The sequence below is a fragment of the Zingiber officinale genome, chromosome 6B (assembly GCF_018446385.1).
Source record: "Zingiber officinale cultivar Zhangliang chromosome 6B, Zo_v1.1, whole genome shotgun sequence".
Taxonomy (NCBI): domain Eukaryota; kingdom Viridiplantae; phylum Streptophyta; class Magnoliopsida; order Zingiberales; family Zingiberaceae; genus Zingiber; species Zingiber officinale.
Genome location: NC_055996.1, coordinates 17,610,192 through 17,754,370, shown reverse-complemented (window position 1 = coordinate 17,754,370; position 144,179 = coordinate 17,610,192). Strand labels below are relative to the sequence as shown.

General features: G+C 37.1%; 5 protein-coding genes across 10 annotated transcripts; 4 read left to right on the top strand and 1 right to left on the bottom strand.

Annotated features, from left to right (window-relative positions):
* The first annotated feature begins 18,980 nt into the window (after positions 1–18,980).
* LOC121989969 (basic proline-rich protein-like) lies at positions 18,981–19,809 on the top strand. The gene has a single exon (XM_042544262.1). It carries the CDS (start codon positions 19,003–19,005, stop codon positions 19,567–19,569), a length of 567 nt encoding a protein of 188 aa, XP_042400196.1. The 5' UTR covers positions 18,981–19,002; the 3' UTR covers positions 19,570–19,809.
* A 61,967-nt stretch (positions 19,810–81,776) lies between these two features.
* On the bottom strand, positions 81,777–86,931 carry LOC121992164. Of its 6 annotated transcripts, none has more exons than XM_042546348.1 (5): positions 84,579–86,931; positions 82,735–83,307; positions 82,560–82,652; positions 82,308–82,418; positions 81,777–82,061 (listed from the first exon to the last, which is right to left on the bottom strand). In XM_042546348.1, the coding sequence occupies exon 1, from the start codon at positions 86,792–86,794 to the stop codon at positions 84,725–84,727; it is 2,070 nt and encodes a 689-aa protein (XP_042402282.1). In that variant the 5' UTR covers positions 86,795–86,931; the 3' UTR covers positions 81,777–82,061; positions 82,308–82,418; positions 82,560–82,652; positions 82,735–83,307; positions 84,579–84,724. The 6 variants fall into 6 exon arrangements, with proteins under 6 accessions (XP_042402282.1, XP_042402283.1, XP_042402280.1 ...); XM_042546349.1 differs by having other exon boundaries at positions 83,216–83,307; XM_042546346.1 differs by having other exon boundaries at positions 82,560–83,307.
* An 899-nt stretch (positions 86,932–87,830) lies between these two features.
* LOC121992163 (brefeldin A-inhibited guanine nucleotide-exchange protein 2-like) lies at positions 87,831–99,097 on the top strand. The gene is made up of 11 exons (XM_042546345.1): positions 87,831–89,241; positions 90,377–90,694; positions 90,832–91,234; positions 91,319–91,741; positions 91,827–92,113; positions 92,229–92,502; positions 93,767–94,257; positions 94,334–94,655; positions 94,780–95,164; positions 95,288–95,961; positions 98,321–99,097. The coding sequence occupies exons 1-11, from the start codon at positions 88,037–88,039 to the stop codon at positions 98,933–98,935; spliced, it is 5,397 nt and encodes a 1,798-aa protein (XP_042402279.1). The 5' UTR covers positions 87,831–88,036; the 3' UTR covers positions 98,936–99,097.
* Positions 99,098–100,749: 1,652 nt separating this feature from the next.
* Positions 100,750–101,250, top strand: LOC121989968 (auxin-responsive protein SAUR50-like). The gene has a single exon (XM_042544261.1). The coding sequence runs from the start codon at positions 100,784–100,786 to the stop codon at positions 101,054–101,056; it is 273 nt and encodes a 90-aa protein (XP_042400195.1). The 5' UTR covers positions 100,750–100,783; the 3' UTR covers positions 101,057–101,250.
* A 42,420-nt stretch (positions 101,251–143,670) lies between these two features.
* Positions 143,671–144,137, top strand: LOC121989966 (auxin-responsive protein SAUR50-like). Its single transcript, XM_042544259.1, has one exon. It carries the CDS (start codon positions 143,702–143,704, stop codon positions 143,972–143,974), a length of 273 nt encoding a protein of 90 aa, XP_042400193.1. The 5' UTR covers positions 143,671–143,701; the 3' UTR covers positions 143,975–144,137.
* Positions 144,138–144,179: the final 42 nt, after the last annotated feature.

Below are 144,179 nucleotides of genomic sequence, written 5' to 3'. Positions count from 1 at the left end.
GTCTCATCGCACGCTTGTGCTTGCTTCGTCTTGATATGCAGCGGAAAATACAATACAAACACAAACACCGCTAATTCTAGAGATTTACTTGGTATCCACCTCAAAAAAAGGTTACTAGTCCAAGGATCCACACACTCACGCACCCTCCACTATGAAATCACTCCTTTACGGTAACTACCGAAGGCGGAGAAGCCTTACAAGCACACAATACAACACAAATACAAAGAGAAGCAAATACACGGGAAATTTTACAAGATTTGTACACCAAACCCTAACCCTAGCTTCTTCTTCTTATTGTAACTCGCCTCTTGACTTGGACGTGCCTCCAAGAACCTTCAAGAATTGGCGTTGCAAGCTTGGAGAAGATCACTGTGAATGTCGTAGAAGAGTCGCAGGAAAGAACGCAAAGTTCTGGCGAAGAAAATGCTCCACCCAGGCTTTATACAGTGCTCCCAATCGATCCAAATTAGTCCCAATCGATTGCCACGTCACATCTGCACAATCCCATCCGTCCATTGCTCGTTTCCTGCTCAACGGTCACTTCCCAATCGATCGCCCGATCGATTGGGAAAGCTTCTGTGCTTGCGAGTAATGCTCCCAATCGATCGACTGATCAATTAGTGTCATCCGACACTCGCAACACACTTCAATCGATAGACTGATCAATTGGAGCCTGTTCAATCGATCGCCCTATCGATTGAACACCCTGGACTTGACTCAAACTCAAGTCCAGCTTCCCAAACCCAACTCTCGGTCAACCGTGACCTATTGGGTTTGCACGCCTAGCATTTGGCTACTCCCGACCAACCTCAAACTAGCCTTCTAGCCTCCTCCATCAGCCTTGCGTCCCTCGGATATCTCCCCATCCTTCACGCCTTGCCTTCTGGAGCTTCCATCGGCCTCATTCTAGTTGTCGGGTTCTCCTCGCCAAGTCACACTGGGACTTACCTTGCCAAGACTACATGTTTGGACTTACAACCTTTGCCAAGATCACACATGGACTTTCCAATTGCCTGGCTCCTCACCAGGACTTTCCTTTTACCAAGATCACACTTGGACTTTCCAATTGCCTGGCTCCTTACCAGGACTTTCCTTTTGCCTAGTTATACTAGGACTTTCCAATTGCCTGATCTCACTTATTAGGACTTTCACCACCAAGTCTGGTCAACACTGACCTACTTGGATTTTCACTCTTGCCTAACCTCCAGTTAAGACTTTCCCAGATGCCTAAACTCCAATTAGGACTTTCCCATTGCCTAACCTCCAGTTAGGACTTCTCCACTACCTAACCTCCAGTTAGGACTTCACCATTGCCTAATCTCCAGCTAGGACTTCACCACTGCCTAACCTCCAGTTAGGACTTACCCAGTCAAGTCTCCTGTCAACCTTGACCTACTTGACTTCTCTCTTGCCTAACCTCCAGTTAGGACTTTCCAAGATGCCTAAACTCCAGTTAGGACTTACCCGGTCAAGTCTCCGGTCAACACTGACCCACTTGACTTGTCCTTTCATCAACCTGGTCAATCCCTTGACCATCTCCACAATCGGACGATTGCTCCAGCAATCTCCATGCATTGTCAAACATCAAAACTCAATTCCCGACTCAAGCTTGACCCAACTCAAGCTTAGTCAAACTGGTCAAACATGACCTAGGGAAATTGCCCCAACACACTCTCCATTGTTCTTCAACGCTCAACCTTGAGCAATCGTCTTTTTAAACGAAAGTTTAACCACCTTCAAAGGTTTTGGAAAATAGTTTCCATGTCCTTAAAGAGTAACTCCCCCTAAAGACATGCACGTAAGTTCTGTTATTGCACCAACAATGACTTGGAATCCCTAAATCTTTAGGAAACCCAAAATTTAGAAGTTTTGAGGTTCAAAAATTCAATAATGAAACCAAACCTCAACCTAAACTTCTACTTAGTCTTCCTTAACCAATCCAATCTTATTTTCATCATGAAAACTCCCCCTAAATGTAAACAAATATATTTTGAGAGGGTAGGAATAGTTACATGGATGAAAAGGGTTTAAACAGCTGAAAATAGGCTTTCCCAGCCAAAACCACCGTGTCAATCGATCAATGGATCGATTCATACGGTGTGGATCGATTGGTGGATCGATCCAGCGAGTTTCTGCTCGCGAGAAAAGCCCACTCAATCGATTGTATGATCGATTGAGGCACTTCAATCGATCGGGTGATCGATTGAAGCACTGAAATTCTAAAATTTCATTTCAGTGAATTTAAGAAACTCCCCAAAAATTCTACAAAATTCTAAAAATCATGAAAATTCGTATAGACATTACTTAGGGTATACACTATCAAGGAAAAATAGTTTTCTATGAAAATACTTCCTATTTTCAAAGATTGACACAAACTTGAAAACTTGTGAAACTTTAGTGTTTTCTTCAAGTTTGTGTCTAACTTTTCAATGATGATCACTATCAAAAGATAGTCTTCACCAAGGTTTTCCAAAAGAATTTTAAAATGATTTTCAAAACCAATATCCAACCATATTCTTTGAGCTCAATGCACATGACTTGTACATTAGCTTTTCCAATGATTGAAAAACACATAACTATGTGTTTTGATGAACCTAAACTCAAAAGAATGCACTAAATCAACATCTTGAGTTTTTTTTATCATCCTAACATCTCACTTGTATATAATGTGCACTAAAACACATACAAGTCATCTTATAAGTTTTTGTGAGATGTAAAGTTTGGTTTTGCCCTAAACTAGGGATCATGCATTATATCTAGGCATTTTAAGAATTTTGAACATCCACCAAGGATGTTACTTGTTAATTAATGTCATTTGTCCTTAATTGCAAGGAATTAAAAATAATGCATGATGTGCTATGGCATACATCAAAATACATAATTTTCAAAAGAAAATTTCCTATAACTACATGATGTATGTATGACATGACATGATATTTTTGTGTTTTTCATAATAAAGTATGAATGCAAAAATAATGTCATGGCATGTGATGGACAATCAAAGTATGGTTGTTTAGCTTAAATAAAGTACCTAGATTATTTATCTAAGTGTCTTTAAATCCTTAGCCAAACCTAAAATTAACCTAGATGGCCCCTTATCTACTCATGAAAATGTCAAAATCCAAATTGACATTTCTTTAACCCATGATTAAGTTGTGCCAATTAAAATTAAGTATAATCCTCAAATCTTTGGCACATTTTACTCATCCAAAGAGTAAACACTTTAAATTCCTAAGAAAATACCAAAATCCCAACTTGATATTTCTTATGTTTTCCCAATTTTTGCCAATTTACAATAAAATTAAAAATTTCAAATTATGGCATATTTTACTCTTTTAAAGAGTAAATGAAAATCCACTTCATTTTCAAAGGTTAATAATAACCTTAAAAATGCTCTCCGAGTGTCAACTTCATCAAAGTTGGGTTAACTACCTTTCCAATTAGAGTTGACACTCTCTAACCCATCTAAGGGGTAGAGAAAATACTCCTAGGAACCCAAATTCTATTGATGCTCCTTGGATGCTCTAGGTACTCACTAGGGATAACTTCCCTAGATACCTTCCTAATGACCTTGTTAGGCTTCTTAGAAGCCTTGGTCACCTTTTTAGGTCAACTCTAGGGATTTCTTACCTTGTGACCTTGTTAGTGACTTTCTTACACTTCTTTGAAGTCTTAGTCACATTTGTCGCAAAAATACTCTTAGGGATAACTTCCCTAGTATTTTTGACTTGACCGCTAGACCTAGGGTTGGTTCCATAGCTAGCTATATGGAACCCTATGATAAGAAGGCACATCCTTCTTGGTTCTAGGTTTGTATCCCAAACCCCTATGGCCATTGGATGACTTATGTGCTCCTAGACCTATTTTATGCTCCTTTTGCCCTTTTAAGATATTTTCCATCATTTTTAGGGTCTTTTCCATTTTATCAAGCCTTGACCTCAAGATTTGATTTTCTTCCCATAAATCCCTAGATTTTGGTTTTTCATTAAATCCTTGAGCATTTTTATTTCTAGGTTTATAACTACGATCCTTAGTTTTCTTGCCTAGATTTTTATCTACCTTCCTAATACTAGGTGTAGTAGTTTTAGCATTAAGATCTACATATTTTTCCTTAATGTTATCATGCTTTCTATTTTTATGGTAAATAGCATTAAAATGAAATAAATTAGAGCTAGCATGCTTTTTACCATAATTCAAGGGGATATGCTCAATAAATGATACCTTGGAAGCTCCCCCTTGACTTGTGCTTTCTCCTTTAGCTTTGACTGCTTTCTTCCCCTTAGGACATTGACTTCGGTAATGTCCTTTTTGATTGCACGAAAAGCACACAATGTGCTCCTTGCTCTTCTTTATTGTGGGAGCAGTCTCCTTGATCTTCTCCTTACCCTTTGATGTCACTTGGCCCTTCTTCTTGGCCAATTTAGGGCACTTACTCTTGTAGTGCCCATGTTCCCTACACTCAAAACATATAATATGATTTTTGTTATTAACCATTGAAATTTGTATACCTTTGCTTGTAGAGGTGGCGTCTTCTCCTTTTGATCCAGATGTAGAGGCTTCTTCTTGATCCGACAATGATGGTCCACGCTCCCCCTCAATCCTAGAGGTGAAGGCTTCTTCCTCTTCATCATCGGATGTTGAGCATCTTTAAACTTCCGAATCCTCATGCACATGAAATAAGGAGTACACTCCTTTGCCTTTATCTTCGTGCTCTATTGAGGATGGACTTTCTTCTTCTTTCTCCAGTGTTGGGTACCTCTCAACCTCGGAGACATCTTCCTCTTGGTCATGCTCCAATGAGTTGCCCTCTTTAATTCATCTTTATTTGGTACAGTGGAGGGTTCTTCATGAAGTTTGGCCAATTTGCTTTATAGCTCTTTGGCATCTTTAAATTCTCCAATTTGCTCCAAGATGTTGCTCAGCAATAGATTGACCAATAGCTTGGTCACTTTATCATTGGCCTCACATCTTTGGATTTGTTCTTGGCTCCACTTGCTCCTCTTGAGGATCTTGCCTTTTGAATTTCTTGGAGCTTCGAAGCCTTCCATTAGAGCAAACCGTTGCTCTATCTCCATCATCAAGAAATTTTTTATTCTTGATTTCCAAGAATCGAAGCTCGTCATAGTGAATGGTGGAGGCACCGTCGTGTCGAATCCGAGTCCATCTCGGAATTTCATCTTGAAGTTGAGCTCTTGATGAATTCTTTGACTTTTGAATTTGCTTCAACTTCTTTGACCTCTAGCTTTGTTGCCCCTTCTGGCGATGATTCCGGTGAAGAGCGACCTCGCTCTAATACCACTTGTTAGGGTTGAAATGTGCTAGGGGGGTGAATAGCTCGTCGTGCTTGTCGTTGCTTGTTTCTTGGTGATGATAGGCAGCAGAAAATACAAGAAACACAATTACAATGCTAACACAAGGATTTACTTGGTATCCACCTCAAGAAGAGGTGACTAATCCAAGGATCCACACATGACACACACTCTCTACTATGAAAACACTCCTCTACAGTAACTACCGAAGGCGGAGAAGCCTGTACAGGACTCACACACAAAGATACACAAGAAGAACAAACTACAAGCTAATAATTAAACCTTACAAGATTTACACGGTAGAAACCCTAGCTTGCTTTTCCCTTCATGTTTGGAATGCCTCTTGACCTTGGAAGTGCAAGAACACATTGCTCCAAGAAGCTTCAAGAACTGGCGGTGAGCTCTGTGGAAAAATTGCTGTGTCGGAGATGAATCGGGCGAAGGTCTGTTGAAGAAAATGCTCGCAACGGCTTTATCCAACACCAACGGTCGGATCTCAATCGATTGGATTGCTCCCAATCGATTGGGGAGGCTTTGGATCGATCGATCGATCGATCCAGAGCACCTCTGTGCTCTCTGGAAAGAGTTGGAATCGATTACCCAATCGATTCAAGACTCTCTTGCGTTTCCATCCTCCCAACCGATCGCTCGATCAATTGGAGGCTCCCAATCGATCGGTTGATCGATTGGGAGGGCTTTTGTGCAATGACGTCACTCCCCCCAATCAATCCACTGATCGATTGGGAGGACTCTTTTGTCGCGGCACCAGTCCAATCGATCAGCCGATCGATTGGACATGATTCAATCAATCAGTTGATTGATTGAATCAACTTGGTTCACCCTAATCAAGTTCTAAGCTCATAAAACCCAATATCCAGTCAACCATGACCTGTTGGGACATCATGCCTAGCATCCGGTTACCCTCGACCTGTTAGAACTTCCTTATAAAGTGTCCGGTCAATCCCTTTGACCCACTTGGACTTTTCTCCTCGTGCAAAGTATCCGGTCAACCCTTTGACCTACTTGGACTTTTCTCCTTGTGCCAAGTATCCGGTCAACCCTTTGACCTACTTGGATTTCCATGTGCCTGACTTCACTCACCAGGACTTCCCTTCTGCCTAACTTCACTCACTAGGACTTCCCATCTGCCTGGCTTCACTCACCAGGACTTTCACCTAGCTTCACTCACTAGGGTTTCCCATCTGTCTGGCTTCACTCACCAGGACTTTCACCTAGCTTCACTCAGAAGGATTTTCATAGTACCTAGCTTCACTCACTAGGTCTTTCACCTGGCTTCACTCACCAGGATTTTCCAACTGCTTGGCTTCACTCACCAGGACTTCTCCTCTGCCTAGCTTCACTCACTAGGTCTTTCACCTAGCTTTACTTACCAGGATTTTTCCAACTGCCTGGCTTCACTCACCAAGACTTCTTAGTCAACTATCTAGTCAGTCTTGAACTACTTGACTCTTCTTCACATCTAACTGTCTAGCCTTGACCAGAGGAGAATTGTATCAATAATCTCTCCAAATGAACGATTGCACCTGCAATCTCCATGTATTATCAAACATCAATACCCAAACATCAAGACTCAAGCTTGAGCCATCTCAAGCTTAGTCAACCAGGTCAAACTTGACCTAGGGAATATTGTACCAACAAGTCTAACTCATTGAACCAAATCAATCCCAATTGACTCCATGGACATCAATCCAAAGATTGATTAGAAGATGACATAATTTCTGTCTCATTGATCAATCTAGATATTAATGATAGAGAGACCAAGTTATACAAGATAATAAACATAGAAAGGTTATGTTGGATTTCGACATTATCATCACTTGGGTAGTAATGATGCATTACTAGATGTTACTCATTGCTTATGTATCTAAGATGATTTTAAATACATTGCCAACGTTATGAGTCTATTGGGGCACACAAAAAAAAACATGTTGATTTGGAAATAGTGAGTTTATTTTAGTTTGACTAAAATGTGATAGACCCTAAGATTATTGGATTGAGTTGAGTTAGACTCAAGTTAATCCAACCATTGGATGGAGTTTAATTCAAATTATACTCATTGAGTTACTCTCAATTGAATCAATTCGTTAAAGTAGGATAATGAAGAATAATGATGATTAATTTGGATTAATCATGCATTGAAAATGAAGATCAAAAGACAAAAAACCTTTGGTATTCTTGTGTCATGCCCCAGAGGAGTCCCTATCGAAAAATTTCGGCAACATCTCCCCTGTACTAGTGACAATCTAAGGCATATATACATACAAAATACATCAGCCATATACGGCTGGAATATACACACAATAGAAACAACATAACCACGCAATTTAATATACTCAGCCTACCCGGCTGGACAACAATGAAATAAATACACAACCACGCAGTATAATAACAACCCACCCACACAACTGTAAGTAAACGCAGCGAAAAACATAAAATAATACGAACGTAAGACCAACAACGACACTAACAACAATACCTGCAATCACCAAACTTGACTCCAAAATTCACATTGACTTATTGAAAAGCAAAATACACTAAATCAACATATCACTCGAATGATAACAAACCCAAAAAGAAAACTATCCTCGAGTGTAACGTGGGACTGACAGCCGGGACTCTCCAAGCAACTTCTCAATCATCTACCTATCACCTGGCGAAAGAAAACCAATTGCGAGGTGGTAAGTATTGGAACTCAGTGGGTATAGGAAAGATAGTGCATAAACATAACATACAAATAGAGAGTGCCAACAGTATACAGTCTCATAAAGGGAAGAGCAGATACTAAAATAAAACCATAATAAATGCTCATACCTGAAACCATATCCTAGGCTAGTAATAGAAGGTCAGAAGTAGTACTAATCTACTACAGTACTGCTCATAACTACAGAGGAAATATGTAAGGTATATACAAACTCCCAATAAGTAAACCAAGGACTAAACACCTACAACGAGGGTATATCTTAACATAAGCAAGGATAGTAGCATAAGTGAGTAACAGTAGTAAGTGAGCAATAACAACATATGTAAACAGCAGTAGCTAAAGCAAGTATAACAATAGTGTATGCACGAATGGTCACTCCCGCCCACCTCTCTGCAGCATGACCCCTGTATGGTCGAGAGGCCGGGTCAGTGACAGACTATACACCACTCCAGCTACCACTCTCTCGAGTGGCCGAGGAGACAGTTGCATAGTAGCTGACTAGCTACATCTGCGACGAGGGTCCCTGCTGCTCGCAACTCCAACTATCACTACCTATGAGTGACCGAGTGGAAGCACGATAGGACAAGCGGCATCAACTCCAGCTACCACTCTCTTGAGTGGCCGAGGATGCGACCCTGGTCAACGATTCTCTCGACCGCAAGGGAGAATTGGTCGTTGACATGCATGCAGTGATATGATGCGCCAAATGCAACAGTCATCATACAAATATAAGCAGAAATTAGGTATGCTACATGAAGCCAGCATGCTCAATACGGTACATAAACAAACAACAGTCATCATACCAATATAAGTAAAAATTAGGTATGCTACATGAAGCCAGCATGCTTAATATAGTACATAAATAAATAACAGTCAAAACATACAAACATAGTATTTAGTATCTGCTACTTATCATGGACAACAACAAGAGACTGTATAGATATGGAAATGAATATCTCAAAGATCACGTGGAAGTATCAAGCGTAGGAAAAATAAGAGTGGAGTCAAGGTAAAACAGTCCTTATCCAAAATAGTTCATGCACTAAGTTCAAAGAACTATAGAATCAAGGTAAGAAGTACTCGCCTTTATACGTAGATCGTGTCTAGAAATCATACGTCGAGATGCTCGTCCCGAAACAAAATCCCACGATCACATAGTATATTTAGCTAATTACATAGGAAGTAACTAACTAAACAACTCCCCCACCTAAATAGAATCACTCTAATCAAACATGGTTATAGATAAATCCCCAATTAATCTTAACCATACTACAACCTAATTAGATTAAGTTTATACATGATTCATCTCTAAAGTTCACCCAAATCAACATATCATTTAAACTAAATCTTGAATCAACTAGGCATCATGAATCAATTAATCCAACTAGAGAAATCAACTCATAATTGAATCTCTAATCCAAAACTAAATAGATTAAGCAACCCTAACCATTTACTCTCCAATTACGGTTTACTAGGAACATAATCAATCCAATACTGATTGTAACCAATCCATACTTAACCTTATATTAAGCATAACTTACCCAAATTGGAAGCCTCAGCCGGTTATCCACAACCGGAGACAACTTGATGCCCGTAAACCTGACCGGAGCGAGATGGAAGTTGATGGCATCCAAATAAACACCTCAAATCAACATGTAATCCAATTGAAACCAACACCCTAATCTAAAGATTCAACCTCCAAAGTTGTAAATGCCTTACCCCAACGTGTCGACAACTTCTCTCCCAACCAAGAACCACCACGAGTAGCTATTGGAGTCGGCGGAGAAGGGCTCGGATTTTCTTCCCTTTCGCTGAAGATCGATTTGTGCAGAGCCAGGATAGAAAGAGAGGAATATGGATGGGGCTATAGGTGCGGAGTAGAAGGGTTAGGGGCCTCCGGCGTGCGGCGGCTTGAGCAACACCATGTGATCGGGTGCGGTGGTGTGCGTCTCTGGTGCTCTTGTGAGGAGAGGTCAGTGGCTCTGGCTCTCGCGTGAGGAGGGGAGATCAATAGCTGTGGCTCGAGTACTCGCGAGAGGGAGAGGGAAGGTAGGGTCGGTCGGCGCTAGGGCACAAAGACGACGACGTTGCGGTGCTTGTGTGAGGGAGCGAGATCAGCGGCGCTGGGTGAGAGCTTGGGAAGAGAGGAGGCCGACGGCTGTGGGGTGCTCGGGTGAGGGAGAGGGATGAAGGATTCGGCGCAGAAGAGGTTCAGCGGTGTGGGAGGGGCACGTGAATAATATTTTATAACCTAGGGATTTATTATTAAACCCTAAATAAGTTCCTCAATAACTCTCACCTCCGGGTATTCCAAACAGGCTTTTTCTCGAGCCCATAAGTGCATCACCTCTAAATACGTCATACGAGCTCTGATTAATTTCAGAAAAATTTCTAAAAATTCCTAAAAATTTCAATAAGATTATTTTCTCAAATAACTTTATTATTTTATTATTATTTGCTATCGTATTTTACATCTTGGATCAATACAAAAGGGATTTTTGATGATTTTTGGATAGGACTTTTGAGTGAGACTCATCATCATCTTCTTCTTCCTCCTCCTCTTCTTCCTCATGGCTGAAATCTCTTGTGTGGCTAGCACCACGAAGGTGGTTTTTCCTCCAAGTCATGAGTTCGTGAGACGGATGGGGAGAACATGTTCATGTGGATACCGTAGAGGCGTGAACACTTGATCATGCTGATATTTGCATCTAAAGATAAGTTGCTGTCGGGAGTTTGTGTTTACATAATAAAGGTAGAACTCTCAATTCAACTAGTATATGGTTTCCTTCACATGGATCTTTTAGAAAGGATCTTGATAATATTCCGCTATGCTTGTGTTATTTTGTGCTCAAGATCCTAACAATATTGATATCCATCTCACAAAGAACGTATAGGATTAACATGTTTGGATATTTAGATTGGGTGAGATAGAAAATAAAGAGTTGAAATCAATAAATCTATCTCATAATCTATTTAAGTTAGATTCAAATCAAATACTTTATGTGTAGGAACATAATATATTGGACCAATAGAAGTTGGATAGTGGATACTCTAGACACATGACTAGAGACAGATTGAAGTTCACCAAACTGAAACTCAAGAATTTAGGATCAATTGCATTCGACAATAATAGAAAACTTAAGATAATTGAAATAGATAATATCGAACTAAGTTCCAATTTCATTATTTAAAAAGTTTTATTAGTTGATAAATTTAAGTTTAATTTACTTAGCATAAGTCAACTATGTGATTATGATTATCTAGTTACCTTTTTGAATCTTGAATGCTTAATTAAAAATATTGGAAAAAAATTCCTAAAATAACATTTAAGGGAATTAGGAAAGATAATATATACACAATTGATCTTCTAAGCCCCTCACGTAAGTGTCTACTGACACAACAAGATGAAGCCAAGTTATGACACAGAAGATCGGGTTACACTCACTTTAGACTCATTTCAAGAATGAGTCAAAATGATTTAGTTAGGGGTCCAAAAAAATTAAAATATTTAGAAAATATAATTTGTAATACTTGTCAAAAAGGAAAACAAACTAAGTCAACTCACAAACTAATAAATCTAAATTAAACCAACTTAATACTTAAACTCCTACACTTACACCTATTAGATTCACACAAAACTAAGTCACTAGGCAGAAACTAGTACTGCTTAGTAATAATTGATTACCACTCAAGATTCACCTGGGTAAAATTTTTAAATACTAAAGATGATCATTTAATAATTTTAATAATTTTTGTAAATTAATAGAAATTGAAAAGATATTAAAATTAAGAGAATAAAAAGTGACTATGGGGGAGAGTTTGAAAAGCATAAGTTTACTAAATTCTGCCAAATAAATGGGTATCATCATAAATTTTCATGCCCCAGAACCCTTCAACAAAATGATATAGTTGAAAGAAAAAAATAGAACATTACAAGAAGTAGCTAGGTCAATGTTAAATGAATACAACGTAACCAATTTTGAGTTGAACCTATAAATACTGCATGCTACATTCAAAATAGAATTTTAATCAATAAATTTTATAATAAAACTCCCTATGAAATTTATTATAATAAAATACCCAATTTAAATTACCTAAAAGTATTTGGAAGTAAAGTTTATATATTAAATACTAAAGACCATCTATGAAAATTTACATCAAAGACAATAATTAGAATTTTCCTAGGCTATTCCACATCTAGTAGAGCTTATAGAGTCTGTAGTAAAAACACTCAGAAAGTTGAAGAAACAACTAATATTATTTTTGATGAAGAAAGTAATCAACCTAACAGTATTAACAATGAACAAAATGTTAGAAACCTAAAAGATGACGAACCTACACTTGAATCTAATAAAAATGAAATAGAAGAACTAATTGTTAATTCTGAAATACGAACATCCATAATAAGAACAATCACCTAGTTGATCAAATTTTGGGAGTCAAAATTTGATCATCATATAGAAATTTAAGTCAAATAGCCCTAATATCCAAGATTGAACCTAAGTCTATAGAAGAAGTCTTACCTGACCCAACTAGATCATAGCAATGCATGAAAAACTAGTGCAATTTGAAAGAAACCAAGTGTGAGACTTAGTACCTAAACCAAGAAATAAATCAATTATAAACACAAAGTGGGTCTTTAGGAATAAATTAGATGATAAAGGAGAAATTGTTATGATTGAAGCCTGATTAGTAACTAAAGGTTTTAGTCAAGTCAAAGAACTTAACTGTGATAAAACCTATGACTAGTGGCTAGACTTGAGTCCATTATGATGTTACTAGCTTATGCAGTACATAAAGGATTTAAGTTATATTAAATACAGGTAAAGTCTGCATTTCTTAATGGATTTATTAAGGAAGAAGTTTATGTAGGTCAACCACTAGGATTTGAAGATCTAGATCAATCAAATCATATTTCAAGACTAAAAAAGGCATTGTATGGATTAAAATAAGCACATAGAGTCTGATATGAAAGGTTATCAACCTACCTAATCTCTAAAGGTTTCAACCAAGGACAAATTGACTCTATCCTATTTGTTAAATCCTTAGAAAAAGATATATTTATACCACAAATATACATAGATATAATTTTTGGTTTAACTAATACAAGTTTTTTAAAAGAATTTATTAAATCAATGGAGGATGAATTCAAAATAAGCCTAGTAGGTGAACTTAACTTCTTTTTAGGCTTACAAATAAAACAAACTAAAGAACGCAATTATATTTATCAAAAAAATATATACTAAGGAGTTAATTAAGAAATTTAGAATGAAATATTCTAAGGAAATTAATATACCAATAGTAACAAATAAAAACTTGACAATGATCCAGAAGATAAATCAATTGATTTAAAATATTTGAGTGCAATAAGCAATCTACTTTACTTAATTGCAAGTCGACCTGACATATTATTTGTAATAGTTATGTGTGCTAGGTATCAAACATGTACAAAAGAATCATATTAAGTATTTTAAAAAGAATACTTAAGTATATTAAATGCACTTTAGGGCATCCACAGTGGTTAGAGCCCATTGAGAGATCCTTCGTTGCCATGTCTATGCCACATAAAAAAAACTCACACCTCTCTCCGCTATCAAAACACCTCTCAACAACTCCTTCATGGATCCCACACTTTTCATCAAAAGTTAATTCTCATCTCTCCTTCATATTTTACATTATACTTTATAAATGGCTAACATGAAATAACATTAATAATTAAAAAATATATATAAATATTATAGTACATCAAATAAAAAGACATAAATTATAATAATATATAAAAATAAACTTAAACTCATCTACACCAAGTCATGTCTCTGTTTAATTTTTCCACCATTTTCTCATGTAAATAAAGCTAGTATCCTTCATAAGAATTTCATAATCCTTATGAAAGATCTTAACTTCCCGTAAAACCATTCTTTGCATTTGATATTCTTTAATATCTTGTCATTCTTTGTCGATGCTATTTTCCATTGTGTCACCCTCTCTGACTCTAGATTTACCCTTCCTATTTGCTGCCTTTTGTCCTATTGGATGAATGCAAACTTCAGAGTCATCTAAATCAACAACTTGTATTTGGATTTGATGTTGAAGTGTTTCCCCATGATTTGGATGCCCTTGCCTTCTTGTTAGAGTAATGAGCAACTAATTATGGAGTATATTTCTCATATTCTTTGAGAACCCTCTACACATGCATATACTTAAAATCCTTATTATTGTTGTTGGCTTTCCACATATTCAGTGCATTCTCCAACATATTCTCGTCACTACAATCGCTTTGACGATGAGTATAAAAATTATTATAAGTTGTATAAAATTCATTTACCATCGTTGATAACTTCTTGTCATAGATCCAGTGGGGTGATGCTTATTGTAGTAATCAACTATACATTTCCAAAAAGCTTGATCCTTCTGGTCATTACCAATGATTGCATCAGTGCTTATAGTTGCCCATGACTTTGCAAGGACCACATCTTCATCGAGAGACCAAAATCTTCGTTTCGATTCATTTTCCTCCAGCTCAACTTCACGTCTTTTTGTGATGAATGTGGTGGCAACTGAGTTGTTGGAACAGATGATGGTGTTAGAGATTCTTTTCGCTGATAGATGGATCAATAGTAGCCCTTCTTGATTCATTTGAAAGTATAACAAGTGGTTGGGTAGGAGAAAATACGTAAGGATAAGACATCCCAAATTGGCTACCCTTGGCTGACCAATCTTGGGGTGGATACATATCAAATGGAGCTAGGACGACGTTACTTGGATTCATCAAAAATTTTTGAGAACTTTGGGAATTTGGGAAATTTGGAGAATATTGTGGAACATATGAAAAAGTTTAAAAATTTGGAGGATACTGTGTGTGAGAGAAAATATGAGGATATTGTATATTTGGAGGAATGCGAGTATTTTGAGAAGATATATTTCCTTCTGTATTTGAAGAATTCAAAAGATTTGCAAAGAAAGTATTGAGATTTTCATCCATCTCGAATACAAATAGGGAATTAAAGGAAGAAATTAGTAGAGAGAAAAGATAGCAATGGAATGAATGAAAAAATAAAATCGATCCTATATTTATAGATTTTTATATAAATTTTAAAAAAAAATTATAACCATTGAACAACGGTAGACAATGGCTAAAAAATTAGCCGTTGTTTTATTTTTTTTACAATTATTAAAAAAATAATATAAAAAAAAATCGAAGAAGCGGCTCCATGGTGACGGAGCCGCTTCTTCGATTAAAACAAAAAAACCTCCCTCCACTATGGGAGGGAGGTTTTTTCCAGCTGCCAGATCACAGTGGGAGCTCTGAAATGTAAGAATTTGGTACTCTAAAACTATCAGTTTTGACCTAATAGGATATTTTGACTCAGACTATGTTGGATGTAAACTAGATAGAAAAAATATAAATCATAACTGTTAATTATTAGGTCAGAGTCTAGTCAGCTGGTATAGTAGAAAGTAACATTGTGTTATATTATCCACTACTGAAGTTGAATACATAGCTATGGAGGAATGTATAGCTCGACTGTTATGGATGATGCATATACTTAAGAACTTTCAGCTAAACTATACCAATACAAAAGTCCTAATTGATAATGTTAGTTTTATTAACCTAACAAAAATTCTAATACGATATGCTAGAACTAAACATATAGAAGTAAAACACTACTTTGTAAGCAATCATGTAACTAGGGGTGACATTGTACTAAACTATGTTGAATCTAAGTCTAACCTAGTAGATATTTTTACTAAACATTATCTGAATCTGAGTTTAGTATACTCAGATGAGAATTAGGTATGTGCTCAGTAGAATATATTCTAATTGTTTATTTTCAAAATTTAAATTAGGTTTTAAAACCTATCTTTTTCAAAACTTATATTTTTAAGAAAAAACTTAAGTTACTTTCAATTCTTAAAATTCTAGGTTAAGCCTTTATTTATATATTTTTTCAATATACTCCCATTTTTACTAGTGTTCAAAAACTCACATTGGATTTAGCTTAGGTTATGCCCCTAGAAAGCATTATCCTATAGTTTTAGACAGCTAGCATCTCACAATAACACTATGATTTTCTTGTTTGTGTATTAAAAACATTTAAAATGGTGTGAGATACTTAGGGTATTATGCTTATATCATTGTATCAACATAAAATCTAGAGGAAAAATATCAAGTGACATTGATCAAGTTAAGTAATCCTCTTTAGTAAACCTAATTGGATATCTTATTTAACTTGACTAACCAGGCAAAGATTACTATCTTCTGGTAGTTAGCTACTAGCTAAAGGTTAGACATTTATTTTAAGGAAAATAGATGATTATTTTAAATATATTTTTCTAAGAAAAATTGCTTTTAAGTTGCATGCTTAGACTATAAGGGAATCATTCTTTATTTATTTAGAAATCTTGCTTATTTATTCTTTTACTTAGCAAATTCAATATCTTTATTTCCCAAATTTCCTTAGTAGATTGCAAACTTCCTTAAACAATTTTTTATTTTTATTGAAAATTTGTAATAATGTTTATTCTCAAATTTTGGAAAAGTGAGTAATTTTTAAAACATTCTTCAAAAACTTAAGAAAAATTTTCTAGCTTTTTTTAAACTAAATATTTTAAATTTTGCATATATTAGATTAAGATGTTTTGGAAACTTAGCACATTACACTATTTTCTACATTCAATTTTTTATTTTGCAAAAACATTCTTTCTTCCTTAAAAATTTTTGATATATGTCAAAGGGGAAAAGAATAGTTAAAAGTTAATATTTTTTCAAAGTATGTAAATTTTTAAATGAATGAATTTTTAAAATATGCAAGCTTTCAAAAATCCGGGGGAGATGAAGGTTAAAAGTTAATATTTTTCAAAGTATATAAATTTTCAAATGAATGGATTTTTAAAATATGAAAGCCTTTAAAAGTCTAAGGGGAGAATGTTAAATTAAGGGGGAGTTAAGTTGAAAAATCTTTATTTTGAAACTTTAAAAGTTTTTAACACTTGAAACACTCAAACTTTTCATTTTTTAAAGAGTTTTCTTTTTGTGCTATGATTTACTTAACTTTGAATTAGGTTATCATAAATAAAGAAAGGAGAAGATTGTTGATGCTGAAAGTACTAGCTAATCAAATATAGTTTTGATAATGACAAAGAGTTCAAACTTAAGCTGTGCTATTTTCTAATGAGCTTACCTGAATGTGTAGGCAAGTCCTAGTTGAGGTTAGACAAAGAAGCCTAGTTAAGGGATTAGACATGAAGTCTTGGTCAAGGGATTGGGCACGAAGTCCTAATTGAGTGGATTGGGTAGAAAACTTGATAGATCCAAAACATTAGAAGGAAGTCTTAGGGGTCATGGACACAGGCGAAAGTCTTGTCTGGTCAAAGATCGGACATTTAGCGGAAATCTCGGAGGTCAAGATCACATGTTAAGCAAAAGTCCAAATAGGTGTTTGTCAAAAGGTAAAACTCTCATAAGAGAAGTAGATGAAGATGTGTTCCTCGTTAAGGAAACAATTAGTGTCGGTCTGACTTAGAGTTTCACGGGAAATCTAAAGTCAGGCTCGGACAATCCGAGACTATCAAATAATATTGTATTATATTATTCTATTTTTTCTGTGCTAACTTTATGATGCCGAAAACATAAAGCTTGGAAGTGCTGATCCATGCACATGGATTCGCCTGGGTGGATCTAGGTGCCTCAAGTTGATATAGGCGCTTCTATCATCTCCGTGTGCAATAGAGGGAGGTGAGGTGGCGTCTTCCGATTGGTCAGCTCATGTTGGATCCAGGTTCCTTAAAGGAATTGAGGCGCTTGAGATGAGATAGAGTCGACCAGGAGGAGCTCCACTTAGTGTTTGCCATATTATCAATTGAGGCGCCTCAAAGGGATAGAGGCGCCTAGAAGTGGATAAGCGGCGATGAATTCGGATCAGATCAGCTCTGGTCCAGGTGCCTCAAACACATAGAGGCGCCTGGAATAGCCTTTACAAAGAGGCTCGACCAGCATGTTGACACATCAATTCTCTACGATTTTCATGTTTGCGTGCTACTCTAAAATGCTCTTTACGACATAGAAACACTACTTCGATGACGACGTTCAATCTTCTACTCTAAAGTCATTGGTACAACATGTTTTTATTACTTGCACTTTAAATTTTGTATTTGCTTGTAATATTCAAATTATTAGTGGATTGCCCATCGAAAGTACTTAACGAGTGCGGATCTTGGAGTAGGAGCATTAACAGAATCCAAATCAAATAAAATTAAACCATGTTAACATTATTTTATTTTCTTTACTTTCCACTTCATACTCTCAAGTTTTAACGAAATCATCCTCTTTTGTCATTCATGTTTTTATTTTATCAGTTTAGCTTGTGAATATTGCTCAAGTCCAGCTTCAAATTAGTGATTATAAATATTCAGATTCTTTTGTATTAATTCTAGCTCCATCTATTACTCTTGTTTTCTACTAATTTGAGTTTCTATTTGTTTTATGTTATTCTGCTAACTATTTTTTAAATTTTTTTGCTGCTGCTATATATTCTATTCAAGCTTTTATCCTTGTTTCAACTTGTCTGCCCTACTGGTATTTTAAGACAAGGAGAGAAAAGGAAAACACCAGCCATGGAACTTGTTCGAGAAAGGAGATGATTCTTTCTCTCTGTAAGAAACAAATAGAATGGAGGAGTGTATGAACATGGTCAGAAACAGTGGGGGAAGAAGCAAACTTGCCGTGAAGAAATTGCTGGGTACGAGGACTGAAGAGAAAAGAATGAGAACACAAGGAGAAAAAGGTGACGCGGTTGTCTTCTAATGTGATAAGACAGGCTGAAAAAGAGAAAATGAGATCGACGACTTGGATATCATATCGAAAAAGAGAAAGTAATTATTTGTCTTATTATTAGATTCATGTGTTTAATTTGGAGGAAATTAATATAAAAAAAATTAGAAACCGAATTAAACAAAGTGATTAGCTGAATAATGTACAGACTTGTCCGTTACAACTTCTCCAACTTGCTTAATTATATTTGTACATGCCAAAAGTTCAGAATTAGACAAATTTATGGGACGATGTTGTCAAAATTGGAAGGGATCAACGGCGCCGGAACACGTGCTCCTCCTTGGTATCGTGGTCAACGTGGCGAATCCACCGGCCACGGCCGCCTAAGCTTGGCCCCTTTCCGACGCCCACGTGGAGCACCTCAACGCCGCTCCCGATCGGAAGGTACGTCCGCCGCACCAACCTCGTGCCGGCGGCCAGCACCCCAGCGGCGCCGCAGCGCTTCCGGACGCCGGCGGCGCCCTCGCAGACCATCACCATCCCCCTCGCGCCCGGGCGCGCCGCCCGCATCACCATCCCGGCGTCCCGCCTCCGGCAGTCCACCACCACCAGGTCCACCCCCTCCATCGCCGCCATCGCCTCCCCCGCGTCCCCCACCAGCACCTCCGCCGCGGCGTCGTACTGCGCCGCCACCTCCTGGGTGGGGACCACGCAGACGTGCCGGCCCCCGGTGTGCTGGACGGCGGCGTGGAGAGCTAGGGAAGTAGCCGGGCCGGCGTCGTGAGCCCAGGCCTCGACGACGAGCTGGGCTCCCCAGCCGCCGGCCATGGCGGCCACGAGCTCAGCCACGCTGGTGTCGTCGAGGCGTCGGTCGGAGAGGACGTTGACGGCAGCGATGTAGGCCTTTACGGCCGTGTCCGGGCACCAAACGAGCTTCATGGCTGGGCCTGGATTTCGATTGAAGTTGTGGAAGAAGAAAAGAAAAAGGAAGAAAAGTGAAAGTAAAGCAGTTTAATGGGGAACAGAGTGGGGCAAAAGGAGGCATTTAAAGTGGGGAGATAAGGAATAAGGAGTTGAAATGACGATTATAATAATATTTTATAGGAACGTTGACATTCTATATATTTTTATTTCTATTTCTATTTCTATTTCTATTCTCAAGTCACAACTACTCCATTCATCAATAAATAAAGCTCTCAACTTGGCCTCCAAGTTGCATTGATAACTCTTTAGAGTTATCAATGATTTTTTATTTTAAAAACAAATTTATAAAATATGAATGTTTAAAAATTTGGTTTCCCTCACATCTATCCACCATGCTATTTTATGATATTCCATAGCATCTAATATTGTTAGGTTTCATGGTGTAAAACAAAGAAACCTCCTTATTATTTTATTATGTGTGATAAGATAGAAAATATTATTAATTATTATTTCTTAATCGGAAACTTGCGTAGATTTCTCGTAATCTCGCGTTATCGCCATTACAAAAACGTGGATGTGGGATGAAGTTGTCGATTGATTGGTTTGGACGGAGGAAAATAAATAATTTCAAGTTTAACAGCTTGTCCTTTTCCTATCGTTTAAGGCTCTTTATTCTAACAACAAAATGACAATATTATTATTTATCTAGAAGCTAGACGCCATTAAATAATTTTCGATCCAAACGTTGACTTTTCCCGATGAAGTACAGGTGGATCCACGTAGTACGGATTGGGTCAAACGAGCACCTATCTTGCCCCGGAGAGAAAAAAATAATGTTAAAACATTTTTCTCTTTATTTTAGATTTTAATAAATTCATTGTTAATCTGATCTAAAGGCTTTGTAAATATACTCTTATTATCGTTTTAGCTTAATTGGAACGGCATTCCCTTTCGTAACTAATTTAATTTGCATCAGAGAGAGATTATAATAACCACATAGTTGAGGTTTTTCTCCACGGCGACATCCATTTAGATTTACAGTTGTTTACAATTCATGATAATTATTTGTAGATTTAGCTACGTTTTCCATATTATTCAAAAAGTGTACTCATTTTAAAATTGATCAAATTCATATGCCTTCTCATTTTCTTTCCTATAATACGCGACTTTTTTTTATTGTTCATCTGGAAAAAAATTGTAACCACTTTATTTTTTTCTCCAAAAAAAAAAAACTTAATCTCCTCTTTCGTCTCCGTTGAAGAGTTCGCTTACGGAGTAGACAGATGACTTCTTCTCCCACGCGTTGAGCTTCATCTAAGAGTTGTCACACAAGGTAGGGCCATCGTTGCCGAGGCTGCTATTGTGGCCAAGAAGCACCTTCGTAACACTAAAAAAAAATGCATGGATTGCTGACACCATCTTTCTCATCCTCGTAGTTCCCCTTATCATCCTCGTAGTTCCCCTTATCATTGAGATGAATCGTGAGCAGTAGTTGAACAGTTGAAGATGTTGTTGATAGTTCTAAAACATGAAAAACAGTAAACACTTACAGCGATCTCCCACAGATTTGCAATCGACGTCAGTAAAATTTACTGACGAAAGAATGATCACAGAATCGGAAAACTCTTCATGGTTCACAAACCAAATCTCTCTCTAATGGATGCTCTCCTTCTCTGCAAGACACATAGTCTCGGTAGAATTCTGATAGCACTTCTGTTGTGCTTCGATTTCATCTGTGTACACAACGCAACAATCTTTTCCTGATGCATGCCCTCCTTTCTCGTCATACACTAATTGCCTTAAACACTCTTTTATATAGAAGAAGATGACTCTTCCTCTACCTCCATTAATGGAGGAAGGTGAAAGGGTTGGAAGATGGAGGGGAAGAAGCAACCTTTCACCTTCTTAACACCAACATCTCCCACATGTCCAAGTCAATCCTTAAAGGTTAACTGGTCACATAGACTACATGGTGATCATGTTACAATGCCAAAGCCAAACATTAATTAGTCATAAAGACTGATTAAGTCATATAGACTATTTGACGATCAAGTCACGAAGACCAGAGCAAAATGAATTAGTCACAAAGACCAAATAAGAACATCCATTCCATACATTAGGGAAAATGGTTTGTGCAACAGCAAGCACACTGAGCAATTATTGTTAAGAAGATTATTACACCTTACATAGCTGCTCTTTGAGCGATCAATGCTAACAAAGTTGATACACTTTACTTAGTCGCTCTTCCAAATGAATTAGAGACACTCTCATTATGACACATAGTTTCTCTCCTGGCAGAATATATCTGTTACCTAGGAAATATCCAATTTCCCAGTGGAACACAACCATTATCTAGGAGATATTTATGTCTTGCTATTTACCCAGATTAAATAATATTCATTTACATCAATATGAACATCTCTAATCCCTCATAATGATTATTATGTCAAGAGCATGTTCCATATTCAATATTCACAATCATTTCTATACATAACAGAAATGGGTCGACCAGTGAATAACATCAAAAGATGCAAATCTATTTAATCTTCCTTTTTAGCTAGAATTTATTTATTTTAATCAGTCGCTTTCCTAGTTATGCTCCATAGACGAATCATCCATAGCCAATAGGAAACATGCTAAAATAGCAGACACTGATTATAACTTCAAGTAGATAGATAAATAGTCACTAAGGGTAAAATTGAGATTAACTTATAATCTCAAGGGTCTCACATAGTAGAGAAGCAGGGATCTATTCTCCTACTACCCTTCTTGTCGTCATAGCACATGTGGTATGAATCACATGCTACAATGTTATTCTCTTTACTAAAAAGAGCGTATGTTTTTCTCAAATTTTAACATCGTACAAATTTTGATCTAGACATACCTAATGTCTAATCCTGAATTCAACATATGAATTTCAATATGGCCTTTAAACAGATTCAGTAAATGGTGGGTACATTTACTCCAATCATTACATAAATGATCTCATCTTGATACAATTATCAAGGCGACCTTAACTTATACGTATGTCTCTATTCACAGCTACATAAGTTGTCTCATAAGTAACAGTCTTACCTCTATTTATACTTAACAAATAGAGATGATTGTCCATGTGAGTGAACCAATCTCAATCTGCCAACATGCTCATCGAGACTTTAATCCAAAATGTAACAATATATACACTGAATAGATCATGACATTTTACAACGTATTACATTTTACGAAGTCACAAAAACTTTCCATATCCTTGAAATGACTCTTTAGTCAATGACTTAGTAAAAGGATCTGCAAGCATAGTACGTATAGGGATATACTCAATAATTATCATTTTCTTGTCCATAATATCCCTTACAAAATTATGCTTAATTCTATATGCTTGCCTTTACTGTGATATTTGGGATCCTTAGCTTGACCGTTATAGTACACTATAACAGGACTCTCACTATTCTCTGCAATCTTTAAATGCTTCAGGAATCTTTTCAACCAGACAGATTGTTACACAACTGATGCACAAGCCACACAGCTTCTATTGTCGACAAGGTTACACAAGCCTAGCCATATAACTTCTATTGTCGACAAGGCTACACAAGCCAAGCCACACAACTTCCATTATCAACACGACTACATAAACCTGCTTCTTACTATTCCATGAGATGACGCCACCATTTAGCAAGAAGGTATAGCCAGATGTGAATTTTCTGTCATTAAGGTCTCCTATCCAATCTGCATTTGTGTAGTCACTCAGGCTCATCTTAGATTCTTGAAAACAGATACATAATCTATTGTCCTTCTGAGGTATTTGAATATCTTCTTCACCACTTTCCAGTATCTCGATCTTAGGTTTAACTGGGAATGACTAACTAAGCCAACACCATAGCTTATATCAAGATGAGTACACAACATAGTGTACATCAAACTACCAATAGAACTGGTATATGATATTACCTTCATTTTGTCTATTTCTTTAGGAGTCTTGGGATACAATGTTGCAATCTGATATATTGAAGTGTTGTAGCATCTTAGCGATATAAGCCTCTTGAGACAATCCCAAGAGTCTTTTTGATCAATCTTTCATGATCTTCACTCCTAAGATGTACTTAACTTCTCTTAAAAAATAATATCCTCCATTTGGGTATATCCTTTTGCAACTAGTCGAGCCTTGTATCGATTAATCGATCGATCCACTTTCCTCTTGATTTTGAGAATCAACTTATTCCCAATAGCCCTTCAACCCAGAGGAAGATCAACTATAATCCCAAACTTGATTCTTTTTCATTGACTCTATCTCTTCAATCATTGTAACTTTCCATTTTTTTCCTCTAATTCTACATACCAATGCTTCCTATTGAGGTTCATCATTGTCAATTGGAAGTGTTATCAATGCCTCATTCTCAATATCAAACCTCTTCTTATGTTTGATTTTACAAACACTTCTTTGTAAGTTAGACTGTTGAGAAGTCAACTCGTGACTCAACATATCACTCCCACTCAGTTGACTAGACTCAGACATCCCTTTTGACACCTTTCTTGTTGATAATATCTCATCCTCCTCAAATAGAGGAACTTTTTTATCATCACCTTTGATTGGGAACTCTATTTCGAGAAAAGTCGCATCTCTTGAATCTATTTCAGAGATGGTTTCATCTAGTTGATCACCTATGAAAATAGAACCTTTAGAGATCTCATGATATCTAATAAAGATACATTTCTTACCCTTAGGTCATAGTTTTTCATACTAGTGAGAACTCTCATGAATATAAGCAGCTGACCCCCAGGGTCTCAGATTACTTAAATCCGCTTTTCTGCCTGTCCAACGTGTTGGACCTCTAGGCCAGCTAGAAGGGGGGTTGAATAGCCTGCCAAAAAAAATAAAAACACAACCCTTTTCGATCTTTCAACAGAACACTTGCATAAAATGTAAAAGCAATAAACAGAAAAGAAGAGGCAAGAGGATTTACTTGGTTACAACCGGGGAGGTTGTTAATCCAAGGAAAATGTCGCACTAACTATCTCCTTCAGACGGAGAAGCCTCTTACAGCAATTAAGCGTAAAACAGAGAAGCTAATCTAGAAATTGAGCGTATAAGTGTTGGAAATGAATTGCTTGGAATAATTGAAAGCTTCTGGACCAAGGTTGTATTTATAGCCTTGGTCGGGGCACCCCGAAGGGGTTCCGGGCGCCCTGGGGGGATAAAACTTTATCCCCCAACGTTCAGATCGCGATTGACGCGATCCTGGTCAAATTTTAGGTCTGGACGCTCGGAAGCATTTCCGGGCGCCCCGGACTGGTCCGGGCGCCCCGGACTGGTCCGGGCGCCCCGGACTGGTCCGGGCGCCCCGGACTGGTCCGGGCACCCCAGACAGTTCCAGGCGCCCCAGCTGGGAAAGTCAACCCCGTTGACTTTTATCAACCCGAGTCTTCTGCTCCGGCTCCGTTCGCCTCAGACCGAGTCTTCTTCTTGCTTGGGTGATATCTGCCATCCAGAATAGGGCTCATCCGAACCCAACTTTCGATCTTCTCGAGCAGGCTTCCGCTCCGGCTTCTCGTCCCTCGGAATTGTAGCATGCTTCCTTCTCGTCTGCCAGCGTACTCATCCACAGTCTTTGTCCCTCGGTCGCACCCCGTGCCGACCTTCTCGCTAGTTGCATCTCTTGCTCCTCGAGAAGTCTTCCGTTCCGGCTTCTCGTCCCTCGGAAGCACCGCATGCTTCCTTCTCGTCCGCCGGTGTACTCTTCAGCAGCGCCTCGTCCCTCGGACGCACCGCGTGCTGTCCTTCTCACTAGCTGCGTCTTCCGCTCGACTACCTATGCTCCTAAGCTCATGCACACTTAGACACAAGGTTAAAAACACATAGGACCTAACTTAACTTGTTGATCACACCAAAATAACCTTGGGGTTCCAACAATCTCCCCTTTTTTGATGTGAGCAACCCAAGTTAAGCTAGGGTAAATAGACATAAAAAATAAACTAACTAATTTTTGTAATAAAGTGCAAAAAGATAAAAAATTTAAATTTTGGTCTACCTCCCCATAGACTTATACTTTTCCTTCTCCCCCTTTGATCACATAAAAAAATGGGGTTTCGAAAAAAATCTAAAGGTTAAAATTTTTTTCTAACTTTCTTAACAAAAATTCTAAGTTGAATAAATTCTAAGTTAGAGAATTTGCAATAATTTTCAGCAAAAAATATTCTAAGTTAAACAATTTCTAAGTAAAACTTTAGGTAAGAACATTTTCCAAGGAAAAACTCTAAGTATAAAAAAAATTTCTAGGTAAAGCTTTAAGTAAGAGAATTTTAAAAATCCTACCTTAGGAAATTTTGTAAAAATATTTTTGAAAATTTTTCTAAGTAAATATTTTAAGCAGAAATTTCTAATTTCAGAAAAACTTTTAACTTTTAAGTTAAAAGTTTTATGCAAAAAAAAAATTCTAAGTAAGTTTTTTTAAAGCATTATTAAATTTCTAAGTAAAAAATGTTTAAAAGACTTTTTAAAGTATTATTAAATTTCCATCTTAATGTTTTATCAGAAATTTAATTAAATATTTTATTTCAGTATTTTGGCTTCCAGGTCGTGGTGAGGCACTAGGCCTTCTTGGTTATTGGAGCAACAACCACTTCCTTAGACAAAGCCTCATAAAAAAATTTTAATGTCTAATTTCTCGGTGAAAGCTCTAAATCTAATTAGTTCAAGTTTAAGTCAGACAAGACTTTGGAACCCAATATAGGTTCGAGCCAACTGGATTAACTAAAAATTTCTTAAGGACATACCTTTTTGAAATATTCCTAATTTATCCTTGGTGATATCTAAAATACTAATTTAAATTATTAAATCTTCTAACATTTGTATTAGATGAGCATGTATGGTTTTTCAAGTTTTCTACTTGAATTTTCATATTTACATTTTCTGATTTCAATTTTTCATTTTCTAATTTTGATTTGTCTAAATCTTTTAGAGGGCAAGATTTAGCTAGTGTTACTTTTAAATTTTTATTTTCTTTTTCTAATCTGCAACAATCTTTTGTTAACAATTTAACGAATTTAAAGAGTTTATCGGGAGGAAGAGATCGTACCTGACTTACCTTGTCGATCTTGTTATCCGTGTCTCCCCCTGAACTGTTATTTTCTTCCGACGTAGCTCCCCTTTATCGATGCTCTCGATGCTCATTTTGGAAGAGCTTGAATCGTAGTCGTTGTCTTGATGACTCGCCATTAATGCGAGCTCGGAGAACACCTCGACTTCCGATTCAGACGTCGTATCGTCCCACGTCGCCTTTAGGATCTTGCGCTTTTGGACAAGCTTTTTACCTTTATCCTTGTCCTTGTTCTTTAGCTTGGGGCAGTTGTCCTTGACGTGCCCTTTTTCGTCGTAGTGGTAGCAACGGATCATCCTTTTCTTTTTACCCTACGGATGGTTCGAGGCTCTAGATTTACAAAGTTTTTTAAACCGTCTTACCATCATTACCATTTCCTCGTCGTCGAGAGAAGACTTCGACTCAGGTTCGTCTCTCGATGCTTTGAGGGCGACGTTGTGTTTGGGCTCCTTCAAACCTGCACATCTTGATTCATGCACTTCAAATGTCGAGAATCATTCTTCTAATGTAATGTTTTCTAAATCTTTTGAAATATACACGACATCTACTAGTGATGCCTATTTTGAATTTCTCGGAAAAGAATTTAACGCGTACCTTAGCGAATCTCGGTTACTTACCTTTTCTCCGAGATTCGTTAGTCCGGTGATGATTTCTTTAATTCTTGAGTGCAGATGCGCAACTGTCTCGTCTTCCCCAAGTCGCAGGGTGGTGAGCTGATTATGAAGTAGATCTCGTCTAGCGAGCTTGGTTTCAGATGTTCCTTCGTGCAGCTCAAGGAACTTCTCCCAAAATTCTTTTGCCGAGTCGTAGTTCCCGATCCGGTTGACTTCTTGTGGTGGGAGAACGCTTAGCAGATGATACTCTGCTTTGCCATTTGCTACGTAGTTGGCTTGCTCCTTTTTCGTCCATTGATATTTTTCTTTGCCCTCTGGAGCTACAAAACCAAATTCCATTATTAGAATTAACCCAAAATCTGTTGTAAAAAAAATACCTGCATTCGCTTTTTCCAAGTAGCAAAATCCCCTTCGAACTTCGGCGGGTAGATGCTCGGTCCGGTCATCATCTTTGCTTCGATCGACGGTTAGTCCTCTTGAAGCACCCTGGCTCTGATACCACTTGTTGGACCGCTGGGTCGGCTAGAAGGGGGGTTGAATAGCCTGTCAAAAAAAAATAAAAGCACAACCCTTCTCGATCTTTCAATAGAACACTTGCATAAAATGTAAAAGTAATAAATAGAAAAGAAGAGGCAAGAGGATTTACTTGGTTATAACCGGAGAGGTTGTTAATCCAAGGAAAATGTTACACTAACTATCTCCTTCAGGCAGAGAAGCCTCTTACAGCAATTAAGCGCATGATAGAGAAGCTAATCTAGAAATTGAGCGTACAAGTGTTGAAAATGAATTACTTGGAATGATTGAAAGCTTCTGGACCAAGACTGTATTTATAGCCTTGGTCGGGGTGCCCCGAAGGGGTTTCGGGCGCCCTGGGGGGATAAAACTTTATCCCCCAACACTCAAATCATGATTGACGTGATCCTGGTCAAAGTTCAGGTCCGGGCGCCTCGGACAGTTCCGGGCGCCCCGGTTGGGAAAGTCAACCCTGTTGACTTTTTTAGCCCGGGTCTTCTGCTCCAGCTCTGTTCGCCTCAGACCGAGTCTTCCACTTGCTTGGGTGATCTCTACCATCCAGAATAGGGCTCACTCGAACCCAACTTCCGGTCTTCTCGAGCAGGCTTCCGCTCCGACTTCTCGTCCCTCGGAATCGCCGCATGCTTCATTCTCGTCCGCCAGCGTACTCATCCGCAATCTTCATCCCTCGGTCGCACCCTGTGCTGACCTTCTCGCTAGCTACGTCTTTTGCTCCTCGAGAAGTCTTCTGCTCTGGCTTTTCGTCCCTCAGAACCACCGCACGCTTCCTTCTCGTCCGCCGATGTACTCTTCCGCAGCGCCTCGTCCCTCGGACGCACCGCGTGCCGTCCTTCTCGCTAGCTGCGTCTTCCGCTCGACTACCTGTGCTCCTAAGCTCATGCACACTTAGACGCAAGGTTAAAAACATACAGGACCTAACTTAACTTGCTGCTCACACTAAAACAACCTTGGGGTTCCAATACAACGTTCATATGGGGTAGATGAAATTTACTTTGAAGGCACTTTATTAAGTATATAGGCTGCAGTTAATAATGCATCTCCCCAATATGAGATTGACAAATTAGCCTGCGCTATCATAGACCTAACCATTTCAAGAAGAGTCCTATTCCTTCTTTTAGTTACCCCATTTTGCTATAGAGTTTCAGGGATTGTCAACTGTCTAATAATCCCTCAATCATTACATATTGTCTTGAACATATCAGACAAATATTCTCCTCCATGGTTAGTGCATAAAGTCTTTACTTTACGTTTCGTTTGATTCTCAACTTCGTTCATATAACAAATGAAGCAATCCAATGTTTCAGATTTGTGAGAAATCAAATACACATGACCGAACCGAGAGAAATCATCAATAAATGTAATGAAATAGGAAGCTTCATGTCTAGCCTTCATATTCATTGAACCATAAATATCTGAATGAATTATTTGCAATGGTGATTCAAATCTAATAGCCTTACCAAATGATTTTCTAGTTACTTTTCCAGCAAGACAATGCTCACATATAAACAAGTGAATCTTAGCCTAAGTGTCCAATAGACCCTCTCTTGTCAACTGATTCATACGTTCTTGTCCTATATGTCCTAATCTAGCATACCAAAACTCATCAGTTATATCTGTATTACTAGTTAGAGTAATGTTCAAAAAACAACCTTCAATTGCACAATTGACACCTAGTTTTACTTCAAAAATCATAAAACCATTTGTTAAAAAACCATATTCGATTAACACCAAGTCAATCTTAAGTTTAACACATTGGTTGTAAAAATTAATACAGTACCCTAAATCAAGAAGACATGTAACAAAAACAAGATTTCATCAAATTTTAGGAGCATACAGAAGATCATGTAGAAACAAAGCACTACCATCACGGAGGTTGAGCTTGCAAGTGTCAACTCCTTTGACTTCAACTCTTACATTGTTTCCTACATAGATCCATTTGTTTTCAGCTGGTACCCATCGGTACTCTACAAATATAACTCACTCCCGAGCTACATGGTTGGTTGCTCTCAAATCTATAATCCACAAAGGATAAGAATCAGCTAACAACACTGAACTAGCAACAAAATGCTCAAGAAAAGAAGACACACTTGCATTGTTTCAATCTGGTCTTCTTTCCTTTCTTCTTGATTGGGTCTTCTCCCACAGCAACAACTTCTTTCTTCTTTCCCTTCCCCTTCTTGAACAATTTCTTTTTCTTGAATCAAGATGATCCAATAGAACCAATAGCCACATAGGCTAGTCCAGAAATCCTTGCGGATTCAAGATCTCTTTGCCTCCAATTATGCATAGCATGAGATGCCAATGAAAGTCTTAATACTCTCACTGTGAGTTACGATTTGCTTCATGGTCTCTCAAGAATCTGGAAGGGAATAACTTTCTGAACTTGTTGTTCATCGGTCAACTCATGACCAGCAGTTTTAAGCTCTTGAATCATGTTCGACATCTCCCTAAGGTGTTGAACAATTGTAAGATTCGGACGCTTCTTGTAGTTGTCAAACTTAATCGTTAGCTGTCGAAGCTTGCTCAGACTTCCTCCACTATATTTCTCCTTAAGAGCTACCCAGACTGCATGAGTCATAAGATACGACTCATATTCAAAAACTAGGTCATCCACCATTGAACTAATCGATATTCCCTTAGTAGTGGAGTCCTTCTTCCATGCCTTATAGGCATCAAGATCTCGTCTGTTATGTGTAGTGGGATCTACAGGTTCTTCCATAACCTGTTTTATAGCCTCAAGAACTTCTTTTTCCTCAAGAACATATTGTATCTTGAGTTGCCAAACTTTGTAGTTATCCTCATATAATTTCTCTCTATTATTAAGTTTAGCTATGATGTTCTTATTTGTCATGATCTAACATAAATAAACATATTATTTTATATTTAGTACAATTCATATGCATGCAATTTATGATTGACTCAATATTAATTTGAGTTAGTTTACAAAATCAAGTGATAACTACGTTTCCACTCATCATTTGTATGGTCCAATTAAATCAACATTGATCAATACTATTACATGCATCCCAACAAATGAACTAATCATCGTTTTATCATGATTTCTTTAATTAAATGAACTAATCATTTAATAAAATGAACTAATAGTTTTTCATGTATCATATAGAGTAATCAACATATGAATGAACATATCATTCATATAAACATGTTGCTTATTGTTAACATATAACATTCCTTTTCTTGTTTGTTAACGCATAACATAATATTTCAAAAAGTAGTACTATTTATATATAACAACAGTTTCTACTACATGATTTTATTAAACTTAATAAGCTAATATTGTTCGTACATAACGACAGTAACAACAACAATAGTCTAATAAGTTAGATAAGCTAACACCACTACCATCAGGAAAAACAATAGTGTAGTGGTCAATGCTATCCCTTTCAACCTGAATTCATTTGGAGCAATCTTAGGTAGGACAACTTCAAGATTCACCATTGGATCTACATTCGAATCCTTTTGTGGATCCTCCTCAAATTCTTTGGGATCCTCTTGATCCACATGGTGAAGTAGCTCCACATGGTGAATTATCGATCGTGTGCCTCAGGAGGATGTGCCGGCAATGAACGAATCAAAGCCTAAATCCTATAATTGTCCAAGATTGGAAATTCTTCCTTCTCCAATGTCCAGAATAATTGATCCAGCTGTCCAATATGTCCCCTGACACCATAAATCGGGTCATACTCTATCTCATAAATAGCCTCTCTTAGCTCATTCTGTCACACATAGCGACGAGTTATCGTATATATTATCTAAGGCATCTAGAATTAAAATTAATAATGTTAGTACAAAATTGACAAACCAGTAACAAAATAGGTTAATTTCAATACACACATATGCATAGAACCAATATACAGAATACATAAGCAAATAAAAAAATAAATTTTCTTTATTTAAGGAACTCCAGTAGATTGACACACTGGATCGATCGATGAAACAAGATCCTGATCATTAGCTTGGTCCATTGTCCTCGTTAGAACTAATCTAATTGAACAGGGATGTATAGTTGTTATTGTTTAAGCCCATTTAATTAAATCATGATCCATTAGGAAATATGACCCATTTGATCAACTCTAACCCATTAGAACAGATCTGGCCCATTTGATCAAATCTGATCTTTTAGAACAAATCTTGAAAGATCTATCCCAACACGTGTAATCAAAACTACCCCAATTAATAATAAACCAATCTGGTTAAATCAACCAATAGTTTAACCAAATCTGGGTATTATTGAATTTAACTGGTCTGATTAAACCAACTAATGGCTTGAACCAGATTGGGATCTGGTTGGACTAAGTTGGTCTAGTTCAATTTTCAATTAATTAAACCTTGATCCTCAATTAAATAGTGAAAAGATTTAATCTAATCAAATTAAACACATAAGCATGTTGAAAAAAGCTATAATGGGCAATTGTTTGATCCATTCATGCATCAACAACTGTTCACATTTTTTATTTATTTAATCTTGAGAACGTGAGTACGTTTCACTTTCTCTGATTTTTTTTACTTGAATAGATTACATGAATCGATTAAAAATGTTTGACGGAGGAAGAGTAACATATACTATTTTCTTCATTATTTTAATCGATTATAAATGAATTTTAATCGATTACTCAAATCGATTAAAAATCTATTTGAATTGATTACACAGATTTACTGTGCTTCATCAATTTAATTGATTACACAGATTTTGAATTGATTAAGATATATTTAAATCGATTAGTTTAATCGATTAAACTTCTTCTTCTCTTCTCTACCGCGATCGCGACGCTCACTTCTTCTGCTGCGACAAACATGGTTGTCGTGACTGTCGATCGTCGGCCTCCCGACGTGGTCGCCGACACTCTCCGGCCTCGAAAGCGGATGGCCAACAATCCTCTCGGGGCTCGTTAACTGTGGCAGATCGTGACCCAGTCTCAATCTTGTATAGCGACGGTGGAAGAGACATTTTTTTCGACGAAGAAATAGGTTTCATACTTAGGCATCACTCTGATACCATTGTTGATAGTTCTAAAGCATAAAAAGCAGTAAACACTTACAGAAATCTCCCGCAGATCTGCAATCGATGCCGGTAAGACTTACCGACGGAAGAACGATCACAGAATTGGAAAACTCTTTATGGTTCATAAACCAAATCCCTCTCTAATAGATATTCCCCTTCTCTACAAGACACATAGTCTCGGTAGAATTCTGACCACACTTCTGTTGTGCTTCAATCTCATTTGCGTACACAATGCAATAACCTTTTCCTGATGCATGCACTCCTTTCTTGTCATGCACAAATTGTCTTGGATGCTCTTTTATATAGAGGAAGATGACTCTTCCTCTACCTCCATTAATGGAGGAAGGTGAAAGGGTTGGAAGATGAAGGGGAAGAGACACCCTTTCTGTTGGAACCCCAAGGTAGTTTTGATGTGATCAAACAAGTTAGATTAGGTCATGTTGGGTTTAACCTTGTGTCTAAGTGTACAGGAACTTAGGAGAACAGAAAATTGAGTAAAAGATGCAGCTAATGAGAAGGACGACACGGTAGAGAGTCGACGGGCTTGGTGCATCTGAGGGACGAGGTGTTGCGGAAGAGTACATGGGCAGATGAGAAGGAGGCGTGCGACGTTTCTGAGGGATGAAAAGTCGGAGCAGAAGGTTGCTCGAGAAGGTCGGAAGTTGAGTTTGGGTGAGCCCTACTTCGAATGGCCGAAATCACCCAAGCGAGCGGAGCTGAACCGGAAGACCCAGAGCAGAAGACCTAGATCAAGGCAAGCAGAATTGGAGCGGAAGACCCGGACAAAAAAGTCAACTATGTTGACTTTCCAGGTCCGGGCGGTCGAACCTGGTCCGGGCGCTCGAACCAGTCCAGGGTGCCCAAACCTGGTCGGGTCACCCAGACCTGGTTGGGGCGCCTAGAACCAGTCCGGGGTGCTTGGACCATCCGGGTGCCCAAAATCCAAACTTTACCCAAATCAACGTGGCGTTTAACCATTACATCGGGGATAGAATTCTATCCCATTTCAGGCGCCTGGAACCCTTCTAGGCTCTCTGACCAGGGCTATAAATACAGCTCTGGTCCAAAAGGTTCAGAACAACACTTGTGATTCATTCTAGTTTTGTTTTGTTCTATAATTGAGTACTTCAACTGCTGTAAGAGGCTTATCCGCCTGAAGGAGATTGTTTACTGAGCTCCAACTTTCTTGGATTAACAACCTCCCCGGTTGTAACCAAGTAACCCTTTCGTACCTCTTTTGTTTCAGTCATTTATTTTATGTATGCAAGTGTTAGATTAATTAAGCCATAAATTCGAGAAAAGTTCTTTTTATTTGTTAGGGCTATTCACCCCCCTCTAGCCGGCCGCCAATGGTCTAACACTTTCACCTTCTTAACACCAACACATGTAACATTCGTCTCTCCTCGTCGTCCACACCACCCCAACACCCCTTTACATCATTGTTGCATCATCCAAGTGAGAAAAGGAATAAGATAGTTATGGTCTAATCTCATGTTTAGATAGGTAGTAACAGTAATGCCTATTTAATATATTACATTAAATTTGATGAGTTAAAAAAATACTTGAGTGTTTTTATCTAATTGAATATTGGATTTCATTACAAATAACTTTCATTATTTATTTTATAATTCTCTTAAGGTTGACTAAAAATTATAGACGACCTCTTAACTAATTTGTTCTAAGACTATAGTTTTAAGTTAGTCTAACCTTTTTTTTGTATAATGATTGATTTGCTAGACTTTTTGTTGTCACTTTGATCAAATATTTTAGTGTCAGAACTTTGGCTTTCTAACTAATTACCTCTACTAATTTTCTTAACATATATAAAAGCCTCATTAACAATATGTTGATTGTTCAGTTCTAGTTTTTTTATCCTTATATTTTATTGTTGCTATTCAAATGTTCTACCTTTTAAAAATAATATAGAGAAAGAATGACATTGTCGTTGAATAAATTATATTATGAACGTCATAATCTTGTACTAGATTTGAATAATAACACTAAGAGATTATTTATTTTTGTAATTATAAATTAATCCTACTCTATTCATTTTTTCTTCTGAATTAACATGAACATTTTTAATTGTTATTTATAGAAATTTATCTCTTCTTGCAAAAAATAATGATAATAAAAGGATATGAAGAGTCATACAAAGGAAGACCACTTAAACTATCTTACTATAGAAAATTATCTAAGATACTTGAAAAACTAGAGAACTTGGATCTTTGTTAGATGATACAGAGAACTTTGCTCTTCTTAGCCAATAAAATCACAAGCATGACTGATTTACTATGGATCTTGAAGAGAAATATTCATAATATTTTATTGTTATTGTTGTCTACATAATTGTTATTGATGTATATAGCTAATTGTTATTTTTTTTCTAAATTATTGTACTCTTCTTGTGTGTTGTTATATTTTATGGTATAATAGTTGTAAATTGATGCTACTATGATAATTATTTTTTATTAGATTATTATTATTGTTGAAATATTATATTTACTAATTTGTTTGTTATGAATTATTATTTAGTATATTATAAAATGATCCTGTACTTGTATTTAAAAATATTATTATTTTAATATATATTGGTATTATTATTTTAATATATACTAGTAATGCAACTATTGATGAGATTTTATCAGATTATTTTTTCTATAAAATGTTATTGAGTATGATATATTAAGGAATGAATTTGTATTGTTTGTTTTGAAAAAGAAAGTTGCTCTAAATATGGTGTTTGAGAGAACTAGATGAGCACATAGATTCTGGTTTCATATCATTTCCAGTTCTCTAGGTCAATGAATCACTTTTGGGATAAAATCAGCTGATGATCCTAGGACATTCTAAAAATAAAAAATTTATCAAATTGAACTAGTTGATGGATTTGAATCAAGAGTTATAACTCTATAAAATTTACAACATATCAAATCGAAGATCAGCAACAAGATTCACAATATATCAAATCCAAAATCTATTAATGACCGGATATGAATCATAATTTTTGAGAGATCATAACTTTTAATTCAGATTGAATCATGAAACACATAATATATCAAATTAAAACTCATTCAATATGTTATAAACTTTGAGAGGTCATAACTTTTGGTTCAAGTTAAACTACGAGATGCATAATATATCAAATCAAGATCTCTTAAAGAACTTCAATTTTATATATTGTGTGTTTTATGATTCAACTTGAATCAAAACTTATGAAATCTCAAAGTTTACGATTCAATACATTATTGCGAGTCTTTGTTGCTAATCTTTTGAAGACCAACAACACATTATTGTCGATCTTTTGAAGAATAACAACACATTGTTTCTGGTCCTATGAAGATCAGCAACATATTATTGTTGATTTTGTAAAAATCAATAACACATTGTAGCAACTAAGAATCGTAGCTGCTATAACGACAAGTTATAACTTTAAGAGGTTATAACTTTTGATTCAGGTTGAACTACGAGACACATAATATATGAAATCGAAGATCTCTAAACGAGCTTTAATTTGATAAATTTTTTATTTATAGAATGTCCTAGATTCATCAGCAGTTTCATTCCAAATGTGACTAATGAACATAAAGAACTAGTTGAAATTAGGATCTATATGCTCATCTAGTTCTCTCAACTATAGTCATATCCTTAACCATAGATGCAATACACCATATTGAGAGAATTTTTTTTTCAAAACCAACCATACAAATTCATTCTTTAATATATTATACTCAATATCATTTTATAGAAAATTCGTATGATAAAGTCTCATCAATAATTTAATTACTAATATATTAAAATAATAGTATTTTTAAATACAAGATCATTTTATAATATACCAAATAATAATTTATAACAAAAAAACTAGTAACTACAATATTTTAACAAAAATAATAATCTAATAAAAAATAATTATCATATTAGCATTAATTTATAACTGTTATACCATAAAATAGCAACCACAGTTTTATCGAGTTTTACAATAATAACACAAGAAGAGTATAATAGTTTATTAAAAAAAAATAACAATTAGTTATGTACATCAATAAAAACTATGTAGACAATAATAATAATAAAATATTATAAATATTTTTCTTCAAGATCCATAGAAAATCAATCATGCTTGCAATTTTATTGGCTACAAAGAGCAAAGTTCTCTATATCATCCAATAAAAAAAATCAAGTTTTCTAGTATTTTCAAGTATCCTAAATGATTTTCAAGATAGCTTAAGTGGTCTTTCTTGGTATAGCTCTAACTTCAGATCCTTTTAGTATCCTTAGGTTTTTACAATAAGAGTTAATTATTCTATAAATAAAAATTTAGGAGGTTTATATTAATTCAGAAGAAAAAAGAATAGAGTATAATTAATGTTATTATAATTATAGTAATAAATAATATCTTAGTATTATTGTTCAAATCAGGTACAAGATTATGATGTTTCATAACATAATTTATTCCATGACCATGTCATTCTTTCTTCACATTGCTTTCAAAAGGTAGAACATTTAAAGAGCATTAATAAAAATAAGGATACAAAACTAGAGCTGAACAATTTTCATATTGCTAATGATGCTTTTGCATATGTTAAGAAAATCAGTCCAAATAATTAGCTTGAAAGCCAAAGTTTTGGCACTAAAATTTATGATCAAAGTGACAACAAAAAGTCCAGAAAAATAATAGTTAAATGAAAAGGTTAGGTCAACTTGAAACTATAGTCTTGGAATAAATCAGTTAGGAGGTCATCTATAATTTTCAATCAACCTTAAAAAAATAAAAATAAATAATGAAAGTTATTTGCAATGAAATCCAAGATTCAATTGCCCAAGAACATTGAAGTATTTTTAACTTATCAAATTTAATGCATTACCTTAAACAATAATTACTATTACCACCTATCTAAGCATTAGATTAGACCATAATCATCTCATTTCTTTTCTCACTTTGATGGTGCGACAATGGTGTAGAAGGGTGTCGGGGAGGTGTGGATGAGGAGGAGGGTCAATTGTTATATCTCCAACTCGTTCAGCTACTGCTCACGGTCCATCTTGATGATAAGGGGAACTACCAGGTTGAGAAATATGGTGCCAGCAATCCATGCATCTTTTTTGTGAAGGTGCTTCTCGGTCACAGTGGCAGCCTTAGTGGTGGTGGCCATCGTCCTACCTCGCATGATAATCATAGATTCCTAAACAAAGCTCAACATGCAGAAGAGCAAGCCATCAACTTGCTCCGTAAGTGAACTCTTTGACAGAGACGAAAGAAGTGATTATGTTTTTTTTGGAGAAAAAAATAAAGTGGTTTAGAGTTTTTTTCAGATGAATACTAAAAAGGAAGAGAGGGTATTATAGAAAAGAAAATGAAGGGAAACATAATTAGTCAATTCTAAAATGGATACACTTTTTGGGTAATATGTAAAACTAACAACGTTGTTTGATAAATCGTTGTATTTGTTTTGCTGATATTGATGTGAAGTGACATGTCAAATTGTGTACTTATTTTAGGGAAAAAAATTAAAATTCAAAAATCACATAGTTCTTAATAATAAACACCATACTTCAAGACTAAAATGACATAGTTGTAGAGTTACTATCAAAGAGCAAGAGTTCAAATCTCGGTAAAGTTGAGAAAAAAAGCCCTCCCCGTACTGGCCAACTACAACTTCCTGATTTACTTCCTCATACATGGTCATGGGGCCAACCATATGAGACCGTTATGGTGACAGATTTCACCTTTTACTACCATAAAATGACATAGTAAGATCATTTCATATTGGAACAATTGCTGGCATAAAGTGACATGACATGTTACGATCATCAAGAGATCAACATAAATGCTTGATCACAAGAGTGACTGATGAATGATGTAACATGAAATTCAAATCTTATATAAGCAAAAAAAAGGACAATGTAATTTCCTTCAATAGGTAGAGTAGGATTCTTGCACCAAAAAACAAATATGTATATATAGTCAACAGTAACATAGTAAAAAAATAAATTACAAGTGGCAAAAGGTGATTCACTCCCAGCGCCCTCGCCAACCCGCCCTATATCCAACATGAAGGAGGTAAATCATGATAATTGAGGAAGTAGGTGGATGTGGGGTGAGTTATGCAAAAAATTGAATTACACTACTGTGAAATGAGGTGCTACTGATGGCTCCTCTTGGCGGCAATGGTGGTATGTGCTACTACCGATGAAGAGGTGTAAGGGGCGGTGCTCCAGTTCGAGCGGTGACAATAGTGGTAGTTAGTGTTGGTATTGACGGAGTTATTTGTGGTCGCGGTTGATGAAGAGGTGCTGCTCAAGGTGGTGCTACAAGTTAGGGTTGTTAGTTTTTTGAAAACCTAAGCCGCATAAATTCTAAAACACAAAAAACTCACATATAGGAAATACAATAACAAGAAGATCTAATTTTATCAATTATACATGACATAAGAAAGTAATGCATAAACATAAAGACAAGGAATATAATTGAAGAGACATTATCTTTGTCCTAGTGTCGTTGGTTTTGATCCCTGTGGAAGAAGATACAATGAAAAGAAGAGGAAAATCTTCTAAGGGACTTAGGGGGTGATGGCGCCAAAAAGCTTCTTGTCAATGGGGAATAAGAAACTAAGTCAAGATCCACCTAAACCCTTAGGGGCATCCCCTTTATATAGGAATTCAATCCATTATTAGTCCATAGATGATAATGGATTAGGCTAAAGGGTTCTACACATTGAACCCACATTTAATAACCTAAACCCCAATAAACATAAGTTATATCACTTTAAAGGGTTTAGATTATATTCGCATGTTCAACTTACAAATAAGTCCACTTAATAGTGATAATAAAATCCAATAATCTCCCATTTGGGTTACATGTAAGTTGTATGTGAAATACAAATAAAAAATAATTAATATCAAACTTTATAGGTACAAGATACCCTTATAAATAATATAGTCCATTAACTTTATTGGTATAGGACTACAAAGCTTATAACTACTGTATATAATTGTAACAAGCTTCAACAGAAATTATAATAATAATGTCATTAATGACATAAATTAAGATGCGGATATATAGTGTGGAAATTATATGAAATGCAATCAATATATGTCAATTTCTAACTGGTCCTAAGGTGACATCAAAAAAGGTCAGATCATATTTGTAAATACTTTATGCTAAACTATAAGAGAAAATCATGATCCAAACTTTATAATTCCAAAAGGAATCTATATCATATTTACAAATACTAAATGCTAAACAGCAATAGTAAATCATATTATAATTCAGAATGTCTAACAAACAAATAAAATCCTATGAATGTTTTGAACTTTAATACACACAATAATTAAAATAAAAAAATTATCTTTATTATCAAAGATAGAGTAATAAAATAAATACAGACTTCTACTAGATGAGTTCTTCCATTAAAATAACTCCCGTATTCATAACATGCTCATAAAACACCTTAGGCACCAAGCCTTTGGTGAATGGATCGACTAACAAGAATCTGTGCTGATGTGCTTTACCATGACTTGACAACTCTGAACTCTTTCTTTAACCACTAGAAATTTAATGTCGATGTACTTAGACTTTGATAAACTATGGTTGTTCTTAGCATAAAGTTATGTCATTTTATTATCATAGTAGATCTTCAGTGACCTATCAATGTCATCAACGATCTATAATGCTGCGATGAAGTTCCACAATCAAATCTCATGATTGGATGCTTCGTAGCATTACCAACTCTACTTCTATAGTAGAAGTGGTTACTATCATATGCTTGACACTCTTCCAAGATATAGCCCATTCAACAAATATGAAGATATAGTCTAAAGTGGATCTCTTGCTATCTAAGCATCCAGTAACATCAGAGTCTGAATATCCAATCACCTCCAAGTGATCTAACCTCTGATAGGTGAGCATATGTTTTTAGTTCTTTGCAAATATCTCATCACTCTCTTAACCGCTTTCCAGTGCGACAGTCCTGGGTTACTAACATATCTACCTAATATTCTCACTATAAACACTATATCTGGTCGAGTATAAACTTGTGCATACATGAAACTACCCACTGTTGATGTATATGGAAATTGTTCTATCTCCTTTATTTCAAGTTCAAGTCGTGGATATTGTTGCATGCTGAACGTGTCACCTCTTGATAGGGTGTGCCACCATGTGTATAGTTCTATATACCATACCTTATAAATACCTTTTTAATATAGGTCTATTATGAAAGTCTAAGAATGTCTCTTAAATACATGATAGATCTGTATGCCTAAAACAAAAGATGCTTCACTAAGATCTTTCATTTCAAAATTACTAGATAGAAATAATTTGGTATCATGCAGTAGACCCTTATTATTGCTCACAAGTAATATATCATTTATGTACAGAATAAGTATAACAAATTTACTCCCACTAAATTTGATGTATATGCATCTAAATGAGGTAATCATTTAATTAAATTTTTAGTACCATTGACGGGATATTTGTTTTAAATCATAAATGAACTTCTTTAATCTACATACTAAGTATTTTTAGTCCTTAAACTCAAAGTTCTTTGGTTGCACCATATATATAGACTCATCTATATCTCCATTAAGGAATATAATCTTTATGTCCATTTAATATAACTCTAAATCATAATGAGCTATATGCTCCATGATTACCCTAAAGGAGTTTTTCGTAGACACAGGTGAGAAAGTTTTCTTGTAATCAATATCTTTTTTCTGAGTGAATCCTTTGGCAATAAAATGAGTCTTATACTCTTTGATATTGCCCCTTGATTCCAGCTTAGTTTTAAATATCCATTTACAATCAGCAGGTTTCTTACCTTCAAGCAATTCGACAAGTTTTCAAACATCATTGTCTACCATAGACTTTAAATCTTCTTGCATAATGTTAATCCACCTTTCAGGGTTAGAGCATTGTTTGACCTCTTAGAAAGATATATGATCACTTTTCAACCCTATGTCAAAATCATACTCTTGGAGATAAACATAATTATGAGAATTTGTGGTTCTCCGTACCCTTGTGGATCACTTTAAAGACACTTATGTTTGAGATGGTTAAGGTACTTGCTCATCAATATGAGGCAATATCTCAATTTTAATGGTAGGCTTCTCCAATTGCATTGGAGATGTCATGGAAAGATTTTGGTTCACTAAGTTTACTGGATGTGCAATATCCATAATATGTGGTGTGGTAATAATATCACTACTGATCGCACTAGTAGTGACCATAGGAAGATGGCCAACGCTTTCCTCAAAAGATACTTCCCTGATTTTATCACTCCTACTATCATCAATAATTTAACATTTTCTATTTTAAAGAAGGATCTCTTAGAGGGATCATAAAATTTATACCCCTTTGATTTTTCAGAGTAACTTATAAAATTACAGCTAACTATTCTTGAGTCTAGTTTCCTTTCGTTAAGCCTACAAGGCCTAGCCTCAACTGTACAACCATAGACATGTAAATTCCTAATGCTAGACTATCTACCCACCCACATCTTGAATGGAGTTTTGTTACTATCTTACTAGGTACTCTATTGAGTAGGTAAATTACAGTATTGAGTGGCTCACTCCATAAAGACTCCGATAGAGAAGTGAAGGTCAACATACTTCTCACCATATATTTTAGGGTTTGATTTTGACGCTCAGCTATACTATTATTACTGGATGTACTAGGAATGATATATTGAGGCACAATCTCACACTTAGCAAGGTAGTTAGTAAAGGTCATGAACGTTGTTCACCTGATCTATCATGTCAACCGTAATATTCACCTCCACGATTTGATTAGATGACTTTAATTTTTTTACCTAGTTGAAGTTCAACTTTAGCTTTGAAAATTTTAAAAATGTCCAAAGATTGTGGCTACTAATGAATAAGGTACAGATAACAAAATATGGTATAGTCATATATGAAACTAATAAAATTTGTATGTCCATTCCAAGATGCCTTAGGGAATGTTCCACAATGTATTAACTCAAAAACATCACTACAAAGGCTAGCTCCTTTGTTCCTTTTATTAGTGGTCTTTCCCTTAGCACACTCTATACAGACATCAAAGTCTGACATGTCAAGGGAATTGAGAATTTCATATGACATTAACCTTTCTAGGTCTTGTTTGGATATATGTTCTAAACGCCTATGCCATAATATGGAAGAATTCTTGTTAATCAATTTACATTTCATACTTATACTATGTATTATTGTTAATTGTAGAAGTAAAGGTATTTAATTTATAAAGCTTATAAACCAAAGAACCATTGCCAACCAACATTAAATTAAGGAAAATACTAAAAATTCTATTTCTAAATGAACAAAAATAATGCAATTTATCCAAACATGAAATTAAAATTAAATTCCATCGAAAATATGACACAGTAAATATATTTTCTAAATCCAAAAAGACATTGGTTCTTAAATAAAGCCTAAAAATACCAATTGACTTGACTTTAGCCTTCTTTCCATTCTCCGTATATATGCATCTTTCACCATCAAGAGGAAGTCGACTTTTGAGATAACCCTATATAGTGACACTTATGTGCGTAGTAGTATCGGTATCTATCCACTAAGTGTCAGTGGATATAATAGCTAAATTGACTTCTGAACTAACAATGTTGAGAAGTTTACCTTCTTTACACGCTAGTTGACATACTTGAGACAATTTTTCTTCATATGACTTTCCTTCTTGCAAAAGAAATAAGTGGATTTCTTATCCTATTTCTTGTACTCTTTATGATCATTGCCTCTAGAATATACAGTTTGTTTTCCTTTGTTATTGATGATCTTTCGCTTCTTAATCATACTTTAAGAACCAGATGCTAAGTGAGCACTCTCAGATATCTCAATCTTCAGTCTCCCCTCCTCTTGCACGCATTAAGCAATGAGCACATTCAATGTCCACTTTTTCTTTTGAGTATTATACGATATCTTAAAAGGAGTGAACCGTGTCGACAAAGACATCAAGATGAAATGCACTAACATACTCTCAGTTTTAGTGCTTTCAGACTTCTCGCAATATTAGACATATCATTTATGTATTTCTTTACGTTTCCTTTACCACTATAATGTATGGTTACTAAGTTTGTAACAAGTGTGGTAGTCTTGACCTTTTTATTTGAGGTGAATTGGTCTGCTAGTTAGTTGAGAAACTCCTATCATCTCATTCCTCTACTATTGAGCGCTTTATTGGAGCTGGTATGGAAAGTCTTATAATACTTAAACACATGTGATTTGATTTCTCCCATAGCTAAAATTCAGTCCTCTGCTCTATATTGCTAGAATTGGTCAGATGTGTAGCGCAATTGTTCCTAAATGTGTAGTTTAAGTTCATGCAACCTAAGACTACGATCATGTATTCTTTCCATTCAGCAAAATTCGAATAAGTTAATATTGGAATGTTATTAATACTGATAGTTACAGATTGTACTAAATTAAAAGAGTAAAATTTATTTAAGCTCATGATTTAACTAAAGCTAAGAACATGCATAATATAAAATTATGTAAATAAAATAAAATTTTAATTACATATAAATGAGCTCTTTATGAGATATCAAATACAACATTATATTTTACTCTATGAACTAAAATATAATTTATTTGCGGTACTCTATGATATAACTCAAATTTTAATTGATCACATAATGTATTTTCCTTTGGGTTGACCCATTGTGCGTATAATATGATACTTTATATGAGTTATATATTGGTTCATATCTCACAACAACCTTAATCAGCTATATAATATGTTTTCCTTTGAGCCAACATATTTTGTGCATGATCTAAATAAAATAATAATTTTTTTCCGTAATTGTAAGATACCTTGATCATATATCTAACATAAAAATAACCTTCCTTTGGGTCGATTACTCTTAGTATAGATATACATCTACCAACATAAATGCACTAAACCTACCTAAGGTGCCTTTTTTGGGCTGACACAATAGTTCAATTTAGTAACACGGTGTATAGATAGACCCAAGAAAATACTAGAAACTTTAATCAAATAGATAATTACGTAATCAGTCTTAATAACCTAAAATTAGGCTTATTAATTGCTTGATGCTTTATGATAATTGATTGGTATTGATGATTATCTCAATCAATTTGAAAGCATATTATATGTGATTTCTATATTGGTATAATTAGGTGAGAATGCTATTGAGAGGTCTTAAACAAATGAAAGGGGTAAAGAAGCTAATGCTTGTTGGAAGTTCTCATTTTAAATCTCATTCTCATACATTATTTAATATTTTTTAATAGCCTTCTCATGTACAAGTCTTATACATTATTTAATACTTTTTAATATCCTTCACAAGTACAAATTTGTTAATCGATTAAAAACAATTCTAATAGATCTTTAAAGCTATCAATCAATTAAAAAAAATCAAATCGATTGATAATTCATCTTATCGTAATTTAAAGTTGTTAAACAATTGGATCAGATTCTTAATTGATTGATAGTACTAATTGATTGATTCTAATCAATTTTATCATGGTTTTAAGCTGTTAATCGATTGATAAAAAATTGTCAATCGATTTGTAGCATCAAATTAATTAACCTGATCGATTAAAATAGATCTCGTATTTTATCCAGCCATACTAATCGATTTGGTAACATTCATCAATCAATTGGTGTCCATTGAATCGATTGGGTAATCAATTCGACTTGGTGCTGTTTATAATTTTATACTTGGTAATCGATTGCCTGACCAAGCCAATCAATTGAGCCATTGCAATTTGATCTAAAAACATAAAAAACTTGGAAAACAAGTCTATCCTAGGTTTTCATATATGATTTTCTATGATCAAAAACTGTGTTATACTAGGAAAACGTGATCTAACATACAAACAAGAAATCGAAGAAAAACTTAATCTAATAGCTATGAAAATGATGAAACAAAAAGCTCTGATAATACATGTTAGTTTTTGGAAAACCTAAGTTGCATAAATTATAAAATACGAAGAATTCACATATAGGAAATACAAGAATAAGAAAATATAGTTTCATCAATTATACATGACAAAAGAAATTAATACATAAACATAAAGACAAGGAATCTGATTGAAGAGTCATTATCCTTATCCTAGCATCGTTGGCTTTGATCCCTATGGAAGAAGATGCAGTGGAAAGAAAAGGAAGGTCTTCCAAGGAGCTTAGGGGTAACGACACCGAAAAGTTTCTTATTAATGGGGGATAAGAAACTAGGTCAAGATCCACCTAAACCCTTAGGGACCTCCCTTTTATATAGGAATCTAATCCGTTATCAGTCCATAGAGGATAATGAATTAGGATAAAGAGTTCTACACATTGAACTCACATCCAATAATCTGAAACCCAATAAACATAAGTTAAATCATTTTAAAGAGATTGTATTCACATGTTCAACTTATAAATAAGGTCATCTAATAGGGATAATAAAATCCAGCAGGGGTACTTGGTGAAAGTTCAATGTACAACAAGCCTTGGCAGACAACATGCTACTTCGGTGATAACAAGCAGGTCAGTGGGTGGTGCTTGCAATCACATTTAATTTTGTAGCTTCTCCGATGATCATCGGAGTTGAGGAAGAAGGGTTGAAGGTTTAGGGCCTTTCCCACAAAAGACAAGGTTTGGTAGCCCCTGCTATGTGTGGTACGACAACTGGGGTGTTGTTGGCTGGACTTTCTATAACTGATGCCTACAACCCCTGTTGTCTGCCTACTGAACACTGCCCCCTTTCTATCTTTGGCACAACAGTAGCAAAAGGAAAAAATGGTGTCCATTGGGGGGAAATAAGCTAACAATATCACATCTCAAGCAAAGACCAAGATGACACCCCTACCCGTTAGATCCAACTCAGCACTAGATAGGGCAGATGGGACTAACCATTTGGACATCCAGACTGTCCCACTTAACCACCGAGACAATGATGGAGACACGAAACACCCCACTGAGTGATGCTCCTACAAAAACCTCGGCTAGACTATTTTGCGACAATAGGAAGGCCAGCGCCTCGATGCCACTATAGCATTTTGAATGACAAGGGGATCACTTGAAACTCAAATTTGACGACATTGATACAGTGGAGCATGCCTTGGGGTTTTGCCATGTTGGATGCTTCATGGGTCGAAACCCAGGACATGAAGGAGCAACCACTATCACTAACCAATGGAGGACAACATACCACTTCTATCTACACAAGAGTTGTTGGATAGTCTTTCAATTCAGCATGGTCAAGGATCGCGATTGTATGCTTGAAGAGGTCCCATACTTTGTGTTTGGAAGCCCACTTTTCCTGAAGATCATGCCAACTTGTTTACTCTTTAACGAAGATGGATGATTCATCCTTGCATGGATGCAAATCTATGACTTCCAGCAAACTGCTGGATTGCGCAAGTACTTAACTTAATTGGCTCTGAGATTGGTTGTCCCCTTTACACTGATAAGCTAACTCGTAGCCGAGAGTGTCTTACCTATGCGAGGTTGCTGGTGGAGGTGGATATGATGGTACATAGGATGAATCGATCTCAATAACACTACCACTAGGGGCTCACATTGACCTCTGTATCAAATTTGAAGTGATACTAGACTACTGCAGAGGATGCCGTCGAATCACGCTCAAGAGAATTATAAGGATAAGGGTCCGGGGGCACCAAGTGTGAACACTACACAACAACCATTGGAGGGTCACAGGCTCTTGAATAGAGAACTCATTTACGCTGAAGATTGCAACAAAATTTGAACCAACATAAGTAGGAAAATGAGGCAACAACAAATGGGCAGAAGATGTTGGGATATGTACGATGTCGTGTGTGCTAAAAATATATTTCGTAAATATACATAGCCGAAGACTTAATGATAAATAAACTAATTTATTACATCACACACATGCAAGATACAATTGTACAAACAAGATTATAAAATAAAACAAAATCGAATAATAATTATTCTAGATATACTTTACGGATGACCTATAATGAGAAGACATCAACCTTTTGCGATGTTATTGAACCTCACCTCTATTTGTATCTACGCTGAGCTCTTCAAGACAGCTCTAAGAAAACAAGCTTCACCTTCGAAAGGTACTAGCCATGAGCAAAGGAGAAGGAACAAGATGAGGAACAAGATGCAAAAGGAATATCTTCTTCTTTTGGGCGGCTCACAACAACAAGAAGAGGCCCTCTTGTTGTGGTCGATAGCAAAAGAGAGAGAGAGAGAGAGAGAGAGAGGTAATAGGTTTAGGTTTTCAAAACCTAATTAAGTCAATAATGAATTGTGTATTAATTATCTCTTAACCATATCAATATATAATTCTTTTTAATAAATTGGATTATAAAGTCCAAATCCAACTCATTATGCCTTAACCAAAAATTAGCTCATTAACCCCTTGGCTTAATTTATAACTAAATTAAGTTGGTTCATGGCTAAAGTAAATTGGTTCATAACTAAACCAAATAGGGGTCAACTCATTCATAAGAGATGTGACTCATCTGCGCTTCTGTTCTAACAAATATTTCCGCATTTGTCTTATGTATAGTTCAACTAAACATTTATCTCTTGATCTAGAACCTTATTCTCTAACTTATTCTTTTAGAGACTCATAGTGCATGTGCCCCAATATGTTCCTAGTTTATCTTGGTCTTCCATAATTAACTACTTAATTATGGAACGATCATGAGTAACACCTAGTAGTACATCATGATCCCTAATTAACCAAAAAATTATAGTTGATCTCAGAACTAATTCTAAATCGTTCAACAGTTATAGTAAGTCGTGACTTGTTCCTTTCACTCGTCTTATACCCACTTAGTTTAGGGCATGATCTATATATCTGCCCCTACTAGGCTGACTACATCACACTTAGCCCAAGTAATAATTTCTTGTTCTACGGATTCAAATTAGTCATACATATGTACAAGAGTTCCATACTTTTAACATGTGATACTTTGGCCAAAGATTTTGGGTAATAATCTTAACGAGTGGCTATAGGATATACGCCTCCTCCCAAAGAGAGGTGAATCCTCTGTGGAATATCCAAACACCTTCGGACACTTTGACTTATATCTAATCATCTTAGATTCACACCTCCAAGAGATGTTTACTTTAGATATCAAAGTATAAGTCTCTATGACCAAGATGACTTGTATACCTCAAGTCGAAGAAAACTTGCACTCGAGCAACAATAAGAACTTTATATATATATATATATATATATATATATATATATATATATATATATATATATATATATAACCATATGAAGTCTTACAACAAGTCACTCCAATGAACTAGTTACCATAACTAGCATCCACATTTAACTCTCGACATCCCAATGTCTCCAACTAGTGAGAAATAACTGCTTGGTCAAACCAAGAGGTATAATCCATACTAGTCTTACAGAATCGATGATGTCCAAATGCACCAATTCGACGACTAGGAAAATATTAATACGTTCATAATTACACATGTAGAGATAATCACAAGTTATGATCTAATCACAAATTCTCTCATGCTATAAATTATATTGCAGACATTCAATAAATGAGTTTAAGACTATTCAAGCATATAATATGCACTCAATTAGTGAATCTATATTTATCAAATAAAATATAAAATCATAAGGTGATTACCTTAGGATATCCCTCAAAATCTAACACTCCCACTTGGCCTAATGTCAATTGCTACAATGTCCTAAACCGTAAGTATGGACGTGACTCTCAAACTTATTTTGTGGTAGAGCCTTTGTCAAAGGATCTACTAGACTCTTTTCAGTGAAAATTTTCTTGAGTTGTATTTCTTTCCTACTAATGATCTCCCTGATTAGATGATAGCGACGAAGCATGTGTTTGGATCGCTGATGAGACCTAGGTTCCTTTGATTGTATAATGACTCCAGTGTTGTCACAATAAATAGGTAATGCTTCAATAGTGGATGGAACTATTCCAAGTTCAGTAACAAACTTCTTGATCTAAACTTCTTCCTTTACTGCTTCTGAAGCTGCAATGTATTCGTCTCACAGGTAGAATCTACAATAGTATCTTTCTTGAAATTCTTTCAACTAACTGTGCCTCTATTTAATGACTTGGAGTCATCTTTGTCTGTTTGGAAACTGACATCTGCATATCCGCGTATGATCATATCACCATTTCCATATACCAAGAATATATCTTTAGTTCTTTTCAAGTACTTTAGGATTATCTTGACAGCCACCCAGTGATCCATTCTTGGATCTTACTCATATCTGCTCGTAACACTTAGAGCATACGATACATCGAGCCTTGTACATAATATAACATATATAATAGATCCTATTACGGACGCATAAGGTATCTTATTCATACAAATCCTTTCATGTTTTATGCATGGGCACATATACTTTGAAAGGTGAATTCCATGCCTTATAGGTATGAAACCTTTCTTGGATTTAGATATGCTAAACCATTTTAGCACTCTGTCTATATATGTCGACTGTGAAAGACCAAGTAATTTTTTCTATCTCTATAGATCTTCATCCTTAGGATGTAAGTTGCTTCTCCCATGTCTTTTATGGAGAATGTCGTGGACAACCAAACTTTCACTGACTATTGAACTGGCACATCATTTCCTACAAGTAATATGTCATCAACATATAATCTTAGGAATACAACCACACTTCCACTAACCTTTTAATACACACAAGGTTAGTTTGGATTTTGTGAGAAATCAAATTCTTTAATCACCTCATCAAAATGGATATTCCAACTCTTGAATACTTACTTTAGTTCATAAATGGACCGTTGAAGGTTGCATACTTTATTCTTGTTAACAAATGTGAAACCTTCGGGTTGTAATATATACGCGTCCTCGAGCAAGTTTCCATTAAGGAAAGCTGTTTTCATATCCATTTTTCATATCTCATAATCATGATAAGATGATATGGACAGGAGTATCCGAATAGATTTAAGCATGACTACAGGTAAGGAGGTTACGTAATAGTCAATGTCTTTCCTTTGAAGATAGTCTTTTGCTACCAACCTTGCTTTGTAGATAATTACATTACCATTCATGTCAGTTTTCTTCTTGAAAACCCACTTGCACCCTATAGGCGTAATGCCTTTAGGTGGGCCCACTAAATTCTAAACTTGGTTTTCATATATAAAATCTATTTCTGACTTTATGGTTGTAATTCACTTGTCCTTTTCTGAACAATTCAGAGCTTCTTCATAATTAATAGGTTCCTCATCCTCAATGAGTAACACGTCATTTGATTCTCTTACAAGAGATTCATATCTCTTAAGAATATTGAGTGTCCTACCTGATCTATGAGGAGGTTGTGTCATAATTGATTGCAATTATTGACTAGGCATCTCATTAGTGTCTATTGGAGTTTCTTGAACTTCATTAAATTCAACTATACTCCCACTTGTTTCCTGCAAGAGAAACTCTTTCTCTAGGAATGCATCATGCCTTGAAACACACATTTTATTCCAAGGGATGATAGAATTGGTACACATTAGTTTTTTTTATGGTATCCAATAAATAAATACTTATCAGACTTAGCTTCCAACTTATCTGATACAATCCTCTTCACATAAGCAGGACATTCTCATATTTTCAAATATGATATGAGGGGTTTCTTACTAGTCCATACCTTATATGAAGTAGTTAAGATTGCCTTTATCGGGACTCCGTTTAGCAAGTAAATAGCTGCCATGAGTGCATAACCCCAAAATGTTTTGGGAAAATTTACATGATCCATCATTGACCTAACCATGCCCAACAGGGTTAAGTTATCCTTTTTGATACACCATTATGTTGTGACATATAAGGCAGAGTCCATTGAGACAATATGCCATTGTCCTTTAGATAATCTTGAAACTCTTGGGTTAAATACTCACCACATCGATCGAATCGAAGTATCTTAATACTTTTACCCAGTTATTTCTCTACTTCATTTCTAAATTCTCTAAACTTTTCAAAGACTTCAAACTTGTGTTTCATTAGATACATATACCCATAATGAGAGTGGTCATCAATGAAAGTAATGAAATAACTGTTGGGATGTATACTATAAGCCTAATTTTTGTATGAACATTTGTTTTGAAATATTTTGAAATGAGAATCACTTTGGTCAAATGTTTGCATTTTATATTTACATATATGTCAATGCAGTTGTCCATTTATTTTATATTGTAGATAACATGATATGTGGTGTCACACAGAAGATCATGTTATCGGCTCCTTATAAATTATAAATAGTAGCTCACAACCAAGATGGATTGGGAAAAACCATTGGAACGGTTGTAGTGTAATTTTGTATTAGTTTGTCTTGACTATAAAATTACACTAGTACACTATGTGTGTATTGAGCAGGACCATTTGAGGTTGTTCAATTCGTATTGACTACATAAAGAACAGAACGTCTGTTATTATGGATGTGTGTCATCTTAATCCCTATATAATAACAAGCACGTATACTTAGTATTTATTTCTTTAACTTATCAATGGTGAGATTTATTCGTTAAATCAATAGGCCCGATGAGTTGGGAGATAGTATTATTTATATGGTGTGTTGTTGATTATAGAAGTAAACTGTGTCCTAATTATTTAGGCTGATGATGTCCCCTTGAGGAGATCATAAGGATTATCATGTAAACCCTGTAGGTGGACTTACTCCGGCATGATAATAAAGTTGAGTAGTACTACTCTTGGAATCAGATGTTAATTAATTGAGTTGTTAGTAACTCATTTAATTAACGGGCATACGATATCTTAAACACGGGGAGATTAACACACTCATGATAAGAATGAGCCCATATTGTAATATGAGATTTATGTGGTAGTTCAATAATAACCCTTTAGTGGTATGAGTTATTATTGATGGATTTGGGTTGGGTGTTCGGGCTGAACACAGGAAGCCCAAGCCCATCAGGAGACCTAAACCAATTTCTCCTCTAGGTCCCTGTTGTAGCCTCTATATAAAGTCACGCATCCACCCATCCATAACTTGGTTTGGTTTAACTTGGCTTAGTTTAACTTAGTTATAGAAAGGAAGATTTTTTTTAAACAGAATTCTGTTATTTTTCTTTCTTTGTAATCGACGACACGCCTATAAAAAGGAGTAGGTGGTGGCTCCTAAAACCTAATAATTTTTTAATTCTCCACAATCCTCTTCTCTCCTTATGGTCGGCGCCCCTCTTCCTTTGCTAGGGTCGACACCCCTCCTCACCTTGCTAGGGCCGCCCCTTCCTCACCTTACAAGGGTCGCTCCCCTCCTCTCCTTGCTTAGGGTTGGCGCCCCCCTTTCTCTCCTAGCTAGGGCCGACGCCCCTTCCTAGCAATCCATTGGTGGCCGGCGGCTTGAAGAAGAGGAAGAATATTAGAAGGTGCCCCATCCTAGAGCCTCCTTTTGTAGCCGGCGGGTTGGAAACCGAGAAGAGAAGGAGGGTGGTGTTGTCTTGGTAGATCGTTGCCCACACGACGTCCAAAAAGAGGAGAGGAATACGGCAGAAGGTCAAGTGGTCTTTAGCTACAAAGAAAAGGTACAACTAGTTCTTTAATTCCGCTGCGTAATTAGTAGAGTTTTCTTTGTAATGATTTTGAATACCAACACAAGAGGCCAGCGATCTTGTACTTCGATCAAGGTGTGCTTTAATCCGTCAAGAACTTGCTTGATTAATCAAACATATGTCTGATCGAACATGCGGGTTATTAGGAATAGTTCTATACTTGTACAATTTTTGCACAGGAAAATTTAAACAGAACGGAATTCCAGTGCCTTCAAGTGGTATCAGAGCATGGTTTCTGGTTCCGTGTGATTGGTTTTCGGTTAAATTATGCACTGCTCGTATATAAATTTAGGCCGAATAATAGTAGGATGTGCAAGATAGATTAACTCTATGGTTGCAGGCATCCTAGATCCAACTATTATGGCTTTGTGCGTTTGTGTATGATTTGAACACTCAAGTATGTCGAGGTTGTTGTGTGTGCATGATTATAATAATTAAATGCGGTCGGTTGTCGTATTATTATTATTTTTTTACATTTTGTTCGATCTTAATTACATGTATATTCCTTTGTGGAATATAGGATCGATGAATGTAAATTTTTATTTCTTTTATTGAGGCTTATATCCTTGCTATGCGTGGTGCTATTTTGAGGACCAAAGGCGTGACGGAGAAGGAAGCGAGATAGACGCGACGGCTTGATGCATTGGCCCCATATTGGAGGACATCGATCTATTGACGGCATATTGGAGGACAATGTTGGATGAGGCCATATTAGTTGAAAATTTTATTTTCATATTTATTGTCTTTATATGCTGTTTTATGTGCTGTGATGTTGTTTTTATGTGTTGTGATGTGTATGCATGTTAAAATTCCTCAATTTAAATAACAAAGTAGGAGAGAGTGTTGGATCGAAAGCGCTAGAGGGGGGTGAATAGCGCTCGTGGCTTTCACAATTGATTTCGGAATCGTAAAAGTAAATGCAGTGGAAAAGAAATAACACAAACACAGAAGACACGAGAAGTTACTTCGTTCGGAGCCTATCTCGACTCCTACTCGAAGGCCCGCGGTCGTTGACCTCTTTCGGTGGGCAACAACTATATAGCGCAAATCTTTACAAGTAGATGAGTACAAGTATGAGCTTAAAAAGAAAGATTATATCGACAAAATACAATATATTAAGAGTAGTTGCTGATTGTCGGAGCAGCAGGGCGTTGTTGAAGCGTACGAAGCAACACACTAGAGCACACGTTCTTCTATTCGAATTGATGTTCAAGCTGCACCTCGAGGCCTCCTTTTATAGCTCTGCAAAGTCTGATCCTGACCCCTAAGCTTCGGGATCAAGTTTGACCCGACGCGGATCGGTCGACCGATCCCAAGGTTCGGTCGACCGATCAGGCGATCCCTCCTATCTGATCCGCCCGATCTTCTCGCTTCGCTTCGATCCGGTTAAACTCCATCCGAGGTTCGGTCGACTGATAAACAGGTTCGATCGATCGATAAGCTCTGATTCAGCCCAGTCAGCCTGATCCAGTCGACAACCAACCCAGGTTCGGTCGACCGATCCCAAGGTTCGGTCGACCGATCCCCTGGTCGAGCCCCGTCCAACCTCTGGAGATCTGATCTGCTAGTATGGGGGTTCGGTCGAACGATCCCAAGGTTCGATCGACCGATCCCGGTCACTTCTAACTCTGCATAAAAAGATTAGTCTCCTGCAAACAGAGTTAGAACACAATAGATAATATGTAAACAAATGAATTGACAGCCTTCAGACTGTTCGGGTCTGACTTCGGGTTTCCGACCGGAAACCCTAGGTCGACCCGACGCCTATTGTTCCCTCTATGGGGAACGCGTCCTCACCTACTTCACTCAGGAGATTTACCTGTTGCCAGTGCGATCCTCCAGATCGACTAGACTTTTGCTTGGCGCTCGTTGCCTCCGGACTTTCTGCTGGACGCCTGCTTCCCGACCCGTCCAGTCTTCCACCTAGTTCACGACACCAGGACTTTCCACCTAGGGTTACCACCCCCTAGAACTTTTGCCTAAAGTGCTCGACCTGCCAAGACTTTCCGCATAGGGTTACCACTCCCTATGACCTAGGATTACCACCCCCTAGGGTTTTTCCCTTGCCTAACCACAGCTAGGACTTTCCTGAGACACTCAATCATACACATTAGATAACAATTAAACTTAACTTTGAATCCCTTTACCATTATCAAAACTTGAGTTCTATCGTCGGATGTTTCCCGCACCAACAATCTCCCCCTTTTTGATTATGGCAACCGAAATTCAAAGTTAAGAAAAAAATGCAATAAGGATACGAATAAATAAAACGTAAGTACATTAAAGCTCCCCCTTAATTGATCCTCCCCCTTAACAAAAATTTTCTTTGAACTGTCTTTAAATTTTCTTTGAATATTCCTATTCTCCCCCTTTGTCATTCATCAAAAATATGTTTGAGAAAATACCAACTTTTCAAAAAGATTTGATAATCAGAGAGATAATTTGGGGATAAAAATGTGTGGAAAACACTTGGCTTTATATAAATAATAGAGTTTAATTTTGGGATAATTTTTGCTAAGTGAAAAACAGAGTTTAATAGAGTTTACATAGCTCAATTTTGAATAAAATTTGAAAGATTATTTTTGCTTTGAAAGTTTGAAAATTTTGATATATTTGAAAAAATTTCTCAAAAATTGACTAAGTATTTTGCAAATACTTTAGTTGAAAATATTGAATTTTGAAGGATCCTAAAAGGATATTATAAATTTGATAAGATGTTTTAATATAAAAATATAGCTAAAGTTGGAAAAAGAGGGAGTAGTTTGACTTATAAAAATTTAAGTAAGGTTATTCATTCAAATTCAGTTGGTCCTTAAGTCCAAGCATGAGTCAAGTTAAATATGTTTCAGATTATCCAATTTACTTTAGAGAGGTATCAGAGCCCTAAAGATCATGCCTGAGAAAACTCAAAATGGTTTAAATATCAAGCACGTTGTTTTGCGGCCACATGTCTAACCATTTAGCTACTAGCTAATTACTTAGAGGGCAACAGCTTTCACTTGGTTAGTCAAGTTAAGTCAATAGATCCAGTTAGATTTGACTAGTGCTGGAAGACTTAACTTGATTACTGTTGACTTGGTGTTTAACGCCCATACTCATATTGATGCACAGATATAAGCATTCTTGAGTCCAGGCTGTACCCTATGCATCTCACTTCGTTCTATGTTTTTCAAACACAAGGAAGGTAAGCCTAGGTGTTTGTGAGATGCTCTGGCTAAAACTTAGGGGAGCAAGTTTTCTAGGGTAGAGCCTAAGCTAATTCTATATTTTGAAAATCTAGTAAAATTAGAATTTTAAAAACAATATTTTCCTAGAATGTTTAAAACCTTATTTTGAAAACAAGTAGAACAATGAAGCTAAGAAACTGATTTGAAATTCACTACCTACTCTACCCAACACATTCCTATTTGTCTTCTAAGTGAGCTGAACTCAAGTTCAGGTAAGAGCTTTGTGAAGATGTCAGTTAGGTTTGATTTTGACTCAATATAGTTAAGTTCAATATCACCCTTAGCTACGTGATCCCTTACAAAATGGTGCTTGACTTCTATATGTTTAGTCCTTGAGTGATGAATAGGGTTTTTTGTTAGATTTATTGAGCTTATATTATCAATTGAGATTTTTGTTTTATGATACTCCAGTTGGTAGTCTTTAAGGGTATGCATCATCCATAGCAACTGAGATGTGAATTCACCTAAGGCTATATATTCAGCTTCAATGGTAGATAAAGCAACACAGTGTTGCTTTCTACTTGACCAACTTACTAGGCATTGTCCTAGAAATTGACAGCTACCACTTGTGCCTTTTCTATCTAGCTTGCATCCGGCATAGTCTGAGTCAGAGTAGCCGGTTAGGTCAAGGGTGCCAGATCTAGGGTACCATAGTCCTACATTTAGGGTTCCCTTAACATACCTGAGGATTCTTTTGACAAGGGTTAAGTGAGACTCTTTTGCACAAGATTGGTATCGTGCACACATACCTACTGCAAAAATAATGTCTGGTCGACTCGTAGTTAGGTACAGTAGACTTCCTATCACACTTCAATAGTATTTCAGATCTACTGATTTACCTTCTAAGTCTGAGTCAATTTTAGCATTTGTAGCCATTGGTGTATTAATTATTTTTGAGTTCTCCATGCCAAATTTTCTAACTAATTCCTTAGCATATTTAGTTTGATAAATATAAATTCCATCTTTAGTTTGCTTAATCTGTAAACCTAAGAAGAAATTAAGTTCTCCTACCAAATTCATTTCGAATTCATTTTCCATTAGTTTGGTGAATTCTTTTAGAAATTTAGAGTTTGATGAACCGAAAATAATATCGTCGACGTAAATTTGGGCTATGAAAATGTCATTTTCTAAGGTTTTTACGAAAAGGGTTGATCTATTTGACCTTGTTTAAACCCTTTTGATGTTAGATAATTGGACAGACGTTCATACTAAGCCCTAGGTGCTTGTTTTAGTCCGTATAGAGCCTTTTTTAGTCTGAAGACATAATTTGGTTGTTCTATGTCCTCAAATCCTGGGGGTTGACCTACATATACTTCTTATTTAATAAATCCGTTTAAAAATGTAGATTTTACGTTCATTTGAAATAGCTTGAATCCCTTGTGTGCTGCATAGGTCAGCAACATCCTAATGGATTCAAGTCTTGCTACAGGGGCATAGGTCTCATCATAGTCTAACCCTTCTACTTGACTGAATCCTTTAGCTACTAACCTAGCTTTGTTTCTAACTATTTCACCTTGATCATTTAATTTGTTTCTAAAAATCCATTTAGTGTCAATTATGGATTTATTAACGGGTTTAGGCACTAATTCCCAGACCTGATTTCTTTCAAATTGGGCCAATTCTTCTTGCATTACTAGAGTCCAATCTGGGTCTGGTAGGGCTTCTTCTATGGTCTTGGGTTCGATTTTTGAAATCAGGGCTATTTGGCTCAGGTTTCAGTAAGATGACCTAGTTCTGACTCCTAAAGTTGGGTCACCCAAAATTTGGTCAGATGGGTGATTTGTGCTTGTTCTTGTTGGTCGTATACCATTTGAGTTAGTGATTTGTTCTTCAGATTCGATAGGTTCAGGTTCGATTTCATCATCTTCTTTGTTTCTTGGGTTAATGTCAACATTTTGATCTATATTAGGTAGATTAGTTTCTTCATCAAATATTAAATTAGTTGTTTCTTCAACTTTTAGGGTATTTTGATTATAGACTCTATAGGCCCTATTGGTTGTAGAGTACCCTAAAAAGATTCTTTGGTTTGATTTGGGTGTAAATTTTCCTAAGTAGTCTTTAGTGTTTAAAATGTGAACTTTACATCCAAATACTTTTAAATAGTTTAAGTTGGGAATTTTATATCTCATATGGAGTTTTATTATGAAGTTTGTTAATTAGAATTCGATTTTGAATATAGTTTGTCGTATTTATTGCTTCACCCCAAAATTGATGGTTTAGATTATATTCGTTTAGCATGGTTCTAGTGGCTTCTTGTAGGGTTCTATTTTTTCATTCCACTAGACCATTCTGTTGAGGGGTTCTAGGGCATGAGTATTCATATTTATACCTATTGATTTTACAGAATTGGGTGAATTTATGATTTTCAAATTCCCCTCCATGATCACTTCTTATTCTTTTAATTTTAGTATCTTTTTCATTTTATGTTAATTTGCAAAAATTACTAAATACTTCAAAGGTTTCATCTTTTGTTTTTAGAAATTTTACCCAAGTGAACCTGGAGAAGTCATCAATTATAACTAAGCAATACTGGTTCTTACTTAGTGACTTGGCTCCATGTGAATCAAATAGGTCTAGGTGAAGGAGCTCAAGTAAACAAGTAGTTCTAACTAGATTGGTTGACTTGGTTTGTTTTCCTTGTTGACAAGCATTACAGATTGAGTTTTCAATAACTTTTAATTTGGGCAACCCTCTAGCTAGTCCATTTTGACTCATTTTTGAAATGAGTCTAGTGTGAGTGTGACCCAATCTCCTGTGCCACAACTCAGTTTCCTCTTGTTGTGTTAGAAAACACTTTATTGAGGGTGTTGGTAGATAAATGGTGTAGACATTGTCTTTCCTAATGCCCTTAAGTATGATTTTTGGATTATCAATATGTTTGACTATACATTCGGACTTGGTAAAATTAACTGAATAGCCAGTATCGCATAATTGGCTTATACTTAATAAATTAAAATTGAAATTTTCAACTAATAGAACTTTTTGAATAATAAAATCGGAGTTAAGTTCGATATTACCTTTTTCGATTACCTTAAGTTTACTGTCGTTGCCGAATGCAACCGACCCTAGGTTCTTTAGTTTGAGCTTAGTAAATTTCAACCTATCTCCAGTCATATGTCTGGAGCATCCACTATCCAATATCCATTGATCTAATTCAGTGGGATCGGGCCCTTCGGAAACGGATGCAGATCCGTGGCTTCTTTCTGATTCTGCTTTTGACTCGCTCTCGGACACGTCGATCTGGTCCCGGGCCATCAGTGCAAGAAGGCTCGTCTGTTCGAGCTTGTCATCGGTATCCTCTTCTGAAGATTCGTCCTATGTCGCCTTTAGGGCCTTTTTCTTCCTTGATTTCTTCGGATCTTTCTGATTTGGGCAGTTCGCCTTGATGTGTCCCTTCTGATTGCATCCGTAGTACGTTACCTCGAACTTCACCTTTGATTGAACTTCCTTGGACTGAATTATCTTCTTGAGGTCCTTTTTGTTGAACCCCTTCTTCTTCTTGTACAATTTCTTTACAAGATTGACGAGTTCAGTTGTTAGTTCGTCGTCTTCATTGTCTGAATCTGGTTCTTCTTCTGACTCTGGTTCGATTCTGCGCTTTATCTTTGATTCGTGCATTCTCCCTGTTCCTGCAACCAAAGTCAACCCTTTCTCGGTCGGGCGTGCATTAATCTGTTCATGAAGTTCGAATTCTGCAAAAAGTTCATCTAATTTAATGGTAGAGAGGTCCCTAGAAACCTTGTAGGCATCTACCATGGATGCCCACAAGGTGTTCCTCGAAAAGACGTTTAAGGAGTACCTTATGATGTCCCGATTATCTACCTTCTGTCCAATTACATGAAGACCGTTGAGCAGATCTTGAATCCGAGCGTGGAGTTGGGCAGCCGTCTCACCTTCCTGCATTTTGATATTAAATAATTTATTGAAGGTTAGGTCTCTTTTACTTACTTTGGTGTCGGATGTTCCTTCGTGAAGTTCAATGAGCTTCTCCCATAGCTCCTTGACACTGTTGAAGGGGCCGACCCGATTAAATTCTTCTTTTGATAGGCCACACTGGAGGGTGCAAGTTGCCTTGGCATTAGCTTCCACCTTCTTAATCAGAGATGTGTCCCAGTCCTTGTATGGTAGTGGCTTGCCGGCGCTATCAGTTGGTAGTTGGAGTTCAGTTTTGATGATTATCCAGACTTCAAAATGAGTCTGGAGATATGCCTCCATCCGACCCTTCTAGTACCCGAAGTCATCTCCGATGAATAGCAGGGGGGCGAGCTGTACTGTAGCCTTCTTGAAGGGTCATTTTAGAACAACTATGAAGAAAATAAACAACAAGAAAATTCCAGGACTTGGTTCTAGATTAGTAGTGCGGGAAGTAAAAAAAATAGAACACGAACTTGGGTGGTGTTGCACCAACCTCGAGCAAGAAATCTAATTACAAAAAATAAATTGGAAAATGGTAAGAGTACCGATTCCAATCGACTCCTAAAACCAAAAAAAATGCCACGAAAGATGCTTGATTGGTGGTTGCACCAGATCAAAGCAACCCCGCTCTGATACCAATTGTTGGATCGAAAGCGCTAGAGGGGGGGGTGAATAGCGCTCGTGGCTTTCACAATCGATTTCGGAATCGTAAAAGTAAATACAGCGGAAAAGAAATAACACAAACACAGAAGACACGAGAAGTTACTTCGTTCGGAGCCTATCTCGACTCCTACTCGAAGGCCCGCGGTCGTTGACCATTTTCGGTGGGCAACAACTATATAGTGCAAATCTTTACAAGTAGATGAGTACAAGTATGAGCTTAAAAAGAAAGATTATATCGACAAAATACAATATATTAAGAGTGGTTACTGATTGTCGGAGCAGCAGGGCGTTGTTGAAGCGTACGGAGCAACACACTAGAGCACACGTTCTTCTGTTCGAATTGATGTTCAAGCTGCACCTCGAGGCCTCCTTTTATAGCTCTACAAAGTCTGATCCAGATCCCCAAGCTTTGGGATCAAGTTTGACCCGACGCGGATCGGTCGACCGATCACAAGGTTCGGTCGACCGATCAAGCGATCCCTCCTATCTGATCTGCCCGATCTTCTCGCTTCGCTTCGATCCGGTCAAACTCCATCTGAGGTTCGGTCGACCGATAAACAGGTTCGGTCGACCGATAAGCTCTGACTCAGCCCAGTCAGCCTGATCCAGTCGACACCCAACTCAGGTTCGGTCGACCGATCCCAAGGTTCGGTCAACCGATCCCCTGGTTGAGCCCCGTCTAACCTCTGAAGATTTGATCTTGTAGTATGGGGGTTCGGTCGACCGATCCCAAGGTTCGATCGACCGATCCCGGTCACTTTTAAATCTTCACAAAAAGGTTAGTCTCCTGCAAAACATAGTTAGAACACAATAGATAATATGTAAACAAATGAATTGATAGCCTTCGGACTATTCGGGTCTGACTTCGGGTTTCCGACCGGAAACCCTAGGTCGACCCGACGCCTACTGTTCCCTCTATGGGGAACGCATCCTCACCTACTCTACTCAGGAGATTTACCTATTGCTAGTGTGATCCTCCAGATCGACTGGACTTTTTCTTGGCACTCGTTGCCTTCGGACTTTCTGCTGGACGCCCGCTTCCCGACCCGTCCAGTCTTCCACCTGGTTCGCGACACCAGGACTTTCCACCTAGGGTTACCACCCTCTCGGACTTTTGCCTGAAGCACTCGACCTGCCAAGACTTTCCGAATAGAGTTACCACTCTCTATGACCTAAGGTTACCACCCCCTAGGGTTTTCTCCTTGCCTAACAGCAGCTAGGACTTTCCTGAGACACTCAATCATACACATTAGATAACAATTAAACTTAACTTTGAATCCCTTTGCCATTATCAAAACTTGAGTTCGATCGTCGGATGCTTCCCGCACCAACAGAGAGATTATTTAAATAAATTTTACGGTCTCCATTACTGGTTTGTAAGTGATGCATTCAAACTTGCGCGTTGACTTTAAGTGTCTTCCTCCATATCGGATGAGTTTATTTGCGGATCACTAGATAAAACTTCCTTTATGGATGATTATAGTAAATTATTTAGGTATGTGTGATCTTCTCCATCTAAAGGGGCACACTCCTAATTAATGGACTAAGTATCAAGTAATGATATATACTTAGGCGCATTTAATAGTATCCTCCCCATCGGAGTCACTGCTATTATTTGTGTAACTGAAGATGAATCAACTATTAATTTTATTTGTCATAAAGTTAGGTTGACAAGATAATAAAATTAATGGGTAAAACCTCCTCTTACAAATGTTTGAATTAGTATACGTCCACACTATTGTGGCATACGAAATTCATGGTGTTTTGAGGTGTTGGTGAATTTAAATTATATTATTTGAGGAATCAATATTATTTTAAATTCTAAAGTTTTGACCAAATATTTTATTTCGTTATTCTTAGGATTTCAAAATGGCTTTCATTCCTCTTACTGTTATTTAAAAAAAAAATAAACTTACTGGTCCAAATTATATTGATTAGAAATGAAACTTGGACATTGTCTTAACTGTTGAAGAATACAAGTTCGTACTTCTTGAGGTCTGTCCTAGTGTGCCTGATAAGGATTCTAGTGAAGAGAATATAGAGAGACATAGGAAATGGGTCAAGGCAGATGACATGATACTCAATCTCAAGGAACTCTTCATACACCAGAATCGGGCTGCCAGGCAGAGGCCATGGGAAACTTAATGATGACCACCATGACTGAGGGGATACCCGTGAGGGATCATATCCTCAAGATGATGACTCATTTGAATGAGATGGAAGTCCTTGGAGCTAAAATCGATGGGGAAACCCAGGTCGATATCATTCTCCAAATGCTGCCCAAAAGTTTAGAGCAGTTCTGCTTGAATTACAACATGAACAAAAGGGTTTATTCATTGGCGGAACTTCTGACAGAACTCCAAGCGGCATAAGGGCTATTTCGTCAAAGTTCTTAAGTTCACACTGCTGAAAGTGTTTTGTTGGATCATAGACGTTCGATAGAGGGGGGTGAATATCGATTAAAAAACTATCGAGAATATGCAGCGGAAATAGAAAGCAATGCTAACACAGACCAATTTTACTTGGTTCGGAGCCTTTGTCGACTCCTACTCCAAGGCCCGCACTCGTTGAGTGCTTTCGTTGGGCCATCACTAATAGTCCGTAAATAGAATTACAATATCAAGTACAAGAACTATTAAAAGATAATACTGACAACAATAAGAAAGAACACTTGAATCGCAGGTCGTCGGAAGAGCTTCGCAGCGTCGCAGGAGCACCAGAGATTGAATTCAGAGTTATTATTAGAGCTTCGCCTTTGAGCCTTTGACCCTCCTTATATAGGAGGCTCGGGGCGCCTGGAACCTTCAAGGCGCCTCGACCATGACGTAGTTGACCCAACCAGGAGGCAAAGTTTATCCTCCTCACGTCGTTGCCGCATGAGCACCAAAAGTCCATCGGCCATAAGCCTCTGAATCCTACTTAAGTTAATATGACCAAGCCTTAGATGCCAAAGCTTATCCTCCTCACGTCGTTGCCTCCTTATGGACTAAAGCAAGCTTCAAGATCTTGGAACATCCGGTTTAATGAAGTAATCCAGTCATATGGATTTATTCAAAGTCCGGATGAATCTTGTGTATACAAGAAGTGTAACGGAAATGTGGTGGTATTTCTTGTACTATACGTAGATGATATTTTGTTAATTGGCAACAATGTCAAGGTATTATCAGACGTAAGGGTATGGTTATCCAAACAATTTGATATGAAGGACTTAGGAGATTGTGCACACATTCTTGGGATCAAAGTTATAAGGGATCGTAAGAAAAGAATGTTGTGTCTATCCCAAGCTTCATATATAGATACAATCCTTGCTCGTTTTAGCATGCAGGATTCCAAGAAAGGTTTCTTACCTTTTAGGCATGGAGTAGCTCTATCTAAAGAGATGTCTCCGAAGACATCAAAGGAGATAGAGGACATGAAAGCAGTTCCTTATGCTTCAGCTGTAGGAAGCCTAATGTATGCAATGCTATGTACGAGACCTGATATCTGTTTTGCCGTGGGCATGGTCAGTAGATATCAGAGTAACCCTGGACAAGGACATTGGACTGCGGTAAAGCATATATTAAAGTACCTGAGAAGGACTAGAGATTATGTGCTAGTTTACCAAGCAGACGATCTGCTCCCTGTGGGTTACACGGATTGATTTCCAATCAGATAGGGATAACAGTAAGTCTACATCAGGCTATGTGTTTACTTTAGGAGGTGGAGCCATTTCATGGAGGAGTGTTAAGCGAATGCGTTTCGGACTCAACCATGGAAGCGAAGTATAGCAGCCTCTGAGGCAGCTAAAGAAGCAGATGGCTCAGGAACTTTCTAATGGACTTAGATGTGATTCTGGTTTGCCCAAAATCATCACAATTTATTGTGATAATAGCGATTGCAAACTCGAAGGAACCACGAGCTCATAAGGCAAGTAAACATATAGAGTGCAAGTACCACGATACGAGATATCGTGAGCGAGGAGAAGTTGTCATCGCCAAGATTGCATCAGTGGATAACTGCGATCCTTTCACTAAGGCCCTTCCGAAAGCTTCGATCGGCATGTGGAGGAATGGGAATCGGATGTATGGTAGAAGATATGGCGACTTAGTCATTAGTATAAGTGGGAGATTGTTGGAGTGTATCTTGAAAGCCTAAGCTTTGTAAACATTCATTATGAATAAAGAATCACATTTGGTCTAATTATCTACATTTATTTGTAGTTGTTCATTTAATTTATATTGTAGATAACATAGTATGTGGTGTCACATACGGAAGATGATGTTATCAGTACCTTATAAATTATAAAGCTCACGACCAGAATGGAAAGGAACAAACCATTAGAAGGTCGTAGTGTAATTAGGTATTAGTTTATCTTGACTATATAATTACACTAGTACACTCAGAGTGTATTGAGTAGGACCATTTGAGGTCGTTTCTTTTATACTGACTTTATAAAGGAACAAAGACCTCGGTTATTATGGAAGTGTGTGCTCTTAATCCTAATATAATAACAAGCACATATATTTGATATTTATTTCTTTAATTTATCAATGGGTGAGATTTAGTTCGATGAATCAATAAGCCCGATAAATTGGGAAATGATATCACTTATAGTGTGTGTTGTTGATTATAGAAGGAAACTGTGTCCTAGAGATACTAGGTTGATAATGTCCCCAAGAGGAGCTCATAAGGATTGTCATGTTAAACCCTGCAGGTGGACTTAGTCCGACATGACGATAAGGTTGAGTGGTACTATTCTTGGACTTAGACATTAATTAAATGAGTTGTCAGTAACTCACTTAATTAGTGGACATTCGATATCTTAAACACAGGGAGACTAACACACTCATAATAAGAAGGAGCCCAAAATGTAATTTGGGATTGGTGCGGTAGTTCAATGATAGTTCTCTAGTGGAATGAATTATCATTGATAAAATTAAGTTGTGTGTTCGGGGCGAACACGGGATGCTTAATTTTATCAGGAGACCAAAACCAACTCCTCCTCTCGGTCCCTATCATAGCCTCTTATTTATAGAGTTCTATACCCACCTATACCCACCTTCTATACCCACCCAATAGGGGCCGGCCAAGCTAGCTTGGGAACAAGCTAGGGCCGGCCTAGGTATAAAATTGGGTGGCCGGCCCTAGCTTGAACCCAAGCTAGTAGGGCCGGCCAAATTAAATTAAAAAAGAAATTTAATTTTAATTTTTATTATTATGTGGAAGATATAATTTAAAGAGAATTAAAATAAAATATCTCTCTTGTAAAAGATCTACAAAAGATTAAAGAAAGAGATTAGATCTCTTTCCTTATTTGTAGATTGGAGAGATGTTTTATTTTTCTCTTTAAAATTATTCACATGATAATAAAATTAAAATTATAGAAATTTCCTTTATCAACCATGAAGAGATTTTAAAGAGAAATTTTATTTTTAAAATTTCCGAAACAAATTAGGAAGTTTTAATTGTTGATTAAAACTTGTCCAATTTGTTCTCCAATGATGTGACCATTGAAGTTTGATTTGGAAAATTTATTTTATTTTTCTAAATTAAATCATGTCAAGGAAATTGAGGAAATTTTATTGTAATTAAATTTCCTAATTTGCCTAGGCCAAGGAATATAAAAGAAGGGGTGAGGGTGCCTTCATGGGATAACCCTTATTATTTCTCTTCCTCTCTTATTCTTTGGTGTGGCCGGCCAACACCCTTCCCTCTCTTCTTCTTGTGGTGGCCGAACCTCTCCCTCTCCCTTGGAGCTCTTGTGGTGGCCGGATACTACTCGGAGAAGAAGAAGAAGAAGGAGAAAAAGCTAGCATCTCTTGGAGCTTGGTTAGTGTTTTGATTTTCTTCCTTGGTGAAGCTTCCTCTTTGTTGGCCGAACCTAGCTAGGAGGAGAAGAAGGTGATTGGTGGTTTCTCGTCTCGGAAGATCGTTGCCCACACAACGTTCGAGGTTAGAAGAGGAATACGGTAGAAGATCAAGAGGTCTTTCTAGAAGGTATAACTAGTAGTTTTTCCTTTTCCGCATCATGCTAGTTATTTATGGAAATAATACCAAATACAAGAGGCTTACGTTCTAGAATTTCGAATATGTTTTTCGAAGTTGTGTTCTTTTGTTTCTTTCTTTTCCTTGTGATTTGATTGTTCTCTTTGGTTAACCTAAAGTTATTTTAGGAAATTAAATATTAGCTTTCTATTAAAGGTTTTGTCTAGTCGGTGGTGGTTGCTCCCATATCCAAGAAGGTCATGTACCTCGCCACGTCAGTACTGGGAACCTTTTATGGAAATTAATATTTAATGGAATTAATAACTTAAGGAGACTTGGGTCGAACGTGTTAAGTTCCGCAGGAGATCCAAGTCAAAACCTAAAAGAACAAATAGATTAAGTTTTGGATCAAACGTGTTAAGTTCCGCAGGCGATCCAAAATTTAATTTAAAAGAACACATGGTAGCTAGGAAAATGTTCAGACCTTTGTACAAAATTTTTGTACAGTGGAACCTATAGGTTTTCCAAGTAGCAACCAACATGGGTACCTCCTGGGCACCCGGACCCAAGTTTCCAGCAGACTCCTTCCTGCAAGAAAAACTTTAGTCCGAGACAATTATGCCCTGCAACACAGATTGTTAGCACAATTCATTGTTTAACACAAATGAGTATGACTTAGATTCAGTCTTTCTAAGACAGAATCTAGTCACGATCTCAACTTAGATTTCTGAAATGGATCTAAGTTGGATCAACGCCTAAGTTCCCTTCCCGGGAACGCATCCTCACAGCCACTCTCCTCCAGTGACTTACCTTTACTTATTTGTCAAACGTCCGGTCAGCCCTTCGACCCGTCTAGATTTCTCGCCATCTATCCGATTAACCCGTCGACCTAGCTGGACTTCGTGCCAAACGTCTGGTTAGCTCGTCGACCCGTTTGGACTTCATGCCAGCTATCCGGTCGACCCGTTGACATAGCTGGGCTTCGTGCCAGACATCCGGTCAGTCCGTCAACCTGTCTGGGCTTCTCCTACACACTCGATCAGAGTGTTAATTAACAACAAAACTAACTTAACCTATTTTATCATTCATCAAAACATGGGTTAGATCGTTAGTGCTAACCGCACCAACACGTTTCTGCCTCTAAGCTGAAAGGTGGAAAGAAGAAGAAGAAACAAGTTGATTCGGCAAAGAAAGTGATTTGACCTTTAGGGACTGGGTCGCAGGCAGGTGTGAAGAAGCTGAAAGGTAAGTGCTTCACATGCAAGCAGTCTGGACATTGGAAGGTGAACTGTCCTCGCAGAAAGGAAAACAACAAAGGTATATCCTATTCATTAGTTGTTGAAACATATTTAGCGGTGTTATCTACCAGTACCTGGTGTGTAGATACGGGAGCCACTGATCATGTCTGCAATTCATTGCACGGGTTCCAGGAAACCAGAGACTACATGAAGGGGAGATCACCGTCTATATGGGCAATGCTATGAGAGTGGCGGCTGTTGTAGTGGGAGATGTTTATTTATCTTTTGATAGGAATAAAACTTTGATTTTAAAAAATTATCTTTACGTACCATGTTTTAGAAAGAACTTGGTTTCAGTTTCTAAATTATTTATGGATGGATATTCTATTTCTTTTGATGACAAAGTGATTGTCAAGAAAAATAGAGTGATTATCTGTTCTGGTGCGTTAGTTAGCAATTTGTATACTCTTAATCCAATAACTCCCACGATGCAACAAATGGAAATTAATAACACATCTTCTAATTCTAATAAGAGAAAGCAACTTTCGAAAATGAACCAAACATATCTTTGGCATCTAAGGTTGGGTCATATTAACTTGGGTAGCATTCAAAGGTTAATAGCCGATGGACCTTTGGGTTCATTGGTAGTGGAAAACTTTCCGACCTGCGAGTTTTTCTTGGAAGGAAAAATGACCAAGAGACCTTTTAAGGCAAAGGGGTATGGAGGCAAAAAAGTGTTGGAATTGGTTCATTCTGATTTGTATGAGCCTATGACTATCCAGGCAAGAGGTGGTTTCTAATATTTTGTCACTTTTATAGACGACTATTCAAGATATGGGTACATTTACTTGATGTGCCGCAAGTCTGAGTGCTTTGATAAGTTCAAAGAGTACAAGGTTGATATAGAGAAACGTCATGGTAAAAGTATCAAGACACTACGGTCTGATCGTGGTGGAGAGTACCTCTTAGGAGAGTTTAGGAGTTACTTATTAGAGGCCAAGATTCAATCCCAATTGTCTGCACCTAGTACACCCTAACAGAATGGTGTGGCGGAACGAAGGAATAAAACTCTTATAGAAATGGTTAGATCAATGATGAGTTATTCAGAATTACCAAATTCATTTTTGGGATATGCTCTAAAAACGGCGGCGTACATTCTGAACTTGGTACCTTCTAAGTTAGTACCCTCTACTCCCACAGAATTGTGGAATGGGTGTAAGCCTAGTTTGAAACACATTCAGATTTGGGGTAGTCCAGCACATGTGCTGAAGGGAGACACTGATAAGTTGGAATCACGTACAGAAGTTTGCTTGTTCGTGGGATATCCTAGAGGAACGAAAGGTGGTTTGTTTTATAGTCCTAAAGATCAGAAGGTCATTGTTAGCACCAATGGTCGATTTTTAGAAGAGGACTATGTAATGAACCACAAGCCCATGAGTAAAATTGTTCTTGAGGAAATAAGAGAGGGCACTTCTACTTTAGTACCAACGGTACAAGATGAGATGCCGCAAGTAACTGCAACACGTGTCACAAATGATGCACAATTACAGTTAGTGCCTCGTCGTAGTGGGAGGCTTGTTAAACAACCTGAAAGATTAATGTTTTTGGGAGAGTCTTCGGACTTGATCCCTGGGGAATATGAAGCTGATCCCTAGACATATGATGAAGCACTCCAAGATAAAGATGTAGCATCTTGGCAAAGTACAATGAACTCTGAAATAGAATCTATGTATTCTAATCAGGTCTGGGAGCAGTGTCCGGATGAGTCTTGTGTATACAAGAAAAGTGACGAAAATGTAGTGGTATTTCTTGTACTATACATAGATGACATTTTGCTCATTGACAATAATGTTAAAGTGTTGTCAGACGTAAGGATATGAATGCCCAAGTAGTTTGATATGAAGGACTTGGGAGAATGTGGACATATTATTGGGATCAAAGTAATAATGAATCATAAGAAAAGGATGTTATGCTTATCCCAAGCTTCATACATCGATACTATCCTACCTCGTTTTAGCATGCAAAACTCCAAGAAAGGTTTTCTACCTTTTCGGCATGGAGTACCTTTATCTAAAGAGATGTGTCCTCTAACATCAAAGGAGATAGAGGAGATGAAGGTAATTCCTTATGCTTCGGCTGTAGGAAGCTTAATGTATGCGATGCTATGTACGAAATCAGATATCTGTTTTACTGTGGGCATAGTTAGCAGATATCAAAGTAACCCAGGACTGGGGCATTGGACTGTCATAAAGCATATATTAAAGTACCTGAAAAGGACTAGAGATCATATGCTGGTTTACCAGGCAGATGATTTGCTTCCTGTGGGTTACACAAATTCGGACTTCCAATCAGATAGGGACAATAGTAAATCAACCTCGGGGTATGTGTCTACTTTGAGAGTTGGAGCCATAGCATGGAGGAGTGTTAAGCAGAAATGTGTTTCAGACTCCACTATAGAAGCTGAGTATGTGGCAGCCTCTGAGGCAGCCAAAGAAGCTGTATGGCTCAAAAACTTCTTAATGGACTTAGATGTGATTCTTGGTATACCCAAAGTTATCACAATTTATTGTGGCAATAGTGGTGTAGTAGTAAACTTGAAGGAACCACGAGCCCATAAGGCAAGTAAACACATTGAGCACAAGTACCACCTGATACTAGACATCGTAAACCAAAGAGAGGTTGTTGTCGCCAAGATTACATCAGCGGATAACTTGGCAGATCCTTTCACTAAGGTCCTTCCGGTGAGAGCTTTTGATAGGCATGTTGAGGGGATGAGAATCAGATGTATGGTAGCATTTATGGCAACATAGTCTTTTAGTATAAGTGGGAGATTGTTGGGATGTATAGTATAACCCTAGCTTTTGTATGAATATCTGTTTTGAAATATTTTGAAATGAGAATCACTTTGGTCAAATATTTGCATTTTATATTTACATATATGTCAATACAGTTGTCTATTTAATTTATATTGTAGATAACATGGTGTGTGGTGTCACACAGAAGATCATGTTATCAGTTCCTTATAAATTATAAATAGTATCTCACAATCAAGATGGATTGGGACAAACCATTGGAATGGTTGTATTGTAATTTGATATTAGTCTATCTTGACTATAAAATTACACTAGTACACTATGTGTGTATTGAGCAGGATTATTTGAGGTTGTTCGATTCATACGGGCTACATAAAAGAACAGAACTTCTGTTATTATGGATGTGTGCCCTCTTAATCCCTATATAATAACAAGCACATATACTTAGTATTTATTTCTTTAACTTATCAATGGGTGAGATTTATTCATTAAATCAATAGGCCCAATGAGTTGGGAGATAGTATTATTTATATGGTGTGTTGTTGATTATAGAAGGAAACTGTGTCCTAATTATTTAGGCTGATGATGCCCCCTTATGGAGCTCATAAGGATTATCATGTAAACCCTGTAGGTGGACTTAGTCTGGCATGATAATAAAGTTGAGTGGTACTACTCTTGGAATCAGATGTTAATTAATTGAGTTGTCAGTAACTCATTTAATTAACGGGCATACGATATCTTAAACACGGGGAGATTAACGCACTCAAGATAAGAAGGAGCCCATATTGTAATATGGGATTAGTGTGGTAGTTCAATAATAACCCTTTAGTGGTATGAGTTATTATTGATGGACTTGGGTTGGGTGTTCGGGCCGAACACAGGAAGCCCAAGCCCATCAGGAGACCTAAACCAATTTCTCCTCTAGGTCTCTGTTGTAGCCTCTATATAAAGCCTCGCATCCACCCATCCATAACTTGGTTTGGTTTAACTTGGATTATTTTAACTTGGTTTGATTTAACTTGGCTTGGTTTAACTTGGTTATTGAAAGAGAGATTTTTTTCTAAACAGAATTCTATTATTTTTCTTTCTTTGTAACTGACAGCAAGCTTATAAAAAGGAGTAGGTGGTGGCTCCTAAAACCTAATAATTTTCTAATTCTCCACAATCCTCTTCTCTCCTTGTGGTTGGCGCCCCTCTTCCTTTGCTAGGGCTGACGCCCCTCCTCACCTTGCTTGGGTCGCCCCTTCCTCACCTTGCAAGGGCCACCCCCTCCTCTCCTTGCTTAGGGCTGGTGCCCCCCCTTTCTCTCCTAGCTAGGGTTGGTGCCCCTTCCTAGCAATCCATTGGTGGCCGACGGCTTGAAGAAGAGGAAGAAGATTAGAAGGTGCCCCATCCTAGAGCCTCCTTTTGTAGCCGACGATTTGGAAACCGAGAAGAGAAGAAGGGTGGTGTTTGTTGGAACGAAAAGAATTTAGATATATGCACAATTGCATGATATTGTCTACTTTGAGCCTAAGTCCTCATGGTTTTGCTCTTGGGCTCTACCCAAAAGGCCTCATGCCAATGGAGATATATGTCTCTTTATAAACCCATGATCTTTCCCATGTGTTTTCAATGTGGGACTATGTTTGCAACTTTGCAACACCAACAATCCCCCCTCAAACAAAGGACCACAGGCTTCCCATGTCCGATCCTCAACTCACCAGGTCTTCCTGCCCCTCGGTCCACCCGACCTACTAGGACTTCCTTGCCTAGCCGCAACTAGGACTTCTGCCTGGTGTCTGGTCCTCTTGATCTGAACATAGGAGCCCCCACTTTCTTTGTTCGAGGTCAATATTGTACTCACATGGTTGAATCAAACCATAGCTCTTGTGCACAGTCGATGGTTAAACCTTCTGGCAGTCCGGGCTCTGATACCAATTGTTGGATCGAAAAGAATTTAGATATCTCCACAATTGCATGATATTGTCCACTTTGAGCCTAAGCCCTCATGGTTTTGCTCTTGGGCTCTACCCAAAATGCCTCATGCCAATGGAGATATCTGTCTCTTTATAAACCCATGATCTTTCCCATGTGTTTTCAATGTGGGAATATGTTTGCAACCTTGTAACACCAACAGTGTTGTCTTGGTAGATCATCACCCACACGACATCCAAGAAGAGGAGAGGAATACGACAGAAGATCAAGAGGTCTTTAGCTACAAAGAAAAGGTACAACTAGTTCTTTAATTCCGCTGCGTAATTAGTCGAGTTTTCTTTGTATCGATTTTGAATACCAACACAAAAGGGCAGCGATCTTGTACTTCGATCAAGGTGTGCTTTGATCCATCAACTTACTTGATTGATCAAACACATGTTTGATTGAACATGCGGGTTGTTAGGAATAGTTTTGTATTTGTATAATTTTTGTACAGGCAAATTTGACCAGAATGGAATTCCAACGCCTTCAATAACTATAACCTTCTAGTGCGTGAGTTGTCATTAGTCCATATATATATCAGTATGTATGAGTTCAAGTAACTCATCAACTCGTTCACCCTTTTCATAAAAAGATAACTTTGTTATCTTGCCTTTTAAATACGAATCACATGTATCTAATTCAAATAATTCAAGAACTGTAATCTTTTACAATTCAGACATACGTTTCTTGCTTATATGGCCAAGGTGAAAATGTCATGAGTAAGAGGTTAATTGATTATATATTCAAGTGCATTTATTACTAGTTTTGATATTAAATATATCATCAGTTATATCTAATGCATAGATGCTATTGCATAAAGTTCCAGTGCTATAAAAAACGTTATTCAAAGTTATATAACAACAATTGCCACTAATAGTCAAATGGAAACCTTTTCTATTTAAGCAAGAAATAGAAATAATATTCTTTATTAATGCAGGAATAAAATAACAATTATCCAGTTCTAAGACAAGTCCACTAGGAAGCTTTAACAAGTATGTTCTGATGACGACTGCAACAACCTTTGCTCTATTCCCAACACAGACTTGATCCTCCCTTGATGAGTCTTCTGCTATTCCTTTGCCCCTATATGTCATCACAAATATGTGAGCCACACCAGTATTCAATATCCAAGTGTTTGAAAAAATAACATGACAATCAATAACGAAAACACTTGAAGAGGATGGGGCATCGGATGCCTTATTTTTCTTCACGAACTCAAGATAAATCTTGCAGTTTCTTCGCTAGTGTCTCATCTTGTCACAATGATGGCATGAACCCTTTTATGCTGGTTCTACTATCTTAGTTTTTTTTACTCTTCCCCTTAGTCTAATGTTTTGCCTTCTTTTTAGAACTTTTCTTGGAGGAGTCTACTAACATCATAATTTTCTATTCACCTTTAACAGACTAATTAATTTTTGCATAAATATCGGGTTGTTAACACATTAACAAGTATATATCAAATGCATATAACCTAATTTCATCTCTATCCACATTGATCATAGCTTTGTCATAAAAAATCAATGTTTCAAGTTTAAAACTAATCCGAATCATGAGATTGCATCTCTATGGTTTGAACATATTTAGTTTTAAGTTGAGCTTGACTTTGGCCAACAACTCAAACAAGAACTTAAACTCTGGTTCTTACCATATTAACGGAAAGTGTATATTTTAATATTGTGTAAGAGATTTGGTTTGATCTACATCATGCAAATATTCTATTTACATGACATTATACACATGACATAAATGATGACATGACACATTACACGTATGACATAAATGATGACATGACATATCACACGCATGATATAGCATGACACATCACACATACGACAAGATCTAATCACATCACACACATGATAAAATCTAATTATGTCATAATTAATGCATCTACATGATATATAATATGGCATGGGCATGCCATATAATATGGCATGGACATGACATAAATTTAAAATGTTATAATTCTATTTTAGAAATAAAAATATGTCATAAATCTGATTTTAATAAATCAAGATTTATTTAATCAAATTAGAAAATTAATTTCTAAATTTAATTAACATATTTCATCTAGAATCTTTCTATCAATAATTTTTTTTTAAAATTATTTTAGAAATAAATTTCTAAATTAATTTTCTAACCATTTAAGGAATCAATAATTAATATTTCATAATTTATTACAAAATAATTCAAATTTATATTTTTATAATTTTTTAAATCTTTTCAAATTTAGTACTTTCAAACAATTTAGAAAATTTCTAAAAATAGAATATTTTAATAAATTCAACAATTTTAGAAAAGATAATTTCTATAATTTAATTCAGAATATCTCAAATCTAGATTTGTAAAGAATTTTAGAATATTTCTAAATTTGGTATTACCTAACAAATTAGAAAATTTTCTAAAAATAGAATATTTTTTAAAATTCTAGAAAATTTCATAAATGATAAATGATAATTTTTAAATTAGCAGAATATTTCTAAATTTAGTTTTCGAAAATATTTCAGAAACTTTCAAAAAGTAGAATTTCCTAACAATTTAGGAAACTTCTAAAAATAGAATTTTTTTAATAATTCCATAAAAATCTCAAAAATTAATTACAACACTAACTAAAACTGTAAAATAATTTTATAATCATTAAGCACGATTGGGTTCTGATACTATTGTTAGGATATGTCCGATGCGATGTATGCTAAAAATATATTTTGTAAAATGTACAGCAGAATACTTAACGATAAATAAATTAATTTATTATATCACACACATCACACACATCACGCACATGCAAGATACAATCGTGTAGACAAGATCATAAAGCAAAACGAAATCGAATAACAATTATTCTAGGTATACCTTAAGATGACCTGTAACGAGAAGGACATCAACCTTTTGCGACATTATTGCACCTCACTTCTATTCGTATTCACACCTATCTCTTCGAGACAACTCTAAGAGAACAAGTTTCGCCTTTGAAAGGTACTAGCCATGAGCAAAGGAGAAAGATCAAGAAGAAGCAAAAGGAAGATCTTCCTTTAGGGGCTCACGACAACAAGAGGAGACCCTCTTGTTGTGGTCGGTGACAAGATAGAGGGAGAGGGAGAAAGGTATTGGATTCAAGTTTTCAAAACCTAATCAAGCCAATATAATGAATTATGTATTAATTCTCTTTTAATCATATCAATATATAGTCCTCTTTAATGAGTTGGATTAGAAAGCCCAAATCCAACCCATTATGCCTTAATAAAAAATTAGCCCATTAACCCCTTGGTTTGGTTCACAATTAAATCAAGTTGATTTATGGATAAACCAAATTGGTTCATGACTAAACCAAATAGGGAACAACTCTTTCATAAGAGATGTAACTCATCCGCGCTTTTGTTCCAAAAAATATTTTCATATTTATCTTATATATGGTTCAACCAAATATTTATCTCTTGATCTGAGAATCCTGTTCTCTAACTTATTTTACGTCTTTTAGAGACTTATAGTGTATGTGACTCAATAGGTTCTCGATTTATCTTAGTTATCCATAATTAACTACTTAATCATGGAACAATTTGAGTGACACCTAGTAGTACATAATGATCACCAATTAAATAAAAAATCACAGTTGATGTCAAAACTAATTATGAACCCTTCAATAGCTATATAGTGAGTCATATCTCGTACCTTTAACTCATCTTATACTCACTTGATTTAGGACATGGTCTATGCGTCTGCCCCCACTAGACTGACTACGTCACACATAGTCCAACTAATACTTATTCGTTCTGTAAATTCAAATTACTTGTACATGTGTACAAGAGTCCCATACTCTTACATGTGATGCTTTGACTAAATATTTTGAATAATAATCTTAACGAGTGGTTATAGGGTATACGTTTCCTTGTAAGGAGTGGTGAATCCTCTGTGAGATCTCCAAACATCTTCGGACACTTCGACTTATATCCAATCATCTCGGGTTTACACCTTCAAAAGATGTTTACTTAAGATGTCAAAGTATAAGTCTTCATGACCAAGATGACTTGTATACCTCAAGTCAAAGAAAACTTGCACTTGAGATGCAATAAGAACTTCACAGACATATTCATATATGTAGAAAATCTTATGAAATCTTTCAGTAAGTCACTTCAATGAACCAATTGTCATAACTAGCATATACGTTTAACTCTCAACATCCTAATGTCTTCAGCTAGTGAGAAACAGTTGCTTGGCCGAACCAAGGAGTATAACCGGTGCCAGTCTTACAAAATTGATGATGTCCAAATGCGCCAAATTGACAACTAGGGGAATTCCAATACGTTCATAATTGCACATGTAGAGATAATCACAAGTTATGATCTAATCACAAATCCTTTCATGTTATGAATTATATTACTGATATTCAGTAAATGAGTTTAAGACTATTCAAACATATAATATGCACTCAAATAGTGAATCTATATTTATCAAATAAATAGTAAAACTATAAGGCGAAAAGAAATTGCACGTGTCGAATGGATCATAGAGGGGAGAGTTTCCTTACAAACAATTCGCGCTAAAATTGATCATTGTTCCTATAAAATTTGAACTATTTATGGAGTATTAGGTGGCGTTTGGTTTAGAGGTTTGGGAATGAGGGAATGGATTCATTCCCAAACTTTGTGTTTGGTTGATGCGAATGAAATCAAGATTTTGGAATGAAATCCAAAAATTTGGGTATGGATGAAACCCACCACCCTTTGGGTTTTGATGGAATGAGAATAAAAATTAAGTTTTTGACGAAAATACCCTTAGTATATTTGTTCAATTTTTCTTTCATTTCACTCTCTCTCATCATACTTTCTCTCTCATCATACTTTCTCTCTCCTCATTCTATCATCACATTTTCTCTCTTAACATACTTTCTCTCTCCTGATTCTCTCTCATCACACATTCTCTATCATTTTCTCTCTATATTCTCTCTCATCACACACACTCTCTCATATTTTATCTCTCTTCATTCTCTCCTCATTTTTCATCATATTTTCTCTCTCTTCAATCTCTCTTACCATACTCTCTCTTCATATTTTATCTCATCACACTTTCTCTCTCTTCATTCTCTTCCATCACTCTCTCTCTCCTCATTCTCTCTCATCACACATTCTCTACCATTTTCTCTCCGTATTCTCTCTCATCACACACACCCTCTCTCATTATTTTCTCTCTCCTCAATCTCTCTTACCATACTCTCTCTCTCCATATTTTCCCTCATCACACTTTCTCTCTCTTCATTCTCTTCCATCACACTCTTTCTCCTCATTTTCTCTCATCACACTTTCCCTCTCTTCATTTTTTCCATCACACTTTCTCTCTCATCACATTTTCTTATCATACTTTCTCTTCTCAATCTCTCATTTTCTCTTATCACACTTTCTCTCTCTTCATTTTTTTCCATCACTCTCTCTCTCAACACACTTTCTCTCTCATAATACTTTTTCTCTTCTCAATCTCTCCTATCACGCTCTCTCTTCTCATTTTCTCTCATCACACTTTCCCTCTCTTCATTTTTTCCCATCACACTTTTTCTTTCATCACACTTTCTCTCTTATCATATGTTTCTCTCACATTCAACTTTATCTTCTATCTAATTTTTTCTCTTATTTTCTTCTAAGGGTAAAAAAGGAAATTTAAGTTCATTCCGATTGAAAATATTCAACTAACCAAACATTATTTTTAGGAATGACACCCAAGCTCATACCCATTTCCATTCCACAATACTATGATACTTATTCCCATTCCGATTCCTAGGAGAGAACCAAACACCACCTTAGGCATCAAAATTTAGATATTTTGGGAGGAGTAATAATAGACTTTTATTTGTCTTTCCTTTCTATTGAGTGATAGAATAAAAAATTATAAACTTGTTCATTTTTTTCTATTGTTTTAGGACATTTCTCAAAATCTGAACCCTACTTTACTAGAGTCTGACAAGCATGCCAACCAAGTGGAGCCGCAACAAGTACCTACCTGCCCCTTTTTTTGATCAACCATCGATTTCCCCAACTGAACCACAACCCCATACATTAGTGAGCAACAATACTGCAGCGACATCAGTTTGTGTAGCTCCCAACCCAAACAAGCAGTACCAAAGATGAAAAAGTATACCAAAGACAACAATGATGAGACAGAGGCAAGTGCTGAACCAGATAAGTGAGATGCACCTCAAGACACTGAGGGAAGCTTCTACTCAAATACAGTGGTCGTATCAACCTCAAGGACAGATTCACAATGTAGCAATATCGAAGAAACTTTAGTCGCAACGTCTTCCTCCTTGGCTAGTAGTGAGCAAGAATAGCATGTACCTCCTACTATCAAACAACGGGAACAAACATAAGGTGTCCAAACCAAAGCATAAAGATCATGTTATGGAATATACTGGGCTTCCACAAAGCCCCTTAAACAAAAAGGAGTCTAGCACCTCCTTCAACAACGTCGACTTATTGCCCTTGGACTTATAGAGATCAAATTATCAGAAGGGGACATCAATCCTGCCCTCATTCGACGATTTCCAAGTATGGGGATCACTCATGACCTTGGTTTCTCTAATCATGGATGCATGTTGGTGCTATGGGACATGCAACTAGCAGATTTGGATGTCATCCAAACCGAGGAACAACTCCTACACTATCAAGCGCGCTCCATGACATCCGGAAAACATGTATTGATTTCCTTCATCTATGGGCTGCACAATGTTGTACATAGACGACTGTTGTGACAATCTCTCACAGATTTAGGGAATAGCATTAGTGAGCCATTGATACTAGGTGACTTCAATGCCCCATTGACAATCCAAGATAAAGTGGGAGGCATGTCCGTTACACACTATGAACTACGAGATCTTGAGGTCATGGTTCAGAGCTACAATCAAGTTGATCTACAATCAACCGAACCGATTTATGTGGACAAACGGCTTGGTCTCTTACATATTGGGCTGTGCTTTGGTCAACGACCAATGGTTACTTGAAGAGTACCAAAGCTTTTGAGGAAATATGCGAGGAAGACGATCTCTCCAAGATGTGTCCTGAAACTTAAACTCCGCATTTGACATAGTGGACTGGAGTTTCTTGATAATCGCCCTTCGTGGATTTGGATTCAGCAACAGTACATCGGTTGGATTTTGGAGTGCATCATCACAGTTCCCTATTTGGTGGGGATCACTGGAGCCATGTACGACTTCTTCAAAGGGGCACGGGGTCTCCACCCGGGTGATCCACACTCACTGTTCCTCTTTGGGCTATGCTTGGAGGTCTTCTCGTGGTTGATCAAATCAGCCTCCATGAAGCATGAATTCCACTTCCATTTGATGTGTGCCGGCACAAGTTTCATCCATTTGGCATATACAGATGACCTACTCCTTTTTGTATGAGATGATGAGTCCACCATCACCTTGATCGCGGATTGTATTGCAGACTTTGGAGACAAGGCAGGGCTGCAATCGAACCTCAACAACTCTAGCATGTACGTTGCAGGGGTTAATGACCACACAACATGCAAATTACTAGATTTCAGTGAGGTTCCTTCCCTTGTCTATATTTCGGCATTCCACTTGCTACGGAGAAGTTACGGACCTGCAACTACGGAACCTTGGCAGAGGCAACTATGCATAGATTAGCATCATGGCCAAAGCAAACATTATCTTATGCCGGTAAGCTTGAATTGGTGAAGATCGTCTTGCAAGGTGTGGAATGTTTTTGGCTGTCGATCTTATCGATCCCTTGCACCGTGATAGACAAGCTATATGAGATGTGTAAATTGTTCGTGTGGTCCTCTTAGCATCCACCAATCTCTTGGACCAACATGTGTTTAGCTAAAGAGGATGGTGGATATGGGCTTCATGATCTATGCTCATGGAATTCAGCCCTACTCAACAAAGCATTGTGGAATGTTTACCAGGAAAAAGATTCCCTTTGGGTGAAGTGGATTCAACATCGGTACCTCCAGAACATAGATTTATGGGATTGGAAAGCTAAGGTATCATATTCACCCCTTATCAAGAGACTACTACATATCAGGGACCTTATTCAAGCCAAAATCGGATCTAAACTGCAAAGGACAACCACACTAAAGAGTTGATCAAATCTAGATAGCAACACAGTTCTACAGCAGCCTATACATTTTTTAGGCCTAAGAGTGAGATCAAAACATGGTCAACTGTTGTACAAAACTCATACCTCATATGGAAGCACCAATTCACATTATGATTCCTTGCGAATGGACAGCTCCGCACCACAGACAGATTATCATACATAGAAAATAAAATCTATCTTCTTTGTCAACAGCCAGATGAATCTCTGGACTATACCTACTTTGGATGCATCATAAGCAAAGCTCTTTGGGACAAGGTCAAAGCCTAACTACACATCAGACAAAATTTAGGCATGTCCAAACATATGTTGAAAGTTTTCCATCGAAGATTCCGGTGATTGCACATTGACCAAAGCTCAGCATTTAGACATGTCTGGTAGATTTACTTTAGCAAGTACGGAATAAATGTCTCTATGAGAATGATGTCCCCAACATAGAGAGGATATTTCAAAAGATACAAACACATATTTTCTACTTTTTAGGTGTCTAACATATACCCCTTTCATGATTTATAACACAATTCACCGTCATTCAATTTTTTTTTTTAAAAATTACACAAACAAGTCAAGAGGCCTTCAGATGCTTGGCCACCCTACATAGAGAATACAGTCCACTCAGTGGTGACCTTTGACCTCAGCTTGTTGGTGAGACTTTGCATTAGCCTACAGAAAAAACACAGATCACTAGAGATCATGCAATTATTAGCATATACGGGTGAATTATATATCCATTCTATGCATTTAGTCCTTGTCCTAATATAAAAGATAAAAAAAAGGGATAGTCTTCATGAAAACTATGTCAGATAAAGCTTATGAAAATAAATGAATTCAATTTCACGTGCCCACGTCCAAATCACCAGCAATGTCAAAGAGCTCAATGATTAATTCTCTACCCAACACTAGTGTTACCTGGGTCGATCAAATTACAGGATAGATGCAATTCACGAATAGGTTTTTGCAGGCAAGACAATTTGAAAGCATAAAAGTCATGCCGCCGCTTATAGTTGATGCCCAGAAATCCTGCAAGCAAGAAGTGATAAGGGGGCAAGGGACGATTGACTCTAAAAAGGTAAATTAAAGAAAATATCAAAAAAAAATTGTCAAAGTAAATAATTTGCAATATTAAACAAGTATAGCGTATTCCCGCGGTAAATGACTAACCACCATCAACTGAGGTTCCACCATGGCGTCTAAATTACAAAGCTAGCTGGAAGATAAGGAGGAATGTGTTACCATTGTCACAACGCTGTCAACCTGAGAGAACAAAATAATTTATTTTGTTATGGTCAAAAGCTGACCCAAAATGCTTTAACTGATTAATAGGTTATACACTCACTTAAATCTCCTAACTCACTTAATTAGCTCACAATTTCCCCATGTGAGTCTAAACTAAGGAGGCAAAATCATGGGAGATAAAACCAAACCCATGTCTCAGAATCATCCATAATCAACGGCTGTGACAACATCAGATTCCCAGACCAATGAAAGATGTGCCATTACAATGACATCCCTTTCCTATCCTCTTCGTGGCTACAATTTAGGTTCATTCCAAATACCAATATGTTGGTGCAATCATGGTTTTGATGTTTGGGCTAATTTTGAGTTAGCAAATATTAAAGATTTCACATGTCAAGTATTGTAGGTACAATGGTGTAAATCTAAAATAGACAAGAACCAGGGTTCATAATTTTTTAATCTCCCAACAAGATCAGAGAAAGTTTGAAATGACAAAGTTAACTGAGACATGAGCCAATGAGAATACAATTATGGTGATACAAGGGCCACAGAAACAAGTTGCTGCAAAGAAAAAAGCATACTGATGATACGATGCTCATGTTTTGGTGCAAAGAAGTTTGGTACTCATAATACAGATTTGGGTCAACAATGGATGCTAACAACCAACAAAGAACTGCAATTGTCAAAAATAAACCAAACATTAGCAGGGTGTACAAAAATAGACGAGCTTCTGAAATACAATACCTTACATTTAACTACCCAAGTAATTGGAATACACAAGAGCATGGTATATAAGAACATCATTATATAGATGAATATGCTAATTAATTATTTTCAAGGCCAGAATTTTGTGCCTTCTACCGGTTGCTTTATCTTACACAACTGTACAACCTATACATTTGTCTGAGATCTCAATTTTGAAGGTACCTAACATTGTATGCCCATGCAGTCAAGTTTTAGTAATTCCTTGGGTTTTCCCCAGGTTCTATGCATATTGTATTTTGCAAATTTAGGTACTTGTTGTAGCATGATTGGTTCGGGCAATATCCTATTTTATCAACGTGCATTGTTATGTAGTTGCAGTTTCCTATTTGAATTAGCTTCAATTGTCCTATCTAGAAGTTTGCACAATTCAAGAGGCTGTGAGATCCATCTAAAATGCAATTTCTAGTATATGTCTTCTTTTAATCTTATGTATCTGAAGTTGTTCAATCCAAGAAGTAACCAAAAAAATATAAAATCACAAACACCTATGCAATTTCAACTCTTTTAATCTTATCAGTGTGAACTTTATAGAAGTTATCTTATGTATCTGGTTTTATTTCTTTCGTGCGTCTCTCTGTTTTGGACCGGATAACAGCTGCTATCTAGTTTGGTTTGGATGGCTTGTGTTGCAGCTGCTCTTTTCAGTTTGAGTTGTATGTATTTCTGCATTCTAGCTTCCAACTAGTGTTAATAGATATTTTAATTCTAGTATATCAATTCCAGCTTGTATCTGTTGTTTGATATTTTTGTATTAAAATCACTTGAAGCTATCAGTTTTCGCTGCTTTGATGCTATTTTGCTAACTACTGCCGTTGTTTTGCTAACTGTTCATATATTTATTGCTGCTTCTGCTGTTTTGCCATTCAAACTTTTATTTTATCAGTTCAGCTTGTGTATCTTGCTTATGTCCAGCTTCAAACTAGTGCTTATAAATATTCAGATTCTTTTGTATTAATTCTAGCTTGTATCTATTACTCTTGTTTTGTTATAATGGTTTAGGGTTTGACTTGAAAAGTTGCCTAACCAGGCTCAATTTATAATGGTTTAAATATGACAACCATGCAGCACAATATGTCAATATACAGAAAAGGAAAACAAAAGGAAAGGTGACAGGTAATATTATGTTTGAGCCATCAACAAAAAACAGAAATCATGTTTGAATCAATAAAAGCAACCTACCTTCATCGAACAATGAAAGCTCAGGGGAGCATCCACCTGAAACCTAATACTAATGGTAGAGTAGTAGGTCCCCAACTTTAGTATAAACAGAATTTACAGTCCTTTCCTTCAAATCTATGCGAAGGGAAACACAAGCAAACCTTGCTTCACAAGATTCTCCCATGCCTAAAACCGCCATCTGCACAATCTGTGCTAGGATCCAAGCTACCTGGTGAGTCATACCACTTGGTGCTGTCGGCATAAAAACCATCCACTTGCATCCCCACGAGACTGGAATCAGTCAAGGTTTTTAACTTTGACTCCTCATCTACACCACAACGGAGAATGCTTTTCTCATCAAAGTCACTGCAATCTTCTTTTAACAGCCACTTATCAGGCTTCATGTTCTCCCTCATAAGCAACTTCCTGTCTTGGCAATCTTCTGTCATTCTACTCCATGGCACAATAGTTCCTAGATCAGAAGCAAAGTTTGTATCCTCTTCCTCAAGTATCTCAGCTTCCTTACTAAATATACCATCATGCTTGTTAAGATGGTGAGTGCTCTCCTTTCTCCATTCTGCAACATCATCATCATCTACCATCAATGGTCCCTCAGAGTGGTGCATTCCTCCACCCAGCAGCTTCAACCTGTGCAGGATATCAGACAGCTCCTGTGCCAATGAGCCCAGTGAATCTGGATTCATTTGAGCAATTCGTTCTTCGAGCAGACCAACTTCGACCTTGAGATCCTGAACATGCTGCATAACTGCATGGCAAGGATCCCCTGTATCATCCTTGCCTATAAGACTAGGCAACAAGTCTGGGTCTGTGTCCTTCCTAATGCTGTAAGCATCTGAGTCAAATTCATAAGCACCCTTGTTCCCAACTAGCCGGTGGATGATCCTAGCATTTCCATCAAGTGGACCAGGTTCATGTCCAGTATGAATTGCATATAGCTTGAATATAGCAGTGCCTTCCTCCTGGTACACAAAAGTTTTGTCTTTATCATTGTAGTTCATAATTGGAACGATGGCCCTTATCCGGAACCCACAGCCACAACGCTTTGATTGGTATGGTTCCCTTTTCAAAACCTTAGCTTTCTTAGCTGAAGCAGATGCTGATGACGGTTCCCCTGCTCGGTGACAGGCATAGTCCTTCACCTCAGCTGTGAATGGCTTGTATCTTATATACTTTTGGCAGATGCAAAGAACTACCTTGTACTTGGCTGCAAGCTTCTGCAGACAGCATTGTACATCCTTTGCAGGCACTTCAAAGGATTCAGTGTATTCAAAACGTCGCCTTTTGGACCGTGACAAGCTGCTGCCTCCAGGAGATGCTAGTGAGGAAGATGAAGAGGAGCACACTGGACAGGAGGATACACAAACTCGGATGAATGACTCAGGGATCCCATAGAACCTAGCACCAACTGTCCACGACTGTTTTATCCGCTCCACAGTCTCCTTCAGAGCTAGGTGCCGTAGTAGGTCACGGTCCGCATGTGCGGCGGTGACAATCTCCTGCCATTGCTCCACATGCGAGACCCGATGCGATGAATTGTTCTTGAAGAAGAGCGCGGGGTGAGCGCCATCCATGTCGGCACGAAGCTTATCCTGTATCCGTTTCCATGCGGTGAGGTACGCCGTGTCCTCGTTTCGGTCCTTCCACACGGATCGCCAAGACTTTAGCACGGAACTGGGACTGGCAGCACGGATCTCATCCGCGGTGGCGAGCCGGCCTGCTAGAATACAGCGCACCATCAGGGCGTGGGATTCCCGATTAAACGTGTAAAACTGCGAAGAAACATGGGGCGCCGGATCGATGCAAAGAGAGTTGGCTGTAGCCGGGGACTGATTGCCGTCTGACAAAGTGGGCTTCCTGTCTTCAATCAGGGCTTCGTCGGGGTCTATATCCTCGTCGTCAGGGTCCTCCTCCTCCTCTTCGTCGTCATCTCGGAGGAGGGAGGAGAAGGGGGACGGCGAGTAGGCTTGGATCCCGACAGGTAGGGGATTGGGGTCGTCGTCCTCGTCGTCCATGAGGACTAATCCGTGGTTTTGATGGTGGTGGAAAGAGGATCCGAGGAGGTCAATCTCGTAGCCCACGTCGGGCGAAGGAGGAGCCCGTAAACGTGGCGGATTGTGAGTGAGGGTTTGGCGGGGGAAGGATGGGAAGGGTTGGGGCTTGACGGACGGGTTCATCGGCGTGACGGTCGGCGAGGGCGACGAGGAAGTCTTCGGCATCTTCCGAGTCGTTTCTTTGTCGTCCGCTGCTTTTTATTTCCGGGGAAATTTTTAGGGTTTTCCTTGGCCCTGGTAGCGAGTGTGGGACGATAGCAATTAGCAACGGCGGAGACGAAGCATCTTTAGTTGTTGGCGATTCCAATGGTCATAGTGAGAGTAACGCCCGTATTTCATGTGGCAAAAGGTGAAATCGTTAACTCCCAGCGTTCCCGTCGTATCTGACCCAAGGTCATCACGAAAGAGGTAAATCACAGTATCCTGAGTGAGCATGTGGCAGGTGGGGTGAGTTACACAGGGACCGGAGATTTACGCCCCGACTATCCTAAGTTTCACCCCGCGACCTCATGTGGCAAGCATCCCATCACATACCAATTCGAATGACCTGTGGAGTCGCAAGTAACGCCCGTATTCCAGCACAGCAATCAGGTCACCCAAATAACAAGTATAATTTTCTTTTTTTTTTAAATAAGAAAAATCAAAAGATCACTTCTTGAGCATTAAAATAAGGTAAAAATAATAAAGTTAATTCAATTTAGTTTTTTAAAAACATTTACTTTAAAAAAAGTCAACTCACGTATTTTTAAATAATATAAAAAACTTCATTATATTTCTCATATTAAAAATATTTTTATTACAACACTATCACAATAGTCATAGAATATCTATTAGGTGTTAAAATAAATTAATTTAATTTGGTATATTATTATTATAATAGTTATGGAGTAGCGATCAAAAAATACTATATATAAATATTTTTATTGTCAATTTTAATTTGATCATCTTAAAATTATTTTATCAAGTTTAACTATTTTTTATGATGAAAAAATTATATATATAATATATTTGATTAAATAAAATAAATAATAATAATTACAAGAGTAATTTTTTAGGAGAAATATAATGGATCATATTTTAAAAAATAATGAATGATAAATTTATTTATTTTTAAAAACGTCTGATTATTAAATAATAAAAAATTGATAACTAATCCAAGGGGCTGACAAACTGTGCAAACACAGCATATGTAGACATTTGCGATCAAACACAATTGAGTTCAGTATTCTCATCTTCAAGCCTGATCTCGCCTCTCCCACCCTACCCCACCTCGCTCCCCTCTCTCTCTCTCAGTCTCCAGATCCAGCGTTCTTCGATCGATCGCCGATCCCAATCTCTTCCTTCCTCGTCGACGACGCCTCTCTTCTCGCCGGATCTGAGCGATTTGGACCTCGAATCAGGTGGGGAATGGCTTCTGCGGAAGCCGATTCCCGTCTCGCTGTCGTCCTCGTCCCCGCCCTCGAGAAGATCGTGAAGAACGCCTCATGGCGGAAGGGCCACTCCAAGCTCGCCCACCAGTGCAAATCCCTCATCGAGCGACTCTCCCAACCGTCGCCTCCTCCCTCGCCCACCTCCCCCAACTCCTCCTCCTCCCTCCCCGGCCCTCTTCGCGACGGCGGCGCCGCCGTGTACTCCCTCGCCGACGCCGAGACCTTCCTCAACCCTCTCATCGCCGCCTGCTCTTCCGGGTCCCCCCGCGTCGCGGAGCCTGCCCTCGACTGCGTCCATAGACTCATAGTCCACTCCTACCTCCATGGTGAGGCCGACCCCCACGCCGGCCCCGACGCTCGCCTCGTTGCCCATCTCCTTGAGTCCGTTTGCGGGTGCTACTCCCTTGGGGCCACTGAGGATGCCATCGAGCTGCTCGTTATAAAAACGCTCCTTTCTGCCGTCACGTCCACTGCCCTTCGCATACATGGAGATTCCCTCCTCCAGATTGTCCGCACTTGCTATGACTTGTACATCGGCAGCAAAAACGCCGTCAACCAAACCACCGCCAAGGCCTCCCTCATCCAAATGCTTGTCATCGTCTTCCGTCGCATGGAGGCTGACTCCTCCACTGTCCCCGTCCAACCTATCGTCGTTGCGGAGATGATGGAGCCTACTGACCGCTCCTCTTCTGCCACTTCTGTGGACGTAAGCATTGTCCAGGGATTCATCACCAAGATCATCAGCGACATTGATGTTGTGATCAACCAGTCAGCTCCTCTGTCCAGGACTGCCTCTGCCAACAAACACGATGGGGCTTTTGTGTCAACCACAGTCGAGAGCACCAATCCTGCAGACCTGCTTGATTCGACGGACAAGGATATGCTGGACGCCAAGTATTGGGAGATCAGCATGTACAAGACAGCACTGGAAGGCAGGAAGGATGAGTTGGGGCCAGAGGGAGACGGACTGCCAGATAGGGATGATGACACGGAGGTCCAAATTGGAAACAAGCTGAGGAGGGACGCCTTCCTTGTCTTTCGTGCTCTTTGTAAGCTCTCCATGAAGACTCCTCCCAAGGAGGCCGTGGCTGATCCCACACTCATGAAGGGAAAAATTGTGGCATTAGAGCTGCTCAAGATCTTGCTAGAGAATGCTGGCGCTGTGTTCCGCACAAGTGAAAGGTTGTTACTTCATATCCACCACCTTCTGCGTTTCTGATTTTCGTTTTGTGGGACAGGAACAATTAAAATAAGCATATTTGATGTAAGTGGATTACATGATGACTAGACTTCAAGGTTATTGCAGTTTGCAACTAGATATAGTGAATCTTAGACCTAGCATATTGGCGGTTCCACATTTTTTTTAGTATGCTGCGCAATAAAGACATGACAAGATAGTAACACAAATTCCATCCTGTTCATTGGAAGAAGTTATTTTGAAAAATTATACTGAAGAAACAACATCATCCATCGCATTTGTCATAAAAAAACAATTTAAAGGGTCTACTGAAAAAAAATGAGCTAAAAAATCTCAAATTTGTGAACCATTGTCTTTAAAGTTACTTATAATCCAGCTACGTAGCTTCTATCAAGGTTCATCTAGTTGCTTGAGGGAGTTCAGATTAGTTGTTCTTGAACAGTGTGTTTTGAAGTTCTTACTTAGGCAACACTGCATGATGACACTGGCCATGATTTATGACAAGATACTAATGGATATGTTTTCTAGTGTGACACTGGTTGGCAGACTCACCATCACAAAATCTTAGGCTTGTCCATGATATACTCTACGGATAGAGCATTGTGCCATTACAAGGCAATTAGCAATGACAACTTTTTAAATGATTAATTTCTTGTTCTGTGGCGAATGATGATCCAAGTAAGTTGAACAAACAAGGAGGCAGATTTCCATGAAAGTTCAGGAAGGTTGCTGAGTTTTGACATGCAAGGTCACTGGGGATATACCATTGTTGTAGATTCCCTCTTATTGTGAAATAATTTTTAAAGATAAAATCGTCTCAATCTGGGATAATTTCATGAAATACATGTGGTTAATTTGGAACAATTTACATTCCAAGTGAAAGGATTGGCTTTTATTACCTGCATTCCAATTTGATACCAACATCCTCATTCATCACATGAAGAAAACTTTTAGAAAATGATGTGTTGGTAAGCCAGATCTATATCCATATTGGATACTCATTCTTAAGTTTTACAACTAATATTGTCTTTTCTTCAGCTCAAGCTTCACACACAATTTATGCTGATTATCATAGTTGATCACATTCTTGATCTGACAATTTTTGTTTTAATCAAATAGGTTTTTGGGTGCTATCAAGCAATATCTATGTCTCTCTCTTTTGAAGAACAGTGCTTCAGCTCATTTGATCGTTTTTCAGCTGTCATGTTCAATTTTTATTAGCCTTGTATCAAGATTTAGACCAGGATTAAAAGCAGAGATTGGAGTTTTTTTCCCAATGGTTGTACTTAGAGTTTTGGAAAATGTTACACAACCAAATTTTCAGCAGAAGATGATCGTGCTTCGTTTCATGGAGAAGCTGTGTATAGACTCTCAAATTTTGGTAGACATATTCCTTAATTACGATTGTGATGTCCACTCATCAAATATTTTTGAGAGGTATACATGTCTTCTGTTGTGCTTGGTAACTCTATCTGTTTTTATTCCATACACTATTTCTAGAAACTCTTAGTTCTTTCAGTGTCATCCATTAAAAATAGCTAAAAATTTGTTTTTTTTATTTCCCATTTGATTAGGATTGTAAATGGTCTACTAAAAACTGCACAAGGGCCTCCCCCAGGAACTCCTACAACATTGGTGCCTCCACAGGACACCATGATGAAATTTGAAGCTATGAAGTGTCTAGTGGCTATTTTGAGATCAATGGGAGATTGGATGAACAAACAGTTGAGAATTCCTGATCCTGATTCTCAGAAAACAGAAACTTTTGATCGTAGTTTTCAGAAATTAGATGCTGCAGATGCTCAGTTTCAAAAAGCAGAATCAGAAGATGGCAATGGTGTTGGAAATGAACTTCCTTTAGCAAATGGAAACAGTGTTGAACCAGCTGAAGTAAGTGATTCTCATCCAGAAGCAACAAATGGAACGTCAGATGTTGCATCTATTGAGCAGCGGAGAGCATATAAGCTAGAACTTCAGGTATTAATCTGTCTTAACATGATTTCAAGTTTCATGGGAAGAATGTTGTTTGTTTTATTTTAGTTGGAGAATCATAAAATGCAGGAAGGTATTGCACTATTCAATCGGAAACCTAAGAAAGGGATAGAATTTCTTATCAACGCAAGGAAGGTGGGTGATTCACCTGAGGAAATAGCTGTGTTCCTTAAAAGTGAGTCGGGCCTGAATAAAACTTTGATCGGTGATTATTTAGGCGAGAGAGAAGATTTGTCCTTGAAGGTAATGCATGCGTATGTGGATTCATTTGAATTTCACGGAATGGAGTTTGATGAAGCAATCAGGTGTTTCCTACAAGGCTTTAGATTGCCTGGTGAGGCACAAAAAATTGATCGCATCATGGAAAAATTTGCTGAGTGCTACTGTAAGTGCAATCCTAAGGCTTTTACAAGTGCGGACACTGCTTATGTCCTTGCTTACTCGGTAATACTGCTAAATACCGATGCCCATAATCCAATGGTGAAAAATAAGGTCTGCCCTTAGTTTTGGAAACACTTATATGCTTGTCTTTCTCTAGTTTCTATGGGCATAATTGTCAATATTGTTTTTAATGCAGATGTCACCAGATGACTTCATAAGAAATAACCGTGGTATAAATGATGGAAAGGATCTGCCTGAGGAATACCTAAGATCCCTGTTTGAAAGAATTTCCAAGAATGAAATCAAGATGAAAGATGATGACTTAACTCCTCAACAAGTACAATCTTCTAATTCAAATAAACTCTTAGGCTTAGATAGCATTTTGAACATTGTCATACGCAAGCGAGATTCATCAACAGAAACTAGTGATGATATGATCCGGCAAATGCAAGAGCAGTTTAAAGAAAAAGCTCGTAAAACTGAGTAAGTGCCCAAACAATGTTGTATTTTGAATCTTGATTATGTCAATATATCACCTGCTTTAGCACCATAATATTTGTATAACTGCTCTGTTAAATATACACATTGTGAATTTTAGGTCAATATATTACTCTGCATCAAATGTTGCGATTTTGAGGTTTATGACTGAGGTATGCTGGGCTCCAATGCTAGCAGCCTTTAGTGTGCCCCTTGACCAGAGTGATGATGAAACCATCATAGCATTATGCCTCGAAGGATTTCGTAGTGCAGTTCATGTTACTTCAGTTATGTCTATGAAGACTCAAAGAGATGCTTTTGTTACTTCACTTGCAAAGTTTACATCCCTTCATTCAGCGGCAGATATGAAACAGAAAAATATTGATGCTATTAAGGTTTGTGTGGGCAATTGTTTCTTGAACATCCATGTGATTCTGCTCAAACCTTTTGTACTTATTATCTTCCATCTATGTTCTTGAGATTCACCATATTTCTAATAATTTTGGGGGATTCCTTTGGCGACAGAGCATACACTTCAATGGTTTTATTAATGATTCTTAATGTACTCACAGCAAGAAGCCTAAGTCCAACTATTTTTGGGGTTGGCTACATGCTTATCCGTCTTATAATTTTGTATGTTAGTCTTGCTTGAAATTTATCTGGGATGATTTTACCCTTGCCAATCATGAGAAGGCTTTGAATTATGCACAGATTATAGATTTGAGACATAAATTGAATATTGATAGGTATTTCTCAGGGTGTCCTTGCTAAATCTGAAAGGCCTAACCAAACATTTTGATTGATTTAATTTCATACAAAAAGGGTTCAGTTTGGCTTGCAAGTTTCTTTGTAGAAGTTGTTTGGTTTGGTTTTCTTAATCTGAAACCATTAGAAAAACAAAGATTTAGTATTATTGTAAATCTTTATAAATTCTACTATACATGGAATCTTTTACAAGGATTATCTGTTTAAGCTAAGAATAATAACTATTTGGTTAGTTTTTTACTGATTTTTTCTCTACTTTTAACTATCAGAATCAGCTTTTGTTTGTTGGATTTAGTTTGCTTGATTTGAACATAATGGACTCCTCTGGATATTTCTTATATATACTTTTTTTTCCAGTGGTTTACTGTTAGAAATATGATATTGTTGTTTAATTTTCTTGGGTTAAATCGCGAGCAAGAGCATATTTTATTAAGAGATGTTTTCAAATATGTTTTCTTCATATGATATGATGAAGGCCAACAATTCTTATTTCTCTCTTAGACCTAGTTTTCTCGTTTCTGATATGTCAACCCTCTTTTGTATATATAACTGATTAATATTACCACTGGTCTTGATCAAGTAGTGACTTTGCTAGAAGTTAGCTGCATCATGGAGAAGATTTTCATACCCTGTCATTGGTAGTAACTTCTAGAGAATTATGGAATGGCTATGAAATAAATTTCTAAATTAGAAAATAGAATATTTGACCTTGTTTTCATCATCAGAAGTTCAACATATGTAGGATGCTAAGGAGATTATATCTTCTCATAGATTCTAGAATATTTTTGATGGACTCAATAGACAACTGACATTTCAATGTGATTATATAAATGAGCATTCTAATAATACTTCACTAATACTTAAGCTGAGTTATTATATGTAAATATTTTCTAGGCAATTTTATGCATTGCGGATGAAGATGGTAACTACCTTCAAGAAGCTTGGGAACACATTTTGACATGTGTTTCTCGATTCGAACATTTGCATCTCTTGGGAGAGGGTGCCCCGCCTGATGCAGCATTTTTCAGCGTACAACAGTCGGAAATTGATAAATCTAAACAAGCGAAATCCTCTATCCTTCCTGTACTAAAGAAAAAGGGGCCTCCATCTTCAGTTATGAGAAGAGGTACCTATGATAGTGCTGGAGTTGGTGGGCATGCGGCAGGGGTTGTTACATCTGAACAAATGAATAACTTAATCTCCAACTTGAATCTGCTGGGACAAGTTGGGATTGCTGAAGTGACTCACATATTTGTAGGAAGTGAAAGGTTAGACAGTGAGGCAATAGTTGATTTTGTTAAAGCACTTTGTAAGGTTTCAATGGAAGAACTGCGATCCACATCTGAGCCACGCGTTTTCAGTCTAACAAAAATAGTTGAGATTGCGTAAGGACCTATCTGATTTTTTTTTTTTTTAATCTTATGACATTGCACAATCTCATTAAATTTATATTTTTTACAGGCATTACAATATGAACCGCATTAGGCTTGTTTGGTCAAACATTTGGAATGTGTTGTCTGAGTTTTTTGTTACCATTGGCTGCTCTGAGAACCTTTCAATTGCAATCTTTGCGATGGATTCGTTGCGCCAACTAGCTATGAAGTTCTTGGAGAGAAAGGAACTGACCAACTATAACTTTCAAAATGAATTCATGAAACCATTTGTTATTGTTATGAGGAAAAGCAGGGCTGTTGAAATTAGAGAGCTGATCATCAGATGTGTCTCTCAGATGGTGTTAGCTCGTGTTAGCAATGTTAAGTCTGGATGGAAAAGCATGTTCATGGTATAATTCCTTTTCCAATTGATATCAAATTTAGTGTGGAATTAATTTGCTAGTCATTTGTTCAAAGAACTTAAGTTATCTTGTTAATTGAAAATCTCATTTAAATAAATAATGGATTCTGCAGGTCTTTGCAACAGCATCATATGATGATCACAAAAATATAGTTCTCCTGGCCTTTGAGATCATTGAGAAAATTTTGCGCGATTACTTCCCCTATATAACTGAAACAGAAACCACAACCTTCACAGATTGTGTTAATTGTTTGATTGCATTTACTAATAGTCGGTTCAACAAAGATATTAGCCTCAATGCCATTGCTTTTCTACGGTTTTGTGCGGCTAAGCTTGCAGAGGGAGACATTGGTGCTTCTGCTAAACCTAAAGAAAAGGAGGGTTCTGTAAGTAGTTGCCCTCCTTCACCACACATTGTAAAGGAAGAAAAACAAGATACCACATTTCTTATTGACAAGGATGATGATCACCTGCACTTATGGTTTCCACTCTTAGCAGGTTACACAATTTTTTTTTTTATTTTGCAGATTCTAGGTTATTATTCTGTAGGTGCCATATATGATCAAATCTATTAAAAGAGAAACTTATAGTCTTAAATAATCCTCTTTTCTCAAATTGCAGGTTTGTCTGAACTTACTTTTGACCTACGAGCTGAAATCAGACAAAGTTCCTTGCAAGTGTTGTTTGATACACTAAGAAATTATGGTCATCATTTTTCATTGCCCTTATGGGAGAAAGTGTTTGATTCAGTGCTATTCCCTATATTTGATTCTGTAAGGCATGCCATTGATCTGTCTGGAGAGACTTTGCAAGGACAGGATACATCCGAGTTAGTTCAAGATGCTTGGCTTTATGAAACATGCAAACTGGCTCTCCAGTTAGTTGTTGACTTGTTTGTTAAATTCTATGACACGGTACATCCACTTTTGAAAAAGGTGTTGACACTGTTGACTAGTTTCATTAAACGCCCCCATCAAAGCCTTGCAGGCATTGGCATTACTGCATTTGTTCGATTAATGGGCAGTGCAGGGTCTCTATTTATTGAGACCAATTGGGAAATTGTGGTTGTTTCATTGAAAGAAGCTGCTATATCAACTCTCCCTGATTTTTCCTATATATCCTCTGGCGATTACCTTGGCAATGTTACATCTGAAAATGAAGATTCTACTGGAAGGCAAGAGAATGGTGAATCTAGGGAATCGATGGATGATTTTGAAGGCTTGAAGGCCAGAAATTTATATTTTGCAATTGGTGATGCTAAATGTCGTGCTGCTGTGCAGCTTCTCTTAATCCAGGTCAGTGTTGCCCACTTTAATATGCATGCAAGCATTGTTCTGTTTCCTTTTTTTTTCTTTTGGTTGGGTGGAAGTAGGATTTGGTTGGAGTAAGTTTTATCCCAATTTAGTCCCAAATTGTGAATGAGAGGCTATTTAGATAGTTATAAAGCTTGATAGGTTTACAATCTTTTAACTTGAAATAGGAATGTTGCCCAGTTTGGGCTTATGAACGAATGGTTCAGTTTTCAGGATTATTCAATGAGAACTGCTATTAGAAAGAATCTTGTTTTCATCTTGTCAAGGATGATATTAGAAACAATGGTTCCTGTCCCATAATGTGAAAATTGCTATTTTCTAATTACTGATATATTCATGGGTTTGATCATGGTTGTCAAGATCCGATGATACTGATGTGGATTGTCTGTGTTGGATCGGATCAGGATCAACAAAGGGTTCTAAATCAATTATCTTATTAGGATTGCAGGAGATGTTTAACAACTCAAGATTGTCGTTAATTAAAGTTAAATTCCAGAAATTTGTTCAAATTGAGAGCGAAAATGGATAGAATTGATTGAAATTAGGGGTGCAATCGAGCCGAACCGAGCCGAACTTTTGAATGTTTGAGTTTGATTCGTTTATAATCGAACTGAGCTTGAGCTTTATTTAACAAATATATTCATGGCTCACAAGCTTATTTGAGCTTTTATTGAGCCTAAACGAACTTAATAAATATAAATTATAAATTTAAATATTCATTAAAAACTAAATTTATATATTTAGAGAAAATTATAATATTTTTATTAAAATTTACAATTATATTCTAATAAATAAATTTAATATATTTGTCTATATTTTTCATAAGTAGAGTGTAAAATCTATAAATTAATATCAAAATTATTATTTTTTCATTTAAAAGTTGATTCATAAGTTTACTAACGAACATATTCACGAGCTAACGAGCCGAGTATTATGAAGCTTGAGCTTGATTTGTTTATCTTAACGAGCCTCATTAAACGAGCTCAAACGAGTTTTTATCGAATCAAACTTCGAATAGCTCATGAGCGGCTTGGTTCATTTACACTCCTAATTGAAATTAGACTGAGTTAAGTTTATTCAGAAAATTATAGGATTTAGTGAGTTTCTTTACCAATCCTAGCTTAAATCATAACAAATGTGCATAAGAGGGAGAGTGCCTTCTTTGCTCTTTCAAATTCCAACCTAAAACTTCTCACGTTTCACCACTTGAGACTGTCACAAGATGATTATTTAACTTTGCTACTAGTTGTAAACAACCACTAGCTGGATCAAACATTCCATCTATCTCTATTTTGATTGAGAAATTATTTGTTGATTAGGAGAAATTCTATGTAGTAGATTTGAATGTGATTTAGGTCCCAACTAAGCCTTAATCTATATGGAATATTAAATAATAATATAACTTTTTCAAATAATATTTAATAATATCATTAAATATCTTTTATAGTAATGGCCGGTCCCAAGTCCAGATAAAGGGCGAGGGTTGTGTTAGGTTGTCAGCCAGTCATCGTTAAAACTATGATAAATATTTAATGAATAGATCCATTAAATATCTTTTATAGTAATAAATATGATTTTAACATTTACTGTGTTCCATTTTGATTTCATTGTCTATTATAATACATACTCTTTGATACTTGAATTCTTTATCTACCCGTTCCATACCTATTTTGGATGCTGATACTTTGAAACTAATAATCTATGTGGACACTTGCTATCACCATTGATCTCTTTTTTCCTTTTTTTTTTTTTTTGGAAATAGCTATGTTGAACACTTGATCATACAGATATTGAATACTCATACTTGTGTCAGAATACTATTCGATGAGAATTTGCTCCATGCTGACAATGTTGAACACATACATTATCATAATAAAAATATCAGTAACATTTATTTGAACATTGTTGACCCCTGAATGACAACTATTAACAAGAGGATGTACACTGTGCTAATTCTCACTATTTCCAAACAAGTTTCAAAGTAATCAATACCATAAACTTTAGCCACCAATCTCGTTTCTTCAATTGATTGAACCATCAAGATCAGACTTGGCTATGTAAACCTGTTTGTTCACAACTGCATGATCACTTGGTGGAGCAATATCTGAGCACGTGGATCAAGTAGGCAACCATCTCAGGATCCATTGCTTGGTTCCATCTTGGTCTTTAAATGCTTCTGGATTAGTCTGAATATATACACCGAGATAGCTAGCAGACTCCTGAAAAAAATGATGACTGAATGGAATACAAGACTAAGTAGGATGAGCAGTGTACTTATGCTTTCTATTCTGAAGTGCAATAGAAAGATCTTTTTGAATTAACAACACACTTTGTATTGCAGGCCGTGATGGAAATATATAATATGCACAGAGCTCAAATATCAGCAAAGAATACACTGGTACTTTTCGAAGCTTTGCATGCTGTGGCATGTCATGCGCACAAGGTAAACAGTGATGGTGACCTTAGATCCAAGCTGCAGGATCTTGGTTCCATGACCCAAATGCAGGATCCTCCATTGCTACGTCTTGAGAATGAGTCCTATCAGTTATGCCTCATTCTTCTTCAGAATATTGCTGTAGACCTGCCCCCTAATGGTGACCTGGATGTCGAACCATACCTTGTTGATCTTTGCAGGGAGATTCTAGAGGTGTATCTCACAATAGCAAGGACAAAGCTTGGTGAAGCTTCAAATAGTGCTGCTCAACCAGGAATCCACTGGGTCATCCCAGTTGGCTCTGCAAAACGAAGGGAACTTGCAGCACGAGCGTCCATTGTCGTGTCCACCCTGAGGGCTATATGTGGATTGGGAGATAGCTCGTTCAAAAAGAACCTTGCACAGTTCTTCCCTCTTATCGCAGGTCTCATAAGCTGTGAGCATGGGTCCAATGAAGTACAGTTGGAATTGAGCCATATGCTCAGTTCATCTCTAGGTCCAATCTTGCTTTGCGCGAGATGATCATGGAATCAACCAATGAAAGAGTGTTTTTCTAGCGTTTGCTACTTTTTCTTACTTGTTGGTATCCATTCATGGCATTGTCCAGTGTACTCTTAATGAAGAGCAAAAAGGTTTGTTGTAATCTAGTATCCCTTCACGGCTGATTCAGTTTTTGCCGCTTAATTTCATGTCTTGTGATATCTGTTCTTAAGGGTGTAAATGAATTAAGTCGCTCGTGAGTTATTCGAAGTTTGATTCGATAAGAGTTTGTTTGAGTTCGTTTAATGAGACTCGTTAAGATAAACAAATTAAGTTTAAATTTTATAATATTCGGCTCATTGGTTTGTGAACACATTTATTAAGTTCATGAATTAATTTTTAAATAAAAAATAATAATTTTAATATTAAATTTATAAATTTTACACTCTACTTATTAAAAAAATATAGATAAATATATTAAATTTATTTATTAGAATAAAATTATAAAATTTAATAAGAATATTATAATTTTTTCTAAATATATAATTTAATTTTTAATGAACATTTAAATTTATAATTTATATTTATTAAATTCGTTTAGGTTCGATAAAAGTTTGAATAAATTCGTAAGTCATGAATATATTCGTTAAATAAAGTTCGAGTTCGATTCAATTATAAACAAAATAAGTTCAAATATTCAAAAGTTCGACTTGACTCGATTACATCTTTATCAGTTCTGGCATCGGTTGAGCACAGCACAGGAATGACATATAAGATTTTTGATGTTTCAATTTTCTCCTATAATTGAACTGAAAGTTAATTGCCAGATTAAAATATGATTTTGATGGCAATTATTCGTCCTCGGGTTGCTTCTCCTGCTATTCTTATGTTCCCAGTCATATCCTCCTGAAGTGCTTACCTGTCAAATGCCCATGCTTCTGTGCCTCTCTCTTCTGTTGTTTTCGTTTTCGTTTTCTTTTTCTATGCAACAAAAATAGATTAAAAAAATTTCTTAAAAAATATTTTACATCTTACGTAAGTTAAATTAGAGCTTCCAAATATATATATATATATATATATATATATATATATATATATATATATATATATATATATATATATATCCCTCGGTAAGAATAACACACAAAAATAAAATAAAAGACAAGTAATTTAATATGATTTTGCATATGCTTAAGCTTACAATGTATGAGCACATGTATGGCACATAAGATTTTGAGGCTTCAATTTCTTCCTATTGTAATAAATTAAATTTGTCACACCCGTAGAAAAAGGCTTCCATTTTCACACTCATCGGTGATTGTTCTGTCATCCTCAAGAAGTGCTTACCTGTCAAATTCCTCTTCTTTCGACCAGCAAGCAAGCAAGCAGTGGGATGGGGCGCCGAGCATCATCCTGCAGAGCCTAATTAAGGAAGGAACTCGCAATGTATGCTAACTTGGAGGAATGACCTTAGCCCGAGTTCCACGCAAGTGTCGTTTTTTTGCATGAAAGCGCCTAGTTCACAGAAGTCAATTAACATTGTATTAATAGCAAACTACAAAACAGCTTCAGAAACAAACAAACAAACAAAGTAAAGTGCTCATTAAAATGTCGATTAGATACATTTTATACTTGTTTCTTTACTTACTGCAAGGAAAAAGTGGCTCCACACAACCTCAAGCTGGATGCATTACGGAAAGATCATGGCGAGAGGAGGGCCAGGCTTTGCCCTTCAAAAAGCCTACAGTGGCAGCCAATCTTCAGCCCACATGTTCACTGGGCCCGTCACGCTTCCATGGCTTCTCGAAACCCCCCACATGCCCTGTTTCTTCCTCCCTCTGTTTATATATCTCTAATGCAGAGAGCTTCCTTTGCTGCATAAATTTAAGCATGGGGAAGCCCACCATCAAGCAGATACTGAAGCGGTGTTCGAGCCTGGGTCGGAAGCAGGGCGAGGCGGCGGACGTGCCGAGGGGGCACTTCGCGGTGTACGTGGGCGAGAACCGGAGCCGCTTCGTGGTCCCCATCTCCTACCTCGCCCACCCCAAGTTCCAGAGCCTACTTCGGCAGGCGGAGGAGGAGTTCGGGTTCGACCACCAGAGGGGGCTTACCATCCCCTGCGAGGAGGTCGTCTTCAGGTCCCTCACCGCCGCCCTCAACTGAACCAAAGCCAAATCCCTGACTTCGTTGCTGTACATGAAATGAGCGACGTGAGGAAGGAAAAATGTTCCCATGGTTGATGCACATCGAGCTCTGTTCTGCTTCATCTTCTCGACAGAAGATTTTGTTGTTAGATAAACTAAATAACATCGCGTTGATAAGTATCGACCATTAAGAGATGCATTAATTTTCTTTTACACTTTTGCATGTCTTACATATTCCCTTTGGATTCTGGCATTCTACTGCCACAGTTCCACTTGGACAAGAACGGACGTAGAAACGAGCTCCCTGATTGGCGACTGGCATTCTACTGCTGGAGAAACTTTTTCTTCAATAAAGAAGATAGGCATGGCGCAAAAGGTCGACTCAGAATGTTCTTTTCTTGCATGATTAACTCCAAACTTTGGATAGGCAATCCAATGTTCTTTCTCCATTAAATCATGACGTTTAGTTATGTTTTAATGGCGTGGGCATAAAGGTATTAAGTAGGGAAGTGCAGGACGGACCTCATCCATAATTCACTGTCAACTTCTTTTTGTCCGAGCAACTGACGTTTTGGCCACTAAAATCATGGAACTCCCATTTTTGTTCTAGTTACAAAAGGATGGCCGCTTGCATCAGTTATTTTTTATAATCCAAGCATATCTAATCTGATTTTTAGAAAAAAAATTTATCGATCACCCCGAAATCGAAAGTATGCATGGTTCCTTATCTACTAGCCAACGTTTTAAATTTTTGAAAAATATCCTCCGTTAGATCGTAGTTACAAGAATTAACTAAACAATATGTTAGGCTACCTTACCTGACTAAGGAATCAACTTTGTTTCACTAAAATAGAAAGCTACTTGTCAAAGTTACGATATGGTTAGGTTGAGATGGCCCGAGAACTAGGGGGCGAAAAGCATGCATACCTAAAATAATTATCTTGCGACAAAAGACATTAGCAAAAATATATAATTAGTTATGAAAAGAATATTTGATTTGATTGTGCAATTACTCACTGTTTGATCAACTCTCTTTTTACTATATTTTTTTTTGTTAGTCATTCATCTCTTCTTAAACGATGGTTTATTGGAGAAAATTTATATGAAACATCTTTTATGCCCTTTACATAGATCATACTAAAGGACTTTATGCACTCAAACAGTACATTATTCAAGATGATTTTCTTGAAACTTAAAATATTATAATATCCTTGAGAAAAACAAAAATAAAAATGCATCTCGCAAAATAATGAAGTTCAAACAAATTAAAAAGGCTAGGGAAGTCCTTAAAATATCTGAGAAGCTATAAGCATTTCATAGTCAAGAGTGACTTTAATATCAAAACAAAACTATTCCGATTAGGTTTAAATATCTCCATACATATTATTCGATATCTCTTTCGATAGAGATTGACAATGCTGTATTCGGAAAAGCAATTTCCAACACTCTGCTTTGCTTCTCTGAGTCTTTCACTGAATTAGCTGGGTAAAGAGAGTGTCGAGATCACATGCATTGGTATCTTAATCAGTTCATATCATGCCATTTATTTTCTTGCCAACTTGTTCAATTTTGGCCAAAGTAAATCCATCAGGGATTAAACAAGTCAATGGTTACTTTTCAACTCAATCATCTTGTAAGTTTCTTGTTGAAGACTAAAGGATTACTTTTCAACTAAATCTTGTAAGTTTCTTTAATTTGATCAGGATCAGCTTGATGATTCTCTGAATCTTTAAAGATCATACAACAAAAGGCACCTTGCTCATCCCAAGCTTTCTTCATCGTCAGTTCCATAGTGAGATAAAATGAGTAAATCATGATTACCAAGAGGCCTCTCTAAGTGAAAGGAATTTTCTCTTAGAGATTATAATTCTTGTTCTCATGTGGCATCTACTACCGAAGTATTAACTCAACTATGATCGTGAAGACGTCCTTTAAAGGTCATGCTGACATGCACTACAAAAAAAAAGGTTCTTTAGCGATGGAATTATCTATTACTAAATGGCCGCTAATTGAACATAACGACCGATTATTTTCGTCACTATGAAATTGATTGCTGATGTCATTTAACGACGGAATTAAATATCCTATCGCTACTAGAAATGGAATTTAATATCCGTCTCTAAATTTAGAGACAGAATTTAATATTTGTCTCTAAATTTAGCAACGGAATTAAATAGTCCGACGCTAAATTAGTGATGACAATAAATATTCTATTGCTAAAATAGAGACGGAAGTTTATTAATTCTGTCGCTAATCTTAGAGATAGATATTAAATTCTGTCTCTGTTAGCGACGGAATATTTATTTTCGTAACTAAATTCTTAACAATATCATCATAATTTAGCCAAACTTAGCGACGGAATAATAAAATACCATTGTTAATTAGCGACGGAATATTTAAATACCGTTACGAATTAAAGAGGGATAATTAAATATACATCGCTAATTACATTTTTAAATTTCATATATTAACCTAACGACGAATTAATAAATTTCGTCTCTGATTAGTGACAGATTTTAAAATTCCATCGTAAATTAGAAACGGAATATTAAATTTTCGTCGCTAATTATCATAACTTTTAACATTTCATATTTAAACAAGGTGATGAGGAAAAAATTCCATCTCTAATTGGCAATAGAATTTTAAAATTTTCTCTCTAATTAAAGATGGAATTTTAAAATTCCATCTCTAATTTTTGAAAAATTTCAACAGCATTTTCTCATTTTCCTCTTATTTACATATATATCAATCGACACCATCATGGTTTTCAAACATATTCAGATTACACATTCACAAACACATTACACATTTTTACAAATAACATAACACATTACATATTCACAAACAATATAACATATTCTCAAACATAACAATGACATTCACAAACACATGACACATTATAATCTTCACAAAGATGAAATTCAACAAAACGATACATTCACAAAAACAAAAAGTATCAAACCCAATCTAAGCAAGTATCAAATTAATCCCAAAAAAATGAATATCTAAATATCTCAAATAAAGTATAATACATCTGAATCTAATAATACGAAATACAACACCTCCTAACGAAGACAATTCACTCTAAACCTAGCTAGTAGTATTCAATCATGCAGAAAGTATAATACGATAGGTTATTAATAAAACAAGTAATAAATTAGTGACATATCATTAGAATTATGCCTAACATATTGAATTTAATAATATAAACAGTTTGGATAGAAAATTATTTTATACACCTGAATGCTAGTTTAGATATCTGATGATGGTGACATACTAAATAAATCTACAATGTTCTTGAAAAATATAATACAATTAGAGATGCATGTAATATGAAAATTAATAGATCTATTTTGCATGTTTCATAAGTGATAAACAAAGAAAAGAAAAGTAAAAGGTCAACACACCTCTAAGTCACCTACTGATCAGTATAGTCCTAAGGGTCCTGAGTTTGTTGAAAGTCAAAATGATGCCGCATTTGATTCATTCGAGCCTAGGGGTATAAATGAGCCAAGCCACTCGCGAGTTATTTAGGTCTCGGCTTAAAAAAGTTCATTTGATTAAGTTAACAAGTCGAGCTCGAGCCTAATTTTGAGCTCGAAAACATTATTGAGTCGAGCTTGAGCTTAACAGTATTTGGTTCGTAAGCTCGCGAACATGTTCGTTAAAAGGTTCGATTATCTTGTAATATATATATATATATAATTTAATATCATATAAATAATAAATATAATAATATATTATTAAATTTTATAGCTAATTATCTTAAACAAAAAAATGTGGAACCACCACATCAACGACGACCCCCTAGAGTCGGTCCCATGGATATGGAGGGAGGTAAATGCAGGTACACAACTGAAAGCGCATAGCCGGGACGCTAACCCCAGGCAATGACACCCCAAGGATCAAACCCTGGACCTCTCGTCCACGAAACCATGCACCTCCAGCTGTGCTACGCCCTGGGGACAGCTAATTATCTTAAACAAGCTCGAACTAAGCTTGTTTAATTTTTAAACGAGCTTTTTTTTTAGCCGAGCTTGAGCCGAACTCGAGCTATTTAATTTTATTACGGACCAAGCTCGAGCTTAAGAACTAAAGCTCGAATCGAACTCTAGCCAAGCTCAAGCTTAGGGATAACGAACCGAGCTCGAGCTTAGGGATAATGAACCGAGCTTGAACTCGAGCCTCTTACTGTTCCACTCAGTTCAGCTCATTTACAACCCTATTCAAGCCATGAATTCCTGCATTTCCCATCCAATTTCCACATATCTTGTTCAAGATTGTCGCTCCTCTTGAAATTATCTCTCAAATGTCGAGAGTTGATTCCTCAAATCTTGGTTTTCTTGTTCTAAGGCATCTACTCTAATAGATGATTCGGATCCGCTAGATGATCCACTACATGACCCCTGGCCCTAGAAGCTATCACCCGATCATATATGACTCTCACTTGGGACCCAAGATCGTAGAGGGTGGAGGTATTTTTTCTTCTGCTAACAACATCATAATAAATCTCATTTTTCTAGTCGGTAGATAGAGTCTGTGTCTCATGTCGCACTATAGAAGGCTGAGACGCTTATACAACCACGTTTAAAAATTATTAATATCATATATTTATTAAAAAACTAATTATTGTCAATAGTTAAAAATATTCAAGTTTACATTTTTACATCTAATGCCGATAATTGACGATCGACAAATGTGGCATCCTTTGACTTGCGTGTCTTGATAAATACCTCCCAATAAGTAGGAGGTTGTTGTAGCTCATTTTCTTGAATATTAAAGAATGAAATTAAATTAAAATATTAGAATTCATTGATAATCACATAATTCTTATATAAATTTATTAATTGTAAACTCACCAAGTCTTAGGCATGCTCGACAACTGATCAAGATTCAACTGTATGCTTTGTGGATTCAGTACTAGGGTCTGCCAGCTCAATGTTTGTGTTGGCTCGAGCTGTCGTTGAAATTTTCTGCAAACTATCTACATACTAAATGACTCACCATATATCCCGAATATCCTCTAGTACATCGCATGACTTTATTCCCTTTTGTCTTGCTTTGTATAGCATATCTCTATATAGTTTGGCATAAGTTGTGTTCCAAGTTGCATAAAATGCCTCCTCGTGCCCTGACTCCCAAGTATATCTTTTCTTCAACAATAAGTTCACAAATTAGTATAACAAAGAATAAAATCCTGATACATAAAATTACTTACCAAAAATTCATCATGATAAAACTGTCTTATCCCCTGGTCTACACGCTTCCATGTAGTACTAGTAAGGCTCAATCGTTATTTAAATTTCGACATTATGTACGCCGCTACTCGATGACCATCTGGGGTAAAACTACATCAAAAATTTATAAATATTAGAAATATATTATAGAAAAAAATAAAAGTAATAAAAATTATTAATAACACCAATACTTACCAAACCCCAATAATCTGCAACACAGTCTGCCCTTGGGTGTAGCTACTAGATCCAACATGTTTATATCTGTACAATTACATTATAGCACACACATTAATAATAATAATAATAATCAAATCATAACAATAATGACTTATATGATAGAACTAGTAAGATTTAGACCTAAAAATAAATTTACTTTAACATTAATTACTTATAGAGTATAACTAGTGAGATTTAAGAATCTAAATCATTAACACCAATACATTGTAGGTTCTTCTCGCTAGACTCTGTTAGTTTAACAAGCTTCTCACTGCTAGACATCTCTGTTGGTGTAATATCCATAGGTCAAGGTTGACTTGGTTGACTAAGCTTGAGTTGGCACAAGTTTGAGTCTTGATGTTTGGGTTTCGATATTTGACAATACATGGAGATTGCAAATGCAATCATCCGTTTGGAGATATTGTTGATACAATTCCCCTCTGGTCAAGGTTGACCAGTTAGATGTGAAGAAGAGTTAAGTAGATCAAAGGATTGACCAGATACTTGACTGAGAAAGTCCTAACTGGAGGTTAGACAGTTGAAAGTCCTGGTGAGTGAAGCCAGACAGGTGAAACTCTCGGTGAGTGAAGGCGGGTAGTGGTGAAAATCCTGGTGAGTGAAGCCAGGTGGAAGCCCTAGTGAGTGAAGTCAGGTGGAAGCCCTAGTGAGTGAAGTTAGGCAGAGTAAAAGTCTTGGTAAGTGAAGCCAGATAGGGGAAAGTCCCGGTGAATGAAGTCGGGCAGTGGAAAGACCTGGTGAGTAAAGTCAGACATGAGGAAATCCAAATGGGTCAATGGTGACCGGACATCTGGTGGAAGGAAGTCCAAGTGGGTCATGGAGGACCGGACACTTGGCACGAAATGGTAAGTCGAAGTGGGTCAAGGTTGACCGGACACTTGGCTCGAGGAGAAAAAGTCCAGATAGGTCGAAAGTTGATCGAACACTTAGCGGTCGTAAGTCCAATAGGGAGTTGGCATGGAACTAGGAAGTTCGGACGTAGTAAACTTCCGAAGGCCATAACTTTTGACTCGGATATCGGAATGAGGTGATCTTGGATACAAAACGAAGCTCATTTCAGGCTCTACACATTTTTATGCTTGCCAATAGATTGGCCAATCGATTAGGGGGTTCAATTGATTGGTTGACGTGATTTAGTGCAGAAATAGTTTTGATCGATTGGGTAATCGATCAAAACTTCTCCAATCGATTGGGAGAGTTTTTCAATGAATAGTGAGCTTTTAAATCGATCAGTTGATCGATTGAAACCTCCAATCGATCGGGCAATCAATTGGGGGGGCTGGAAATCGTGCAATAGAGGCTGAATCGATTGGGCAATCGATTCAGGTACTTTCCAGAGAGCACAGAGGTGCTCTGAATCGATTAGCTGATCGATTCAAAGCCTCCCCAATCGATTGAGAGCCATTCAATCGATTGGGATCCGACCGTTGCGCAGGTTATAGTCGTTGGCGAGCGTCTTCTTCACAGAGCTCCTGTCCCGTGCTTCCGATTCTTCACCGATTCTTCTCCACCGAGCTCAGTGACATGCACCAGTCCTTGGAAGCTTAGATAGGAGTGTTGTTTCATTCCCAAGCATCTCAAGAGGTGTACTCAAGCAAGAAGAAGAAGAAGCTAAGGTTTTGTTGTGTAATCTTGTAAGATTTCTTATGTATTAGCTTCTTGTTTCTCTCGTCTTGTTTCTTGTGTGTTAACTTGTACGAGGCTTCTCCGCCTCTGGCTGCTATTAAGAAGGATCTATTTTCTTAGTGGAGAAGTGCATCGTGTGTGGATCCTTGGATTAGTCACCTCATCTTGAGGTGGATACCAAGTAAATCTATGTTGTTAGCATTGGAGCTTGCTTTGAGAGTATTCCGCTACACATCATCATTGACGAAGCAAGCAACGAGCGCGCGACGAGCTATTCACCCCCCTTTAGCTACAAATCGACCCTAACAAGTGGTATCAGAGCGAGGTTGCTCTTTACCGGAATCATCGTCGGAAGGGGCAACAAGGCTAAAGGATGAAGAAGTTGAAGCAACTTCATCAAGTCAAAGACTTCCTCTAAAGCTCAACTTCAAATGAAATTCCAAGATGGACTTGGATATGATACGAGGATGCCTCCACCATTCACTTCAACAAGCTTCAATCTTTGGAAATCAAGGATCGAAAATTTCTTAATGGTGGAGATAGAGCAATGGTTTGCTCTCATGAAAGGCTTTGAAGCTCCAACAAATTCAAAGGGAAAAATTCTCAAGAGGAGCAAGTGGAGCCAAGAGAAAATCCAAAGATGTGAAGCCAATGATAAAGTGACCAAGTTATTGGTCAATTTATTGCCTAGCAACATCTTGAAGCAAATTGAAGAATACAAGGATGTTAAGGAGCTTTGGAGCAAATTGACAAAGATTCATGAGGTCCCTTCCACTATATCAAATCAAGAAGAATCCAAAGAGGATGACTCATTGGATCAAGACCAAGAGGAAGAGGACTCCAAAGTTGAGAGATGCTCAACTTTCGAAGAAGAGGTCCAAGAAGCTTCATCTTCAACGAGGCACAATGAAAAGGGCAAAGAGGGAGCATACTCTTTGTTCAATGGACAAGAAGATGAAGATGAAGAGACCTCCACCTCTAGGATTGAGGGGGAGCGTCATTCACTAACACCGGAGCAAGAAGAGGCTTCTACCTCCGGGTCAAGTGAAGAAGAAGATGATGATAAAACCTCCAAAATCAAGAGACATCAAATGAAGGATCGGGTGTCATCCTTGCATGTGAAGGTATAATTAGTTCAATTAAAAATAAAAATCATATTATATATTTTGAGTGTAGGGAACATGGGCACTACAAGAGTAAGTGCCCTAAATTGGTCAAGAAAAAGGGCCAAATGACACCAAAGGGTAAGGAGAAGCTCAAGGAGACCACCCCATAACAAAGAAGAGCAAGGAGCACATAGTGTGCTTCTTGTGTAATCAAAAGGGACATTACCGGAGCCAATGCCCTAAGGGGAAGAAATCGGTCAAAGTCAAGGGAGGAAGCACTAGTCAAAGGGGAGCTTCTAAGGTAAAACCCAAGGCATTATTTATTGAACCTATTCCTTTGACTCATGATAAAAATCATGATAATTCAAATTTTAATCATTTTAATGCTATTTATCATGCAAATAGAAGGCATGATAGGATTAATGAAAATCATATGGCTCTTCATGCCAAAACTACCACACCTAGGGTTAGGAAGGTAGATATAAATTTGGGCAAGAATACTAAGGATAGTAGATACACGCCCAAAAATAGAAATACTCAAGGATTTAAAGAAAATTTCAAAACTAAGGATTTAATGATGGAAAATCAAGTCTTGAAGTCAAGACTTGATAATATGGAAAAGACCTTAAAGATAATCAAAGATTTTCTTAAGGACCAAAATGGGCACCACCTAGGGCTAGGAACACAAAAGCCATCAAATGATCATAGAGGTTTGTGATACAAACCTAAAGCTAAGAAGGATGTAACTACTTACCATAGGGTTCCATATAGCTATGGAACCAATCCTAGGTCTAGGAGTCAAGTCAAGGATACAAGGGAAGTTATCCCTAGGAGTATCTTTGCAACAACAAATGTGACTAAGATTTCTAAGAAGTCTAAGAAAGTCACCAAGAATATCACAAGGGAAGCTATCCCTAGACTTGACCTAGAGAAAGTGACCAAGGCTTCTAAGAAGCCTAACAAGCTCACTAGGAAGGTATCTAGGGAAGTTATCCCTAATGAATACCTAGAGCATCCAAGGAGCACCAATAGGTTTTGGGTTCCTAGGAGTATTTTCTCTACCCCATAAATGGGTTAGAGAGTGTTAACTCTATTTGGAAGGGTGGTTAACCCAACTTTAATAAAGTTGACACTTGAAGGCATTTTCAAGATTTTTGTTAACCTTTGAAAATATAAAGGATTAATTGTTTACTCTTTGGAAGATTAAAATGTGTCAAAATTTGAGGAATTAGACTTAATTTAAATTGACACATTTGATAAAAGGATAAGAAATCCCAAGTTGGGGTTTTGGTATTTTCTTAGGAAGTTAAGGGCAAGTTAGGCCTTAATTTAAAATGATTACTCTTTGAAGAGTAAAGTGTGCCAAACCTTGAGGAATTATGCTTAATTTAAATTGGCACAAAATTAATAAAAGAAAAAGAAATATCAAAATTGGGAGTTTGACATTTTCTTGAGAAAAAGTGGGCAATCTAGGATTTAAATTTAAATTAACTAAGGTTAAGGATACTTAGATAGGTAATTTAGGTATATTTTATTTATGCTAATTTACCATGATTGTTTGTCCATCATATGCCATGATATTATATTTTACATTCATGCTTTATTATGAAAAACACAAAAATACCATGTCATGTCATACATATATCATGTAGTTATAGTTTTTTTTAAATTATTCATTTTGATGTATGTCATAACTCATCATGCATTATTTTTAATTCTTTGCAATTAAGAATAATGACATTTACTAACAAGTAACATCCTAGGTGGATGTTCATAATCCAAAATGCCTAGATAGATATGTATGATCCTAGTTTAGGGCAAAACTAAATTTTACATCTCACAAAGAACTTTAAGGTGACTTGTATGTGTTTTATTACACATAAGATAAAAGTGAGGTGTTAGGATGATGAACAAAACTCAAGATGTTGATTTAGTACATTCTTTTTGAGTTTTAGGTTCATCAAAACACATAGTTATGTGTACTCCAATCATTAGGAAAGCTAATGTACAAGTCATGTGCATTGAGCCCAAAGAACATGCTTGGATATTCGTTTTGAAAATGATTTTAAATATACTTTTGAAAACCTTGGTGAAGGCTATCTTTTGATAATAATCATCATTGAATAGTTATGCACAAACTTGGAAGAAACATTGAAGTTTTTGCAAGTTTCTAATTTTGTGTTAATTTTTAAAAATATGAAGTATTTTCCTAGAAAATTATTTTTTCATGATAATATATACCCTAAATAGTGTCTACAAGAGTTTTCATGATTTTTATAATTTTTTAGAATTTCTAGGGCATTTCTAAAATTCGGCTGAAATTGAATTTCAAAATTTCAGAAACTCAATCGATCAGCCGATTGATTGGGAAACCTTAATCAATCAGCCGATCGATTGAGATGCATTTCTTCGCGAGCAAAGCCTCACTGGATTGATCAACTGATTGATTCAATCTACCTGAACTGATTCAGAGACAATTTTCGAGAACAGAAGCTCGTGGAATCGATCAGGCGATCGATTGGGACCCAACTTCAATCGATTGGGAATGCTGATTTTGGCTGGGAAAGTCTTATTTCAGCATTTTAAATCATTTTCAATTTAGGTAACCATTCCAAACCCCTTGATACACATTTGTATACATTTAGGGGGAGTTTTCATGATGAAAACATGAATGCATTGGTGAAGGGAGACTAAGAGTTGGTGCGGGAAGCATTCGACGATCGAACCCAAGTTTTGATAATGATAAAGGGATTCAAAGTTAAGTTATTTTGTTATCTAAACATGTGTGAATGAGGTTTTTTAGGAAAGTCCTAACTGCGATTTGGCAAGTGGAAACCCCTAGGGGGTGGTAACCCTAGGTCCTAGGGGGTGGTAACCCTAGGTCCTAGGGGGTGGTAACCCTAGGTCCTAGGGGGTGGTAACCCTAGGTCCTAGGGGGTGGTAACCCTAGGGGGTGATAACCCTAGGTGAAGGAAAACCCTAAGGGGTGATAACCTTAGGTTCTAGGGGGTGGTAACCCTAGGTGGAGGAAATCCTAAGGGGGGTAACCTTAGGTCCTAGGGGGTGGTAACCCTAGGTGGCGAAAAACCCTAGGGGGTGGTAACCCTAGGCAAAAAGTCCAGTAGGTCTGGAGGATTGGACTGACATCAGGTATGCTCTCCTGAGTGGAGTAGGTGAGGACGTGTTCCCCAGAAGAGAGAACAGTAAGCGTCGGTTCGATCTAGGGTTTCCGATCGAAAATTCGAAGTCAGAACCGAACAGCTCGTGACTGTCAAACTTTCATATTATTATGTTTATTGTGTGTGCTAACTTTGTTTTACAGGATATGTGGTTGGTTTGTGGACTAACATGGTTTGCAGGGACAAAGGAGCAATATTAGCCTCGGATGAACAGTACCCGAGGTGCCCTCATGGAGCTTGAGGCGCCTCGGGTGCAAAGGAGAAGAGTTTATGCACAGCGAAGTTGGAGGCGCCCTCATGGTAGCTTGAGGCACCTCAGACAGCATTGGAGGCACCTTCAAGGCTTATAGAGGCGCCTTCAACAGGATAGACGAAGACTTCTTCTCAGCCTATCCATGCGCGGCTGACTCGGCGGTTTGAGACGCCCTCAAGGGGGTTTGAGGCCCCTCCAACAACCCTTATAAGGAGCACTCAACCAGCAGCTCAAATCAACAATTCTAAAGTGATCCTTCTACAACGTGCTATTCACGAGACACTCCGACTAAGCTACGACAAGTCCCCGACGACCCGGAGCCTTAATTCTTGTAATTCTATTGTCGGTATAACCTTCTTAATTCTATTTTGTAATCCATATTTGTACTTTGCGATCTGATAGTGAATTGGCCAAAGTAAATGCTCAACAAACGTGGGCTTTAGAGTAGGAGTCGCCCAAGACTCCGAACCAAGTAAAAAACACTTGGGTCCTTTTCGTGTGATTACTTTTTAATTCCGCTGCTTTACTCTCGAACGTTTTCCGAATACGAAAAGTGAAAGCCACGAGCGCTATTCACCCCCTCTAGGGCTTCTCGATCCAATAATTAGTATTAGAGTGGGGTAGCTTCGATTTTGTGCAACCACCAATCAAGCATTCTTTCGTGGTGATTTTAATTTTTCAGAGTTGATCGAAATCGGTATTCTTACCGTCCTTCGATCTATTTTTTTTCATAATCAGATTTTTTTCTCGAAGTTGGTGCAACACCACTCGAGATCGCGTAATATTCTTCTTTTAAACCGCACTGCTAATCCAGGATCAAGTCTTGGGACACATTTTTTTTTTCGTCCTTTCGTGCTAGATCTTCAATGGCTCTCCAAGAAGGTTATAACACCGCTCGCCCACCGCTCTTCACCGGAAACGACTTCGGTTACTGGAACGGCCGGATGGAGGCGTATCTCCAGATTCATTTTGAAGTCTGGATGATTGTCAAAACCGAACTCGAACTTCCAACTGACGGCAACGATAAACCGATGCCTTGCGAGAACTGGGATGCAACCCTAATCAAGAAGGTAGAAGCAAATGCCAAAGTGACCTACACCCTCCACTGTGGCCTGCCGAAGGAGGAACTCAATAGAGTATGACATTGTTAGAGTGTATACTAAAAGTCTAACTTTTGTATAAACATTTATTTTATAAATAAAGAATCACATTGGTCAAATGCCTACATTTATATGCTAAGTGTAATTGTTCAATTAATTTATATTGTAGATAACATGGTGTGTGGTGTCACACACAGAAGATAATGTTATCATTTATAAATTATAAATAGTTGCTCACGACTAAGATGGATAGGAACAAACCATTGAAATAGTCATAGTGTAATTTGGTATTAGTTTATCTTGACTATAAAATTACACTACTACACTCAGAGTGTATTGAGCTGGATCATTTAAGGTAAGTTCTTTTTATATTGACTACATAAAAGAATAAAACCTTTGTTATTATGGAAGTGTGTGCTCTTAATCCTGATATAATAACAAGCACATATATCTAGTATTTATTTCTTTGACTTATCAAAGGGTGCGATTTAGTTCGATAAATCAATACGCCCGATAAGTTGAGAAATGATATTATTTATAGTGTGTGTTGTTGATTATAGAAGGAAATTGTATCCTAGTAATCTAGGTTGATGATGTCCCCAAGAGGAGCTCATAAGGATTGTCATGTAAACCCTGCAGGTGGACTTAGTCCGACATGACGATAAGGTTGAGTGGTACTACTCTTGAGCTAGATATTAATTAAATGAGTTGTCAGTAACTCATTTAATTAGTGGACATTCTATATCTTAAACACAGGGAGACTAACACATTCATGATAAGAAGGAGCCCAAAATGTAATTTGGGATTGGTGTGGTAATTCAATAATAATTCTTTAATGGTATGAATTATTATTGATGAAATTAAGTTGAGTGTTCGGGGCGAACACGGGAAGCTTAATTTCACCGGGAGACCAAAACCAATTCCTCCTCTCGGTCCCTATCGTAGCCTCTTATTTATAAAGTATTATACTCACCCATATCCACCTTCTTACCCACCTTAAGGTGGCCTGCCAAGCCTAGCTTGGAGCCCAAGCTAGGGTCGGCCAAACCATGGTGAGTTGGTTTCATTAGGTGGCCGACCCTAGCTTGAACCCAAGCTTGGTGTGGCCGGCCACAATAAATTAAAAGGTTTTTATTTTTTAAAATCTTTATTATGTGGAAGCCATGGTTTTAAAAGAGAGTTTAAAACTTAAATATTTCCTTTTATAGTTTTCTACAAAAGATTAAGTGAAAGGTTTGATATCTTTCCTTATTTGTAGTTAAAAGGAAGATTTTAATTTTTTATAAAACTTTCCTTTTATGTAACCATCCTCATGATTTAAAAGAGAGTTTTAAAATTAAAATTTTCCTTTTATAGTTTCTACAAAACATTTGATATCTTTCCTTATTTGTAAATTGAAAGAAAGATTTTAATTTTAGAGAAAACTTTCCTTTTGTAAATCATTCACATGTTACAATTTTGAAACTCGAGTTACATTCGAGTCTAAACTAATTTACAACAAGAATAAAAAGAGAGGCACGATGTGCAGGTCGCGTATCAAGTATACAGCATACAGCACACACAACACAAATGACGGCGTGCAGGCCGTAATATGAATTACAACATAATTTTCAAATCCAATTTGGGTCTTTTGGGCCATGACTATCACAAAATAATACATAATTCTAAATTATGTATTTTCTATAATTTTCTGTAATTTTTACTACAATTTTTATAATTTTTATGAGTAAAATTCCGGGCGGTCCCGTTTAACGGGTTTTCGGGCGTAATCGCGGAACGAAGCCCCTTGCGGGGTCAGGGGCAGCTCCCCTACCCGCGATATAACCATCGTGAGAGTTCCTTAGCGATCATACAATACCTTAGCCCGCTGTCCCAAAAAGATTTGGGGCGAAACCTTGTCGTTTCGGAAAAATCTTCTCGGTAGCCGAAGCCTACAAGTGTCTAAACACTTGTGCTTCGCTTCTACGAGAAAAATACCCATAAAAACTATAAAAATAGGAAATTCATAGAATATTATAGAACTGATATTTTTCATAAAAATACAAATTAAACTCGTACAAGAGTTCGCACGTGGCTCTGATACCACTGTTGGGTTTTTCGGACCGCAAAAACCGTCTTTTTGCGTTGCGGAAACCCCGAACCCCAAGCCACCGGATCCGTGCGAAGTAAAATAGTTTCGTAAAATTTCGAGTACAAGTTTCTTACCTCTAGATCTACACTAGAACTACATGGTTGAGAGATTTTACCCTTGATGCGATGCCCTTCGCAATCTCGCTCGTCCAAAGGTTTGCCGGATCTCGAGATCGTCAAGTGTACGATCCTCTATGTGTATCCACACGAACAAACTAGGTGGAGAAGACCAAACAAAAGTGTGCTATCACCTTAGGTGGTTTGGTCAAGGAGGAGGAGAGGGAGAGGAGAATGAGAGGAGGAAGATGATGGAATGAATTGGCTTGAATGAAAAATTAATCCATCCATTCAACCATAAGTGGCCGGTCACATTAAGGAGTGTAACCTCCTTTCTCATTTAATGTGACCATTAAAGAGGAGATTTGTAACCTCCATGAGGTGGCACACACATGTGCTAAACTTAATGATGTGTAACACCATTATTGGCCACTTAATGCCAACTCACAAATGAGGTGGCATATAGTCAAGTTAAACTTGACTTTTCATCTTCCTCTCAAGTCAAGTCAAACTTGACATTATAACTCTCATGGTTGATCTAATCCAACCATTTGATTCAAGCCAATTTAATATAATGAATCTAATTCATTTAATTAAATTGATTCAATGAGTCATAATCTAAATTAGACTCATTGAACACATGAATCAAATTGAGTCCAACTCAATTAGTACAATTAGGATTACTCTTAATCCAATTTGGTTCATCACATGAACCTAATCCTCTTGGTTCATCATATGAACCTAATCTCCATCTAATTATCCTTTGTGTGTGACCCTATAGGTTCTTGTAACGTTGGCAATGCTCCTAAACCCATTTAGAAGCATAAGTAATGAGCGGTATCTAGCAATACATCATTACTACCCAAGTTACAAGAATGTTGAGATCCAACATCACCTTGTGACTACTAATTATGACTCTTCACAATATATGACATTGTCTTTCTATCCTAGACATCTAGATTGATCAATGTGAGGCATAGACTGTGTCATCCTATAATCAATCTAAATCTTGAACTCCAAGTAGACTCACTCAAACAAATGAGCTCAATATCTCATATTGACTCATTTGGGCATGGCCATGCACTTCGTGGTCTCACTCTATCAAGAATATCAATGTCGCTCCCGTCATATAGGAGGGATAGATCCCATCTACATCACTCACATCCCTCTGCATAATTTGTTACATACCCAGTAATCGCCTTTATAGTCCACCCAGTTACGGGTGATGTTTGACGAAGCCAAAGTACGTAACTCCTTATGTAGGGATACATGGTGACTTCAGGTCCAAGGACTAGTAGTCATACTAATAGCCACATGAGAAAGTATATAACACTCATATAATGATCCATGATACTTTCTCATGACGGGTCATTCAATATACATTCTCTAATGCATACCCATGTGTCAACTTGATATCTCCATATCCATGACTTGTGAGATCAAGTCATCGAGTTGACCTACATGCTAGTCTCGTTACATTTACATTGTCCCTGAATGTTAATACTCGACTAGGAATGATTAAGAGTAGTGTTCCCTATATCATCTCACTATCGATTCAACCAATCGATTGATATAGGTAAGAACCTTCTACTCAAGGACGCTACTATACTTAGTTATTTGGCACCAATACAAGTAAGTATAATAACCAAAACAAATACCTTTATTAATATACAAGAATATGATACAATGAGTCCATACAACAATCATCAAATGATTGGCTCTAGGGCTCTAACTAACAGTTTTTGGCATCGTTGCCATGGATTGTTTTCGATTAACATTAGTTGTTTAGCATATGAGTTACTCTAGACATTTTTATTTTTCCTTTTACATTTTCTTTCTAGTTTTTATTATGTATTTTCTTTATTGTCTTTAATTCTACTTATTTGGTTTTTCTTATAATTTTTTTTAAATATCTTGAGCACTAACATGTCAAGCAGGCCCTTAAGAGAATGTTTCACACCCATGAATGCAAGAGCAAGATCTCCCCTCAATAAAAATCATGACTCATAAGATGATCAATTTGAGTTCTTTTGTGGAGTGTGCGAAAGTATGTCTTATCCAGTTGCTATTTGCCACTTTTTCCAAAAAATTGTTATTATTTCGGAACTTCAGTATTTGATTCAACCTCAATATCAACATCAAGATACATATGAGCAAGTTCCTGATACTTATGGCTATGATTGGGGAGATTATCAAATTCAGAACCTTCAACCCTAGCTAATTCTAGAGCAGAGTGAGAAGTCACTATCCAAGCAGTAGATCTCTTATCCACCTCAACAGTATAATCAATTTTGGATGGATTATCAAAATTTTGATTACAACTGCATACAAAATGTTGAGCATACTTCCCAAGTAAATCAGAATTCATCAGAGTTTCAGGATGATTCATCATTAGATAGACCACATCATTTATAATTAGATGAGCTAGCTGTCTGGGAGGACTCCCAAAACTCAAATACTCCTACTCCTAGTCGGATGAAGACCACAACACAAGATTCTGAAGAGATAATGGTGCAACGGGGGATCCTAGCTCAACGGTTATTGAAACAGATTTCTAATAATGTTGTTCCTTCTGTTGATAATTTTGATGTTAGTAGACTCTTCACTACTTATGATACTGATGTGGTGGATAAAAGTGTAGGAACATGTACTATGGAGGAAACGTCCCAAGAATCACCTCCTTTGATCACACAACCGATTGATACTATGGAATTTGTAAGAATGAAATCGATTGATGATAAATGTGTAGGGACTTGTGCAATGGAAGCAAAGACCCAAGAATCACTACTTTTAGAGGCACCACCACTCGAACCAGAGCTAGGAACCACTATAAAATTCTGAAGATGTCACATCCACTTGTTTAAAACTTTCAGGTACTTCTCAACAAATGCAAAGTTAGTATTTCTAGTGATCTTTTAGAAAATTTCATAGAGGTACCTATATTTGATTTTGTTGGATGTGATTCTATTACTTATAATTGCATAACTAAACTTGATATGGTTTTGGTTCTTACTTATTTAACATGTATATGGGAGGTATGTTTTTCCCGTGGGTGTGCAGGTTTTCAAGAGGCTAATAATTGGAAGCTCACACTGAACCGTCTCCGACTGCCGGAAAGGATTCTTAAGGAGATGAAGATGAAGAGAGCGAAGATACACTACATTGTTCTTATAATGACAACTCTCTTCATAATAAATTGGGATATTGGAAGAAAAGTCCGGAAGTTTCTCACTTCGGCCAGATCACGATTTAAGCGAGCCGAATAAGGGGTCGAGCTAATGACCTTAAACAAGTGCTTCTTGGGAGGCAACCCAAGTTTATTTTCCTTGTTTTCATTTATGTCTTTAATTCTTTCTAGTTTCATTTCTTTCTTTATATAATAAACATGTATCCTCTACTTAATTTTTGTTGTCTATCTTCTTTTATAGGACTCAAAGATTAGGAGGAGGGCAACTACATGATGGAGAAGTTCATGACATGGGTATTTGGCACGTATCATTTGGTAACTTCTTTTACTTTAAATCTCCTCCACATTGTTTTTAATTTTCATTGGGGCAATGAAAAGTTTAAGTCTGGGGGGATGCATTAGATGCATTAGGTTTGGTTTAGCTTTTGTTATATTCTTCTTTTTGCATAATAAATTTTTTTTTGATAGTTGCATCATTCATCATATTATGACTGCTTATTTCTTAATGTAAAATACTAGCATGCTTGTTCTAGATTTATGTGATTTATGGGTTACTTATGGTGCTAGTATGTTTAGTAATCTATCTTATTCTATCTATGATAGCATGAAGTGAGCAATGTTTTTACTATAAGAGTTTAAGTATTAGCCTTATTTTAGGATCTCTTACACCTTACCTAGTTTTAATAGTAGATAACTTTGAAAATAGTCATGATTCATAGAACTTAATTAGTACTGGTGTTTCTATGGTGACTTCTCAAATTGCATTTTGGTTATTGGATGAGGCTCGAATCATGTCAACTCATTTGGAAAAATCAAACTATCCCAACATTTGCATTTGTGTTTGAGTATTGCATCTTGCAATCACTTAAAAAAAATGAATTGATGAAAAAATAATAATAAATTAATAAGGGATATAAAAAATAGTTGTCGTATGTGGAAACTAGTAAGTTACTCCTTTGAGATTGAGTTAGGTTACTGGGGAAATAACTGCTATGTTTCTCTTGATATCGAGTATGCCTTTGAGACCTTGGGTAGATTGAGAAGGATGAACCAAGCGTGTGGCAAGTAAGTGTCTATCGCCAGAAACATAAGGAACACAGTTTTATGGTGATTTGACTAGGCTTATGGATTAATACTTGATAAACATAGGTCACTATCGCACTAAGCACAGAGGACTACTACTTAAGTCATACTCAAACTACTTTTGTATCTTGCTCACCAATGAAATCATTTGATAGGATTAGATTTACTTGCTAGAGATTATGATGCACTATTTAACCACATGAGTTTAGATGCAGTTTTTTCTTGAGGACAAGCAAAGGTTTAAGTCTGGGGATGTGATGTGCATAGAATATATACACTTTTATGCATGTTTGAACGCACATCTACTTAGATTTCATGAGCATAATCTATGTTTATTTCACCCTATTTCATTATAATGTCATACTTCCATTATATTCTATTCGGAGATCTGCTCTTTGCATATTTTGATTGATAGGATGCATATTAGAGCGAAAATGGAGCAAAATCGCACACGAGAATAACTTTGGAAGAGATTAAGCCAAGGCCTTGTGACCCACACGGTCATGCTCCCCCACCAAAGGCAAATCAAGCCACGGCCGTGTGAGCCACACGGCCGAATACCCTGTGGCCATGCAGCACACGGTCGTACCAAATGGCACTGCCATGCCAACTTTCCAGAGGCGAAGAAAGACCGTGTGAATCCACACGGCCGTTTGACTTTGGAAGAGAAGAAGAAGGCCACGGCTGTGTGACCCACACGGTCGTGTGACCAGAGTCGAGGCCAAGAAGAAGCCGACCGTGTGGATCCACACGGTCGTGCCATGCCAAAACAGAGTTGTGCTGAATTCTAGGCAAATTGCAGACTGATAGTAAAACGGTCATAACTTTGTGTTAATTTAGAGTTTTAGGTTGTTCTTTATACTGAAACGTAGATAACCTCAATGTCACGCCCCCAAAGGAGTCTCTGCCAGAAGAAATTTCGGCAGCATCTCCCCTGTACGGGTGACAATCTGAAACATTACTACATACAAAATATACATTAGTCACACTCGGCTGGAATATATATAGAATATAATTATCACAACCACGCAGTTTAATAAGCCTACACGGCTGAAACAACATAGAAACAGACACAGCGGAAGACAGAACAATAAATACTCAGCCTGCACGACTGGATGTAAACACAGCGGAAATCACAAAAGGAAAACAAATGTGTGACCGACAAAGACACTAACTAAATTACCTGCAACCAACAGACTAGACTCCATAAACCATATCGAAGCATACAATACCAAGTTCACAAAACCAAAACATAAATAGCGTTAGAAACTAAAACCAGAAAAAGAACTATCCTCGAGTGTGACGTGGGACCGGCAACCGAGACTCTCCAAGCATCTATGATTTATCTACCTGTTACCTGGCGAAAGAAAATCATTTTACGGGGTGGTGAGTATTGAAACTCAGCGGGTAAGGAAAGAGATAGTGCATGAACATAATAAACCAATAGAGAATGCCAAAAGGAATACAGTCTCATAGGAGGAATAGCAGATACTACAATAGCACCAAAATAAATGCTCATACCTGGAACCATATCCTAGGCTAGGTATAGTAGGTCAAAATTTGTACTAATCTGCTATAGTACTGCTCATAACTACCGAGGTAATAAGAAAGGTATATACAAATTTCCAATGACCAAACATCTTTAATGAAAATATATCTCAACACAAGTAAGCGTATCAGCATATGTGAACAACAGCAGTAAGCAATAACAACATATATAGACAGCAACAGCCAAAACAAATATGATAACAACAGCGTATGTACGGATGGTCACTCCCGCCCACCTCTCTGCACCATGACCCCTGTATGGTCGAGAGGCCGGGTCAGTGACATGCTGTACACCACTCCAGCTACCACTCACACAAGTGGCCGAGGGGACAGTTGCATAGTAGCTAACTAGCTACATCTGCGACGGGGTCCCTGTTGCTCGTACCCCAGCTACCACTCACATGAGTGGCCGAGTGCGGCACGACAGGACAAGCGGCATCAACTCCAGCTACCACTCTCTCGAGTGGCCGAGGATGCGGCATGCATGCAATGACATGATGCGAATAATGCAACAGTCCTCATATATATATATATAAACAGAAATAGGTATGCTACATGAAGCCAGCATGCTCAATATAGTACATAAATAAGCAACAGTCAAAACATACAAACATGGTATCTAGTATCTGCTACTGATCATGGACAACAACAAGAGACTGTATGGATATAAAAATGAGTAACTCAAAGATTTTGAGTGGAAGTATCAAGCACAGGAAAGTAAGAGTGGAGTCAAGGTAAACAGTCATTATCCAAAATAATTCATGCACTAAGGTCAAAGTACTAAAAGAAACAAAGCAAGAAGTACCCGCCTTTATTGCGAAGACTATGCCAAACCAACCCAATGTTGAATCACCCGTATCGAATCAAATCCTGCAAACACATGATGCATACTATAACTATGTCAAACATGAACTAGTTAACTAAACTCATCATGAATTAGGTGGCTAACCTATAACCGAATATGATTAGGGAAAACCCTAATTTACTAAAAAAAAATAGAATCGCATATCACCAAATTCCCCTATGCGGAACCATTACAATCTTGAAATCAATTTGTCAACAATCGAATCCGCTACTAGAATCCCGGAACCATCATGAAAATAAAGCGACCACGAAGACAAATCCCCTAGAAGTCCTTAGTTATTCAATGGCACAGAGCATCAAGGTTTGGATCTACACTATCCTAATTTATTCAATACTTTTAAAATGATAGGACAAACAAAAGCATCTTCTAACAAGGCTTGAAACAACTACCATGATTTGACCAAAATCTTCATGTACCGAAAAGGAAACAAAGCAATTCAAAACTCCATTTATCTGTCCAAAAATCCAGAATATGGTAAGAAGAACAAGGGTAGCTTCAATCCAACCCAACTACCCAGTGAAGAAATTGATACAAAACTTTTGGCAATGGAAGAACAGAGAAAGACAGCATCAGAACTCGAAGAAAAAAAACACAAGAAGATGTGAAGCATCAATGGCAACCAATCTGTGGCCTATTCTCTAAGACATCTACCCCTTAACCCATCGAATGGAACAAGAACACAGAATCTTGACTTGCGACCCATACCATCAACTGGACATTTAACATTATGGAGAGAACTTGCAAGGTAGAACCAAATTATATTAGCATTGAAAATTCCCATGAAGAACAATGAATGGCATCATCCAATCAAAACCATCCAAAACTTGGATCTAGGAAACCAAAGCCATCAAGAGAAGCTAAACCCACCATGCCCAATCACATTTGCCCTGTTCCATGGAGGAAATCCAATAGGAATCTCTAGTCGAAGCAAATTCATTATAGAGATCATAAATCGAAGCCAAAACCTCATGGAGCCATAAGAACAAGCAAGAACAACTCAGAAATCTCAAGCTGAATCATGAATATCACGGAAACCTCAAGCCAAATCAAGAACATCGCGGGAAAGAAATTGATCCATAACACAATCCATCAATCGGACTTTGTTGGCAAATTTATCAACCTACCTAGAACTCTATCCGTATCTACCGAGGAAGAAACTTACTGGCTAGCTTTTGTTGCGGCCGGGGGTGGAAGAGATCTAGCTGCCGACGCTAGGACAAAGAGAAGCCAACCGGCGCTAGGGCAGAGATTTGGCAGCCAACGTGGGGCAGCAATCAAGGGCAGAGGAAAGGGTCGGCTGTTGGCGCTAGGGCTGGAACAGCGGCGCTGTGGTGCTCGCGTGAGGAGGATTGCAGGCGACTGTGGCTCGAGAGGAAGAAGAGGTCGACAGCTCTGGTTGCGGGAACACATGAGAGGGAGAGGGAAGAAGGAGATCGACAGGTCGGCGTCGAGAGCAAGAGAGGAAGGTAGGGGAAGAAGATGAGTTCGGCGCCGTGAGGGGAGGGGATGACTTCGGCGTGATTGGGGCGGAGAGGAGCGGAGGCTAGGTTAGATTTTTATAACCGAAACCTAGCTTTAAGAAAAATTAAGACCTAAGTTTATTTCTCAATCAACTCCTATATTTGGGTATTCCAAATAGACATTTTTCAAAGCCTATAATTTTATTCCCTCAAAATACGTCATACAAGTTCCGAAAATTCCTCATAAAATTTCTAAAAACTTCAAAAATTCCCATAAGATTATTTGTCAAATAACCCTATTTTTAATTATTATTTTGGGCACCGTATTTTACACTCAAGGTATATAACTTTGATTAAGATCCAACAAAAAGATAGCATTGTCTACCCGTGCTAAATGGCATGGCCGTGCCTCCCAACCGCGGGTTCATCTGGACCTCCGCCCAGACCGCAGACCAAACTTTGAACCACCATAACTTTCGGCTCGGTTGGAACCAGGGCTCGATCCAAGTATCAGATTGTATATAATTTTAAGGGACAGAACTTTTGTTCAGGGTGAATCATGAGAAAACCTAGTTTAATGTGTGAAAAAACCCTGTTTACCAAATCCCTATAATCCTGATTTTTCTGGGCAGTTTGGAGGAGGTATAAAAGGGTCAAGAACCCCATTCATTGACTTATCTTGGGTTTGAGACTTCATCCCTATCTTGGGGAAGGGCTCTCCCCTTAGGAGGAAACCCTAGAGCTTCATTCACCTCTATCCCTTGATAATTTGTCCATCGCCGAAGCAAGGAGGTATCCCCAAGACATCGGAAACCTCGGCAAGCATCTCTTCTTCCCCTTCTTCTCACATCTAGGGTTGTAAGTATGCTTTACTTTATGTTTTGGGGTTGTTCATCCTTTGTAATGGAGTAGATCTCCTTTCTAGGATTAGGGAGTATATGTGATGTGATGGAGATGTAAAACTATGTGGATTTGTTATGTTTCTATTCAATGACTTGTTAATGCCCTGTTCATGTTTGATGAAATGTGTGTGTGAAGCTTATATATATCTTTTGCATGTTTTATTAAATGGTTGTGTAGAATTGTTAGTCCCGTAGGGGAGATACCCTAGATCATATGATCGAGGGGCGCTAGTGACAGGCTACCTCACTAACGGACGTCGAGGGTATCACCTTGCAAGGAGAAGCAAATCTCCACAAGGAAGTAGGGGATCGGGCATATTCACTATTTCTATTTCTATGTTATTGTGTGTTAGTGTGTTTTTGTGTTGTATGACTGAGGGGTGTTAGTGATAGGCTGTCCTGCTAACAGACTTCATAGGAATCACTTCCATATAGTAGCATAGGACATGGAGTAGGAGATCATGTCGGCTTATCTACTGTAGGGAAGAGTTGGTAATGCATCTAACTTCCTACAAGAACATGAACATAGAGGATAGGAACTAAGCAATCTATGTAACATCGCCTACCATCACAAGGAAACCAAAATCCTAGAATCACACCTCAAACCATCTCTCATATCCTCTTAGCTTAACCCCTCTTAAGATCCACCATCTCTTCTCTTACTCTCTTTTCCAACCAATCCTATGGTTGTCTAGATAATTCACCGTACGAAGTTAACTAGTGCTTAATCAACAGTCTCTGTGGATTCGATATCTTTTTATTACTAATGATGAAACCATGCACTTACGGTTGCGTTAACAGATGACTGTTGCATTTTATGCATCATGTCATTGCATGCATGCTGGCGACCATGTCTCCCTTGTGATTGAGAGGGTCATTGGCTAGGGTCGTACGCTCAGCCACTCATGGGTAGTGGTAGCTAGAGCAGATGTCACTTGTCCTTTCTTGCCCTCACTCGCTCACTCAGGGGTAGTGATAGCTAGAGTTACGGGCAGCAGGGACCCCGTCACAGACGTAGCTAGTTAGCTACTATATAACTGTCCCTTCGGCCACTTAAGAGTAGTGGTAGCTGGAGTGGTGTGCAATATATCACTGACCCGGCCTCTCGACTATACAGAGGTCATGGTGCAGAGAGGTGTGCGGGAGTGATCATCCGTACATACGCTGTTATTATTATACTTTCTTATGTTGCTGTTTGTTTACTTATACAGTTCTCTTGCTATATCCATGTGATATGCTTACTTATATTGAGTTATATACCTGTTGCATGTGCTTAGACACTGACTTACTCATTGGTAGTATACCTCACATGATACCCTTGTAGTATGAGCAGTACTATTGCAGATCCTCACTATCCCTGATCTACTGTTACTAGCCTAGGATATGGTTTCAAGTATGGACATTTACTATGATATCACTGTAGATTCTGCTATTTTTCTTATGAGACTGTATACCTTTGAATCTCTGGTGATATATATTATGTTCATGTACTATCTGTCTATTACCCATTGAGTTTTAGTATTCATCACCCCGTAAACTGGTTTATTTCGCTAGGTAGTAGGTAAAGGATTTATAGAGTTGCCTGGAGATATTGTCCGCTAGTCCCATGTCACATCGAGCGACTTCTATCGTTATTGCTTCTACTCGCATTATTGATTTTGTACTTGTATTTGTATTATGTACCTTCTGTATGGTTTTTCAGACTTGTGGTGTCCTTTATTTCGGTTATGAACTTGTTATGTCAAGTTGGGTCGACTCGCAGTTAGTTGTATTATTTTTATATTTTTCTTATGTCTTTCACTGCCTTTTTGCTCCAATCATGTGGGCTTCTTACTATACAACTATGTGGTTATATTTTTTTTGTTCCAGCGGTGTGGGTTGTGTATATAACTGCATGGTTGTGTTTTATATCTAGCTGTGTGGGTTGTTGTTGGCTTGTGAGTAGCCTTGGATAATGTATACTAGTTTCATTGTCACTACTACAGGAGAGGTGATGTCCGATTTTAGTCGGGCAACCTTACTCTCGGGGCGTGACATCGCTGGAATCTACCATGCTCGTAGCTATGCAAATTTGAATTAGAAGTCTACTAGCGACCACCACGAGAATTTGAATACCATGTACATGAATTCCAAGTGTTGGATAGTAAAGTTTGCTAGAGGGGGGGGTGAATAGCGATCATTGAAACTTAATCGAGTAAGCAGCGGAAACAAAAAAATAAGAACAATGCTAACACACCAACTTTTTACTTGGTTCGGAGCCTTTATCGACTCCTACTCCAAGACCCGCACTCGTCGAGTGCTTTCGTTGGGAAATCCACTAATAGTTCATGAAAAGAGTTACAAGATTAGTACAAGAACAATAAAACTAAATTACTTATAACAAAGAAATTAAAACTGAGTCGCAGGTTGTCGAAGGTGCTTTGCAGTGTCACAAAAGCATCTTTGGAGCAGTGTGCTATAGAGCAATCATGGTAGAAAGTTGTGTTTCATGCTCTGGCAAAAGCTTCTTATATAGGTAGCTCCGAGCGCCCAGATCCCTTCTGGGCGCCTGGACTGTAACGTCGGCCCAGCCAATCAGTGCACTCCACGTTTACGATGAGATGAACTTTTACATTCCGGGTGCCTGGACTAGTTCCGGGCCCCCGGGCCAACTCCGGGTGCCCAGATCCCTTCAGGGCGCTCGGACAACTTTTTCCAGCAAAGTTTTTTCCTGCAAGAAAGAGATTAGTCCGGGGCAATAAACATTATACTACTCTGCATAACAAAAGTTAGCACAATTATAAAAATAGAATAGTAATTAGATTCTGTCACCTCGAGACCAGAATCTAGTCAATATCTCAACTTATATTTTCGAAATGGATCTAAGTTAGATCAACGCCTACTGTTCCCTCAAACAGGGAACATGTCCTCACCAAGTCACTCCCCTCCAGTGACTTACCTTAACTTACCACTTTGTCAAACATTCGGTCAGCCCGTCGGCCTGTCTGGACTTCGTGCTAGCTATCTGGTCGGCCCGTTGACCTAGCTGGACTTCTTGTCAAATATCCGGTCTGCCCGTCGACCTATCTGGACTTCATATCAGCTATCCGGTCAGCTCGTCAACCTTGCTAGATTTCTTGCCAGATATCCGGTCAACCCGTCGACCTATCTGGACTTCTCCTACACACTTAGTTACATCGTTAGATCATAACAAACCTAGCTTAACTTACTTTGTCATTCATCAAAACCTGAGTTTGACCGTTAGTGCAATCTACACCAACAATCTCCCCCTTTTAGATGCAATGACAACCTGAGTTAAGTTTAAAAAAAAATAATATGAAAAAATGATATGGTTTTTAAGTTAGTCTTGTTTTAATGTTATGCTTTGGTATTTTGCTAACTTAATCCACTTAACCCTTCCCCTTTGACATTCATCAAAAAATTGAAATAGACAATTCAGGGAAAAATTTGCTATGTAAAGTAACCAAAAATATTTGACAATAGAAAAATTTTCAGGATTACTTGGGGAATTAACTTAGAAAATAAGTTAATTAACTTTAAGAAAATCTTTAAAGACATCTTATAAAGTGATTTTCAAGAGCAAAAACTTTATGTCAGGATTCCCAAAAATAAGGTGATTTTGAAATTATTTTAAAAATCTACTAAGTTTTCAAAAAATAAGATTTCCAAAAGATACAAAAATTTGATACTTCTAAACTTTGCAAAAATAACTTTAAAGATTAGAAAATTTGAAATTGTTTTCAAAATCTATTAATTTTTCATAAGGTTTCCAAAAGAAAAGTTTTTGTAAAAATAACTTTACGGTTAGAGAGTTCAAAATTATTTTAAAAAAAAAATATTTTGAAAAATAGCTGGGAAAAAAATTTGAAAACCTTTTTCAAGAAATGGAATTTTTGAAAAAGATATAAGGGATGAATAAAATGATAAAACTAAAGTAAGATTTTTAAACTTTTTGAAAATTGTGCCAAGCTGTTTTCAAAAATATCTTTTAAAGCAATATTTCAAAACTTAAATAGTTGCCAAATTGATTTTTAAAAGTTATCTTTTTAAAACACTTTTGAAATTTGTATAAGTGTGATAAAGTTGAAGTGTTTACAAACTTTACAGTTTTGAAAATGCTAGTAGTTAAAAAAATGAAACAATTTTCAAAATAATTTTTAAGTTATTAATCCTCCCCCTGTACTCAATACTCCTCCTTAACTTAACACTTCCCCTTAATTTGTACTAGAGTTTGGGTATGTTCAATTTCAAGGCCTTAGTACATTTGTCTACCTAAGTGTTTTAAGGGAATTGAGGTCAGTAACACTCATATTTAGTATACTATTTCCATAAGTATTTCTACATACTTATTATAATTATTCATTTAAGTTTCAAGTTAAATGTAATGATTTGTTACTAACTCAATTTAATACTTATTTGATTAAAACAACTTAAATTTCATATTAATTGATTGAGTTAATTGATTTAATAAAAGTCTTAGTTATAATTTAATTTTACATTTACATCATCCTTTTTTATTAGATTTAACTTAGATTAACTAAGTTAGTATTAATTCAGAGTTAATTTTTTTAAAATTATTAAATAAAGTTAAGTAAAGTTAATGTTCAATTTTAAGGTAATCTTTAAATGAGATAAATTATGATTTAATTAAAGTAAAGTTTAAATTTGGATTAACGTTTTAATGAATAGGCAAGTCTGATTTAAAAATAACTTAGAGTTAATATTTTAATTAGGTTAAATTAAGATAATGATCAAGTCAACAAAGTTCTTAAATAAGGTTATGCTAAATAACTAAGTTTACTTAATTATTATTTATTAATTAAATTTAAAGTTTAGGTTAATTGAATTTTGATTGAATTGATTGTTTATTAATTAGGATTTAAGTTTTAAGTTAAGTGTCTAAGTTTTAAACTGTTTTTAAAGTTTTTTTTAAAGGAAATTTTAAAAGAATTTTTAAAATGATCTATAAAGTTTTTTAAAATAATTTTTAAAGTTTTTTTAAAAATAATTTTTTTAAAAAAAATAAAGGAATTTTTAAAGTTTTTAATTTTCAAAATGATTTTTAAAGTTTTTAAAAGAATTTTTAAAATGATTTTAAAAGTTTTTAAAATAATTTTTAAAAGAATTTAAAAAATTAATTTTAAAGTTTTTAAAATAAATTTTAAAATGATATTAAAAGTTTTTAAAATAATTTTTAAAATTATTTTTAATGTTTTTAAAACAATTTTTAAAATTATTTTTAAAGTTTTTAAAATGATTTTTAAAATTTTAAAAGAATTTTAAAATAATTTTTAAAATGATTTTTAATGTTTTAAAAATAATTTTTAAATTTTTTAAAATAATTTTTATAATAATTTTTTAAATAGTTTTTAAAATAATTTTAAAAATAATTTTTAAAATAGTTTTAAAATGTTTTTTATATAATTTTTAAAAGCTTTTAAAAGAATTTTAAAAGGATCTTTAAAAGGATTTTTTTAAAAAAACCTAAAATATGTTTTATGTTAATTATCATATGTTTAATTCAATTATGATTTTAGAGTTTAATTTGACTGGGTGATAATTTTATTAAAAAAAATGATTAGGTTAAGTAGTTAGGGTATCAAATTTGAGTTACAGATTTAATTTAATCTTAAGTTTAATTTAAGTTTCAGTTTTAATTTAAGATAAAGTTTAATTTTTAATTTTAATCTAAGTTTAAGTTTTAATTTAAGTTAAAGTTTAATTTTTAATTTTAATTTAAGTTTAATTTTTAATTTAAGTTAAAGTTTAATTTAATCTATGTTTTAATTTAATTTAAAGTTTTAAATTTATTTTATGTTTATGTATAAGTTTTAATTTAAGTTAGAGTATAATTTAATTTAAAGTTTAATTTTAATTTTTATTAATTTTTTAAGTTTAAGTTTAATTTTAATTTTTATCAATTTTTTAAGTTTAAGTTTAATTTTAATTTTAATTTTTATTAATTTTTTACGTTTAAGTTTAAGTTTAATTTTAATTTTTTAAGTTTAAGTTTAATTTTAATTTTTAAGTTTAAGTTTAATTTTAATTTCAAGTTTAAGTTTAATATTTAATTTTAATTTTAAGTTTGAGTGCAATTTTAAGTTTAAGTTAAATTTTAATTTTTTAAATTTTAAGTTTAAGTTTAATTTTTATTAATTTGAAGATTAATTTTAATTTTAATTTTAACTTTAAATTGAATTTAATTTAAGTTAAATTTCAAGTTAATTTAGGTTAATTTAATTTAAGTTGAATTTTTAAGTTAATTTCTAGTTAAGTTAATTTTAATTTAATTTTTCTTTAATTTTAATTTAATTTAATCTTAATTCATTTTTAATTTAATTTATTTCATTTTATTTTATTTTTTTATATTTTATTTTAATTTAATTTAATTTAGTTTTAATTTAATTTAATTTAATTTTTATTTAATTTAATTTATTTTAGTTTTAATTTAATTTAATATAATTTTAATTTATTTTTAATTATAATTTAATTTAATTTGTTTTTAATTTAATTTAATTTAATCTCTATTTATTTTTAATTAAATTTAATTTTAATTTAGTTTAATTTAATTTAATTTTAATTTAGTTTTAATTTTTATTTAGTTTTAATTTAATTTAAATTTTATTTTATTTTTATTTTAATTTAATTTAGTTTTAGTTTTAAGTTCTTAGTTATCTCACATGATCTATGTTTTCAATCAAGTAATCTTTTAATTTTGTGAGATGAGTTCGGTTCAATTTTAGGGTTTGGTTGAACTTTGTGTTAGATTCAGATTTATATTTGGGCTCAACAAACATACATTCTTTGCATAAACTTCTGGGCTATGGTGAGTCACCTGAACATCATTAGAGTAACCATGCCTTCGAGGTTTTCCAAATGGTCTCATCCACTGAACTTAGTACAAAACCTTGGTCTAACTAATTAGGATTCATAAGGGGTAGCTTCAGTTAATTCCACTAAGCCAAATGTAGCAGGTCGAAGCCATATCTTCCTAAATATGCATAGACAGAGCTTCCCTAACCTATTTGTTAGGATCGATGGACGCGGCTAGAGAGGGGGGTGTGAATAGCCGACCCCAATTTCACGTTTCTTCCTACGAATTAGGTTAGCGCAGCGGAAATAAAATAATAGAAACGAGAACGAGAAGATCAAACCTTAGACGCAGCGATGTAACGAGGTTCGGAGATGATACTCCTACTCCTCGGCGTGTCCGTAAGGTGGACGAAGCCTATCAATCCGTCGGTGGATGAAACCCCGGAAAACCGGCTAATATGAACTCCTTCTGGGTGGAGAAACCTCGCCACAATAACTCTTGCAACAGCAAGATAGAAGTACACAAAATACAAAGAAGCACAAGACAATATGAATGTAAAACAAACAAGCTTGCCTTCTCGTCTGGAGATCCGTTGATGAAGCAGCAGCTTCACGGATGCCAGCAGCAGGGAAGCTCACGCGAAGCTTCAAGAAGTACGAGCTCAGCAAAGCTCTTAGAAGGAACCTGGAAGAACTTGCAGAGGCAAGAAACAGAGCTCTAGCACAGCACTTGCAGAAGCAAGAAGAAGCAGAAGCTTCGGTGAAGAAGCACTGTAGAAGCCCTCAGCCCTCTTTTATACCTGCGAAGAAGAGAAGACCAGAACATCTCCTGATCGGTCCAGCAAGACCACGATCGGTCTTGGGGACCGATCAGAGCTTCCTCTGACCGGTCCTGGGGACCAATCAGGGCTTCCGATCGGTCCAGGGACCGATCAGCATGCCTTTCTCCCGAACTTCTTGCCTTCTGATCGTTGTTTCCTGATCGGTCTTCAGACCGATCAGATAACACTCAGTAACCTACTGTTTGGTTACTTATCGGTCACCAGACCGATCCAGATACCCAGTGTATCACTGGATCGGTCCCGGATCGGTCCAGAGCTTGGTTTTTCCCAAACCAACATCCGGTCAACCTTGACCTGTTGGTACATCATGCTTAGCATTCGGTCACTCCCTTGACCTGCTAAGACTCCCCACCAAGTGTCCGGTCAATCCCTTTGACCCACTTGGGCTTTTCTCTTCGTGCCAAGTATCCGGTCACTCTCTTGACCTACTTGACCTTCTCAACACCAGATGTCCGATCACCCTTGATCCATCTGGATTTTCCCTTGCCTGGCTTCACTCACCAGGACTTTCACCTAGCTTCACTCACTAGGATTTTCACCTGGCTTCACTCACCAGGACTTTCACAACTGCCTGGCTTCACTCACCAGGACTTTCCCACTTCCTGGCTTCACTCACCAGGACTTTCCCACTGCTTGGCTTCACTCACCAGGACTTATCCGTCTGCCTGGCTTCACTCACCAGGACTTTCCACATCCGGTCTAGAGAACGAGCTACCGAGCCCTCTCTGACCTAGTCCGGAGAACGAGCTACCGAGTCCTCTCCGACTTCCACTTGCCAAGTTCCCATACTTGGACTTCTCCGTGCCAAGTCTCCATACATGGACTTTTCCCGTGCCAAGCTCCCTCCTTGGACTTTTCACCAGATGTCTGGTCAACTCACCTCGGGTCAACCAGGTCAACCTTGGCCATGGATTGCACCCACAATCTCCCAAGCTTGTATCCTTGTCAATCATCAAGATACAACTTTTCTGTTCACGTCAAACATTGTCAAACATAACTTGTCAAACATCAAAACACAACTCGAGTCAAGTCAACTCGAGTCTGGTCAACCAGGTCAACCTTGACCTAAGGTTGCACCAACAATCTCCCCCTTTTTGATGTTTGACAAAATCCATAATCAAACCCATAATCAAGTTAGGTTAACCCGATAACCTAACTTAGGTTTTCCAATGTTCTTCCCTGAACATTCTCTAGACATTCTCCATTCTCCTCAAACTCCAATGAGACATTCTCCCCCTTTTTGACACACATCAAAAAGAGTGAATCAAGGTCAAGAGTTTCTTCCTAATGAAAGTCTCATACCTTTCATTGAAACTCTTAATTTCCCCCTTGATACTAAGGTCCAACAATTAACTTAGTGAAAATCCCATATCACTCAAGTCTTTAGGAGTAAAAACTCCCCCTAAAAGTCAACTCCCCTTGACTAATAGGTAAAATTCCCCCTAAAGGTCAACTCCCCCTTGACCATTGCACCAACAATGTCTTGGAGAGTTTCAAACCTTCAAAATACCAACTCCCGAGCTGAAATTTCAGACAACCAGTCGAATTTCAGCAATTTGGCACGCCCTGATCGGTCACCAGACCGATCAGGCTCCCTCTGGATCGGTCCAGTGACCGAGCCACACAGACTTGGACCGATACCTCCTGGACCGATCAGAATCCTCTCTGATCGGTCCACAAAACTGATATCAGAATTTCTGATTTTCCTCCCGAAATTCAGAAACTCCTAGAAAATTCCAGAAAATTCCAAAAATTGTAAAACTTTGAGGATACATTCCTCATAACATATACTATCAAGAAAAAATAGTTTTCTATGAAAATAACTTCCATTTTCAAATCTTGATACAAAGTTCGAAAAGTTTTGAAATAGCTCAAAGTTTCAAGAACTTTGTATCAACTTGCTCAATGATGAATGTTATCACTAGAAAAGCTTCATCAAGGTTTTTCAAATCAATTTTGAAATGATTTTAAACCATTTAATTTAGGACCACAATCTTAGGACTAAATGTACATGACTTGTACACAAGCTTTCCCTATGATCCTCAATTTCGAATTAGGCTCATCTAGGTATAAGAACTATGCACCTTGATCCTAACTCATGATCCTAATATCTCACACACATCTAAGGTGTATCAAACACATCCAAGTCAATTTTGATGTGAGATATGAGTTTAGGTCATCTTAGGCTAAGTTCTCATGCATTTTCTAAACAACAATTTGATCTCCATATCAAATTGTGTTTTTGTCCTTAAATCAAATTAATTGATTATAAATGCAAAAGATGATGACATGGCATATAATGATATCATAAGTAAAAACATGTGCCAATGTCATGATGTCATGGCATAAAGTATGAAACTTAAATAGAGCATGACATTTAACTAACATAAGCATTATCATGACATTTCAAATGATAATAAATTAAATATGATGTCATGACATGGCATATGACAAACAATATATGGAAAATGACATGTAAGGGTATAGAAGATACCTAATTCTAGCCTTAATTGCCATTTTTGATAGTTTTGATCATTTTGCCATAGGTTCTATATTCCTAAGTGTAATAGACCTAGCATCTTATACCAAAGATTTTTAGATCACTATGTGTCAATTAGATTGACACTAGACAACTCCTCAAATATGATTGGCACATCCTAATCACCTTAGGAATAACTTTTCATTTCATTTTCAAGGCTTGATTACACCTTGAAAATTCCTAAAGTGCCACCTTTTGCCATGATTAGGTTAACTACCTATTCAAGTAAGGTTGGCCCACCCTAAACCATCTAGCGTGATGGAATCACGCTCCTAGGAACCCAATACCTATTTGAGCTCATTGGGTTCACTAAATATTCACTAGGGATGACTTCCCTAGCAACCCTCCTAATGACCCTCCTAGGCTTTAAAGCCTTGGTCATTTGGGACTCATCAAGATCAACTCTAGGGGTGACTCCCCTTGTGACCTTGGTGATGGTCTTTCTAGCCCTAGGTCTTGTTCCATAATCGAATGGAACATTATGATAAGTGAGCTTTGATTTTTGACCCTTAGGCCCTTGAGTTAACTTCTCTAAATTCTTAAGGGCCTTTTCTAAATTGTCAAGTCTTGACCTCAAGACTTGATTTTCCTTTTCTAATACCTCAAGTTTTAATTTGTCATTTATCTTTGAGGTATTCCTAGACATATGTCTAGGTGTTTTGGGATTTCTACCTAGGTTTTCCTTAACCTTAGATGAGTTAATTCTAGGGTTGGTTTTTCTAGTATTGTCCTTATCTAGACTAACATGTTTGGCACCTAAGCACGTGTATCGATTACTATAGTTATCATGCTTATTATTATTGACAATAGCAATAAGGCTACTAGCATGCATCCTACTAGAATTGCAAGAGTGTGCCTTAAAGATTACCTTAGGGTTTGCCTTAGCTCCCCCTATAGACGTGCTCGGTCTCTTGTCCTTGTGAGATTGCCTCCCCCTCGGACATTGGCTCCTATAGTGTCCCCTTCGCTTGCATTGGAAGCACACCACATGCTCCTTACCCTTGCGTATCGGGACTTCGACTTTCTTGACCTTTGGCGCCGGTGGAGTCTTCCTAATCCTCCTTGGACATTTACTCTTGTAATGCCCAAATTTCCTACACTCAAAGCACATTATATGTAATTTACTTGAAAGTAAATTGCTTGAATTACCTAGGGTTGAGGATGGTTGTATGCTTTCTTCTTCATCCCTTCCGGAAGTAGAGGCTTCTTCTTCTTGCTCCAATCTTGAAGAAGAACTCTCCTCCTCCTCTTCCTTAGATGTTGAGTAGCCCTCAACTTCTAATTCCTTACCTCCATGAAGTGAGCTACTTGACTCACTTGACTCCTCTTCATGACTTGAATTGGAGCTTCCCTCATGGAACTTGGCCAAGTTGTTCCACAATTCCTTGGCATTGTTGTAACCACCTATCTTACACAAGATATCGTTAGGTAATGAGAATTCAAAAATTTTCATTACCTCGTCGTTGATTACGGATTGGTGGATTTGTTCCTTCGTCCACCTCTTCTTTTCAAGAATTTCTCCTTCTTCATCCCTTGGAGGAACAAAACCTACTTGTACACAATTCCAATTAACTAAGTTAGTCATAAGAAAGTACTTCATTCTTACCTTCCAAAACGCGAAGTCGTCGCGATCGTAGAAGGGTGGAATCGTGACGTCTCCTCCAAGTTGATCCATTCTCTAGCTTGTGCTCCCTTGGGTGTTAATCCGACGAAGAGCAACCTTGCTCTGATACCACTTGTTAGGATCGATGGACGCGGCTAGAGAGGGGGGTGTGAATAGCCGACCCCAATTTCACGTTTCTTTCTACGAATTAGGTTAGCGCAAAAAGGAAAGATCAAACCTCAAACTCGAACTCGACGATGTAACGAGGTTCGGAGATGATACTCCTACTCCTCGGCGTGTCCGTAAGGTGGACGAAGCCTATCAATCCGTCGGTGGATGAAACCCTGGAAAATCGGCTAATATGAACTCCTTCTGGGTGGAGAAACCTCGCCACAATAACTCTTGCAACAGCAAGATAGAAGTACACAAAATACAAAGAAGCACAAGACAATATGAATGTAAAACAAACAAGCTTGCCTTCTCGTCTGGAGATCCGTTGATGAAGCAGCAGCTTCACGGATGCCAGCAGCAGGGAAGCTCACGCGAAGCTTCAAGAAGTACGAGCTCAGCAAAGCTCTTAGAAGGAACCTGGAAGAACTTGCAGAGGCAAGAAGAAGAACTTGTAGAGTCGCTCGACTCTTTATATAGCTGAACCTGCAAACCTGTGAAGGAAGAAGAAGACACAGAAGACCGAGATCTAGCCGTTGTCACTCACAACGGCTAGTCCTGGACCGATCAGGCTCCAACCTGATCGGTCCACACTGTCCATGATCGGTCTTGGGGACCGATCAGGCTAAGCCTGGACCGATCAAGCTATGTCCTGATCGGTCCAGGAGGAGTCTGATCGGTCCCTGGACCGATCAGCCTTTCTCCTTCTTCTCTTCTATTTGCTTCCTGATCGGTCTTCAGACCGATCAGATAATCCACAGAACCATTCTGTTTGGTTACTGATCGGTCACCAGACCGATCAGCCGTATCACTGGATCGGTCCCCAGATCGATCTAGAGCTTGGTTTTTCCCAATACCAAGTCCCAAGTCTCCCACACCAACATCAGGTCAACCTTGACCTGTTGATACATCATGCTTAGCATTCGGTCACTCCCTTGACCTGCTAAGACTCCCCACCAAGTGTCCGGTCAATCCCTTTGACCCACTTGGACTTTTCTCTTCGTGCCAAGTATCCGGTCACTCCCTTGACCTACTTGACATTCTCAACACCAGATGTCCGATCACCCTTGATCCATTTGGATTTTCCCTTGCCCGGCTTCACTCACCAGGACTTTCACCTAGCTTCACTCACTAGGGTTTTCACCTGGCTTCACTCACCAGGATCTCACCAGGACTTTCCCACTGCCTGGCTTCACTCACCAGGACTTTCACCTAGCTTCACTCACCAGGACTTATCCGTCTGCCTGGCTTCACTCACCAGGACTTTCCACATCCGGTCCAGAGAACGAGCTACCGAGCCCTCTCTGACCTAGTCCGGAGAACAAGCTACCGAGCCCTCTCCGACTTCCACTTGCCAAGTTCTCATACTTGGACTTCTCCATGCCAAGTCTCCATACTTGGACTTTTCCCGTTCCAAGCTCCCTGCTTGGACTTTTCACCAGATGTCTGGTCAACTCACCTCGGGTCAACCAGGTCAACCTTGACCACGGGTTGCACCCACAATCTCCCAAGCTTGTATCCTTGTCAATCATCAAGATACAACTTTTCTGTTCACGTCAAACATTGTCAAACATAACTCGTCAAACATCAAAACACAACTCGAGTCAAGTCAACTCGAGTCTGGTCAACCAGGTCAACCTTGACCTAAGGTTGCACCAACACTATTATCATCCAAAACTTCACCAGTACTGTTTGTCAAGTTAAACCGTTGTCCCTATTTAAACTAGTCCTAATTACCCAATCGAGTAATCTATTATTTTGGAGGTGTCAATTAATTTGGAGCCTCCCCTGAATTATTGATTTTCCTTTTAATATTTTTTTATAATTAAGGTTAATTTTAGTTAAGATTTTAATATTTAATTTGTAATTTAAATTTAAATTTTTAATTTTTGAATGAATTAAATTGGTCAAAGTGTCCTTCTTTAAAGTAGTGTATTTAATATTTAAATTTTCTTTAAATCTTAATTTTATTAAGTTAAGATTATTTTTAGTGTTTAAGTTTTTATTAGTTTTTAAATTCGAATTGTTTGAATTATATTTGTTTATCTTTTAACTTGGTATTAATTGTTGATTTTGAATTTTCTAGATTATGTTTATTTAAGATGTTATCTTTATTATTCAATTTTGAATTTGTTAACTTTGGTTTTAATTTTATTAAAGTGTTTGAATTTATCCTTATATTTTCTTTATCTTTCAAGTTTATATTATTAGTTGAATTTATTAGATTAGTCTATCTTTATAATTTAATTTTTTATTAATTAAATTATTTTGTTTTTGGATAGAATTTTCTAGATTGATATTGTATAGATTATTAAATAATTTATTAAGATATTTAGTGATTTTATCTAAATCTATTTCATTATTTTTTAAATTCAAATTTATTTTAATGTTTAAATTAATTGTTTCTAAATTTTCTTTAATTTTAAGTTTTCTGAATTTATTAATGTGTCTGAATTGATTTGATCAATGTTCTGTTTGACCAAGTCACGGTTGATGTCAATTTGATCAAAATTTTGATTGATTTGATCAAAATCTAGATTGTCATGAAGCATACTAGGGATAATTTCATAATTATATAGATTATCATGCAGATAATTTAAACTACTACTGGTAAGGGTATTTTGGTAAATTATACTGCCCTTAAGCGCATCCCCTAATTCAGTAGGCTTCTTCATTGGATCTGACTCGAGTTTGGATTTGATTTTGACTTGATTCTCTAACTCCAACGGTTCCTCGTGAAGCTTGGTCTGGCAGGTCCAAAACTCGTGGGTATCCTTAACCTTTCCTATCGTGCATGTAACTTAATTAAGTAATAGATCTGAAATTAAATTTATTACCTTCTGGTTTGCTTCCAAGTTCTGGGTTGATCGTTTCAGTGCCATGTCGCCATCAAAGTCATTCATAAAGATGAAGCTTTCCATCTGCATCCTCCATAAATTGAATTTGTATCTCTCGTATATCTCATATGGTGACGGTTCGCAGATGCTCCATCCTTCTTGATGAGACATTGATATACTTGCAAAAAATATAGATACGAAACAATTTCCAAGACTTTTTCTTGGGGTAAGTACTGTGGGAGATAAAGAATCGAAGGTATTTCAAAAATTTTGAAAATAATAATAAAAAAATATTATGACAAATTTTACCAGAAGGGTTATTTCGTCAGTTATAACTAATGGTGAAAAAATTGTAGTGAACTTTTAAAACAAAAATTAAAGGAAAAAAATGAAGGACGTAAGAATTATTTTTAATCACAAACGATATATAATTTTTCTTTTAAAAAAGACCCCCTTTGCCTGATTGGTGGTTGTACCAATTCAGAGCGGTACCCGTTCTGATACCACTTATTGGATTGTAGAGTTCACTAGGGGGGGGGGGGGGGGGGGTTGAATCGCGATCGTTGAAACTTAATCGAGTAAGCAGCAGAAACAGAAAAACAAGAACAATGCTAACACACCAAGCTTATACTTGGTTCAGAGCCTTCGTCGACTCCTACTCCAAGGCTCGCACTCGTCGAGTACTTTCATTGGGCAATCCACTAATAGTTTGTGAAAAGAGTTACAAGATTAGTACAAGAACTATAAAACTAAATTACCGACAACAAGGAAAATAAAATTGAGTCGTAGGTTGTCGGAGGTGCTTCGCAACATCGTAGGAGCATCTTTGGAGTAGTGCACAATAGAGCAATCATGGTAGAAAGTTGTGTTTCATGCTCTAGCGGAAGGCTTCTTATATAAGTAGCTCCGGGCGCTCGGATCCCTTCCGGACACCTGAACTGTGACGTCGACTCAGCCAATCAGCGCGCTCCACGTTTAGGACAAGATAGACTTTTGCATTCTGGGCGTTCGGACCACTTTTTCCAGCAAAACTTTTTCCTGCAAGAAAAAGATTAGTCAGAGGCAATAAACATTATACTACCCTGCAAACCAAAAGTTAGCACAATTATAAAAATAGAGTAATAATTAGATTCCTTCTTCTCGAGACCAGAATCTAGTCAAGATCTCAACTTAGATTTTTGAAATGGATCTAAGTTGGATCGACACCTACTGTTCCCTCAAACGAGGAACGCGTCCTCACCAAGTCACTCCCCTCCAGTGACTTACCTTAACTTACCGCTTTGACAGACATCCGGTCAACCTGTCAACCTATCTGGACTTCGTGCCAGCTATCCGGTCGACTCGTTGACCTAGCTAGACTTCGTGCTAGATATCCGGTCAGCTTATCGACCTATATGGACTTCGTACTAGCTATCCGGTCAACCCGTCGACTTAGTTGGATTTCTTGCCAGATATCTGGTCAACCCGTCAACCTATATAGACTTCTCCTGCACACTTAGTTATATCGTTAGATCATAACAAACCTAACTTAACTTACTTTATTATTCATTAAAACCTGAGTTCGACCGTTAGTGCAACCTGCACCAACAACAAGAGCAGTCACTGGTGTCGAAGATGAAGATGTTGTCAAGGTTTTTAACCGGACTCATAGCTAAGGAGATGCTCGAAGAGCTCGCCAAAGGTAATAGTGATATCAAGCACGTGTAGAGCATGTGAGATATTGCAATAGTCTTGGCTAAAACCATTCAGGATGCAAATAGAGAGTTCATTAAAGTCAACTTTGATATTCATAAGCGCAAGAGCATCAATATTTTTTTGATATCTTCCATATAATCAATGAAAGATCTGTTATCTTGGTAAGGGCTAACAAGGTTTTGATGATAGCTCATAATCCTAACATGTGAGAGAGCAGCATAGGTTCTCTCCAGCATCTACCACACATCTCTAGATGAAGTGCATGCAGAAATAAACTACACAAGTGTAGGAGACATTGATCCAATAATAACAGTGAGGAGAAGTTGATCCTAGCAGAGCTAGAGAATATGATCAGGATCGCCTGAGGGAGCATGGCGTTTGTAGGCATTATCTGTACAAGGGTTAGGGATGTGAGCCATCAACAAATCCTAGTAATTCATACCCGAATAGATGAGACGTGAATTGCAAGCGTCAGGCCGAATAATTAGAAGTGGTGAGTTTTAACGGTGCTTGATCATTGACGTTGAGAACCACAAGATTAGAAGACAAATCAAGAGCTTTCGTGGAAGGCGGCCAATAGGTGTTGTCAGCAGCGCTGGCCATTGTGGGCGGCGGCTATGGTGGCGTGTGGCTAGGGTTTGTGGAGAGAAGAACAATTAATTATTGTCAAGCTTAGCACTCTAATACCATGGTGAAAGTTGATAATATAATCTTTATGAATGATGTGTGCAGTATAAATAGTATTATAAGTGTAAAATAGGAAAAACTCCTAAACTACTAATAAATAAATAAATAAATAAACTAATAAAATATCCTCTAATAAAGAAATTATTGTCTCATATGAAGTCCTTAAAATATCTCAAAATCTCATTTCATAGTCGAGAGAGACTTTAATATCAAAACAAAACTATTCCGATTAGGTTTAAATATCTCCATACATATTCTTCGCTATCTCTTTCGATAGAGATTGACAACGCGCTTTATTCGGAAAAGCAATTTCCAACACTCTGCTTTGCTTCTCTGAGTCTTTCACTGAATTAGCTGTGTAAAGAGAGTGTCAAGATCACATGCATTGCTATCTTCATCAGTTCATATCATGCCATTTATTTTCTTGCCAACTTGTTCAATTTTGGCCAAAGTACATCCATCAGGGATTAAACAAGTCAATGGTTACTTTTCAACACAATCATCTTGCAAGTTTCTTGTTGAAGACTAAAGGGATTAAACAAGTCAATGGTTACTTTTCAACTAAATCTTGAAAGTTTCTTTAATTTGATCAGGATCATCTTGATGATTCTCTGAACATCCTTTAACGATCATATGACAAAAGTTTCTTTAATTTGACTAAATCATATAGTCAAATAGCTATCATATAGTCCCGTGACAGGAATTTTTGTTTCCTCAAAGATATGTACCTGTTAAAAAATTAATCCTTTATCCCATTATAATAACCCCTGAAAATCGGCTTCAATTTTATCCTAAAAATGAACAGAAGTTCATTGCCAGCATAAAAATTATGATTGCCATTATTCGTCGTTAGATTGCTTTTGCTGCTATTCAGATGTTCACACACTGATTAGTGATTGTTCTGTCATATCCTCAAGAAGTGCTTACCTGTCAAATTCCCAGGCTTCCGGGCCTCTCTTCTTTCGACGAGCAAGCAAGCAGTAGGCCGGGGGGCCGAGCGTCATCCCGCAAAGCCAAATTTAGGAAGGAACTCGCAACTTAAGCTAACCTGGACGAATGGCCTTAGCCCGAGTTCCACGCAAGTGCCGCTTTTGCATGAAACGTCTAGTTCACAGAAGTCAATTAACATTGTATTAATAGCAAACTACAAAACAGCTTCAGAAACAACTAAACAAACAAACAAAAAAGTAAAGTGCTCATTAAAATGTCAATTAGATACATTTTATACTTGTTTCTTTACTGCAAGAAAACAGTGGCTCCCCACAACTTCAAGCTGGATGCATTACGGATAGATCATGGCGAGAGGAGGGCCAGGCTTTGTCCTTCAAAGGGCCAACAACCGCAGCCAACCTTCAGCCCGCATGTTCACTGGGCCCGTCACGCTTCCATGGTTTCTCACAACCCTCCACATGCTCTGTTTCTTCCTCCCTCTGCTTATATATCTCTCAGAGAGCTCCCTTTGCTGCATACGCTTCACTCCTCCTCCTCTTTTTCTTCTTCGATAAATTTAAGCATGGGGAAGCCAACCATCAAGCAGATACTGAAGCGGTGTTCGAGCCTGGGCCGGAAGCAGGGCGAGACGGCGGACGTGCCGAGGGGGCACTTCGCGGTGTACGTGGGCGAGAACCGGAGCCGCTTCGTGGTTCCCATCGCCTACCTCGCCCACCCCAAGTTCCAGAGCCTACTTCGGCAGGCGGAGGAGGAGTTCGGGTTCGACCACGAGAGGGGGCTTACCATCCCCTGCGAGGAGGTCGTCTTCAGGTCCCTCACCGCCGCCCTTAACTGAAATAAAGCCAAATCCCTGACTTCGTTGTAACTGTACATGAATGAGCGAAGTGAGGAAGGAAAAAATGTTCCCATGGTTGATGCACATCCAGCTCTGTTCTGCTTCATCTTCTCGACAGAAGATTTTGTTGTTAGATAAACTAAATAACATCGCGTTGATAAGTATCGACCATTAAGAGATGCAATTTTCTTTTACACTTTTGCAT

Coding starts and splice junctions, on each gene's coding strand:
- LOC121989969 (XM_042544262.1), top strand. CDS start 19,003: ATGTACAGACTTGTCCGTTACAACTTCTCCAACTTGCTTAATTATATT.
- LOC121992164 (XM_042546346.1), bottom strand. CDS start 86,794: ATGCCGAAGACTTCCTCGTCGCCCTCGCCGACCGTCACGCCGATGAAC.
- LOC121992163 (XM_042546345.1), top strand. CDS start 88,037: ATGGCTTCTGCGGAAGCCGATTCCCGTCTCGCTGTCGTCCTCGTCCCC. Junction 91,235..91,318: donor CATATAAGCTAGAACTTCAG/GTATTAATCTGT, acceptor CATAAAATGCAG/GAAGGTATTGCACTATTCAA. Junction 95,165..95,287: donor ATGGTTTCCACTCTTAGCAG/GTTACACAATTT, acceptor CTCAAATTGCAG/GTTTGTCTGAACTTACTTTT.
- LOC121989968 (XM_042544261.1), top strand. CDS start 100,784: ATGGGGAAGCCCACCATCAAGCAGATACTGAAGCGGTGTTCGAGCCTG.
- LOC121989966 (XM_042544259.1), top strand. CDS start 143,702: ATGGGGAAGCCAACCATCAAGCAGATACTGAAGCGGTGTTCGAGCCTG.